The sequence below is a fragment of the Kogia breviceps genome, chromosome 9, assembly GCF_026419965.1.
Source record: "Kogia breviceps isolate mKogBre1 chromosome 9, mKogBre1 haplotype 1, whole genome shotgun sequence".
Taxonomy (NCBI): Eukaryota; Metazoa; Chordata; class Mammalia; order Artiodactyla; family Physeteridae; genus Kogia; species Kogia breviceps.
This window is the reverse complement of record NC_081318.1, coordinates 33661799-33805977: the sequence shown is the minus strand read 5'-3', so window position 1 is coordinate 33805977 and position 144179 is coordinate 33661799. Positions and strand designations below refer to the sequence as shown.

At 37.2% G+C, this 144179-nt stretch overlaps 1 protein-coding gene across 1 annotated transcript; it reads left to right on the top strand.

The window, feature by feature from the left end:
- The first annotated feature begins 88769 nt into the window (after nucleotides 1-88769).
- Nucleotides 88770-135752, top strand: TES (testin LIM domain protein). Its single transcript, XM_059074391.2, has 7 exons — nucleotides 88770-89092; nucleotides 114446-114531; nucleotides 125582-125834; nucleotides 126792-127127; nucleotides 128092-128307; nucleotides 128715-128873; nucleotides 134270-135752. The coding sequence occupies exons 1-7, from the start codon at nucleotides 89066-89068 to the stop codon at nucleotides 134456-134458; spliced, it is 1266 nt and encodes a 421-aa protein (XP_058930374.1). The 5' UTR covers nucleotides 88770-89065; the 3' UTR covers nucleotides 134459-135752.
- The last annotated feature ends 8427 nt before the right edge of the window (nucleotides 135753-144179 follow it).

Sequence of the window (144179 nt, the reverse complement as noted above, 5' to 3'; positions counted from 1 at the left end):
GGGAGATTGCTTTTGGAGAATGACCTGAATTACACAGGTAATCCAAGAAAGTCTCCAGCCACTGAGCCGAATGTGCCCAGTGTCTACACCACCCACATGACACTTCATCACACAGCACCCACTAGCATTCATTATACAGCTGTTAGTATGTGTCAGAATTGACCAGATAATTGGATAGCCCTCTATTTGATTTTTGCTGCTTATAATATTTTCTTTGCAGAAGACACAAAGCAGGGATAATAATAACCCTAATACAAGTGGACCTTTAATGAGCTCTTACTATGTGATGGTCACATCATATGAACCATCATAGGCAATCCTTTCAACACCCTGTTGAGCAGGTATCACCTTTATCCTTGTCTAATGAATGTGATGAGGTCAAGATTAAAATGCAAAGGGACATGCTCTTGAGGTCCCACTGACTGATAAACCACAACATTTAACCACCTCCCTAACAAAGATAAATAAGTTAGCAGAAATTTTTAAAAAGTAATTACAAGTCTGTATTTAGATATCTTTTACAAAAATAAACAGTGGGGCTTCCCTGGTGGCGCAGCGGTTGGGAATCTGCCTGCCAATGCAGGGGACACGGGTTCGAGCCCTGGTCTGGGAGGATCCCTCATGCCGCGGAGCAGCTAAGCCCATGAGCCACAACTACTGAGCCTGCGTGTCTGGAGCCTGTGATCCGCAACGAGAGGCCACGACAGTGAGAGGCCCGCTCACCGCGATGAAGAGTGGCCCCCGCTTGCCGCAGCTGGAGAAAGCCCTCGCACAGAAACGAAGACCCAACACAGCCAAAAATAAATAAATAAATAAATAAATTTAAAAAACAAACAAACAAAAAAACAGTATGCCTAAGATGGGGTTAGAACCTAGTTCTCCAGATAACGGTGTTCCAAATGACTATTGACTAATTTAAATATGAAAACCACTGTCAGCACCCTTGGGCTAGCGACATCACTGAGCTATTAAATATCATGCAAGAGCCAGTATAGGTAAGAACATTTTAAAAATATGGTAAATTTTATTCTCTTCCCCTTCAAAATGCTTCAAGTCACTTATATACATTATGGACCTCACTGGCCTAAAAATTCTCAGTTGAGGGAAAAAGAAATCCAAAATCCTTGAATTAAAAGAGCACTAAAAAAATCTAAAATGATAACTATTTTGTCCATTTAACACCAAAAGATCAACTGATTTTTATTTTTTACTTGGAGTTGGCCTTTATTTAACCTATGGCATGCCAAAGTTATGGCCTGAAGCAATTTTTTCAGTGAATGCCTTGACTTGGGACAGGAATAGACATCTCTGCCTCTGAATCATTGTTTCATACCACTGCTGATGGTCAGTCTAACAAAGAAAAAACATTCCTCAACATGTTAAGAACACAAACTTTCTGTTCAATTATGTATTTCCTTCATTTCAATCAGAACTGTAAAATATTTGCAAATTCCAAAGTAATATGCATTATTCACAGTTATTAAGCTCTTCACTAAAATGTTTGTGCTCAGTTATACATTAAAAATAACCAGCTGGGGCTTCCCTGGTGGCGCAGTGGTTGAGAGTCCGCCTGCCGATGCAGGGGATACGGGTTTGTGCCCCGGTCCGGGAGTATCCCACATGCCGCAGAGCGGCTGGGCCCATGAGCCATGGCCGCTGGGCCTGAGCGTCCGGAGCCTGTTCTCCGCAAAGGGAGAGGCCATAACAGTGGGAGGCCCGCGTACTGCAAAAAAAAACAAACTGCCTGTGTCTGCATTTTTTTAAAAGTTACAACAGTTTCTTTTGATCAATTGGCTGCCTGCTGGCATCATTTCCTAATGAAGAAATTAATTTCAAGTCATTCTGGTGCCTCTTTTACCCCCTAGATAAGTCCTGCACCTATACACAATTGTTCAGGTCTATCCCATTATTTTGAAAGTAATAAATGAGGTATATTTAAACATGATTAGTATAGTCTAACAGTCCTTCTTTAACAAAAACAAATTGAATAGTTGCATATCATGAAAGATTACAATACCAAAGAGAAAAGTCCAAAAGTACAGTAGGAGGTATCTAATTTAGGTATTAAGAATTTATGGTGATAAGGACGTGTGAGGCACCTCTGTGAGTTATCCAAGGGAGAATGCAGGTTCTCTGGAGGTTTTTAATGATATAAACTGCTATATTTCTGAGCGGGCATAAATAGGATCCTGGTTACCGGTAGGCAGCATAATAAAATAAAATAATAGTGTAGGAGAGGTAGATATAATCTGGCTCAAGGATGTCTAGAAGAAACTGTTCAACAGCAACTATGTTTATACAAACATAATTTAATACTAGCCCAAGTCTTCTATTGTGTATCATCTCACAGATTTTTATTTCCTGGGCAGAATCAACCTTTAGAAATTCACACACAAAAAATATCAATATCACCATACATTGAAAATTTGCTAAGCACTTTGTATCTATTCTCTCCTTCAACAGTTTCAATAAGCCTATTTATTAATGCTCTTTATTGTATCAAATGGAGAAACTAAAAGTCAATAATCACAAGTAATGTGTCCCATGCTACATATTTAGTAAGTCGAATATTAAATTCATCAGTTTGACTTCAAAATATATGCTTCCAAACTCTTGTATTAAACAGCAAAATAGTCTTAGCACTAATTGAGAAAAACATGAATCCACCCACTGCAGTAGGTCAGGAAAGAGAAATGAGTTAAGACTACTAAAAGGATACATAATTATTATTTGTAAATGATACAAATAGCTATATAGAAAACCTAAGAAAAACCAACAACCAAAAAAATTGTAAATAAAAAGAGTTTAAATACAATAACTTTTTAAAAATCTTAATTACGTGCACAAACTTATGAATATACTTTAAAACCCACTGAATTGAACACTTTAAGAGAATGAATTTTATAGTATGTAAATTGCATCTCAATAAAAGTTAAAAAATAAATGATTATACTACCAGTTAATATGAGAGAAAGCGGGTGAAATAAGGACTATTCATTGATGGTATAAATGTAAATTAGAACTTTTTTTCTAGAGAGTAATTAAGCTTTGTTTATCAAAAGTCTAGTTATTATAAATAAATAAATGTCTAAAAATGCATTCTAGGAAACTAATTGGAGATGAACCATTAGATTTATACACAATAATATTCATAATAATATTCATTCAATAATACTCATTGTTTATAACAGGTCCCCCCGAAAATAATTAAAACAATGGAAGCTATACAAATCCAGGAACTTCTAAATTTACTTCAATATATCCATAAAAAATCATGTTTCAGAATAATTACATTGAAAATGCTCACAATGTTAAGTGAAAATGGTAAGATACAAATAAAATAAAGGTTAAAAAGAAATTAGAGCTAAATAAATGGTATGAGAGAAGAGGATTTTTTGCAAAAATATATTGGACAAGATAAAAGAAGCTGATGTAAAGGCACAGTTGGGTCTAGGAATGAATTAGTTCATTTGCTGGTGGGGAATAGGTAGTCACCAGTGTAACAGAGGGTCAAGGAATTGTAGCTTGTTCTGTGTATAACCCCTAAATGTTAGGAAAAGAAATGGGATTGCTGCTCTGCATCACTTTCCCTCAGATACACTAAGCCTACTCTCCCCATGGAGCCTTTGCAAAGGCTGTTTTCTCTTCCTGGAAATTTCTTCTCCTAGATTTTAACTTGGCTGGCTCCTGATGCACATTCCACATACATGTTGCCACTTAAAAGTCATTTAGTAAACTGTAAGGTCTTTCCTGCCCACCTAAAGCAGCATGGTCATCACCTGGGAATTTGTTGGAAAGTTAGAATTTCATGCTCTACCCAAGACCTACTGAATTCAAATTTTTAGTTTAATATCATCCCCAGGTGATTCTTGTGCACACAAAAATTTGAGGAGCACTGATTTTATAGTCTATGATAGAGACCCCATACCAATTTCCTTCATCATTTTCTTCAGAGCTCTTATTCATCTCTAAAATTCTCTCTCCTTCCTACATGTAGTTCCATTAGGACAAAAATCTTTTTGTCTTTTTGCTTGTATCCTTAGTTCTCAAAATCATTCTTGATGTGCAGTTGGAACACAGTGAATATTTGTTGAATGAAAAGCATAGGATGGGGAGAGGGATACCTCAGTGATTTTCATTGAAGAAATGTACTATTTCATGTTTCCTTAATTATCTAAGTTACTCTGTCTTTCAAACCTTCCTATTGTATATGGAGACAAAAGCTAATGGATTAATATTCCAGTCCAAGACATCATGTGAAAATAATATTTGTTGGTGCATAATAAATCCTATCTAATAACTTACTGAAGAATAACCAATATTAGCATGTATAAAATAAAAGGAGGTTTCTAAAAGTTAAAACTAGAATTACCATATGACCCAGCAATTCCACTCCTAGGTAAATACTCAAAAGAACTGAAAACAGCTGTTCAAACACAAATTTGGACATGAATGTTAATAACAGCATTGTTCATAATAGCCAAAAAGTGGAAACAATCCAAAGGCCCATCAATGGATGAATGGATAAGCAAAATGTGTTTTATACATACAATGGAATATTATTCAGCCATAAAAGGGAATGAAGTACTGATACAGGTTACAATGTGGATGAACTTTGAAAATATTAAGTGAAAGAAGCCAGACATAAAAAAGACACATATTGCTTGATGCCATTTATATGAAATGTCCAGAAGAGGCAAATCCATAGAGAGAGAAAAAGCAGATTAGTAGTTGTAAGGGGCTAGAGAGAAGGAGGAATGAGGAGCCTGCTTAATGGGTATGGGGTTTCTTTTGGGGGTGACAAAAATGTTTTGGAATTAGATAGTGGTGATGGTTGCACATTATTGTGAATGTACTGTAAGTCACTGAATTGTACAGCTTAAAATGGTTAAAATGGTGAATTTTATGTTATAGGAATTTTATAAATAAATAAAAGTAAATTACTATTTTAAAATGTAGTATAGCATAAATGTATTGACTTGCTACCAAGAAACTCTGTGCTACAGACTCACTTATTTCAGGAGTCAGAGTTCCAAATGATTAATATAATGTGATGATTACCTCTGCCAGACAGAGATAAAGCAGGGAAATAAGGTAAAAGAAATGAGTCTTGGATTTGCCTAAGCCAGGACTCAGATTTCTTTGATTCTTGGCTAAAAGCCCTGATTGGCCCAAAAGGTCAAATGGAAAGGAAAAAGCAGTCAAGAATAAATCAGTAAAATAAAAAATTCATTTAAATTTAGCTATTGGGAGGAAAGGAAATAACCTTCCTTTCTTCTACTAAAGAGAAAATTGACAACCTAATTTTCAGAACAGGTAACAGATGTATGGCTATAGCAAGGTGCCCAGAATTTCTTCTCTACTGGGAAATGTTGGAAATAAATTTAGGAGGAGCCTTCAGACTTACTGAAGTCACTGAAGTTGTAATTGTTGTTACAGTTGCTAGGGTTTATTAAAGATCATCAGGAAGCTTGGCATTAAAAAAGTGTTTAGATAGCTAAGACCCCTGTTTGCACTTTAAGCCTTTACTGTTAATTACATGTTGCTGTGACTAAGCACTTCAAAAGTGACTTTTATGAACTGTGCTATTATTTAATTTAATAATAACTTCGAATAAAGTCACAGGTTAACTGTAGTTCATTAGTAAGTTAAATGTTTGGAGCTCAGAAAGCATTTCCCCACAAATCAATGTTAGCCATGGTTGTTGAGCTGTACATCCATGGGGTACAAAGGAACAGGTAATCAATACACACCTGCACCAACAGTACTAAAGAGTACAACACACACATAAAAAGATTTTCGTGGAAACATTCATTCAGCATTCTGGAACCAAGACCACCTCTTCCCTTCACTGCATTACTGATGCTTATTCATTCATTCATCATTCCATCACTCATTTGACAAGCATTGGTAGTGCCTGCTATGTGCCAGGTCCCTTGACAAGTTGTCTCCCTTTCCATCAGCCACGTAGCAGACTTTCTTCAACCTGGAGTAAGTACCTTGTGGCCTAGCTTATAAACTCCATCATGGTGGGGGTCCCTCTAGGGGCAAAGATGAGACTCTAGGGTAAGTTGACATAATGAGGGTTGGGAATCAGTAAAACAAGGTGATGGCACAGGAACCACCCACCAACCAAGCCGTCTATGCCCTTGTCCCCATTCACTACACCGTGGCCACATTGGCTTTACAGTAGGAAAGCCCTAGAAGATGATACCAATAAAGGTCAATAAGATTTAGAATGCTTTTTCCTGTTTCACTCTCCCGTACAGCAGTGATCAAGAGTGGGAAATGCCAGGAATAGTGTTAAAGCCAAACAGGTATGAGGACTGAGACCTAAATATTTATTTCCTTCCTATCTCATTACCTGAGAGCACAGACATAAAAGAATAAAGGAGAAGGAAAATCATTTATAGATGTATATCCATAGGTTTCAATGTTGTACATCGGGAATTGTTTGAAACAAAATTATTGGTTTTCTTGTAACTGTTGAACTCATATCATTAAGGAATCACGAGTTACCAACTAACAAAGATCACCACCTAGTGGCCCCAGCAGGATAATTGCACTTGAACAAAGTGCATTGAAATTCAAAAATATTGAGGTTTGTTACAAGAATGTAACATAGCATTGAAGCTCCTTTTGTCTCTTGGATTCCAACCTCCTGTTTTCCTTTCATACTTGGTCTCTTCTAGTTTATAATTCTAAATAGTCTCTAAATCCTTCTTTGTACAGTTATCTTTATTTTAATCTACAATTAGCTGTCTACTTTGTCACATTTTGAGTTCCTCTTCTTTTATTTTTATTCCATAAGCCCCTGTGAGTCTTACCTGAGGTCAGTTTCCTTAAACATCACTTTTGTCATGCCACTTCCCTATTAAAAGCTTGAATGCTTAAGTGAATCCTGTTGTAATCTTTAACAAGCTTGGTCTAACCCACATAACCCCACACTCCACTTAGTAAATGTATTGCCTGCCCCTTAGGCTACTTTCCTCACTGTTGCTTCACAACCTCCAAATCTCAGACACAACCACGCTTTTACCTATCGCTGAGTACTCAGATCCAATTCAAACTCCACCTTTTCTATTAGTTTTCACCTACTACCCCTGCCAAGCTCACTTCTTTCTTCTCTAACTTCTTACATTCATGATTATTACCACTGAGTTTACTATTTAATTATTTTCTAATTGCTTTATGTGTATTATGTCTGCAAAGAACGTTCCATAGCTTCTTCTTCTTTTTTTTTTTTTTTTTTTTGGCTGCATTGGGTCTTCGTTGCTGTGCACGGGCTCTGGTTGTGGCGAGTGGGATCTAATTGTTGCAGTGTGCGGGCTTCTCATTGCGGTGGTTTCTCTTGTTGAAGAGCATGGGCTGTAGGTGCGCGGGCTTCAGTAGTTGTGGCGTGTGGGCTCAGCGGTTTTGGCTCTTGGGCTCTAGAGTGCAGGCTCAGTAGTTGCGGCGTACAGGTTTAGCTGCTCCGCGGCATGTGGGATCTTCCTGGAGCAGGGCTCAAACCCGTGTCCCCTGCATTGGCAGGCGAATTCTTAACCACTGTGCCACCACAGAAGTCCCCATTCTGTAACTTAAACATGTCTGTATCTTCCACAAACTTCAGCATGGTATTAAACATAACATAGAATGCAATAAATAAATGATTTATTTAGAAAGGGATAGAGAGGAATTCCTGTAATTAAAGTGCTTTTGGTGGTCTGGTGGTGGGGAACAAGGGAAGAGGAGGGAGAATAGAATGGGGAAAGATTGCCGGAATTACACCCCATGAGTTGAAAAATGTTAATTCTATCCTCCTTTATCATGTAAAATAGCAGTGACAAACAGAAAAGTATCCCTCAAAATGCCAGGATAAAGACACAGACCTACTAGAGCATGGACTTGAGGATATGGGGAGGGGGAAGGGTAAGCTGTGACAAAGTGAGAGAGGGGCATGGACATATATACACTACCTAAAATAGACAGCTAGTGGGAAGCAGCTGCATAGCACAGGGAGATCAGCTAGGTGGTTTGTGACCACCTAGAGGGGTGGGATAGGGAGGGTGGGAGGGAGATGCAAGAGGGAAGAGATATGGGAACATATGTATATGCATAACTGATTCACTTTGTTATAAAGCAGAAACTAACACACAATTGTAAAGCAATTATACTCCAATAAAGATGTTTTTTAAAAAAAGTAATCATAGATGCACATAAGTCAGCTGCCAGAACATTAAATCAGTATATTCATACAATAAAAAATTGGAAATTTAAATTTTAAAAAAAAGCCAGGATACATTTAAACTAATATTTCAAAATATGTAGAACAATTTAATCATGGAAGTTTGTAGTAGAATATAGTTGCTTTGGGTGCAGCCAGTGAGAGGAGCTCACTTCACAGATAAAAAGAGGAGAAACACAGAAGAAAAAGAAATTGTTATTTAAAAGGTAATGAAATGTTAACTTGCATTCTAAGGTAAGACAATGTTTTAATTCTTGGGTAGCAGCAGAAAATCTGCTCCAGGGATATGAATTACAGACAGATTAGGCAGCTGCACACTTGGAAATAACAGGACCAGGAGAAAGTTCTCTGCACTCAAACTCTGGCATACAATTCAAACAACTTCGAATGTGAACAGAAATATTTTACCCCCAAAATGTGAATAATAAAACAAATAAAATATTAAATAATCTACTCAAATGAAGAAGTCTGCAGAATAAGTAATGTGAACTTGAAAAATCTCATTAAGTGACACCAGAATTCTATTTCTAGTGCAACTGCAAGTAGTTTTATAACGAGGCTTCCAGTAAAATAATTAGACTATTTTAAGGGGTAGCAGCTGATTCTATCTTGAGGAGAGAGAGAAAAAAAATGTCTCTCCTATGTAAATCTCCCCCTCCTCAATTCCTTAATCTGACATTTTCAAAGGGATCAAAAAAGGACAATTACTATATGCTGTATATGTACTGCTATTTCACCACAAAAGAGTGATACATATGCAAGGCCTTGTGCAAGATACTGTAGAGGGAAACAAAGAATATAAATGCCAGAGATCCTGCCCTCAAGTTTCTTACTGGGGCAAGAAGGCCCATACAATTTAAAATTTAACAGATAGTAAAAAATTCCACGGTAACTTTTACGTAAGTATACCACATATTATGCAGATAGTCTATATTTTCATACCTCAACAAACATTAAAGGCTCACAATTAGCAAGATGTTATATTAGTCATTTGGGAATAAGAAGTAAATCAATTACACAACTGACCCTCAAAAGCAGTAAGCCTGGGCTTCCTTGGTGGCGCAGTGGTTGAGAGTCCGCCTTCCGATGCAGGGGACACGAGTTTGTGCCCCGGTCCGGGAAGATCCCACATGCCGCAGAGCGGCTGGGGCCGTGAGCCATGGACACTGAGCCCGCGCATTCGGAGCCTGTGCTCCGCAACGGGAGAGACCACAGACCACAACAGTAAGAGGCCCGCGTACCGCAAAAAAAAAAAAAAAAAAAGCAGTATGTCTAACAAGAAATGTATGGCAGGTACATTAAATAGGACAAGAGAGTACTTGATAGAAGAGGCAGAATTTGTGTTTCATCTTATTGTACAGGTAAGGTTTAAATATGCAGGGTTGGGAAGTATTAGAGAACGCATTCCAGGCAGAGATTTTATCATGTGCAAAGGCACAGATGAATATGAGAACATTATTTTTTTTACTGGGATGTACAGAAAATGGGAAATGAAACATTGAGAAATTATATTGGAAAGCTAGATTGGTACAGGAATATAGAAGACAGTCAATTCCAAGCTTAAGAATTTGACTTTAATCTAGCAAAGAAGGAGTCTTGAAATTTTGAGCAAGAGAGTCAGACAATCACAGTTGTGCTTTAGGGCAATTAATCAGATGACAATGCAGGGAATGGCCTTGAGTGTGGAGACATGGGGAATCCATTAAGAGGCTATATTACATTAGTTTAGAGAAAAAGTAAAGTTGGTGGTATATGTAGTGACCAGGACAAAATGGAAGAGAATTCCAAGACATCCTACAGAGATAAAATTAACTGAGACTTGGTTGATTAGATCAAATATGAACCAAGAGAATCATCTCAAAGATAATGCCATTTAGAGAAACTAAGAACAGAAGAGGGGTAAAGCTGGTATCTATGGAGAGTTGATGACTTCATTCAGACATATTTTTCAGCTTGAAGTGCCTTTCAGGATGAAATATCCAGATGGGAATTACAATGTAGGACAATTGAGTTCAGAGATTAAAGTTGTAGATTTGGAAAACAACCAGAGTGAGTATAAAAGAACTGAACAAACTGAAATCTCAGACCTTGTACAAAAAGCAGCAAGAAGAGCTAATTTGATACCACAGAAACCTAGTAATGAAAATAGGAAGCTCATGAGAAAGGGTGAGTAGAAGCAGTTAGCTCTCCATGTCCCTACTCTGTATTTAGTCCTCTTGCAACATGGTAAGAGGTGGGAAATTCATTCTTTAGAGAAATTAAACCAAGCATACAAAAATATTTCCCAATAAGACCATCACAGGAAAAAAACTTAAAGTAAATGAGACAATGTATATGGGGGGTAAAAGAAAAAAATAAATAAAGCTTGAAATTAGCCTCAGAGTGATAAAAGAATATATTTTACATATTATATATTTATATATTTTATATATAATATATTTTATAAAATATATAATATATATTTTATGAAATAAAAATCAAGATGCACTAAAAACAGAAAAAATCAATTTCAACTAACTAAATAAATATGAGACTCTCCAAAATGCAAAAATAAAGGACTGATGGATATAGGAGAGGAAAAAAATAAGAATTCTTAGTTGTTTACACTAGGTAAACAAATAGGAATTCTAGAAAGAAAAAAGAGAGGTAGGTAAAACAATCAAATAATTAATAAATTAATAAATAAAATTCCCTAGAACTTAGCTCATCAATTTCCAGATTGAAAAGGCCCTTGTGAACCTATCAAAGGAATGACAAAGTCACACTATCAAGAAATTTCAGTGAAAAAGATTTAGAACTCCAGATGGGCAGATGGAATTGGTATCAGTAACCTAGGAAGCTAGAACACAATGGAGGTATGATTCCTTCAAAATCTGAGGGAAAATGACTTTTGATCTAGAAATCTTTACCAAGTTAGTTATTAGGCCTAGGTGTCAGGGTCAAAAAAAATCTTACAAACACGTGAGATCATGAAATTTCATTTCCTTACATACTCTTCTAACCACTACTGAATAATGTACTTTAGCCAATTGTGGAAGTATACCAAGAAAAAGGAGATTAGGATTCAAAAATAAAAGCTGGGGCTCCAACCCTAGAGTAATAGTTTAGCTAGGTATAAAATTTTACATTATAATTATTTTCCCTCCACTACTCCATTATCTTATGGCCTCTATTGTTGCTGATGAGAAATCTTCAATTATTCTAATTCTCACTCCTTTTAAGGTAATCATTCTTTTCTCTCTACTAGCTTTAAATATTTCTGCTTCATATAAGATGCTCTGCTGGGTATGTATTTAAGTTGGTTTAACTTCCTGAATATGGGGAATGTGACTTCAAACTAGTATGTTCACAGCTTCAGTTTTATTGGCCATTTTGAATTTTGTTTCAGAGCATGTTTAGTTTGTGTTTTTAAAAAGCTATATATCCTTTTTGAGCTACCTCACTTTTAGTAGTTCATCTTCTTATCTTTTCCTGTGGTTTCTGGCTTTAGTTTTATATTTAGAAAGGCCTTATAAACCCAAAGACTATACAAATATTAAAATAGGTAAAAAAGACTAGTTCAACCAAAAAAACCAAAATGTTATTTAAAGGCAAGTGAGTAAAGAATAATACAGGTATGTAGGTGACTGGGCTTGAGAAGGCAACCTGTATAACATGGAGTAAGAGTTGTTACTGAGAGATATAAGGGAAACAAGCACAAATTTACATTTTCTTTCTCATATGTTGCCTTTACATTGGCACACCATATTTCACTAAGCATACAGAGAACATCAAGTGTAATTTGTGTAGTGAAAGTAATATAATTGATTCCCAAGACTAACCAATAAAGTGGTGAAAGAACAAGATCTAGAACACAACCCTCTTTGTATGGTGTTTTTCTTGTTACCTTTGTGGTTCCTAATATTTTTACATTTTTATAATTTCTGAAGCCAATTCTTAACCGAACTGAGAAGAAGAAAGTTATTGTCATTCCCCCAGATGTCTTTTCCTGATGTACTTTTTCCCTTCGATGGTAGTTGTCTAACACCTTCAATTCCCAGTGTTCTCCTTGCCCTCACACTATGATGTTAATGATTCAATATTTTTTTCTGCATTCTTATTTATATCACCATATTCCTACTACCACAAATGCAAGAACACAAACACACACACACACACACACACACACACACACACATACACATTTGTTTGGCAAATTCCTTTCCGCTCACTTACAAATTTGAAGCCCTATTCACTAGAAGTCTCCTCAGACTAATCAAGTGTAGGTCAGGGCTGTTATTTTCTTTTGTTAGTTCCCTGTAGTTTCACTAATATTGCCCTATCACAGAATGCTGGCATTTTGTTTTCTTATGCATTCATTAGCTAGACGATGAATTCCATGAGCACTGAAACCTAACCTGTCTCTTTCACTGTTGCCACCTAGTACAGCATGACAAATGTGTAAGCAAATGGAAGGAGTTCTATCAAATGCAGAGAGAAGGAAGTGAAATTGATAATATGGTAACCTACAAGAAAAACTAATGCTCTATATTTAAGACTTGGTGAAACTCCAGTGAAGAGACTTATAAGGGACAAGCGGTCAGAATTCTGAGTTTAAAAAATATGTAAACTGTCCAGATATTCATTCCAAATTTATCACACATCGTTGTTTACATTCCTTTCTAAGATACCAAATGATGAAAGAAAAATTACAAAGTGATGAATCTCTAAACACAAAAGACTAGGACAGGAAACATTAGTCAGTAGAGATTTTATCAAATTTTTAAGAAAGAAACAAAAGGAGGGATTGTAAAAAGTTTTGTTATGAAAAGTCTATATAGTTTATATTTTAATTTATAGAAAAACCTCATTAATTTAAAAGAAAGTAATGGAAAACCATGAAGAAGCAATAATATATTTGAATTCTAGAATAGAATCATAAATTTCTATGTTATCCATCTAATATTCCACATGTTAGAAGGGGACTTAGAAGTTGTCCATCTCATATTTCATATAATAAAAGAATTCCACAAAGTGTTTGAAAACTGTCATGCAACCCTAACTCTAACTCTAACCCTAATTGTTGTGATCGGGCAACCTTACTCGTTTCAGACCAATCAAATCTCTATCACTTAACAATTCTTCATACTTATAATACAACCACCAAGGCTAAGAAAAGTCTTTTGACTTCATGCAAAGTTTATCCATTTCCTCATATGGTATAGTTTATCATAGTATCTCTTCTGAAAAATTCACTTCATAAGAATTATTAAAGTGCCAAAAATGGAATATAATACCCCAGACATAAAATAACCAATTTAATTGTGGTGGAAATGTACGTTTCCTCATTCTGTGTGCCATATCTATTCATATAACCACTATTAGTGTTTTGTAATTTCCTGTTCTCTCTCTCTCTCTGCCCCCCACCCCGCCTTCTGTCTCTCTCTCCTATGACATCATATGGTTGATTTATATTGAAAAGATCAACAAATTGAGATTTTAAAATAACGATGACCTGGGTTTAAATTTGGACTCTACCACTTACTAGCTTAGGTTAGTTAACCTTTCTTTAAATTTCTTTTTATTTTCCCTCATCTTAGAATGAAGTTTCAGAAAGACAGGGGTTTTGCATGTTTTGTTAACTGCTGCATCCCAGCACTTAAAAGTTATTGGCAGATGCAGGCACTTAATAATTATCTGTTACATAAATAAATGAGTGAATGAATAAATATATAAAATGAGAATAGTAACTCAATCACAGGTTTGTAGTAAAGAGCAAATAGTTATAGATACAATATATATTTCATAATATAATTTCACACCAGTGATAACTATTACTCCATAGGCCATATTTGCAACCAACTAGTGGACAGCTCCACCTATGTACCACAGGCACATCAGACATATCATTTGTAAAAGTGTTCATTTAGAGCTAAACTATGTTTCTCCAGTCCTACTGTCTTTACTCTGTACATTATTTCTCAAAGACATCCCTTTATCTTTCCTTTTGCCAAGCCTTGCCTAGATCAAAATTTCCCAAAATGTATTATGAACACTAATTTAACTATATGACATAACTGTATGGCCAAACTTTCCTTTTCCTTTAGTAGAATTTACATCAATGTGTATTAATACAAATTTGTACCCAGTACATTAAGACCCATGATCTCATTTATAGTATTGTTTATGTACAGCAAATTTTTAAAGTAAGTTTATTTACAACTAATTTTTAAATATGCAATAGATGATAAACAGATATGGCTGTGCTTTCAGACCATCTGTAAGTTGGGTCAATATGCCATCAGTAAGTCATCCAAACCCTCATGCAAATAATTTATAAATATGTTGGAGAGGTCAAAAACAGGACAGGGCACAAAGATCAGCCACTACAGACTTTTTTCTTGGGTAATATGGATCCACTAATCAAGACTTGTCTGTTAATCAGTTAAAATGAATTAACAATATCATCATTCAGAACATATATCTTCACTTTGGCCACAAAGATATCATGAAAATATATATGTAGAACAGATTTCTCATTTACCAGTCTAACATTGTAACTATTGTAAAAACAAGTGTAATCATATTATTTTATATTATTTTTACTAAATTCAGGTAAAATATAACCTCTTAGAAAGAATACTCTAAAATAAATAGAGGGAGGGACTTCCTTGGTGGCGCAGTGGTTAAGAATACGCCTGCCAATGCAGGGGATACGGGGTCAAACACTGGTCTGGGAAGATCTCACATGCCACAGAGAAACTAAGCCCGTGCACCACAACTACTGAGCCTGCATGCCACAGCTACTGAAGCCCACACGCCTAGAACCTGTGCTCTGCAACAGGAGAAGCCACCGCAACGAGGAGCCTGTGCATGCAACGAAGAGTAGCCCCCACTCGCCGCAACTAGAGAAAGTCCATGGGCAGCAACAAAGACCCAATGCAGCCAAAAATAAATAAATAACATAAAATAGAAGGGAAAACGAATGATTTTAATTAGCAATATTAATGTTTATATTTAAATATATTTTTCTAGTTAACATGAGAGTATTTGAAAAAATTGTTTCCTCAAGTATTTTTGTTTCCTCCAGCTTTTATATCATTTCCACTACCCATAAAGAAGGAGATTTCTAAGCAATAATAAAAATTAGGATGAGACTCTACCCTAGAAGTACTCACTGCCAGCGATGATTTGCAATATTTAGTACCCTTGAGATGTTAACACATATTAAATATAAAATGGCTTGAAAAGAGCTTTTTCTACATGGCACAATAAAATGGTAGGATACAGGTACTTAATTATGGTTGCCACTTTCTGCCCTCCTAAAAATGTTCCTTTGAAATTTTACTCTTGCCTGTAATCATATTAGATCATTATGCTTCACTTTATGCTCCAAAAATCTGTAGAGAGCATTTGATGGAGAGGTGGGAATAGTTGCTTTTTTTAAAAAATGATAAACTCGTGCTGTTCCCTCTAGATCTAGGTGATGTTCCATCATCACATGCACAGCAGGTGATGGGATATACTACAGAGCAGCTGGCAGCATCGTTTTTAGGAGTTAGTGCCTAAAGTTGACCCATGAGTCCAAAAAAATGTACAGTCAAAATTACTCATGGAAATCCCTTCAGTCAACCATAAGCTATATCCTTTAGTTTTATCTATACAACACTGCTCAAAAATATCATTTCTCTGTGTTTTCTCCACGATTTGAACAAATTTCTGCTTCTTTGGGCATCAGATGAAATACTTGGCCATTTAGGTCTACACTGAATGGAAAATACAAATGCAGAACAGATCAAAGTTATTATCCAGGAGTTACTTGGAATGTCATCAATAAGTACAGCTCTTAAAAAACTGAATGTGCTCAAGGGTCAAAATTTGATAAAGTTAATAATATTTACTGCCTCATCCAAGACATTCTTAAGTAAAACTGACAGTATTTTTCTTTAACTGTGAGTAAATGGCAGTGAAGAGCCCAATAATTACTAGCAGTTTGGTGCCACTGCCTTGATTCTTGAAAAGACACCAGAAATTTCACTCACGGTTGCTCTTGCACCATTAGAGCAAATACCAAGACTGTGAAAATGGGAAATAACATCTTACAATTAATATAAAAATAATTTTGACATTGTGGGCCTCCTGAAAGTGTCTTAAGAGACTCCCTGAAGATTATGGAACACTCTTTGAGAACTACAGCATTTACTCAACATTTAAACAAACTATAGAATATTAGTAGCTGAAAAAATGTGAGAATCCTTTTTTCTAATGGCAAAATATCTTTTCATTTTATTGTGAATGTTTATATAATAAATATTTATGTTAAAATGTAAGCTATATAATAGGTAACACTTTGAAATACTTTTATTTTTATTTTTATCTCATTTCTTATTTGTCCTTTTTACAGAACAATGTCAATTTTATTTTATTTTTTTATTTAGAGAATACTCTATTAGTTTCTTTAATCAAACCCATGTAGATAAGACCTTACATATTTAATACAGTGCATTACCCCATACAAATGGAAAAAATTATGTTTAACGTTTCTAGACCCATATGGCTGTTGATTTCTGTACAGTGCCAACCCAACACGGTACAACTGGGATACTTCTCCAAAGTTGACAGCACAGCTAAAGTTTCCAAAATTTCGAATTTTATATATATATGTAGATAGATAGATAGATTTATTTATATAAAATGTTATTATATAAAAATGTTCATTATATAAATATTTATTATATAAAAAAATGTATGTTATGCATCAATAGCAGCAACAGCTTTTTCAGGTTCTGCAGTCATCAGAACAAAATTATAGAGACATCCAGCACACTCCACTGAAAAAAGTTAAAAATAAAACATCAGAAAATAGCAAATTCTGTTACTATTGTGGTACCTGGCACCATTTATTTTTAATTAGCCTCTCAATTATCATCTGGAAAGAAAACGTTCTAGAATAACATCATTAAAAACAGATCTGATAAAGCACAATCACTACTATGTATCAAAAAGCAGTTACAAGATATTTTACATTCACAGAGTTATGATACAGTACGGTCCTACATCTATAATACTAGAGGATATAATTTAAAAGGCATTATTTGAGACTTGATTCTACTTTTCCAGCAGAGGGCCCAAAGGATGGTTATAACACAGCACTGGTACAGAACAATGTCAATTTTAAAGCTTTGTCAGTTACTTTTTATTTTTCTTCAAAATGGTTTTCTTATAGATTAGGAGATGAAGAAAGCCATTATTACAGTAACTTAAAGCGAAATAAATGTATGCAATAAAAGCTATCATAAATCTTTAAAGTGTTTATAATATTTTTAAGTTTCTGTTGATTCTCAAAAGTTATATTGTTATTTATATAGTGATAAATAGTAATTTAATATTTATTTAAATCACAATGCCTTATGTTAAGATTCCTGGTAACAAAAAGTGCAAACATTTCTTATTTAGCAAACAAAAAATAATTCCTTTCTTAATTAGAAAGTTTCTTTACTGATAAATGTGTTTTGGAAACTATAATATAACTTAATCATTTACATTAAAGATTCTTCATGCCACCCTTGTTGATTTCCCAAAAATTCAGCCTTTTCCTTCTTGACTGAATTGTATTTTGAAATAATTAAAAGAAAATTTTAGATTTCTACCTCTTATCTATTTTTCATTTTTTTGCATTATTTTTCAGGGCTTAACCTATGCTATTGTAATAAGTGTTAATTGAAGCCTAATGTATAGCAGCTTATTAGATGCCTAAGACATCTTTAAGATTTAAAACAATGTTGGTGAAGTAGAGCACTGTTAAATTCATAGAGTAGATAAAAGAGAATAGGTCATGAAGATAATAATGCAAAAAAAAAAACAACCCAGATTGACACAAACTCCTAACATGTAATCATTGACAGGAAAAGCCTGCAAATCAAGCCAAAAGATAGTAGTAGGCCAGGCAAACCAGACTAAAAGCTTAAGATAAAAATAACTACCTCACTAGTCTTTGTAGAAAACTTCTGCATGCTAAGGATGTCAACCTAAATGTGTCTGGTTTATAAATAAGAATATTTAAGAACAAAGACTACATACATTAAAAGAAATAAAATTAATATGACTGAGTCAAGTTAATGATCTATGTAAGTCAGAAACTTCGATTAAATACTTGAAAAGCTGTAAAACTAGAATTACAGTTTTTATCCTTTATCACACATTAAGCAGGGAGTCTATGCTTGACTTCTGTTCTATGCTTAAAAGAAAAAAGAAAAGAAGATAAAGAAAGAGGAAGGAAAAAAATGCTCCCTCTCAATCAATTAATTGTACACAAATTGAATCACCTCTTACTAATAAGTTTATCAGAAATATTACTGCATACAGAAATGACCTGTCTTCCCTCTCAACTCCAGTTCAAACTCTTCTCCTTAGGTCTCTGACATTATTTTCACACATTTGACAATTAATTTTACACATCAAGATGAAATGTGATTATTTGTGAACCCCTTATTTTGGAGAAAAAAATATTATTAGAATACTTTGAAATTAATAAGATTATAATCATTACTATATGAAAAATTAGAAGTCCTGTTTTTGCATCTTTTATTTTGATATCTGAGTTAAATATATGGACATAAATATGTTCTTTATCTATACAAATCTTATAAATGTGGCCATACTAATGGAAAACAAAAGGTATATTTTAGCTTCACAGTGGAGTGGCAAAAATGCACCAACCTATATGTGAAGTATTAAACATTGTTATAATACTTGTCTTTGAAACCAAAACAAACGTCTTATTTATTAAGCATTAGGAAAACCTCTTCAGCTTCTGTTCAAATACATTGCAACATTTGAATAATGCCAGTCTCTGTAGGACTGATATTGGACTATGAATATTTGACCTAGAATGTCATTAACAACTTATACATTTTAAAACCGCATTTTGAAATGCAGCAAAACTAAGACTGTAGTGAATTTAATTTCAAAGTCATACTATCCCTCCTTTTATGCTGTATGTGGTAATCCTTGATTTTTTGCTGATGCTAAATGTTAATGAACAGAGCCACCGTGTACCATTTCACCTGGAGCAATGAAAACATTAAAATCTCTTTAGAAGCCTGAATAAAACTTTATTTTATAAATATAATCCATGTTAAAGCTCCACCGTTTCACTGTACTTTTGAAATAAGGGCACATGGAAAATATGGAAGCGTTTCCTTTGAGATGGCTAACTAAAGCTACAAAATGAGCACTGTACGGCATTTCCAAGGAACATGGTTCAAAAGTTGTACGATTACTACTAAGGTTGTTTTATTCTCTGCCACATTTGGAACAGGAAGTCTGTGTTGTTCTTGAAGAATTCTGAAAAGCAATGTCACAGTCTGATGACCTCTTCTCCTCATTAAAACGTTCCCAAAGACAGCGCTCTGCATGATGTTTTGTAGCTTCAGCAGCCATGAACTAATTTGTACCTCTTATTTTGATCATGCACTGGTGAAAGCACCAAACAATATTTTTCTTTAAACACAGAGAGGTCTTTCAACAGCTCAGCATGCACTTCTACCCTCTTTTTAATCTTGGAGCACCTATTTATTTGCTCTTTTCACCACTAAATCTTCTTTGCTCCTTTCTGCCCCCTGCAAAGCAGCTAGTTAAAAATCTTCAGTGTTTTTTCTTCATAGGCTTAAACCATTAAAAGGGTATTACCATAAAAACAGAGATAAAAACAGAGGGCTTGTAGATATAGTACAAGGAGAATTTGCATTTCTAATTTTTAATCTAATTAAACTAAAATGATATTTATTTAGTTACTACCTTTCTATAAAGTGCCTGATCACTAGAACTATGTGAAAAAAGTATAGCTTTAGAAAATTAGTTTTTAGGGTTCTCTGCAAAGACAGATTGGTTCCTTACCGTGAATAAAAGAAGGCTTTACTTAAAGCTTATTAGTATGTATGTGACTCATTTGTTTATTTTGCATACCCCTGCAGTTTCTTTGGTTCAGTGATATGAATCTTTTCTATATATTCCTTTATACTACCAAGAAGGTGTTGAGATTATTATATGCATTATGTAGGAAACTGGTTTTAAGCCATGCATTTAATTTACTCAGGAAAAAAGGAGGGGTAGGGGAAACCATAATAATATGACATTGTTAATGGATATGACTTTTAAGCAGTAATATTCTGAACTTATTAATGAAAACAACTCCAATAGCATAATGATTCAAAAGTATTGTTTTAAAACGTATATTAATTTATGTTAATTGGAGTTACATAAAACTCACATATGGCTAAATGCTAACAACTGATTAAATTTTGGTAAATTTCATCAAGCCAATGGTATAGCTGTAAACAGGACATACTTCAAGGATTACAGATCTAGTTAAGGTGAAATCTATAATTATATACTAATGAGTGAATTCTTTCATCACCATGGAAGATTTGTCCTTTCAAAATGTAATTACTGAACAACGAATTTCTCTTAAAAGGATCAAAGATAATAATGTAAACATTTCACCATTAATGAATCATAGTATGTTTTCAAACTCAATAGAAATTTAAATATTAATATTATTTAAAATACTAACTCATTGACTTTCAAGTTTTCAAAAACCAGTTTGATACTTTTTTTTTTTTTATTCATTTTTGGCTGCGTTGGGTCTTCCTTGTTGCGCGCAGGCTTTCTCTAGTTGCGGCGAGTGGGGGCTACTCTTCATTGCATTTGCAGGCTCCTCATTGCGGTGGCTTCTCTTGATGTGGAGCACAGGCTCTAGGCGTGCAGGCTTCAGTAGTTGTGGCACGCGGCCTCAGTAGTTGTGGCTCACGGGCTTAGTTGCTCTGTGGCATGTGGGGGTCCTCCCGGACCAGGGCTCGACCCCGTGTCCCCTGCATTGGCAGGTGGATTCTTAACCACTGCACCACCAGGGAAGCCCCAAAATACCAGTTGATTCTTGAGTACTGTTTTATATAAATATGCAATTTATCCAAATAATTTCTCAATTTATTTGTAAAATTAAACATTTGTAGGAAAATAAATACCAAAAGGTGTTGTTTCTAATGATATGACCAATATTTCATTTTAGCCACATTTAAAAAGTATTTTTATCCAAGTAAAATTAATCAAATCAATGTTAGCAAAATAAATTATGTGACTTTTTAAGTCATCACATCTACTTAATTGATCCTTTTCTCTATTCCAAATTGCTTCCTAATGAATATTTTTCATTGTATTATACATTTTGATGGCAACCGAGAATGTGTAAAAATTGTTAATTTCATGAACTATTCCTTCAAATTTAATCAATTTTGCTGTTTAGAATTGTTTCTTCCATAAATTTGTCTTTGGCTAATCTTAAAATATATTTACATGTCCTGTTGTGTCTCTATCATATCTTAAATATCATTTTTTCATTAATATAGACCTCGTAGTGACCAGCAATTGTCATAAATTCTCTTGATCTTTTCCTCCCAGTAAAAACTCACCACGTTGCTTTAATTTGCCTCTTAAAATGATTTTTAAGAGATCTTCTGAGCTATTCAACTCTAAGTTGTATTTACATGCCTGTGTTTTTGTGTCCAGAGGTCTAGTTTGAGACTTTGGGGATACCTACCCACATGCTTCTAAATCCTCAGGGGAAATAAACGCACCCAGCACCAGCTTTCTTGGGTTCCCTGGCTTGGTTAAGGGATGCTTTTCAGTTTAGTGCAACAAAGTCAGAGACCTGGGTGTGAACATAGGTCCTGTCACAAGACCCTCTGATGAGCCTGAGCAAATTATTTCACTTCTTCGAGTCTTAACTTTCTCAACTTTAAACTGGGTTTAAACAATCCTTTTCTGCAAGTTTATTAAGATGATTAGAAATGATGTACGTAAGGGATATGGTAATGGTAGATGCTAGCTGATAGTGACTAGTTGTTGACAGTTTAGCTGGGTTCCCCCAAACATTAAGAAGTTTACCGGCACTGTACCAATGGTGATAGCTCCTAGAAGGGTTTCAGAATGAGTGTCAAGAAACGTTTGATTCTCAGGCTTCCCTGGTGGTGCAGTGGTAGAGAATCTGCCTGCCGATGCAGGGGACACGGGTACGTGGCCCGGTCCGGGAAGATCCCACATGCCACGGAGCAGCTGGGCCCGTGAGCCATGGCCGCTGAGCCTGCACATCCGGAGCCTGTGCTCCGCAACGGGAGAGACCACAACAGTGAGAGGCCCGAGTACCACCACCAAAAATAAAAAAACCTGGATTCTTTCTTCAGTTCACAAGTCACCTCACCTTCCTGAGCATCAATGAATAAAATTTGAACTCAATAGCCAGGACATTTTTTTTAAGAATCAATTTAGATGATAGTTGTGAAAAACCCTTGAACCGTATCAAATAGTATAGAACACAAAAATAATATTATACAAATAGTACCCCAGATTTCTAAACCAGAAGAAAACCATAAATGTGAAAGAAAAGAGATTCAGACAGGCTTTCCCAAGATTATGTAACTAGCCAAATACAACATTTATCCGTTTTATGTAAATCTACCTCTCCACGGTTGATTGTAAGATATCTCCCTCTACATATAGGTTGTATTAAATTAAATTAACATCTGATACTGCCACAATAAACTATACCAAGTTAATCAAGAAAGATAAGCCATTATAGTCATAAAGAGTTCAAAATAACATACAAAGTTAAAAGCAGGTTTAAAATGAACCCGACATCTTATCTTCAGAGAAAGCATACTGATGTTAGTATAAGAGGGAAATTTTTTCTGATTTTTTTTTTTAAAGTATGTTATGTGAAAGTGAGGATCCTGCTTGAGGGTAGTTTTATGTTCCATTCTGTCTTTTGTCCACTAGATGTCCCCAGTACGTCATACAGAAGCTCTGATCTCAGATGGGGACTTGTTAGAATCTGCATCTACTGTTTCTTTTTGAAGTGAGTTTCTGAGATACCTTGTCAAATGATTTTTTTTCCTGAGTTCATTTCATCCTGAAAATTAGCAAGTTACTAATTTACAGAGAAATGCACTCATTTAAAGATTTTTGTCTAAGAGACGGAGTATAACTTTGCTAATGTAAGAAGCAATTAAAGAGCATGTATATCTTCTTTTCTGAAACCCGTTGAAGAAATCAAAGACCTGAAACAAGTTCAAAATCCTTAGAGAAAAAGTTCAGAGCCTTGAAAAGAACGACTCTTAACACAACTTTTAATTGTATTGGTTTCAAAGGGTGAATAACATTTACACAAAATAGTTCAGAAAACTTTGGTGACAGCAGGAGCCTTGTTTAATTTGAACTTTATTAAATTAAAGAAGAAAAGTAAAAGCCTGAACAGTCACCCAAAGCATCCCCTCCTAACTCACACAAAAACCTCTATAACAAAGGCTACAAGACTGAAATACAATAATAATTGCAACGTGGGGATATTCAATTAGCACTAGGCCTGCAAAATGCTGTCTTTTTTTCCCCCAAAAGCCCAGTGAGCCCATATTACAGGAGGCTTCTGCCTCTGAGTGAAAAATAAGACCCTCTGGGGTTACTGTGGCAGATGGCTGCACTAGAGGGCTGAGAATCTACTCTTCTAAAGCAATTCAATAAGGATTCCTACAAGGTGTCTCAAAATGGAAGCACTCAGGCAGCATGTTTCTGCCTCACAGGGCAAGAGGTAAAAAGTTCAGCCTGTGAAGTAGAACAGTTTCTGCCCCAGAGCAAAAGAGAGAAAAAGTACAAGAGCGTTCTGATGAATTATCTCTTACTCGGAGCTAACACGGGCTTCCCAGGAACAATGGCCAAGTCTAACCAGAGCTGACAGCTCCATTCACTGCCCAGCACTCCATCCCGCACTGTGTTGGAACAGTGCGCAATCCTCACCGCTTCCCAACCCGTCCCCAGCCTTTCAACAAACCTCCATTCAGGAGCCACTTCTTGATAGTGCTCTTTTTGATTAAAGCTCACCTTTCATCGCTCTAGCATTTTATTGTTAGTATTTACAACGCATTCCAAGAATGGAGGTAACGTCAAAAAAAGAGTTTAAACCAATGAGCCTTGGATTCATTTAGTTAATTATCAAGGTTAGTAATGTCGAACCAATCATAAGAAGCAACTAGAAAACAATTTAGTGATAAACTATGGGATCCTGGCAAGAATTACCAGTGTAATTCACAGGAGATTATAGTTGTGTCCTGGAAAAGAAGGGGTTAGAGAGGAGTGGGAGCTTGAACTAAATCTTAAAGGATTCAGGGACCTGGGAGGAAAAAAAGGAGGCAAAAGGAGAAACCAGGTGAGAAATCATCAAGTGAAAGGACACAGATACAAAAATGACTAATGCATAAGCAGAAGACAGAGAGAAGCCAGCTGGACCAGGCATCCAGAGGAGCTTGAACAGAAATGGGTATAACCTCCAGTAGGCTGGATTGTAGAGGTTCAAGAGAAAAAGGTCCACCAGTTTAAAAAGCAGAGGGGAGCCATTATAGTGTTTTATGTTGGGACGTGAGGTAATAGAAGGAATGTTCTAGAAATATAGTCACAGCAGATTTGGCTGTCGAGGCAGGAGTGGAAGTTTACCAAGAGAGGTGAAGGACTGCAGAAAATGCATTACTTGATTATTAACACAATCTGTGGTTTTGATAATATAGGCCAAGACCAGATGATTGGTTTTTCAACATAGAAAAAGAGGCAAATCTGAGAGATCAAGCTTGGTGAAAAATGAGATAAATGAAAGAAAAGTGTGGCTTAGACAGGAAAAGAACCTACTCTTTGTTTAGATACTACAATTTCACATTCTTCTCCCAAGGGTAGAGCCAATTTCATCTGTATTTCGTTTAGTATTCTACAGAATAAATAACGTATTTCAATAAATATGCCTTTTTTTAGTGAATCCATCCCATGAGGAGATATTTTATGTCCCAAACATCTTTGAGATAGCTTAGAGTAAATATCCTAAATTTCTGCTGAGGACAACTTCATATTTCAAGGTATCAATATTATATCCTTAAAACAAATAATAATAAAAGAAATTATGTGCAATATAAACTAAAGCAATGATATATTGGCAGTGCCTTATAGCATATAAATGGCCATAACTATTTTAAATGTATTACTTTAAAGGGATATGGTAGTCCACACACCCAGACTTAGAGGCAAATGATATATCAGGAGGAAACCATCTTCAATTTCTCCCTTCCCAACTGTGACCCTCACCAGACTCTCCACACTCTAGAGGTCATACCATTGCAGTCTTTTCATCATTTTACAAATATTTATAGAGCAGCCTCATAAAGTTGAATATGATACAATCTATGCCCTCAGGGCACTTGCCCCATCTAGTCCTTTCCAGACTGGCACTGAATTTCCCCACCTTCCAGATACCAGCCACTTATTAATAAAACTACTCTGTATAAAAGTATCAAGAAAAAAAAAAGTATCAAGCCCTGTGGCAGACTTGGGAGAAACCCTCTTACATGGTCAATACTCTCCAAAATTTACAATCAACAAACTACACAAGTACATAAACAGAAGCATACCTATTATATGCTAATTAATAATGCAGGGTAGGGCGCAGTGTTTGAGAGTCCGCCTGCCGATACACGGGACGCGGGTTCGTGCCCTGGTCCGGGAAGATCCCACATGCCGCGGAGCGGCTGGGCCCGTGAGTCATGGCTGCTGAGCCTGCGCGTCCGGAGCCTGTGCTCCGCAATGGGAGAGGCCGCAACAGTGAGAGGCCCGCGTACCGCAAAAAAAAAAAAAAAAAAATGCAGGGTAAGTAAGTAAGTGCTGCAGAAGTTGTTCCAGGAATTCACAGGAGGGATATATCAGTTAGCAAGAATGCAACTAGTAAAAGTAAAAATTAAAAGGTTAATTGCCATTTCCAAACTTAAATTGCTTGAGTAATTTTAAATATATGGAACTGCGAAAAGGAGCTGGAGCCGTTCAAACTATTATATTCTCATCATTGTCTTAATGTCACCAATAATAATTAGTTTTTCATGGGTATCTGTCCAAATGTTTAATAATTTTTAAAAGCTAAGTAAAAAATGAAGTTTCTGTAACACACTCCCTCATAACAAACTATTGAGCCAATTGAGTTATAATAGATATCTAATAATCTTCCAAACAAACCAACTCACCAGCCTGAAAACATGCTCAGTCCATCTGGACAGAAGATCAAACGGACAAAAAGAGTCTCTGTGTGTATGTACATGTGTGTTTAGAGTGTTTCATTTTGTTGGTTTTCTTTCAGTCAGATGCCTTAGAGAATCATCACCAACCAAGGACTATGGAAGTACCACTGAGGTCAAACAAAGTTACATTGACTACTTGCTGCAGCCAAGGAGACCATATTTCATGAGGAATTAGGGAGCACCTCAGTTCAAGGATGTTACAGGGAGCTGGTTACAGGGGTTGGGCTTGTATTAGGTGATTTTTAAGAAAGGTTCAAAGAAGCATCCTTGGCTTTAGATTGGATGTTATCAGGAATTGGGGGTAATTCAGTGGTTGGGTACCAGTAATTTTCTAGGAATCAAGGAAAACACAGATTGTCTAAAACTGTAATTGGTAAACAGATGAAGCCACTCATATCAGCCATTAGAGGGAGTCGTTTGGTCATTTTTGTGGCTGGCACAGGGTTTGGTTTTTGTCTCATTCTATCATAATCTCAGAGTGACCTCAGATGCTGGTGCTGTTTAGGATAAGCAGAACACCATGCCTTAGCTGTTAGGATCAGGCCAGCTACCAGCTGACAGCTGTCAGAGCTGCTCTTTTTTCTCAAGCACCATTTTCTGTGATGCAAAGATTGTCCATGCAGTGAGAAAAATATACATCTTCTGAAGGAATTCTTTATTTTCTTCAAAACTCCCAACTGATGAGAATTTGCTATGAATTCTGCTTGTCCCTTAGGAACACTCACTTTATCAGTAAACTGGAAGAGCTGGGCACAAAAGATAAGGGTCCTCTTTGAAGTGCTGGATTTCTAAGAAGACTGATAAGGCTGGCATTGTGGACACATTCTAGGGAGCCCCACCTTATTTTTCAGAATGCATTCCCACACATTGTTGGGTTCTACCAGCTACAATTGCATTATTTGATATCCCTCTGCCACAATTAAGTGGACAGAGGTAGATACCTGACCCTAGCTGGACTGAATTCCCCCTCCTAGAAACCTGGAATTGGGATTCAGAGAAGCCAAATGAGTTCTGCATGCAGCTGGAATTGTCGCAGGTTAACTCCGGGGCTCTGTAGATGCTCTTTTCCTTATGTGGCCTAACAATCACAAAAAGCCAGGTTATGGAGACGGAATGAATCAGAACTGCAGAAAGAAGCAGAGATACTGACATGGGAGGGTCCTGACAATTTTCAGTTCCTCTTTACAGTCTCTTCCTGAGGTCCAGCTGCATTCTCACTCTTGAGTTCCCTGTATCTTTATAATACATTCTCCATTTTTGTTTAAGCCAACTCAAGCATGTTTCTATTATTATAATTTACAAAATCTCTTAGCTAGCAATTATAAACAATTTAATGCCAGGTGTAAGTATAGCACAGACCACTGATTGTAGCCCAGTACTCAAGCTTCCACTTCCCAACTTCTTTTGCAGCTAGGTGTGACCATATTACTGTGTTCCGTCTAATAGGATGTATGTGAAATTGATGCATGCAATTTTATGGTTATCTCCTTTAGACAAGCTGCCTACCCTGAATTTTCCTCTTTTCTCACTGACTGGAAAATGGTGACCACTGGAACAATTGTCTTGGACCAGAAACAGAAACACAATTGGGATGACAAAGCCAACGCACCAACCAATGTACCTGGTTGACCTTCAGGAGAAAAGATTCTGCCACTGTGCCCACACCACCTGCCTGACTGACCAGCACAAGAGAGGAGTGAACTTCTATCTCATTTGCACCGCTATATCATGAGGTCTTTTTGCTACAGAAGACAAGACTCCCCTAATCAATACAGAGAGGTTGCCATAAAAGACCTTCAGAGAAAATACAGAGCTAGCTGAGTAGAGAATATGTGGGGTAAAATTTTTATTTCGGTATGAAAATCCTACTGTCTATGTTACGTGATGCTGAAGCAGTTAGTTAAAATCCTACCTATAGTCTCTGGGAATTCAAATGATATTGCCCCAAAGACAACAATGTTTTAGGAGAATTCTTTGTTTAGAGTGAGAATTTTAAAAAGTGATGCCTACTCTTTGTGATAATCAATGAAGTACAACATAAAAGAGGAGAACAGTCCAGGGTTCCCATCTGGATGCAGATAGAGAAAATATGTTTAATGAATTGAAATTGCTGAAGCTTAAATCAAGAAATGAATAGATGTCTTGCCAAACTGAATTATGCACATCACTCCTTGATGTGTATATTACTGATGTTCTATTATGGAACTGCAACATCCTGACAACTGGTATGGGATCTGGAAAGAGTGAGAAAACTGAGGAAACCTGTCCTCTGTGCTGTCTCTACTCTTCTACAGACGTATCACAAAGCCTCTAATTATAAAGTTTAGTACAGGATTATGGGGAGAAAGAGGCCCAGAGAAGACTAGAGATGAAGGGCTTGCAGATACCCTTCCTCTGCCTGGAAGGGTATCTGCAAGCCCTTTTTAACTATTTCCTGATTCACTGATACTCAAGTACTCGGAAAGGGTAGAGTGTCTTAGCACAAAAACTCCATCACTATCACTCATCTGTATATTACTAAATTTGGCATGACAAAAAAGTTATGAGGATATAGTGAATGCAATCATACTAAATGAAATTGGCAAGCAGTCCACTAAAATTTTATAGGATTTTGTGATGATTAATTTCTTATGCCAACTTGGCTAGGCTGTGGTGCCCAGTTGTTTGGTCAGACACCAAACTAGATGCTGCTATGAAGGTAATTTTTTAGATGTGATTAGTATTTAAACTGGTAAACTTTTGTAAAGCAGAGTGCCTCCCTAATGTAGGTGGACCTCATCTAATCAGTTGAAGGCCTTAAGGGAAAAGACAGGTTTCCCATAGAAGAAGCAATTCTGCCTCAAGATTGCAACATAGGAACCCTGCCTGAGTTTCCCATCTGCTGGCTGGCTCTGCAGATTTCAGACTCAAGACTCAACATCAACTCATGAAGACTCAATATTGATAAACACACACACACACACACACACACACACACACACACACATACACACGCGCACGCTTTGTTTTTCTGGAGAACTTTTTTGACTAATACAAATTGTATTGCTAGGGGAAAATGCAATACTGGCCAACTGTGGCAAAAAATAAATACAAATAAAACAGTATATTACTAATAATTACCCCTTTTTTCCCTGATCTCAGGAAATTCTGGATGCTTATTCTTTCACAACAGTAAATTGTCCAAACAAGATAAAACTGATTCCTCTTCTTTCCCTAGAAATTTACCTCTCCTAAATCTCTTCCCCTTAGGCTCTCAACCTTGGGAAGTGACATTTACTTTACCTTATAGTCAAATCCATGCTAAGGAGAGAGCAGGCTAATATCTAGAAATCCTGCTCTTTCCCCGAACTATCTGAAGACAGTGACTTCTGCTTTTGCTGTATGATGTAAAGTGGCTAAAACTGTCATCTCTGAACCACAGTTAAAAATAGGAGGAGGGGCTTCCCTAGTGGCGCAGTGGTTGAGAGACCGCCTGCCAATGCAGGGGACACGGGTTCGTGCCCCGGTCCGGGAAGATCCCACATGCCGTGGAGTGGCTGAGCCCGTGAGCCATGGCCGCTGAGCCTGCGGGTCCAGAGCCTGTGCTCTGCAACGGGAGAGGCCACAGCAATGAGAGGCCTGCGTACCACAAAAAAAAAAAAAAAAAAAAAAAAAAAGAGGAAATCATTTGGTCAGGAGTGGCCTGGCAGCACCCAAAAAAATCACACCACAGAGCCCACTTCCTTTTCTGCATATATGTAGAATATCATAATTGCTAGACTCACATCCAGCAAACACTCAAAGCTCAAGGATTATAGGCAATTCTGAGAAGCAGAGTATTTCCAACCAAGTACCAAGACTGCAAACCCAAAAATGAAGTTTTGATTTGTTAAGGGATGCAGGAGCTATAATCAATCAGGTCTCAAGGAGTTTCAGTTTCAGAAATACTTGCAGGAAATCAAGTTATTTTGGATTAACTTAGGTCCACACATGAATGGACCTGAATTCCTCAGTAACATTGTCTCAGAAATACCCATGACACCCACTCAAACAGGGTAATTCTAGAGCAGGCAAAACTTCTCAGGTTGCTCACAAATTGAAATATCATAATTTCTGTGACAGTTGAAAAAGTAATATTTTAAGACTCAAGTATGGTACATGATAAAAATTGGTCATCATCAATTTCTTTACATTTTCAAATTCAAAGTAGAACATGGAGAAAGAAAATTTAAAATCACAAAGTTAAAACACTGACAGGAAATGAAAAAATTTGAATTCTGTTTGTAGCAACTATGAAGGACAAGAAATTAAGTGAAAAACCTACCAGTGTAGTATACCTAATGCAGCTGAATAGCATTTTTAGAAATCACTTTAATATCTGTCTGAGCAAGAGAAGACAATCAAGAAATTCCTCAATCACCAGAAACACAAAAAACTGCAAATCCAGAAGAAGTAAACCCCAGAGCAGGAGTTTGCCCAGGACTGTTTGCCATCCCTGACAAATAAGCAGTCAAAATTTAAAAGGCTCACAGTTGGGGCAAGAGAGACAAAGGTCCGGGACCTAAGTTGATCAAAGAAAATCCACCAAAGCAAGAACCCCTGAAGAAAGGACACTATGGTCAGTGCCTGAAAGAAACTGCCCTGCTTGTAGAGCCTGTGGAGACACTTGCATGCTGCAGCTTTACCTCTGAGTGGACAGCATACAGAGGTCAGAGAAATTTAATGGTCTTCCCTTCCTAACCACAAGCCTCAGTCTCAAGTGTCTAAAGCAAGAATTCAGGCTATATCTATGGTCCAAAATACCCATGTCTGGAAATGTCGATTAAAGTGATCCAGGGTTGGTAGTAAACACAGGTTCCTGACAAAAGCAAACACAAGCCTTACATAGACAAACTCACTTTAACACACCTCAAAGTCTCAGAGTTAATGCTTCAAGATTGACTCAGAGTGAAAAGTCACCAAAAACTAAATGATCAAACAACTATAAATGAGAGTTAAGATATAAATCAAGAAACTGCCAAACAAGACTCTCAAAGATGGTTAATCTTATAATGATCAGAAGAAGCCTACAAAATGAGTTTACTTTTTACTGTTAAATAAATAAAAGAGACCATTATCAACTACAACTGAGGAAGAAGAAATTATGGGAACTGATTGGAGAGATTTGAGGAAAGAATAAAATAAAATTGTTGGAAATGAAGAAATGTAATAACTAGAATTAAGAACTCAAAGTTTAGATTAAACAACAGATTAGACAAAAGTGAAGAGAAATTTTGTGAATTCTGAGACATATATGGATAAAATATTCAAAATGGAGCACAAAGAGTCAAAAGAATGGAAAATATGAAAGTTAAGAGACATGAAAATAGAAAGAGTCCAACATGTCTGCTAATTGGAGTTCCAGAGATGAATGAGAGAAAAGATGTAGAAGAAATATTTGAAACAATAATGGCTGAGATCTTTCTTGATATGATGAAAGATACTAAATCCTCATATTTAAGAACCTCAGTAAGTCCCAATGAGAATGAATGGAAAGAAATCCATACTTAGACATATCAGTGAAAGTGTAGAACAGTCCTGGCTGAAACTTCAGGTGAACTCAACATGACCCACTGGGTACTGGACCCCATATCCTTTTGCTGACTCCTCCAGCAATTCTTCCCTCTCTCTTGTGCACAATCACTTGTTTCTCTTCTACTGGACATTCACATCAGCATATAGCATGTTCTTTCTTCCAAATATTTCTAAAAAGTTTTTTTCACCCTTATTTGCATGGTTAGCTACCACAATATTTCCCTGTTCCCTTTGCAGGAAGAGTCCTTGAAATAACTACTATTCAAGGCCTATTTCCATTTCTCTCAATTATCTTATTGAACTATCCAATCAGGTTTGTGCCTCACCACCAAATCGCTTACATCAAGGTGACATGGCTAAATCCAGTGCTAAATTCCCAATTTCCATTATACTCTACTATCAGTAGCATTTGACACAAAGAATCACTACTCTTTAATATATTTTCTTGACTTGCCACACCGTACCTCTTTTGGTTTTCCTTCCATCACATGGATCAGATCTTGCAAGATCATCAACTGAGAGTAAAGCTGGAGGAGGGAGCGTTGGAGGAGAGAAGAGAAGCCCCCCCCCCAAAAAAAAAGGCTTTCAATAATCTTTTCAGAATGAGGATGAAATAAAGACATTTTTCAGATAAATAAAAATTGAAAGAGTTTGTTACCAACATACCCTCAATTGCTTCCTAAAGGAATTAGGAAGAAAATGATCTGAGAAGGAAGGTCTGAGGGGCTACAATGAATGGTGAGCACAGAAGTAGTTAAAAAAGCAGTTGAATATAAATAAATCAATAACAATATCTAATTTTGAGGATTACAAATAATCAATGTTTAACTATTATACTGTGTAAGAATAACACACAAGTAAGGAGAGGGTATGACTGGTGTATGTATGTATATACGAATCCAAGCATCATCATTTCTCAAGTTGCAGTGATGAACAGAGGCTTTTTGAGTTATTTCTAAATAATAGTATATTTGCTGTTATATTTGGTGATATCCTCAAATTTCAGCAGAAAAATTCACCCTTTTCTCTCATTCTCCCGATTCCCACATTCTACATCCAGCTAAACAAAACAAAAATTCATACAACTTTTCAGCCTTGGGACAATAAAGAACTGGAAAAAAGACATTAAGAGGTACTGAACTCAGCAGTTCACCATTAACTCAAGTATTTTGCATTGCCTCTAAGTAATGGGGCATCCATACTGTAATTCCTTTACAACAGCCAATGTGCAACCAGATGAAAATCAGACTAATCCAAAAAACTTCCTCCTCCCTATCTGGATTCCCCACCTAGTAAATTAATCCTGGGCTTTAGATGTTAGTTTCTGTTGACTTTTAAAATCCAAATAATTTCACATTCCAACAGACCAAAACATTTTTCACACAATCTAAAAGTTCCTTTTTGTTATTTCCTTGTTTACTTTTACAGTTTATTACTAATCTGTCTCTTACTTAAAATTATTTAATGTTAATAGAAGACCTTACTTCAGTTAAAGCTCCTCTTCTTTGGGGAGTGGATTTATGATTTCCCAGTTACCAACTTGTACTTTCAAGATTTTCAATGATATGCATGAATTATTTTTATAATAAGAAGAATTAAATCTGTTTTTAAATTAGAAGTCAGGGAATAAATTGTATTATATCTTCTGGGACCTCTATTACAATATTGAATACAATGATTATGGGCTTCCCTGTCTTTACATTTTTTTGTGGAGTCACTAGAACTATGATTAAATGGCCTTACAGAAAAAAAAAAAATCCACAGCTCACCTTCTTGCCCAAGAAATAAACCATCACAGTCACATGGTGATATACAAATGTCTAAGGATATTAAAACAATAACAATAACAACAACAACAACTACCCTGGCATCTATATGTTTAGAGAATATGTTTGTATTTTTATTGCTGTCACATTTCTTTCTTGCAGAGTGTATAGTTAGGGGAAAACTATTTTAATAGTGTGTTAACTGGAAGTGAAACTAACACTTAAAAATTCATGAGAAGAGTTTTTGTGTTCTTATATTAGCATTCAGAGGTAGAGTAAGGGTGATTGGAAGACATGTGAGTTTGATTCAAACTCAAATTATATTTGTTCATATAGAAATAAAGCCCTTGTGATGTATGGTTTTGTCTTGGCTCAAAGCTTAATTTGATAAACATTAATTTTGGTATGCATCTCTTTTAAGTGAGTATAATAAATAGTATAAAACCAACATTTGAGGTTTTAAAATTGTAACTTCTAAACATAATTTTATTCACACTACTATATTTTCATTGATTTTCTTTGAAAATAATGCAGTAGACTTTTAGCAAGTTGTGTGTAGCATATACTCCATCATTAGCACATGAAAATGAATAAATGTGTGACAAAGTCTGAATCTCTTTTGAAAGATTGATTTATTAACCTCAGTTAAATTCAGAATAGAATTTTTCTAACATTAATCTGGACACAGAACATTTTCATTTGATATTAGCTTTAACAGGGTTTGTTTTTTTTCAACAAGAATGAAAACTTGTTACAATGGAATTTTCTTTTATTCAGCAGGACAAATGTACTTAACTCTTTATATCATTATACAAATTTTTATAATTGGAAGATTTGCATTTTTGGTGGATGAAATAGTGAATGAACATCTGTAGTGTAAGATAACATAAAATCATCGATTTAATTGATTCATAAGATAATAATAAAATCTGAATTGATTTGTTTCACTGGATTTTAACATTTTTTTTTCACTGAGATATCCATTCTAATTCAGTAAGCACCTTGGACTTCTGCAAAGATTAAATTCCTGGAAAATTTTTAAATTATTTCCCAATGTAGGAAATAGGATAATTTAAACATAAATGTAGATCTCTCTGGTCATTTTATCAAAGTATCAAAACCTTTTGAAGTGGTGGAGCAGAGTAATACTCAGATCTCTGCAAGTGTACCTGGATTAAACTTTGAATTTAAAAAATAGCATTTAGGAGCAATGGGTTCATGAGCTTTAGTTTGGAAAAAATGTCAAGGATTTCCATTGCTAGCCAAGATAGAGGAACAAGGACCAGATTTATGCTTGTATCTGAAACAACTAAAAGGTCTAACAAAATACATGAAACAATGATTTTCAGACATTGAACAACTGGCAGCAGAGAGCAGTGATCCCTGAGAGAAGGTAAATAAACTACTTAAGCTCTATGATTGCTTCAGCTTACTTCCTGGAGAGAGTTTCCAAACCACACCACAGGGAGACAGAATCCAAGCAGAGCCCAGAGTTCTTTCTGAATTGAGGAGACAAAGACAAGAATCTGGGGAGGCAAAGGCAGTTAGAATTTGCAGGACAGAGTACCACAACAGAGAGAGTTACAAAGAGAGGGAGCTCCTGAGATCCACAGAGGGTTCCCCTACAGACTTCAGCTGAGTACTGATCGGAGCACATGTATAAGCAAACTACCTTTTGGTTGGGCAACAAACTACCAGAAAGAAGTAGTAGGAATAATTTCTAGAGATCACACAAAGCTGGGAACGGTTTATGTTCCCAAGAGCCAGGGGGTAGAAAATACACAGGGCATACCTCAAGAAGAGTACTCAGAAAGGTACTTACTGCCTTACTAAGGCAGAAAATTAGCCTTAGACTAAAGACTGCTTCAATTCCATCTGGCAAAAATTAAAGCTACTTGTGAAAGAATCAAAATGTTTCCAAGCAACTTAACTTCATTCCAGAGCAAAGCTCAAAAATGTTTCTAAAAAGTACTGAAAGTGCCAATACTCACAATGCTTGATATCCAATCAAAAATTACCAGACATACAAAGAAGCAGGAAAATATGAAGAACAATATGGAAAACACTAATTCAGTAAAAACTGACCAATGAATGACACGAATGACAGCAACAATAAAAAGCACTTTAAAACAACTACTATAACCATACTCCATATTTTCAAGAAGGTAGAGGAAAGAATGAGCCTTTTAAGGAGAGTCATGAAAGATACTACAAAAGATTTAACTCTAAATTCTAGAAAAGGAAAATATAATGTCTAAAATAAAGTTTACTCTGGATAATATAAATCTTAGCCTGGGAACTGGAGAAGCTTGCAACCAGGAAACACCAACAGGCTGGACAAATAGCCTTGATATTCCTTATCCTTTGAGCAAATTAAGCAACAATGATGATTGTTAACCTGGCTATTTTCTATTTCTTTGATACATAGTTGTAGTTACTTATTTTGTGTTTTGCATTCTACCTCTGATCATTCACTTTACTCATAGTGATTAGCGATAGTTAGGCAAAGGAAAAAAAACAGCTCTCTCTTCTGTTACTGGTTAGCAAACCAAATAAAATTTATAATGAAGTAAAAAAACAAAACAAAACAAACAAAAAACCAAAAACAACACTGATAGGATTAAAAGCAGATTCAATACCACCGAAGAAAAGATCAGTGAATTTAAAGACATAATAGTAGAAACTATTCAAAATTAAACTAACAGAAGAAGTCTGAAAAAATTAAGGGGTTATCAGTGAGCTATGAGACAACTTCAAGCAGGCTAATATACATGTAATTGGAGTCACAAAGGGAAAAGGTAAACAAAAAAGTGTCCCTAGGTTTTGAAAGTTTTTGTATGTGGCCCATCCCTTGAAGCAGAGGATTAGATAAAACTATAAGGAGAGAAGAGTGATCCTGCCCTAGCATAATGGTAAAGAACACAGTGTTCACTAAACATTGTCAGGCAACAGACATTAGGAATATCATCATTTAACTTTAGTTAAGAGTATTGAGCTACAGTGGCCATTCTTCATATAATGCCTGTCTTCCCACTTTTGACAAAAATCTTCCCAAGTTGATACATGTACTAGAGTGGCCTCCAAGGTATGAGGGAGAGATGGATAATGCAGTTAAGACTCAGGCTGAAGAAAACTTTATAAGCTATGAAACTCTGTCACTTATTAAAGCCCTTCCTTTCCTTCCTCGCTCTCATCTCTATCCCCCACTTTCTTCAGATGGAGGCTTTACTATCTCTCGGTATATCACAGAGTTCCTATTCACACTGGCACTGGAAGGAGCACATAACTCTCAGTGGAGATCATGACTCTTGAAAGTATAGTGGCAATAATAATATTCATCCATATATTTTTTTATTTACTCAAAATCTTTTATGGGCCAGGCATTATGAAATGTGTTGGGAATATATTAGTGAATAAGGCAGATACATTCTTGATCCATGGAAATTAGAGACTGCCAGGAAAGATTGGCATTACCCTGATAATAGCATTAATTAATATATACTTGTTTACTATACTAATATTAATTATTTGTCTGAGGTCAATCACTTTCTTCCATGTTATGTGCCATATCTACAGGGGGCCAGAGACCCCCAGAAAGTATATTTCCCATATTTCCTTGCTAACTGACTTCCAGTTAAGTTTGGCTGATGAGAGGAATTGATACAATATTAGAAGGTGACAGGAGGGGAAAAGTCATGGGTCTTCCTCTGTATTGGGCATTTATTCCTCTCTCTTTGCCTTGTGGTGGTGTCCATGAAAGTGGCTGTGACCCTTCTGGGGTCCTATCCTTAGCTCTGATTTCCCTAACTCAGCTATAGTAGCCCATGCTAAAATGTCCCCTTTGGCAATTCTAGCACCCTGTTAGGCACCCTAAGAAGTCATAAACACACTCCCAATCTGGGTTACCTCACCTTGTTTTTACAGTTCCAAAGTATAGCCCACAAATCTGACATCTTCCATATCATTGTTAATTGACCCCAGTCCAGTATGAAAAGAACCCAGAGTATGGAATCAACTATTTTGCCAATTGTATAACTAATTCGTTCTATTAAATTCACTTTCCTTAAAAGATCTAGTGTGATTTCTGTTTTCCTGACTGATACACGTATCATATTGATTAATGCCAAGTACATAGTCCATTGAATATATGTAATGGGAGATCTAATCTATACTGGGGAATCAGAGAGAGTTTCCTTTAAGAATTAATATTTAAACTAAGAACTGGAGTATGAATAGAAGTTAGCCAGGTGAAGGGACGTCAGATGATCATATATCACATTATTTAAGATATCAAAGAAGGACTATTCTACAAAAGGCACTTCCCTGATATACACTTGACATAGTTCCATGTATTACTTCTTACTGTGCCACTGAACCTACAGCAAGCCTGCCAGAGTCTACTTCAGAGGGCTAATGCAAAGAGTTGTTTTGTTCAGTCCTACTTCTAAGATTACAATCAACCCACAACTAGCAAAATACATCTGAAACATGGGAAAACAAGATATTACAAACTAGAGAAATATTTTATTTCATGTGAGCTTCCCCAAAAGCACACCCATCCTCAGCCTTGAATCTCTCAAACAGTTTGGCCACAAAGAAATGGGTCACATGGATTTTGTAGCTCTCTCTTGTGAGTCTCTAGAATTTCTGCTTGGTTTCTCAAGGGCTTACTTTCACAGTTCCTGAGTGTAGCCCACAAATCTGACATTTTCCATAGTAATGTTAATAGGCCTCAGTTTAATGGGAAAAGAATACAGGCTATGAAATCTAGGCAGGTCTCCTATTTGCTCCTTGTTTGTAACTGGAAAAGATATTTAGGCCTCCATCTCCTCATCTCCAAAATGAAGGTTTTGGACTAAAAGGTCATTAAAATATTTTGTCTTATTCACATCCTATGACCAAGTAATTCTGCTACACATACACATTTTAGACCATATGGAAGACTTAGCTTAAGTTGGACTTATTGGCACTCTCTCTTCTTCTCTGCCTTTGTGTGTACTAAACTTTATTCTGAAGTATCTGCAATTAAAATTGGTCACTTAGAAAGTAATTTGGGGACTTCCAATCATAGCAAGAGTTTTGATATCATATATTAGGCCTCTAACATGTCTCAGATGATCTTTCCTATACTTTCTCATGTTCTGTTTTTAAATTGTGTCCTTCTTTTATCATATTCCCTAAAATGTCCTATCTCAGAACACCTTCCTTTCACATGCAGAAGATTCGCAAGCAGATGAAAAGAACTAGCTTAGTGCTGCTTATATTTCTTAAGAAACCTTTCTCTCTCACTCTCTCCCTCCTTCCCCTGTCTTTTCTCTCTCCATTCTCTTCTTTTTTCTTCCTTGTCTTGCTTTTCTCATTTTCTTCCTTTTTCTCTCATTAACTTCCTTTATGACAGTAGAGAAGATCCTAGATGTTCAGTTCAGAATATATGAGCAAGTAAAATAACATTACAAATTGTATTTTACTTGACAGTATGCATACAATGCATACTATATTCGGTGCATGTGGAATAACATAGTAAGGAAAACATATGCTATAAGTGAAATAGATTAGTTATTACAAATAATATGTGATGACGAAATACACTTAGTAGGGAATGAACAGTGTTTGGGGGGGAAAAGAGAAACCAGGAAACAGGGAAAACAAAAAATGAGATGGTAAGTGTAGAGCTGAGAATGAAGTTCTGAGCTATAAAAATATTTTATGAAGTCCTGTGTTGGCCTTGCTTAAACAATAATGGATAAACAGTTGTTTTTCCTTTCTTTTATGATCACATACAACTGCAAAGACATAGTACTAATGTCATATTATAACAATGTAAATTCGGTCTTATAGTATTTCATAATTCTTCATTAACATTATAATTTGAAGAGGGCCTTTGCTTAATTGTACTTGCTTTTATTGTTAATGTTTGCTTATATTAAAAATATGAAGTGACAAAAAGGTATAATCAAATATTCTTTAAATTTTTATCTTAAAAGATTATAAAATGTTGTGCTAATTTATTGGTTATATAACTTATCATTACAAATATGAATATGAACAACCTGTATTTCATGTCATTCATATATCTAATCCACAGAATTTATTTTAATTGTTTTTAGTTTTAAATAACTCATTTCTCTCCATTTAAGGGCTATCTGAACTAGGATTCAATGTGATAAATGAAATGAACACTAAGTTACAAGTGTATTTACTGCAGTGAATAATGAGAAATAAATATCACCCATTAAATTATGAAATTCAAATCTATTTATGCCTCACTTTAAGGATATATAATTTTCAAAATTTCAAATTTATAATGCATACTTCTTTATCAAAAATATACCCTATAGGGCTTCCCCGGTGGCGCAGTGGTTGGGAGTCCGCCTGCCGATGCAGGAGACACGGGTTCGTGCCCTGGTCCGGGAAGATCCCACATGCCGCGGAGCGGCTGAGCCCGTGAGCCATGGCCGCTGGGCCTGTGCGTCCGCAGCCTGTGCTCCGCAATGGGAGAGGCCACAGCAGTGAGAGGCCCGCATACTGCAAAAAAAAAAAAAAAAAAAAAAAAAAAATACCCTATAGAATAACTTTCTTGTCTGGTGCTCTTTCTTTAAATTAGATAGATGATTGAGAAATGATAGATTATATTCCTTACATTATAGATAAAAATTATATCCTCAACCAGTTCTTTGTAAACATATATATTGCATAAAATGAGATAAACATACTCATGCCAATGCTCTATAAACTTTGGCAAAATTTGAAACCTTTTTTGCAGTCAAAAGAGAAAACTATTTCGAAATCTCACATATCAGTTCTTCAACTCATCATTTCCTTTTTCTTCTATTAAATTCATCACTGAAGGCTTCCCTGGTGGCACAGTGGTTGAGAGTCCGCCTGCCTATGCAGGGGACGCGGGTTCGTGCCCCGGTCCGGGAAGATCCCACATGCTACGGAGCGGCTAGGCCCGTGAGCCATGGCCGCTGAGCCTGCGCGTCCGGAGCCTGTGCTCCGCAACGGGAGAGGCCACAACACAACAGTGAGAGGCCCGCGTACCGCAAAAAAAATAATAAAATAAAAAATAATAATAATAAAATAAAAAAAAAAATCATCACTGAAGCATATAATCAAATGTTACCAATAATTTTTAAAATAGCACTAAAATTTTATCTATTTCTAATTTATAGAGCAAAATGTAAGTTAAAATCTAAATGTTTTTAATATGTAAACATTTCAAATTAAGTTGAAATTTATAGTTTTGTGCTTTTAAACCCCTAGATATATGTAATTGTATAGTTCTAATTAAATAATTTGGAGGAAAAACTTACCTATGTAATGTCTCAGGAACATAATCTGTAAGAGTCAGTCTCTCTATTTGCTTTCTATGTACTGTAAGCATTATCTTTCTGTTGACTCCTACTTCTCTACCTGTTCTACTTCTAAGGGAGGCCAAGCTATATAAAGCATGATTTAGTTCCTCTTTTTGGCATTACATTCATTTCTCATATTCCTGACTATAGTTTTGAAGAGAATGAGTAATATTTAACTGACCATGATTTTAATAATTTGTAATTACAAAGAACAACCCAATTCTTTTTGCCCCCTATCAAATATTTTATTATTTTATCAACAATGTTCTATATACAAATAAAAATTAGAAGTGATTAATATAAAAACTTAGAAGAAAGCAGAAATTTCAATGTGTAATAAGAGGACAATATTGCCACTGTTAGGTGAAGGCTCCTAGGAAAAGATAAATTGTTCCTCTGTCATCGTCTGGCTGTAGTTTCTCTGGATTTTACAAGTTGTCTTCTGGAAAAGTTAACAAATAAACTGAAGTAGGAAACACTGGGCTTGCTTCATTCAAAGATTTGGAAGAACAAGTGAGTTATGTTTCCAGAAAATAAAAAAAGAAAAGAAAAGTAACACACATACATCTGTGTATCTCTATCTGTATGAGTATTTGTCAACGGGTGGGTGTGGTAATCATTTAATGTTCACCATTTTCATTCATATTCCATTCTCCTATACTTCTGACTCACTTGAAGTTAGGAGTGACCATGGAACTAACTTTCGGCCAGTGAAATAAGAGGGTCTGAAACATTTCTTGCTGGCGCTTGGCTCTACAGCCCTCCTTTCTGGCTGCCTTGGTGATCATGGATACAAGTGTCCAAAGAGTTTCCATCAACCCAGGGCCCCTGGGTTTGATTCTGGTAGACAAAAGCCTCCTATCACCTACATTGGGCTTGTAACACAAATGAAAGATAAACTATTTTATTAACTACTGATATCTGGAAGTTATGTGTCTAACCCAACCAATTTTAACTGGCTCAGGGGATGAAATTATAATGACTCTATTTTCAAAAGTAGTGTACCTTTAAATACTTGTGTCTATAAGAACAAGCCTCCACTCCCTCCTGTGAGCTATCTTGCCTCTACAATGAATGTGCAGACTAATCATATGGAAAGAGGACAACACTTGGACATCTGGATAGTTGTCCAAAGTAATGCAAACTAATTAGTAGCAAAGCTTGAACCTCTCACTAACTTGTTGCATTACTTTGGGCAAGTCATTTAAGCACTCTAAACTTAAGTTTCCCATTTGTAAAATGGGTACAATAATAGTTTCTGTGTTTATATAACAAAGTTGAGTAACAAATAAAATAATATACAAGTTTTATGTGTTGCCCTTGTAAAGAATAGAAATATATTCTATTCTTCTCTAAAGGCCCTATCACCAAGTAAAATATTTTATATCACAATGGATACTAAATAAATATTAGTAATTAAAGGCAAAGTCTATTCCAACAATTATTTAAGCCTTTAATCAATGTCTAATGCTGGTATATAGACTAACTGAGAACATCTCTTTCAGGTAATACTTTTCACTAGCCAAGTGTTTAATTATTTTTAATGTGTTAAATACTTATTAATTATTTACCATGTCAGGTATTGTTCTATGCATTGGAGGAGTGAATAATTAAGCAAATTAGGCAAATTCTCTGCTGTGATGGAGGAAAACAGACAGTGACAAGCAGAGGCTGTATGTGGGAAAAGAAGGAGGCAAGGGTGATTTTGATAAGTGGTCAGGAAAAACCTCCTTGTTAAGCTGACACTTGAGCAGAGAATTCAATGAAGGACTGTGAACCATGTGGATACTCGAGGGAACAGTTTTCCAGGCAGTGGGTGCAGCATGTGCAAGGGCCCTGAGGCAGGAATGTTCTTAGTGTATTTGAAGAACAGCATGAAAGCCATTTATAATGAGGCACCTTGAGAAGAGGATGAATACAAGGGATGAGATCAAAGACACAGAGGAAGAACCAAGTCTCTTGTAGGCAATGATGAAGGCAATGAAATTTTTCTGAATGAGATAGAAAGCACTGGAAAGTTTTAAGCAGAGTAGAACATGATTTGGCTTACATTTTCAAAGGATCATCAAGGCTGCTTTGTGGAGAATGGATTGTAGGAGGCCAACTATGGAAGCAGGAAGATAAGTTGTATGGTTATTGAAATAGTCCAGGTGAGACAACTGGCTCCAAGTAGTTTGATATATATATATATATATAATTTATATATTAATATAAATTCATATATTAATATAAATTCATATAAATATATTTATAGATTATATCATATATACATGGATCAGATTTCCTTTCTGCAGCCATTCTCAGAGCTATGTTACTATGGCAAGAGTCAAACGAGAGAGCCAAGGAATATGTTGATAAGCAGGGGTATATGTATGTCAGGAATAGCCTCTTGACATGGTGAAGGAAGAAAGAAGGGTTTTGCCTTAAAAGACACACAAGAGATTTCTGTATCAAAACAGTATGGTACTGGTGAAAAAACAGAAATATAGATGAATGGAACAGGATAGAAAGTCCAGAGATAAACCCACACAACTATGGTCACCTAATCTATGACAAAGGAGGAAAGAATATACAGTGGAGAAAAGACAATCTCTTCAATAAGTGGTGCTGGGAAAACTGGACAGCTACATAGAAACTAATGAAATTAGAACACTCCTTAACACCATATACAAAAATAAACTCAAAATGGATTAAAGACCTAAATGTAAGGCCAGATACTATAAAACTCTTAGAGGAAAACATAGGCAGAACATTCTTTGACATAAATCGCAGCAAGATCTTTTTCAATCCACCTCCTAGAGTAATGAAAATAAAAACAAAAATAAACAAATGGGGCCTAATTAAACTTAAAAGCTTTTGCACAGCAAAGGAAACCGTAAACAAAACGAAAAGACAACCCTCAGAATGGGAGAATATATTTGCAAACAAAGCAATTGACAAGGGATTAATCTCCAAAATATACAAACAGCTCATGCAGCTCAATATCAAAAAAAACAAATAACCCAATCAAAAAATGGGTGGAAGATCTAAATAGACATTTCTCCAAAGACTTACAGATGGCTAAAAAAAAGATGCTCAACATCACAAATTATTAGAGAAATGCAAATCAAAAAAACTACAATGAGGTGTCACCTCACATCATCATCAAAAAATCTACAAACAGTAAATGCTGGAGACAGTGTGGAGAAAAGGGCACCCTCGTACACTTTTGGTGGGAATGTAAATTGGTACAGCCACTATGGAGAACAATATGGAGGTTCCTTAAAAAACTAAAAATAGAGCTACCATATGATCTAGCAATCCCACTCCTAGGCATATATCTGCAGAAAACCATAATTTGAAAAGATACATGCACCCCAATGTTCACAGCAGCATGATTTACAATAGCTAAGACATGGAAGCAACCTAAATGTCCATCGACAGAGGAATGGATAAAGAAGATGTGGTACATATATACAATGGAATATTACTCAGCCATAAAAAGAATGAAATAACGCCATTTACAGTGACATGGATGGACCTAGAGATTGTCATACTGCATGAAGTAAGTCAGTCAGAGAAAGATAAATATCATATGATAACATTTATATGTGGAATCTAAAAAGAGGGGACAAATGAACTTACCTACTAAACAGAAACATAGTTACAGATATAGAAAACAAACTTATGGTTACTAGGGGTTAAGCAGGGGGTGGGGGGGTGTAAATTGGGAGATTAGGATTGACATATACACACACTACAATATATAAAATAGATAAGTAATAAGGACTTACTTTTTAACATAGGGAACTCTACTCAACAATCTGTAATGGCCTATATAGTAAAAGAATCTAAAGAAAAGAGTGGATATATGTATATGTATAACTGATTCACTTTGCTGTACACCTGAAACTAACACAACATTGTAAATCAACTACACTCCAATAAAATTTTTTTTAAAAAGAGAGAGATGCACAGGAACAGAGTCTGTGTAAAAGAAGAAAGAGAAGAAGTAGAGGAGGAGGAGGGGAGATTGTATTTGCTAAAGGTTGGTTATTTTCAAAAAGTGACCTTCAATGGGAAGATTAGGAATCAAGACAATCCAGATAGACAGAAGAACATGGAGGCAACATGTATGGCTTAAAAAAAAATGACCTGTGGACCTATTATTACTGGAGACATCAGACAAGTTATTTAGAAAGAACAGCTAGCAAGAGGCAATGTAGGCTTATGAAGTACAACAGACACATCAGTCTAGAAGTCTAAGATGAACCTCTAAATCAGTCGAATTTTCTATGACACTTACAACTAACAGGGGGTAAAACAAACCATGAGATATCATGGAATTACTGTGACACATCATTTTGCAAAATATTCAATAGTTACTGGTTTCTATTATTGCAAGAACATTTCCCTTTGTTACATACAACTAGCAGAATTATTACCAGTGTCTGGGTTTACAAATCTCAAACTCTCTATAGAAGGCATTTTCCTAAACTTCAGAGAAATTTGAGCCAATCAAAAAGTGACCCCCTTAAGCTATAGCCCAGCATTTACTGTCAGAGAAGCCAAACAGGGACCTACATTCCCAGGCAGTTCCAAAGGACAGTTACAAAGTCAGTTGCTCAGGTTGGTTGGGGGTCAGGCACCAGGGAAACAGGAAGAAGGCAGAGAAGCATAATCTGGGTTGTGCATGCCAAAGAAGCCACAGGGCAGTCTGGAAGCAAAGAAGAAAAGTTAAGGCTGATGTGAGTCTACATCTTGAAGTCAAGGCAGCCAGGAGGCAGCTCCAATAACTACTGAGAACTTCTGAGACTACTAATGTTTTCACAGCTCAGAACTATGGATCATTGCTCAGTTAGAATCTCTAGAAACTTTAAAGAACTCTGACATTTCTGGGGCTTCCCTGGTGGTGCAGTGGTTAAGAATCCGCCTGCCAATGCAGGGGACACAGGTTCGAGCCCTGGTCCGGGAAGATCCCACATGCTGTGGAGCAACTAAGCCCGTGCACCACAACTACTGAGCCTGTGCTCTAGAGCCCATGAGCCACAACTACTGAAGACCGCGCACCTAGAGCCCATGCTCTGCAACAAGAGAAGCCACCACAATGAGAAGCCCGCTCACTGCAAGGAAAAATAGCCCCCACTCGCCGCAACTAGAGAAAGCCCGCCTGTGGCAGCAAAGACCCAACACAGCCACTAATTAATTAATTAATTAATTATTTATTTAAAAACTCTGACTTTTCTGGCTGCCACTACCAACTGTCAGGGGTGTATACTCAGTGTGGTAAAGACCCCACTACAATGTTCAGTGTGGTAAAGACGCCACTACAATGTTTATCTAGAAACTGCCTACTTTTTCTCTAGGACAGTGCTATGTTCCTCTGGTGAGTTGAATTAGGAGGGCATAGGCTAAGCTTCAATAGGCACCTAAAATACAGTACCTTAAACAAGGTAGTTTATTTTGTGTTCATATAATTGTACAGAGATAAAAGGTCTCAAGACTGGTATAAGCGATCTGCCACTCTCAACAGGGGGTTTCCATCTCTGGGCCAATGTACCTGTCCCATTTCCTTCATCTTCTAGTGGCACACATCACTTTCTCTCCCATCCCTTTGGTCAGAACTAAGTCTGTGAGGGAAACTGGGGAACATAATGCCTAGCCAAACAGCCACGCCCCCTGCTGAAACTCAGAATTTCTTTTAATAAAGAAGGGGAGAATGCATCTTGGTGACATCTAGGAGACTCTGCCATAGGGAACTTGACAAAGTGTTACAAATGTGAGATTTGAGAGGAAGAGATTTATGGGGTTTTCCCCCATTTTATAGATGAAGAAACTAAAATATAGTTCTATGAAATCTTTTAACTTATTCGAAAATATCTGGAAAATCAGTGAATGACTTTCCTTGCTATCATTCACCATAAAAATTCCATGTTCATGTACTTGTTTTCCTTAAGTATTTATATCCTTTGTAATTACACAAAATATTGCTGAAAATAGTTTTGTTCTTCCATAAAGTACTGTAACAATTATTTGTGGCCCAGGAGTTTGAAGACTAAGAATTATAGAATATACCATGTAAAATTTAGCTATAATTGAGCTCTCTATTTCTTCTATTAAAGAAGAGACACATTTTAATAAACATCTGCAGACCATATCCTCAAAGGAAAGCCCCTTAGACTGAGAAAGATTGAGAAAGATGCATGCTATCTATTTCACCCAAAATTATCGCTCCCATTAACAAACAAATGCATATAATTCCCCAGCTAGAGATTATTTTAAAATCTTGAATCTCATTTAAAATTAAATATACAAAAAAAAAAGAGTCACAGGGCTTCCCTGGTGGCTCAGTGGTTAAGAATCCTCCTGCCAATGCAGGGGACACGGGTTCGAGCCCTGGTCCAGGAAGATCCCACATGCCGCAGAGCAGCTAAGCCTGTGTGCCACAACTACTGAGCCTGCATGCCTAGAGTCCATGCTCTGCAACAAGAGAAGCCACCGCAATGAGAAGCCTGTGCACCGCAGCAAAAAGTAGGTGCCGCTCACCACAACTAGATAAAGCCCGTGTGCATCAAGAAAGATGCAATGCAGCCAAAAATAAATAAATAAAATAAATAAATTTAAAAGAGTCACATAAACTAATTAAAAACTTCTATGCAATTTGTAATATGAGTAATACTGCACCATAATTGCCTACGGTGGTGATAGGCATTTTACACATATTACCTGTAATTCTTACAGCACCTTAAGGAAAATAACATGATCCCCGTTTTAAATCTTAGAAATAGAGGGTTAAAAAAATTAAGTATCTTACCCAAGATCACACAGGTAGTAAGTGACTGAGCCAGAAGGTCATTTGAGGTCTTTCAGTATTTATGTCACATTTGCATAGGACATGTTAAAGTAGCATTTTGTGTTGGCACTGCTGTTGAATCAAAGATTAAGTTGTGCTCCATGGACTATTAAGTCAGACAATGAGCTTCTGGAAAGTGCCAGCACTTGAAATAACCATCACTTTCATTTTAAAAGTTCCCTTTCCCTGAATTTCCTTTGATTTTTACTCCATTGCTATTTCCTTTCATATTTTGTTTAAGTATCTGGAGAAAAAAATATATAAGAAATGTTCACTACAGAGTTAGAAATTTTTCTTTTTAAGATATTAATATCAAATAAAGACCTTGGCTGATAGATATGAGACTGAACCAACACCTAACTTCATTATAGTTATTTGTGACTTACTCATTCAATGGACCTAAATTGAAAAAAGAACATTACCCAGAATGTCCATCATTAGGTTATATGCACTAACCTCTACGGTCTATAAGTGCAATTAGTTCTCTTCCTTTTTCTGTTTTCAGTGCAATTCCCATTTGGAAGTTTGTTTCAATTATGGCAATCAGAGAATTCAGCTTACTTGCGGAAATAAATAAAACAAGAAAATACCCTGAAAACCACACTTTCTTCAGGAAGTCGCTCTATTTTCATAAAGTAAAATCTACAGTTGAATTTACTCCCTTTCTCCTTTTTTATTTTTTTTTTTATTTTTTTTTACTATTAAGACATGGGCAATTGGTATTCTTCACTTCTCTATTCTTGTTAGTGTAGTTCCTCTTTATTCTACTTGGGTGATAATAAAACTAATAACTGTCTTGGTTCTTGTTAGAAAGTCCCTGGGCAGTGGTGAGACAGATATTGGAATTAAACTGCTGACTCACTCTCATATGACTGCACTGTAAAGTCCTAGAACTTAGGGGATCTAGAAGAAAAATTCTGTATCAAATATACTACATAGTCACAAGACAGAAGCAAATTTAGAATTGAATAGACTATGGCTAGATGGAACTTCCATAGGTGACACAATAAGACTGAACTTCTTATTATAAAACCTAAGGTTCAGTTGTACCTTTTGTAGATTGAGTGAACAACTTGTTACAGGTCATTTGAGGGGAAGATTGGAGGGAAAATTGCCCATGAAATCTACACTGCCTTAAAAGCCTAAGGAATAGTATTGAGTAGGAATACACCAACCCCAATACCATTACTATACATTTACCTAAATGCAGTAAGAGTAAAAAATGGCTTCTATGAAGGCATGGTATAAATCAGTTTCCTAAGCTGTTGGCCATCTCTTATGCTATCCTCACGAACAAGATGAAAAAATCAGCTGACTTATGTCTGACTGAAGAAGGTTGATATCACTCTAAAGTAGAGGCACTAGTAGAATGCAGCAGATTCCACACAAGTCAAACTTTTAATCAGCTATTTGGAGGAATGTTTAAGGCATGCTCTTTGACTCTTGCCCATTTGCCCCACCCAAGATTATTTTCTGCCCTGCTTTGCAATGTTCTGTGCCCAGGAGCAGAGGCTGATTTACTGTTGAGCTAATGAAGCTTCCTCTTCAGGGACCCTCAGGTATTGCCCCTTCCAAGCATTGTGCCTAAGATAATTTTGAATTATTTTTCTTGTAGAGTACCTCCTAATTGTATAAGCTTCATTGTCACAAGACTTGTATCCAACCCTGCCCAGGAGGCTAAATCCTAAAGACTGTCAACTGATACTGCAGGCAAAAGAATGGCTCCTCCCAAAGATGTCCACATCCTAATCCCTGGATCTTGTGAATATGTTGCCTTATATAGCAAAAGGGGTCAGAGTGATGCGATATGAGGACTCAATCTGCCGTTGCTGGCTTTAAGATAGAGGAAGGGAGTCATGAGCTAAAGAATGTGGATGGCATCTAGAAGCTGGAAAAGGCAAGGAAATGGATTCTCCACTAGAGCCTCCAGAATGGAACAAGCCCTGCTGATACCTCGATTTTAACCCAGTGAGACCTCTGTATGACTTCTGGCCTCCAGAATTATAAGATAATAAATTTGAATTGGTTTAAGCCATGAAGTTTGTAGTAATTTTTACAGCAGTAATAGGAAACGTATACACCTGGCTTCTGGTTGGATGTGGCTAACGGGAATCATCCGAAGAAGAGTGGCAACTGAGAGGAGAAAGTGGTTGGGATGTTTCCTTCCTGTTCTCTACCTGTTCTGAAACCAGTGTCCTGGCAGGGCACTCATATCTCTACAGCTAGAATTACTGCAGTGGGCCCGTCCTTCACTGGCACACCTCAGTGGGACCCTGGGGCACAATACCTCTTCTTGTCCCTTCAAGCTTAGGGTTGGTAAGCATTTCTTACATCTTGCCTGTTTCCTTATTCCACCTACAATTTCATACATGGTACCTGTAGTGTGTTGAATGGTGTTGCTCAAAAATTCATGTCTACCCAGAACCTCAGAATGTGACCTTATTTGGACACAGGCTCTTTGCAGATGTAGTTAAAGATCTTGAGATAAAATCACCCTGGACTTAGGGTGAGCCTTAAATCCAATGACTGATATCCTTATATAAAGAGGAGAGGACACAAAAAGATACACAAAGAAGAGGCTATGTGAAGATGCCTTTTGAAGCCAATGAATGTCAAGGATTACTGGCAGACACTAGAAGCTAGGAGAGAAGCATGGACAGTTTTTTCCCTTCAGAGGATCTAGAAGGAACCAAATCTGCCAACACCTTGATTTTGGACTTTTGGCCTCCTTAACTTTTGCTTTAAGCCACTGAGTTTGTGGTAATTTGTTATGGTAGCCCTGGGAAACTAATATAATACCTTTGTTAGACGCTTTTGAACCATCTGAGTTGGCTTCCGTTTTCTGTCGGGACCCTGGCTGACAGAGACCTATGTTTATTACACTTATAAAAGACAGGAAGATGGGAAGAATGGTTAAAACCCTGGATTACATAGCCAAAATTAAAAATTATCTCACAATCTAATGAATGTAAGGGGCCATAACCAAAAATATAAACTATAACAGCCTTACACTTAGGCTCAAATACTCAGCTGCCATTTATTGCCCATGTAGCCTTAGCAAATTACTTGGTATTCCTGATCTAAATATTATCATGTTTAAAATGGAGTTAACAGAACTTGCTTTTCCTATCTGATGGTGTTCTAAGAGTAAGAGGAAATAATAGAATACAAGGAAACTATAGCAGCCATAAGATCTGGTCTAGACCTGACTTTGTCACCAACAAGGTGTTCAATCTTATTTCAATTAATTAACCCCTGTGATCTCTAGTTCCCTCATCTCTAAAGTGAGGAACTTGGACTAGATGATCTGCAAGTAGATCATTTTGTGATAACATTCTCTAGTTTGGTTGATTGGGATAGGGAAGACATGTAAAATTAGCCATTCTCATGAAAAAGACCAAGGGGATTTTTGGTAGTTGATCACAAGCTCAAAAGTAACCAATTAAGTAATGTGGGTGCTAAAAATTAATTAATTAGTTAAAAAGAAAGAAAAGAAAAACAACGTAGACTTAATCTATGTTAGAAATATCTGTCTAAAAGGGGATGAGAGTTCTACTGAGCTGTGTTATGTGGTCAGTTATAAACATCAAATTTGTAAAGGAACAATAACAATGGCAAGGTTATTATTACCAAGGCAGGGTTATCAGAATGGTTTGGCATGTGAAAAATATCACATATATATATATATATGATTTAATTAGCAAAAAATACACATCCTGGAGAAGGGAAGGTTTAAGACGGTAATAAACAGGGAGGACTAAGGCCAAAGTGGACCAAAGGTAATTTTAGAAGCATTATCAGGAAAAGAACAATAATAATTGGAACTACCAAACAGTGGAATGGTAATGTTGGACACAGTACTATTCAAAGCTAAGGCTAGGTAGCATTTTAGGGTTCCAATCAACCTACGAATGGTTTGTTAAAGTTGTCTGGTACCAGCTCACAAGAGATAATTGCTAACAACTCTTCCAAACTCCATGTTCACTGACATCATTTCAGTAGGTTGAAACTGGCCATCATGGTAGTATTTACACCAAAAATATCAGCAAACAATGAAAACAAGGGCCTTTGTTTTCCCCCAAGACCTTGTGGCTAAACATTTACTATCACACTACTAGGTATTATAGAATTCCAGCATTGAATAGTTCAACATTTGCAATTTTATTCCCAATTCTATGAGTCTAAGATTCTATTTGACTTGATTTAGTGGAGGGAAAAATCAAGAGAGAAGACTCGAAGTGAAGTTAAAATGCCTTCAGAGTGGAACTCTGGACTCAGCTTCCTGGTTCTACATACTTATATTCTTCCTTTGATAATGACTCTTCCACCGACTTTGGTTATTCCCTCCCTACCAGCTTTCTTTACCCTTTTTGTTATGAAAACTAAGAGAGATCTGACAGAGATACATAATAAAGACCTTCAAACAGGTGAAGGGTTGTCATGCAGAAAAGAGATAAGGCTATTATTATTATTATATCTTTTATCAGCAGAGGTATTATGGTATGATTTAAACAACAACAACATCAACAACTATATATGGATTAACACCATTCATTAGCTGGCATTGATTACCTACACATGTGAGAGAAGTTACTTAATATCCCCTGGATTCTGTTTCTCAACTCTGAAGTAGGACTTACAACTCCTAAATGAAAGGTTTTGAAGGTTCTATTTGATATAATGAAACAAAAATATTTTGTCAAGTACTATGCAAATAAGAATTATTATTGTTAATATATATCACTAAGTTTTATTTACATCCCAGTTTAAAATTGTATTTATTCTGTGATTTTAACAAAAGCAAGAATTCACTACACATCCTTCCCCCTTATCCCCCATCCACATCTTCTATCTGAATGTGATGCAAAAGCAAAACAATGCAATCCAGGCCTTGCCATTCCCCATGTAACAGCAGCAGTAACGACTGCAAACAGATCTTCTTCTGTGACTTTGCCCATCTCTTCAGCATTGCAGTGGGGACCTATAATATCAAGCGTTTCCCAGAGCCTTGCTCATGTGGCGCATTTCCTTCCTCAGTATGTTCTAAGAAATAAATAAATAGATTTTTGAAAATAAAAGCATTTTGAAAAACCTTACATTGTATTTTCCCTTGTATTAATCCTATTTTTCTCCTTCTTTTAAAAGCCATTCCTTCTACCACTAAGGCTAAGGCATAGAGTTCAATGTCCTAGAAAAAGAAAGTGATAAAAGCCTGGAACAAAGAGGTCATTGTTTCTCTTTGAAACTGAAGCTTCAATTTTTGAGTCCACAGGAAGAGAATACTCTTGAAAGTCAGACTTTGTTGAGAGAGTAAAGGATGTTCTAAAATCTGAAGTTTGCCTTTGCATATCAAGCTTGGAGGTCTGAATATATAATTTTTTATAAGGCATGAGTAGAGAAGAATTAGGATAGCACATAATACCCTGGAGCTCATGTCCGCCTATCAGTTTCAAATGAACGATTGGGAAGGAGAATGTTGGGGGTGAGGAAAGGAGATGGGATAAGAGATGCAGGGAGTAAGCAGAGAAAGTCAGATGAAACAAGTCCAGGGTAAGGAAGTTTCAAATACCTGAAAAGGGCCTCAACCCAGTGGTTTATAGAAATTCTTATAGAAATTCCAAATAAGTTGAGAATGAATCTGAGAGCAACTGAGCTGATACTCCAGTTTACACCATGCGGAACCCTACATCAGCAGGGCCAGAGAAAAAGGTCTAGGTACATGGGGCTGGGCATTCCTGCATCATCCCCTTGCCTCCTGAGTAACAGAGAAGTGATCCAGAAGTTCCCATGTGGGGTGGAAAGTAGATGAAGTGAGCTTCCCTGAGGGGTCTGGATGAGTAGGAAGTTATCTTATACCACACAGCTTTCAGGCTAAATACCCATGTAAGGGATTGAACTGGAATCATAGCTGGACCTTCAGGGACACATACAGTGGGAAGGAGTTGTAGCAAAATTTGTCACACCAAAATGTCTCTTTGGCATGTGGATTATTTTGTGATGAAAACAATCAAGGCCCAAAAGACTCAGGAAGAAACTCTGACCTTCCCCCTAACTGCCTAAAGAATGCAGACAGGGACCTGTTCCAGGAAGGGAGCTGTCACCATAGAAAACTATAGTATGAACTAGGTGCATAGACAGGGAGGAACCTAGCAAAGTCTGTTTGTTAAAATTTCTCTCTGTGTCTCTGCATGGCCTAGCAATATCTGTTTACCAAACATTTGTTTTTCCATCTCCATGTCAAGTGCCTTCTTCCCCATTGAGGTCCCAAACCACTACCCTCAACATCCTCTTTTGTCTTTAGCTGAAGGTGGTATTTAAGGTGAGAATTTCAGCCTTTTTGGTGGGTTAGATTTTCTGGGTCTCTTGTATGTATACATGTTATTAAACTTTTGTGTGATTTGCTCCTGTTAATCGGTCTCATGTCAACTTAATTCTTAGACCAACCATAAGAACTTAGAAGGGTGGAGGAAAATTTCTTCCTCTTCGACAGAGTCAGGACAGGATTTGGTCAGATGCGGGGGGCGACCAAGTTTAATCTCACACCATATCATTGCCAAGAGAAGAGAACACAAGTTACACCACCTGAGGACACATTAGAAGAGACAGTGGACGTGGAGAGCCCAGTGAAGGCGCTAGTGAACCGTAAGTTACATAGTTATGTGTCAACAAAAGACTGATGTGATTTAAGTTATGAGAGTGTAATTTGATGCCCAAAGAACCCAACCCAAGGTCCATGGGAGCCACAGATTGAGACAAAGTACAAAGCAAATATTCTTCCTTGGCTCTGATGTGAGTTTTGTAAAACAAAATAGAAGATAATATATGAAAGACTGAGATTAACAAAAGAGACACTGAATTTAACCAAAAGATACTATTTTAAAACAAAAGAGCATGAGCTATTTAATTTATATTTCTGCCTATCCCCCAAGCCTCCCAGTAGCAAAGATGGGGGTTTGTAAGCAAGACAACATAAAAATAAAGAAAGTAAAGAAAGGTTACTTGGTTTTTCTTGCACATCTGAATGGTAAAGCATACATTTTAACTTCCCATAATCATTCCTACTCATTACTTTGAGGAAAGGTACTTTGGGTAATAGGTCATCTAATAAAGGGACCATCAAACACACAGTTCTTGCTGTGAAAGTGTTAAAAAGGAAATTCTAATTGAAGGACCTGCATTCATTGTCTCTTATGACTGCAGCCAGTCCCCCTAGAGTCTGGGCAGTGATGAATGTCAATGTCCATCAGACTGAAGCCCAGAGTATCAGACCCAAGTGGATCCAGGCAGTGATGGCCATTCCTGTGGAAAGTGGTGGTTTTTCCAAGAGAAAATCGTAGAGTTATGTTTTTGTTTTTGGTGGGGTTTTTTTTGCAATACACGGGCCTCTTACTGCTGTGGCCTCTCCCACCGCAGAGCACCAGCTCCGGACGCGCAGGCCCAGCGGGCATGGCTCACGGGCCCAGCTGCTCCGCGGCACGTGGGATCCTCCCGGACCAGGGCACGAGCCCGCGCCCCCTGCACCGGCAGGCGGACTCTCAACCACTGCGCCACCAGGGAAGCCCCAATCGTAGAGTTATGAATGAAGAGTGTCAAAGAAGGAGTGTGTGAAGCTAGAAGGGAGACACAGATAAAGGAACAGGACAGCCAAGAGGTTCCATGGATCCAATGGAAAGAGTGTTAATATATTGGGGTAAATATACCTCAGAATCCCAAAGGGGGAAGAGAAATACCAGAGTCCAAAGGGAAACTGGCAATGGAGGAGGACCCCTGGGATTTGAAAAATACTCCAGAAGGACATGTAGATGAAAAACTTTGCAGTCAAATCCTCTAGCAACCCTCAGGTTACTTAAGGGACAGCAGGGGCCTAGTGAACTGCAAGTTACATAGTTATGTATCATTAGAAGACTAATGTGGTTTATGTTACAAGAGGGATTATGGATGATTTTGCTTTCTTTCCTTTATTTTCTAGAGTTTACGTACTCACATAAATATCATTTATCCAATGCTTAGAATGTACCAGGCATTCTTCATCAGTGAGCAAAAGAGGCAAAAATCAATCCCTGCCTTTTTTAAAAATAAATACAATGTGAGATTAGATTATAAATAGAAAAAGACAACTTTGAATATTTTCAAGTTCAGCAGGCAGATATCTCTCCCTCTCTCTCTCACATATTTATATATATGTATATATGCTTTTCCTATTTATTCCCCCAGGGTCCTTTCACATTATAACTAACTCTTCATTTCACTCACAGTTTTATCTGAATTGCTTAAAGTTCATTGAGCAAAAAAAAGATCAGTATTCATAAACAATCTATTAGATCCTTAAGCCTTTGGTAAATTTAATTCAAATAAAATTGTAAAAAATGAGTCATTATGCTTAGATTAAAACCTGGTTAATCAAACTAATTTTCACATTCTACCATACGCACTGCATTACTACCACCAGAACACACTCACACATACACCAATAATGTTAAAATTAATATAAATTTTAAAAATTATTTGCAATTCAAGTATATTTGTTAAAATAATTATTAGAGGTTTATATGAATGTTCAATGAGGTAAAAGGGAAATTGTCTATTGCAGGATAATGAAAAATATTCCACTTATTCCATTAGGTGGCAGCAAAACACTTCAAAAGCCTTTGTCTTTAAGTGCCTTCCTATCAGGTTTGACAGGTTAGACTGCACACAGAAAGAAACATGTTCAATTGTTACCTCTCAGCAGTAGGGGCTCCATAAACATCAAGATTAACAGTGTATTGAATTTAAAGGCTTAATGGTTAGAGCAAATTATCTTTCAAATTTAAAAAAAATTCAGTTACTTTCTTTTTCAATTCAATCCAAAGAATTTGTTGATTATATGTGCCAATAATACTCTAGGAGTTTTCTATTCTTATGAAGTTGGCTCCAGTGGGAAGAACTCAACATGGAATCGATAAATACCAGCAACATCAAAAACATTAGGCTGCAACCTTCATCTCCTCTATCACCAGTCCTGTGTCATCTGAGTGAAATTACCCTCTTTCTAAAAAGGTACTTCTTAACTAGAAATTTAAGCTTGAAAATCATTATAACACACGTTGTCAAAAATTGCTTGTCTAAGATTTCCTGAATAAAATAATGATATCCACTTCCTTCATCCCCAAATTCAGCTGTTCTATAGGGCCCACGTCCATCCCTGAAGTTCTGGTATGGGATGCCGGTCTTGCCCCTGCCTTCATTAATATCTTGGGGTGTAGCAGAAAAAGGTCCAAATAGGAACAGAAATATACCAAGTACAAGGACTCAAAGTATCTATAGAGTGAAAGGCTTAATTCCTTAAGGAACTGCCAAACTGTTTTCCAGAGTTATGTACTTTTACACACTAGTGAGCAATATGTGTGGGTTCCAGTCATTCTACAGCCTCACCAACACTTAATATTGTCAGTATTTCTCATTTTACCCATTCTAATGTGTATAAAGTGGTATCATCCTAAGTTTTCTAATGCTACTATTTTTTAAAACATCTTTATTGGAGTATAATTGCTTTACAATGGTGTGTTTCTGCTTTATAACAAAGGAAATCAGCTATACATATACATATATACCCATATCTCCTCCCTCTTGCATCTCCCTCCCACCCTCCTTATCACACCCCTCTAGGTGGTCACAAAGCACTGAGCTGATCTCCCTGTGCTATGCTGCTGCTTCCCACTAGCTAACTATTTTACATTCGGTAGTGTATATATGTTCATGCTACTCTCACTTTGCCCCAGCTTCCCCCTTCCACCCCATGTCCTCAAGTCCATTCTCTATGTCTACTTTTTTATTCCTGCCCTGCAACTAGGCTCATCAGTACCTCTTTTTATTTTTTTAAGATTCCATAGTTATGTGTTAGCATATGGTATTTGTTTTTCTTTTTCTGACTTACTTCACTCTGTATGACAGACTCTAGGTCCATCCACCTCACTACAAATAACTCAATTTCATTTCTTTCTATGGCTGAGTAATATTCCATTGTATATATGTGCCACATCTTCTTTATCCATTCATCTGTCGATGGACACTTAGGTTGCTCCCAGTTCCTGGCTATTGTAAATAGAGCTGCAATGAACATTGTGGTACATGACTCTTTTTGAATTATGGTTTCTCAGGGTATATGCCCAGTAGAGGGATTGCTGCGTCATACGGTAGTTCTATTTTTAGTTTCTTAAGGAGCCTCCATACTGTTCTCCATAGTGGCTGTATCAATTTATATTCCCATCAACAGTGCAAGAGGGTTCCCTTTTCTCCACCCCTCTCCAGCATTTATTGTTTGTAGATTTTTTGATGATGGCCATTCTGACTGGTGTGAGGTGATACCTCATTGTAGTTTTGATTTGCATTTCTCTAATGATTAGTGATGTTGAGCATTCTTTCATGTGATTGTTGGCAATCTGTATATCTTCTAATGCTACTATTTTTAAGGCTCCCCTTAGTTCCACATAACTTTAATAAGAACTTATAAATAGGTGAGCTGGGGCATGGTGGTTGTACCATGTACGTATAATAGAGGTACAGATATCTTTATTTCCTTGGCTCTCAGGGTCTCTAGGCCTAGGACTACCAGATGTCCCAGGATGCTCACTTCCAGATCAAAGGGCCTCATCCATTTACCTCCAAGTGCCATACAAATAGTATTTTCAGTATATGCCATGTGAAACAGCCTGGGAAGCTTTTTAAGACATATACTTAAGCCTCTACTTCTTGTCCGTTGTGTCAGTTTCAGTCAGAATCTTTTGGCACCTAGTTAGTAACCAGCATCCCCTCATTTGTATTACTCTTCTCTCTTTATTCTGGGAGCAAGGGAGGGGTTGAAGGGCCCGGTGGAGCAAGCAGTTTCAGAGAAGATTCAGTAGTGGACTTAGAAAACACTTCTGAAATGGGTCTGCTACATCCTGAGATCCTGTCATTAAGCACAGGACTTACCTGTGGTGTAAAATAAGAAATCTGGCAAAAGTTATGTAACTTTCCACGTGAATAAATCAGCCCTACATCACTGTTCACAAGAAGGTCCATAAAGTGATCAATTTAGAGAAAATCGTTCCTTCCATTTCTATTTTATAAATATGCAATGAAGCACATATTTAGGGAGGATGTGCCCCTGTGTCTTCCTAAGCTCATTCACATACCCCTCAAAACCCGCCTCCACCACGTGTTGTCACCTGACAGTTACAGAATCATGGTGTCATGGGAAGGGATTGACTCTAGCTCACTGCGTTTTCGGGGAAGCTTCTTTGGAAGCATTTCATTCCAGGCCCTTTTCTTATCTTTGATGTTTATAAACCCACTCTGGCAACACTGGCTCAACAATCACCTTGTAACAACCTGCCTCACACTCCTTGTGCCATTTCTAGAGATCATGTTTGGTGTAAAATGATTAGAACAGGTGATGCATTTGTTCCTGGAGAAAGAAGTTTCCTTATCATGACACATCAGGGAAGAATAGACTGGATGTTCCTACAAAATTGTCTGTTGAGATATAGCTTCTGGAGACAAGAAAATTTTCCTCAAGCCAGTCTCAAGTGTTTCCTGGATTTATTTGTTTTCTTAATAACTGCTTAAAATACAATTCATGTAACATAAAATTCAGCATTTTTAAAGTGATAATTTGGTGACATATCTAGTACATTCACAATGTTATACAACCACCTCTTCAGTCTAGTTCTAAAACATTTCCATCACTTCAAAGTAAAACCCTGTAACCATTAAGCCATTTCTTCCCATTTCCACCTCTCCCTATCCTCTGGACATCTGAATTCTCTATGGATTTATTCATTCTGGATATTTCATATAAATAGAATCATAATATTTGACTTTTCATGTCTGACTTTCACTTAGAATACTGTTTTCAAGGTTCATCCACTTCATCCACACTGTACCATGTATAAGTACTTCATTCTTTTTATGGTTGAAATATATATGTGTGTGTGTATTAATGACAACACAGGTTTTTTAAATTTTTTGGCTGTGTGGCACAGTATGTGGGATCTTAGTTCCCCCACCAGGGATCAAACCTGAGCCCCCTGCAGTGGAAGTGCGGTCTTAACCACTGGACTGCAAGGGAAGTCCCTGAAATGTATATTTTTAATCATAATTTGTTTATCCATTTTTCTGTTGAGGAACATTTGGATGGTTTCTACTTTTTGACTATTACAAATAGTACTGCTACGAACATATGTGTCCAAGTACTTATTTTAGTGCCTGTTTTCCATTTTTTTCAGGTGTATACCTAGGAGTTTAATTGCAGGGTCATAAGGTAATTCTATGTTTAACTTTTTGAGAACTCCTAAACTGCTTTCCACAATGGTCAAATCACTTTTCATTCCCGTCAGCACTGTAAGAGGGTTCCAATTCCTCCACATCCTTGCCAACACTTAGTTTCCATTTTATTATTATTATTATAGTCATCCCAGGAGATGTAAAGTGGTACTTCATTGTGGTTTTGGTTTATATTCTCCTGATGACTAATGATGTTGAACATTTTTCATGTGCTTTTTTGGCCATTTGTATATCGTCTTTGAAGAAATGTCTATTCATATCCATAGCTCAGTTTTTAATTGGGTTGTTTGTCTTTTTATTGTTGAGTTGTAACAGTTCTTTATATATTCTGGATACTAGTCCCTTGTCAGATATATGATTTGCAAATATTTTCTCTCATTCTGTAGTTTAGCTTTCCACTTCTTTGGATAATATCCTTTGATACACAAAAGTTTCAGATGAATTCCAATGTATCTATTTTTTTCTTCTGTCAGTCTTTCTTTTGGTGTCATACCTAAGAATCCACTGACAAATCCAAAGTCAAAAAGACTTACCCCTATGTTTTCCTCTAATAGTTTTATTGTTTTAGCTCTTATATTTAGGTCATTGACCCATGTTGAATTAACTTGTGTTTAGAGTGTGAGGTAGGGTTCCAACTTCATTTTTTGAATGTGGTATGCAATCGTCTGCACACCATATATTGAAGAGATGAGTCTTCATCCATTGAATGGTCTTGGCACCTTTGCTGAAAATCTATTAGCCATAGATATATGGGTTTAATTTCTAAACACTCAATCTGTTCCATTGTTCTATATGTCTAGCCTTATGCTAATACCATACTGTTTTGATTACAGTACCTTTATAGTAAGTTTTTAAATTGGGAAATGTGAGTTGCCCAACTTTGCCCTCTTTTTTGAGATTGTTTTGGCTATTCAGGGCCCCTTACAATTCCAAATGAATATAAACGATTCCATTTCTGTGTGTTGTCACTGAAGTCTTTGTTCCTTTATCTTGTGTTCAGCTAGTATTTTGACAGCAATTTCCTTGTACACTAGGAACTTAAAAAAAAAAAAATCCTCTCCCAGTTTACACAGATTGGCTCTGTGATGAGTCACTCCCTCAACACTTAGCCAGGCTGTTTACAACTCTGACTTAGACTTTACTTCCTGCTTACACTGAGACTAGAGGCCAGCCAGAGGTAAAATCTTAGGGCATTCTATGGTCTTTTCTGAGCATCTAACCTTCCTTGAGCAAATGTGTGGTTATCTAAATTCCCCAATATACATGGATGCTTTTCCATGTTCATTTCTCAAAACAATTCTCCCCAGCTTTTCTTCCCAACCTTTGGGCAGTCTGTTGTGTCTCAGATGTAATCTTTAGCCCTAGCTGGCTGTGGGTTGTTCCTCACCTTACAATGTTTCTGAGCAATGCTGGCTACTTTTCCACCCTGAGTGAGTTCCAAGTTAGGCAAACCAGAGACCTTGCATAAATGTCTCAGGCAGCCCCCAGAGAGCTTAGAACAGACAAACATAATATCTTGCCAATTAGATCTGCTCTGCTCCCTATGGAACTGGGGGTCAGAGTCTTACACTCAGTAGGTGGGCTGCCACCTTCAAGAACACCACCAAGCTGGGGAGGGGGTGGGGCAAAGGGAAGTAAAAAATGCCACAGAGCTTTTCTATCATTGCTAAGTTGCTTTTTGTTTGTTTGTTTGTTTTTGATTCAGCATTCACCTGGCTGCTGTAAACCTTTGACTGTTTTCCGGAGTTCTGACAAAGTTGATTCTGTCAATTTCTGTTTATTTTCAGTGTTTCTGTAGAGAGACAGGAGCTTGGAGCCGCCTGCTCTGCCATTTTGCTGATATCCCAAAGATCTGTTTTTAAGGGCATGCAAATCTACTCAATGTGTATTTAGAAGTTCTTGTGGTGGTCTGCATCAACAGGGTAATTGAAATAGGGTAGGAGGCTACTCATAAATTCACCTTTCCAGAGTATATCCTGTCTGCCAATATATAAAGAATTTTTGGGGTAAAATTTGGTTTAAAGAAATGACTAGAATTTTATTTTAAATGTCTTTGGGTGTTTTATAAGTACTTATCATTTTTAAATAACTCAGTTAAAATCTATTATATGTCTAGTCAGTACACCTCTCTATTAAATAGAAAAATGCCACACACTACTATTAAATGCAAAACTGCTACAATACAAGGATAATTTGTGGTTTGGAAGATAATCCATTTTATGTGGTCAAAATTCCAGCTTCGTATTTCACTGATGTGTTTATAAATGTAGGTTTGTATGTACAGTGTAGATTTATATAAAGGCATAGTTGCTCACATATTTAAAAAATAACAAAAAAAGTACATTTTGAAGGTCATATCAAATACTTAACCTCACTTGAGTCTCACAGGAAGCCTGTGCAAGAAGGATTCCTAGGGCAATTGTCCTGAGGCATCAGGAGTGTAACTCATGGGTATCATAAGTATCATTCTGATCTTGTATCTGAGCGAGATGAGCTGTGAGAAACAGAAGAATATGACTGATAGAAGACTATCTTAACTGGAACTTGAAAAAATGGGACTAGCCACTAGGAAGGGGAATAAAAACCGAGAAAGATATAAAAATATTTTAGGAACTTCTTGGCCAACTAGCAGGGGGACTCCCTTCTCTTTATTGGGCTCTTAATTAACTAGTTCTTTTTTTGTAGGAGAGTGTGAAGAAAGATCTAGAGCTCTAAGAGAGAAATATTAGTCAAAAGGGTTTGTTTGTTTGTTTTCAATGAAGTCCTATTTACTTTCTATTTTGATGGTGAGGGTCTATTTTTTGTTGTTGTTGTTTTTGTGGGTTTTTTGCGGCGAGCCTCTCACTGTTGTGGCCTCTCCCGTTGCGGAGCACAGGCTCCGGACGCGCAGGCTCAATGGCCATGGCTCACGGGCCCAGCTGCTCCGCGGCACGTGGGATCTGCCCGGACTGGGGCACGAACCCGTGTTCCCTGCATTGGCAGGCGGACTCTCAACCACTGCGCCACCAGGGAAGCCCCAGGGTCTATATTTTGTTTCAATTACAGAAAATTAAAAGCACCCTACCTCTCACATCCCTTACCACTAGTTTTAGGAGAGGCACACAAAGAGACAGAGGTTCATCTATTATATTATAGATAGGCAAGCATAAATAGTTTTTTAGCACACAAAATAAGATTTCAAGATATAGTAAAACATCCCTTAATTTTGTTTTTATCTATTATTGAAACTCAGATAAATTATTTTTTATGATTTGAATTGTCCAGGTGTTACCTATATTTTAAGAAAGCTATTGATATTGGAATTTTTTTCCTGGGATTAACTAAATTCCATGGCAATATGTGTAGGTATGAGTCATTTTTTTTCTTACACTCTGTTTTGAACTCTATGTGCTCTTTTTATCTCCACACTTTTGTCTTTCTTCTTCTAATTTGAGATGTTTTCCTTTATGTCTTTGGTAATTTTCTTCCTGCCATACCTCTTCTTTTTTTATAGAACTTCTACCATATACTGGGCCTGCTGGATTTACGCTTTATATCTCACTTTTTTCTCTCTGATTTTTTACACAAATATCTGTCCAAAGAGTGTACTCCATGTCTCTTCAATAGCTGACAGTGGTGCTGTCTCCTCTGCACACTTCTCTAAGGCCCTGGGAAATTCCACTGCCAGCTACCCTGTGGACACTCTCTGGCACAGCCCAGTGCCATCTGGGATCCTGGAGTAGATGTCCCAACAGGCTGACATGGTTTCTGCACTGGATCCTGAGAGACCATTCCCTTCACGAACCTTCGTAAGAATTCACAGCACATCAGCCAAACATGAATGGCTGGTTCACTGGCAGATCACAGCAATCTCAGAAAGAAATTACAAATTTAAATTCTAACAGCTTCCCTTTTTTTTTTTGTGGTATGCGAGCCTCTCACTGTTGTGACCTCTCCCGTTGCGGAGCACAGGCTCCGGACGCGCAGGCTCAGTGGCCATGGCTCACGGGCCCAGCCGCTCCGCGGCACGTGGGATCTTCCCGGACCGGGGCACGAACCCATGTTCCCTGCATCGGCAGGCGGACTCTCAACCACTGCACCACCAGGGAAGCCCTAACAGCTTCCCTTAAATGTCACAAAGAAAGGAATTCCTATGCGTGCCCTGACTCCAACCTCTGACCAAGCTTACCTACCCTCATGTTTGTAACCGTAAAGGGAAAATGCATAAGAAAACATACTCTAAAAGACAAACAGTTATTGTGCTAAGATGGTAGGAATACGGGGGATTGTATTTATTTTTTCCCATTTTCCAGTATTTGAGTAAAGCACTCCTATTAATTTTAAAATAAACAAAAAATTCAAAGGAAATCTTAAAACACAATGTGAAGCATATCAGTGTTTATAGCTTGATAGTCAAATATTCGTGACTTTATATGTTCTCCTTGCTTTTTATGTATCAAGTTCTGTGTCTTTCTACCATATTCCCTATTATAAACAGGAGTCATCATTGCAAAGTACCCCAAATAGCTAGGATATTGGTGCTTTATGGTATTCCTCTGCTCCTGTAGCTTTCCGTTCTTGATGCAAGAGCCATATGAGGCTCAATAGCACTTCTTGTCCTTGGGACCCATGGTATCCCTGTACTCTCTATCATTTCCTCATGTTTAGAACAAACTAGCTTACGCAGTTTCAGTTGCTTAGAATGGAAAGTTCCCTTACAAAGACACAGGGAAAAAGTCCCTAGTGGTGAAAAACTACCACCTAGCTAATATGAAGGCTTTAAAACACAGAGAGATCTTGTCCTAAAGGGGCGGTTTGGAAAGGCATTGCCAAAAGCCATTGCAGCTGTGTCCTCGATTTGAGTTACAGGGGGAGAAATCAATTAGCAGTAATTTTAGTTATGAGAACAGCTAACTCTGGAAGTCTATTATTAAGAACTTCACACCTCTTTTTTTTTTTTTCTATAAATAGCTCTTGGTTTACTTCTTGAAAGGAAAACACATGCCTTAGGGTTCAGAGTGGCAAGTGGTACTCTTCAAGTACAAAAGTTAATCAAAACAACTCATTCCTCAAATGCTGATATTTACCTATTTTTCAAATACTGTTGACCCTTGAACAAAATGGGTTTGAACTATGTGGGTCCACTTATACAAAGATTTTTTTCAGTAGTAAATACTACAGTACTACACAATCAGCAATTGGTTGAATCCACAGATGCAGAACCGAGGATGAAGAGGAACCTCGGCTATGGAGGGCTGACTATAAATTATATGGGTACTGGGGACTCCTTGGAGGGTTGGTGCCCCTAACCCCCACATTGTTCACAGGTCAACTGTAGACATTATTACACCCTTTCTACAGATGAGGTTAACTGAATCTCAGAGAGCTAACCATTTTGCTTGAGATCTCAAACCTAATAAGTGCAAAAGCTAGCCATAAAACCCTGATTCTAAGTCTATTGGACTACCCATCCTTCCAGAGCCACCATTTTTTTAAGATAAGACTACAAAGGATATTGATCTCAATGGAGACCAGCCTTATGAATAGTACAAGCAGCTAACGAATGTGTTGAGAAGCTCTAGGTAAAATCTCCTTCTCCAAAACATTTCACTCACTACGTATTTCCTCATCCTTGTACCCAGGTCAGGAGGAATTTACCTGAGATGAAAGCAGTAACAACTTCTGCCCTTATCAGTTAGTAATAAATATCAAAATAATGTTGGAAGATTTTTCACTGTACAGTACTTATGCCTAGAACCTTCTATCCCCTCCTCCCAAATTCGTATTTGGTATAGGGAAGGACTAGCACATATGTATACTGAAAATCCAGGGGATTCTGAAGTACTGCTCTAATTTAAGAACAGCTGTCTTATAAGGATTTGTTGATAGATGGCTGTGAGCAAACAGTATTTTTCCTTTAAAATATATTTATTATCAATTATCCCTTATATGTGTAATCTAACAAAAATGGTACAAATGAACTTATTTGCAAAACACAAATAGAGTTACAGATGTAGAAAACAATCTTATGGTTGCCAGGGGGAAGTGGGGGGGATGGATAAATGGGAGATTGGGATTGACATATATACACTACTATATATAAAATAGATAACTAATAAGGACCTACTGTATAGCACAGGGAACTCTACTCAGTACTCTGTAATGACCTATATGGGAAAAGAATCTAAAAAACAGTGGATATATGTATAACTGATTCACTTTGTTGCACAGCAGAAAGTAACACAGCATTGTAAATCAACTATACTCCAATAAAATTTTTTTTAATAAAAATAAAATAAAATATATTTATTATCAATCATATGTCAGGCACTATATCAGGCACTGGGAACATAGTGATAAACAGGTGGGTCAGGGCCACTGCCTTCAGGGAGCTTATACCTTTTTTTTATTAGGCATAACAATTCTGTCCTATCCAAGCATTGAAAGATAATAGAGAGATTGCAGAAAGGGCAACAAAGCTAAATTATCCATACCTGAGATATTAGGAAAATTAATCATAATTAAAAAGAAGCAAAATAAATACTAAGACTTGAGAAATAAAAATACTGACTTTTAAAGGTAATGATATTCCAGCTAGATACAGTTTATATAAGCATCAGCCTGACAGCCTTGCTGTAACAAATTCCAGATATTGTTAACATATAAACACTGGAAAGAAGAAATTTTGAAACTGGAATAAAAAGTGAAGGAAAGAATATTGACATAAAATTCAGTAAAAAAAAATTTAGATTGCTCAGTGGGGGATAAACATCTTGTGAGACATAAGGATTAATGTAGTTCTTTAAAAGTAGTCCTCTATCTAGTGAACAACTGGTAATTGCCATCATGAAATAATAGTATTAACATGGAAAACTGGATTAGACAAAGCCCTAAGAGTTGCACATCAGTAATAAACTTTAATTAGAGGGAAGTAACTATAATATGAGATCTTCTTTAATACTACCTTCTTTAATTCCATAGCATCTTCACCCTCAATTTCCACTATTTTAATTTGGCACATGAGGCCTCTCATAATCTGGCCTACCCCTCTCTTTCTAGCCTCATTCCCCCCAATTCCCCACAGCTGGTCCCCATTTCATACCCAGTTATCTGGTCATACTGAACTACTCTAGTTTCACAAGTAAGATATGATTGTTCATGGTTACTTGTTTTGCATATTCTCTTCCCTCTGCTTAGAAAAGTCTTACCTTTATTTTGAAAAAGAAATCAGAATATGTCAGTTTGCTAGAGCTATCAAAACAAAGTACCACAGACTGCATGGATGAAACAACATGAATTTACTTCCTGGAGGCTGGAAATCTGAGATCAAAGTGTTGACAAGGTCAGTGGTTTGTAGATGGCTGTCTTCTCCCCCATGTCTTCATATTGTCTTCCATCTTGTCCAAATTTCCTCTTATTACAAGGACAGAAGTCATATTGGATTAGAGCTTACCCTAATAACCTCATTTTAAGTTAATTACCTCTTTAAAGTCTCTATCTCCAAATACCATCACATTCTGAAGTACTGGAGGTGAGGACTTCAACTGTGGAGTATGTGTGGGGGGAGACACAGTTCACCCCATAATACAAATTCTTACTGTGTACAGCATATAGCTTGCTCGTAATTTCTTCTAGGAATCCTTCATCGTGACTCTTTCCATCTCAGGCTGGGTTAGGTTTCCCTAGAACTCCCAAAGCAGGATATACACTCCTCTGTCACATTAAAGGGTCTGTTTTCTTTACTCCACTCTAAGATATGCCTTAATTTTCTTCATCCCAGCAACTATCCCTGTGCTTGGTACATGGTAAGTGTGCAAGACTCTTTGTACCTTTATGCTTTATTGAAGTATAAGCCCTCTGGCTTGGCTGTATTATGACAGCATTTCCTGAGATAGGAAATAAAGGATTAGCAAGTTTGCCCAAGGAGCTTTCTTTTGGCATGCTGAGTTTAAGAGCTATCTAAATGTAAATATCTAGTATGGAGTTAGAAGTATGAGCACAAGCTCAATAGAGAAAAAACCATGCTAAAATTATGATTTGGTGAATGGATGTGATCATTAAAGAACATATAAATGAGAAGAATGGCATGAAAAAACCTTTAAAGAATGACAAAGTTTTTAAAGAACCGGAGAAAGGAAAATGAAATGGAAAGGTCAGAGAAGTAAATGAGATTTAGAGAAGCTGGTTTCAGTTTCCATTTACTCTGATCTCCAAACTAAAAAGTCTGGAATTTTGTGGTGATCTGTTTTTCCTTTATGTTGCCACCAGGGGTCTCCAACAACTCCTGCAAAATCTGTCTGGCGAGCCCTCAACAAGTATCTTTTAGCTGTCATTACATCATTATAAGGGCTTTTCCAGCAGTGTCATTCATTCATCAAGAAGACCAGGTACCTCACGGCAGGAGAAGTTTATTGGCTTCCTGACCCTCTTGACTGAGGTAAGTTTAGATGAGTTCTTCAAGTGAGTCAGTGGTCTGTGGTTTACTGACCTCCATGTAGTCTTGCATTGTCAGCTTTATCACATGATAAATGAATGAAACATGCTCTTCCCATTTCAAGAACTGGGACTGGTTATCTGCTTAGAACACATTGGAGCCCAACATATAGATTGTATAAGATTTGGTGAGACTTCCAAGCATACTGAAAAAAAACCCTGTATGTTCTAAAATATTCATCATGTTATAGTGACTCTAGAAACTCTCTCTATTCTAAAAAAAAGATGAGAGGAAAAATAGTCTGTCCCCCTAGAACAATGAGAGAAGATGAGACTAGACAAAGCTGACAAACATTTATTTCTTAAACTTTTTCCTTTTTCTAATTATTCCTGCAGATGACATTATTTCTGTAATGTCAACCTCATTATCTCCAACAGGTTATAATGCAATTAAGTTATGTGTATATGTACTTTTAGATATTTAAAGTTTTACTAACATGAAAATGTTTAATAATATAGAGAAGTAGAAATACCAAAATATCACCCAGAGACTCCCTATATCATTAACACTTTGCCGTATTTGTTTCTTCTATATATGTTTTCTTCTTGAAGCATTATAAAATGAATTATAAATATTCTGATGCTTCAACCTAACTGCTTTAGCATGCATTTATAGAAAATAAGAGCATTCTCCTACCTATTGACAGTACTGTCATCACATCTAATAAATTTAGAAAACTTCCAAATATCATCTATTTCCCAGTCTATATTTTTAATACTGCTATTTATTCCAAAACATATTTTATAATTTATAAATTTTATAATTTTATACTTTATAAATAAATTTACTATTTATTTTCAAACCAAGAGCTAATCAAGAACCATGCGTTGTCTTTAGTTGTTGTCTCCCTTAATTTAAAACAATTACAACTGCCTCTTCCTTTTTCCTCTACAATACAGACTTGAGACAAGTTGTCTTGTAGAATATTACATATCCTTGCTTTGTTCATTTCCTTGTGGTATCCTTTAAATTAACCTTCTATCTCCTGTATTTCCTATATACTGGAGGTTAAAACTGGACCTCCTGAATTATGTTCAGGTTTATACTCTTAACAAGAATTCTTCCTAGGTGATACTGTGGACAACATTGTGCATCACATAGAAAGGCAGATCATGTCTGATGTCCCGCTATTAGTGAGAGAGTATGGGATTACTGAGTTAAAGGAGACGAGCTTACCTCTCGGTTTTAAAGTTAAATTATTGTCTTTTGGGACCTGCATATAATCTGTATTCCCCATCAAACATTTATTTAATGCTTTTAGAATTCATTAATTTTCCCTACTGTGATAGGCACAATAAGGTCCCCAAAGATATTCATGTCATAATCCCCAGAACCTATGAATATGTTACCTTACATGAAAAAAAAAAAAAAAGAAGTTTCAGATGTGATTAAGGTTAAGGACCTTGAGATGGGGAAATTATCCTGGAATATCGAGATGAATCCAGTCTAATCACCTTTCCCAGTAGAGCAAAGAACCTTTCCCACATGTAGTCTGAGAAAGTGATGTGATGAGAGCAGGGTCAGAGAGATGCTAAGTTGCTCTCCTAAGCAGGGTCAGGAGATGGAGTAAGGGTCCATGAGCCAAGGAATTCAGGAAGCCTCTAGAACTGGAAAAGGCAAAGAAACAAATTCTCCCCTAGACTTTCCAAAAAGGAATGCATCCAGCTGACACCTTAGTTTTTAGTCCAGTGAGACCCCTGTAGGACTTCTGACCTACAGAACTGTAACATGATACATTTGTTTTTTGTTTTTTGTGGGGGTTTTTTTTGCGGTACGTGGGCCTCTCCCGTTGCGGAGCACAGGCTCCAGACCCGCAGGATCAGCGGCCATGGCTCACGGGCCCAGCCACTCCGCGGCATGTGGGATCCTCCCGGACCGGGGCACGAACCCGCGTACCCTGAAACGGCAGGCGGACTCGCAACCACTGCGCCACCAGGAAAGCCCCACATTTGTATTTTTTAAGTCACTAAATTTGTGGTAATTTGTTACAGCAGCAATAGAAAACTAACACAGATCTTCCTCAACTTACAATGGGGTCACGACCCAATAAATCCATTGTAGGTTGAAAATATCAAGTCAAAAATAACATTTAATGAAAAAAAAAACAATACATTTAATGAACCTGACCTTCTGAACATCATAGCCTAGCCTACCTTAAACATGCTTAGAACATTTACATTAACATGCAGTTGGGAAAGTCATCAAATACAAAGCTTATTTTATAATAAAGTGTTGAATATCTCATGTAGTTTTTTGAATACTGTATTGAAAGTAAAAAACCAGAATTGTTGTATGGGTACAGAATGGTTGTAAGTTTATCAGTTGTTTACCCTTGTGATCACATGACTGGCTGGAAGTTGCGGCTCACCACTGCCCAGCATCTCAAGAGAAGATCTAATGTATATCACTAGCCAGGGAAAAGATCAAAATTCAAGATTCAAAGTATGGTTTGAAATGCATATCTCTTTTGCACCATCATAAAGTTGAAAATCATAAGTTAAACCATTGTAAGTAGGGGACCATCTGTATACATACCTAAATCAATTATTTATTGAGGAATGTGAGTGAAAGTGTGCATGTGTTTTCTACATCAGTCATATTTCAAATAATATATTCCTAAAGGTTATACCTGGTCTATTGTGTTGAACCATAAACACAATCATGGCCCATCAGTATTTAAGTAGTTATGCAATTGAATGATTTTTACTAATTTTCATGTCATAGAATGAGATTTTCCTGGTTTTTCAAAAACTCGATACCTTCTCTATCAAAACTTAGGACTTTATTATATAATAACAACATTGAGGTAAGCCAGAAAGTATTCATTCCTGGAAAGCATTATCATCCTCAGTTAAAGAATATTGCTTATATGGAAATTTTCCTGCATAGTTCAGGAAGTTTTAGAAGCTTTATAAACATTAGTTTTCTCCTCTTTCCTATACACTACTTTGTCCCAGAAGACAAATGCTAATAGTAACTAAAGAGAGCTGGAGTGGCTGTACTATTATCAGACAAAATGGATTTTAAGATAAAAATTGTTACTAGAGACAAAAAGGGTATTTCATAATGATAAAAGGGTCAATTCATTAAGAAGATAAAACAACAATAATATGTATGCACCTAACAACAGAGCTTCAAAATACATGAAGAAAAACTGACAGAACTGAAGGGAGAAATAGACAATTCAACAATAATTGTTGGACACTTCAATATCCCATTTTCAATAATGGACATAACAACTAGACAGATCAATATGGATATAGAAACTTGATCAAATTATAAATATAGTAACAGACACAGAACATCTATAAAACACTCCCTCAACATCAGAATATATATTCTTCTCAAATGTACATGGGACCTTCTCCAGGAGAGATCATATGTTAGGTCTCAGATTTAAAAGAATTGAAATCATACAAAGTGTGCTCTCCAACTCCAATGAAACAAAGTTAGAAAATCACAATAACAGAAGGGAATTTGAGAAATTCGCAAACATACAGAAGTTAAACAACACACTCCTAAATAATCAATGGATCTACCTGGCTGGACAGCTGGATTGGGGGATGTTACTCCTGTAGATGATTGTTGGTGATAAGCCTTAAGGCTAGAGGCAGTGTTAGGTAAGGCCTAAGAAATGCTGCTGTGTTCAACTCTCAAATATTTCTTGGATCTGTCTTTGTATGCAAACAAACCTACATTTAATGGCTTCTGAGATAAGGTCCCAATCCCATTATAATCAAACCTTGTGAATCTATTAGACTATTACTCATTACTGCCAGTCCAACTGCCCAGCTAGGTTAATTCCTCAAGGTTTTATGCCTTCACATCCTCTGTGCCTTGGCTATGTTATTGAATGCCTGCTCTCACCACTCTGCCTCAGTATGAGACTCAATAGGACATCATGTGTATGCAAAGTTTTGTAAACTATAATAATACATTAATGTAAACTACATTTACTGGAATTCACACTTTTCAAGAACCAGTTTAAGTCTCCTCCTCTTCCAAGAAGTCTTACTAAACTCCTGTAGTCCTCACTGATCTCTTATTTCTTTTTCTTTTCTATATTTCCCTCCCTCCCTCCCTCCCTCCCTTCCTTCCTTTTTTCCTTCCTTCCTTCCTTTTTCCCTTCTAAAACTGTATTCTCCTTGTTCTATACCTCTATCCCCTGCTCCCCAAACCTGGTAAACACTATTTTGAATTCTATGTTTATTACTTCCTGGTTTGTTTCACAGAATTTATCATTCATGTATATTTCCTGAAATAATAAACTGCTACATTTTGTCTTTTTTAAAATTCACATAAAAGCAATCATAATGTATTTATTCTTCTGTACTTTGTGCTTCTTATCATCATAGGTCTGTCAGGTAACTTGAATAGGTATTACATGCGTGGTTCAAAAAGCAAAATAATACAATACAAAATACTGAAAGCCTGACTTCCTCCCCTGCTGCAGCCAACTTATGTCCCCCTCTACGTTGTCCCCATAGGTAATCACTCCTATCAGCTTCTTTTGAATCTTTCCAATAAAAGCAAACACAATTGTATTCTTACTCCCCCACCACCACCTTTTTAATTTAAAAAGGACCTGAGGTCACATATAAATCTTTCCATATAAATCTTGGAGCACTTTCTTATTCTTTTTTATAACTTCATAACATTCCATGGTGTCCATCTACCATAGTTTTATAACTAGTCCTCTACTAATGGACACTTGGATATTCTCTAATCTTTTACTAGTACAATGTTGCAGATAATAATATTTGCCATTTTTTTTCTGTGTGCACATATTTCTGTAGGATAAATTCCTGTGAGTAGGACTCCTGGGTCGAAGGGGAAATACATTTATAATTTTGACAGGCATTACCAAATTGCCCTTCAGAAAGGGTGTGCTATTTTATGCTCATCCAATGATATATAAGTTCCTGTTTCCCGCTATCTCCTTAAACTTAGATTTTTGCTAATTTAATAGGTGTAAAATGCATCTATTGTATCATAATTAAAGTTGCATATGTTTTTCTTATGTTTAAAGCCATTTGTCTGTCTTTTCTGTGAGATAGCTTTTCATGTCTTTTGCACATTTTTCTCTTAAATTATTGATACTTTTTCAAATTAATTCCTAGCATATTAATTCTTAGACTTACATGAGTAGCAATTTTTCTCTGATTTGTCATTTGTCTTTTCACCTTGGGTATTGTAGTTTTGCCACCAAGAAATTTTTTTAAATGTAACTAGTTTTGACAGTTTTAACATAGCTCTGGATTTTTTTTTTTTTTTTTTTTTTTGCGGTATGCGGGCCTCTCACTGTTGTGGCCTCTCCCGTTGCGGAGCACAGGCTCCGGACGCGCAGGCTCAGCGGCCATGGCTCACGGGCCCAGCCGCTCCGCGGCATGTGGGATCTTCCCGGACCAGGGCACGAACCCGTGTCTCCTGTATCGGCAGGCGGATTCTCAACCACTGCGCCACCAGGGAAGCCCATAGCTCTGGATTTTTAATCAAAGGTACAAAGTACTTTCCTAATTTAATTTTATCAAGACATTCTCCTATGTCTTCTTCCAGTATTTACATAATTTCATTTAAATCTTTGCGTTTATATCAGTGTGTAGTACAAGGACTCGCTCTAACTGCATCTTTTCCTAAATGGCTACCTGGTTGCTCCACCCCAATATTATGCATAAGATTCACTAGTGTTGATGCATATAGCCACAGTTCATTCATTCTAAATGTTGAATTCCATTGTGTGAATATAAACAACTTATTTTTCTTCTCCCATGATAATGAGCATGTTGGTTATTTCCAGAAGTTTGCAGTTATAAGCAGAGCTTTGTAAATGTGCTTATAACATCTTATTTCTAAAGTCTATAGCACTTTATAGCGCTGTCTATCACTTATAACTTGTATTAATTGAATAAATTAACTGATATTTAACTATTTCTTACTATGCATTCACTCCTTTCACTCTAGGACTTGAGAAAAAGAGGATAGTCTTACATCTTTGGGCGATATACCATATCAACTAGGAGAGGAATGTGCTCTCAATAGTAAATAAATTGAACTGAGTTGAATTAAATTGAATGGAATTAGTAGCCCGCTGTAGGCAGTGAAATGTAACATTCTTTCCTTTTATTCACCAAAAGCAGAAGCACCAGGACAAAATTAACTGTATACCTATTTTGAATATGTATAGGTGTTTATTTTTTAAGGTTACAGAGAACTTGAGTCTTAAGGAGAAGCATACCAGTGAATTAATTCATTCACCTTTGATACTCTTGGAATGTCTTGTGCGCATATGAATACTGATACATCTTCTATGACCTATCAAAAACAGATGAGATACGATGGAAATTTTATTGAGGAATTTCCTTTTCACGTATTCAAAAAGAGCATGTTGGCCTTATTTGGCATATCTCTCACGTCATTATTTTGACTAATCCTTTTGTTTAAATGATAGGCATCTAGGAGTTAGTACATCCTCTTATGGTAGAAGAAATGCCTTTTAGAATGCATTCCAGGCTAGGTTTCTGTCCAGAGATTAAAAGCCTGAGTTTTTTTTTTTTTTTTTTTTTTGCATTACGCGGGCCTCTCACTGTTGTGGCCTCTCCCCTTGCGGAGCACAGGCTCCGGACACGCAGGCTCAGCGGCCATGGCTCACAGGCCCAGCCGCTCCGCGGCATGTGGGATCCTCCCAGACCGGGGCACGAACCCGTGTCCCCTGCATCGGCAGGCGGACTCTCAACCACTGCGCCACCAGGGAAGCCCCAAAGCCTGAGTTTTAAGTGAACAAAATCTACATCTCTTTCAGAACTATAATTGATTTTCCTCGTTACCCAGCTATTACTGCAAGCATGACACTAAAATAGTCACCAATAGGCTGTTGTCATCCCTTTTTAGGACTGATTCAACTTATGAAAAATAAATTAGTAGCTTGTGTTCACACTTAGGCTTACCAGAGACTCATATTTATACTATGGTTGAGAGGCAATCTTAAAAGTACAACATTTCCATTAGCCATAACATATTGAGCTCTCAGGAAATGGTATACCCAAGGAAAATCAGTTTAAAAAAGAATGAGATCTGTGTAAACTTTTAAGGTAAGAAAATTTATTAAATGACAATATATTAGATAGAAGAATATTTTCCTATAAAGTAAAATTATGATTTTACTATTAAGTAATAATACTCCTTTAAGACAAGGTATTGTGTTATAATTAGTGTAGAATTAAAATATCTGTGAGCTTTGAGCTGTATAGGAATTGCACATAGTACTGTGTCTTATGTACAAGCCAACTTGTCTTTTTCTGTACTAAAACACTGTACTAGAAAAACCATAATTACATTGTTTAGAATATAAACTGCTAAAATAGTTAAAAGAATGTAAGACAATAATATTTGTTTAATTTTGCATGGTACTTGTCTTAGTCCTTTTGGGCTGGTATAATGAAAATACCATAGACTGGGTGGCTTAAACAACAAATATTTATTTCTCATAGCTCTGGAGACTGGGAAGTCTGAGTTCAAGGAGCTAGCAGATTAGGTGTCTGGTGAAAGCCTGCTTCTCCCTGTGTCTTCACATTGCTGAAGGGGCAAGGGAGTTCCTTGGGGTCTCTTTTATAAGGGCATTAATTCCATTCATGAGAGTTTTGCCCTCATGACCTAATCACTTCCCAAAGGCCCACCTCTTAATACTACCACATCGGGGTTAGGTTTCAGCATGAATTTTGGGGGGGACGCAAACATTTAGTCTGTGGCAGTGCTCATGGTTCTTTTCCACAGCTGTTTTAATTACTGAGCAAAACTAAGAAAGTCCTCATTGCTTATTCCTAAAAGGTATCATTCTACCCAGGGAGCATGCTGCCATAGACAATAATTCCACAAATACCATTCAGCACTCACTACATTTGCCCACAAGAAAATATTTATTCTAAAAATTATGTGAAATTCTCCATTACAAGACACACAGGGATTCCTAGCCAATTACCTCAATAAACTCCAGTGCTATAATATCTCATCCTTTTATTTTACAACCCTATCTTTTACATCACATTTTCCTTGTTTGCCTAGGAAAGTAGTGAGCATATACTTAGCATTATTATTAACATTTAACAATGACTTGTGGGAGAAACAGATAATTTCTGCTTTTCACATCATTTCTAAATGCATCCAGCAATTCAAGAGGGATTATTCAGTGCTCCAGGTTTAGGGTAAAAATAAATATTACTAAATTTTGGTGCAATAGTATGGAGTTTTCTCAACCAAAATAACAAAAGAAAAATGGTTTTTTCCTAGAATAGAAAAATGAGTATTTTGTGCCAGTATCTTCCTTAAGATTATAAGGGGCTTAAATAGATAATAACACCTTGTGACTCCTTAGTATAATAAGAAAAGAAAGATTGATTGATCATAGATCATTCCCAGAATTTTTCAAAACTGAACTTGTAGAGGCTTCCCTGGTGGCGCAGTGGTTGGGAGTCTGCCTGCCAATGCAGGGGACATGGGTTCGAGCCCTGGTCTGGGAAGATCCCACATGCCGCGGAGCAACTGGGCCCGTGAGCCACAATTCCTGAGCCTGTGCATCTGGATCCTGTGCTCCACAGCGGGAGAGGCCGCGATAGTGAGAGGCCCGCGCGCTGCGATGAAGAGTGGCCCCTGCTTGCCACAACTGAAGAAAGCCCTCGCACAGAAATGAAGACCCAACACAGCCATAAATAAATAAATAAAATCCTTCTCTGGTCTAAAAAAAAAAAAAATTGAACTTGTAAAGAAGAGCCTTATTTTATTTGGTTATGAAAGATGTGAGCTTGAACTGTCTGTAGCCTTGTCACCCGTGACATGGAGAAGCTTGTCTGAGAGAATGAACCTGAAATACTGCAAGGGTCGGGGGGAGAGAGAAAGAGAGAGAGAGAGAGAGAGTAAGAATTATTATGAAGTCAATAAACCTAATTGGCTTAAACTAGTTCAAATTATGTTCCTGTCCTATGCAATTAGATAATGGCAAGACATTGAGAAATTACTATCTGAAAATGCGGTATTGCAAAGGAAAGACCTTAATATGTGATTCTGTTGGTGGAGGGAGGTGACAATGAGATACAATTGTTTGAAAATGATATTAAGAAAGTTGGTCAAATTTCTTTCCAGTTTTCTGTTAGGACACAGGCCATACACATCAAGGCTGTCACTTAAAAGAATTCCATAGCAAATGTCACGGTATTGGAGGGTATGGGTGACATCTTGAAGTCTTCATAAGTTACAAGACAGAGATAAGCTAGGATCCAAGCTGGCTCATCAGAAAGAAGAAAGGATCCCTTGGGATCAATCAACAGTGTTTTTAAGAGAAGCACTTCCTACCTGTTGCCAGAAATCCAAAATAACAGAGGGTCAAAAAATCATGTGTTCTGCTCATTACAAAGACTGAACACTTTGTCCCAAACTAAATGTAGTGTGTTGGCTTAGAGTGGTACTTTCAGAAGGAATCATAGAAATGGGGAAGATTTAATCTCCCATGATTCACCAAATTATCTCCTGTGTACTCCCTACTAGACTATTCTCCAAAACACTCATTTCAAGCCACAGTAACCTGGGATTATCCCTGTGGCAAGGTGAAGCTTTCTATTATCTCTGTTTGAGGACAGTGGCCTAGAGCAGGCAATTAAATTGAGGTTAGAGGGGGTAGATAGAAACCCAAACTTGTTGCTAAGAGATCAAATCTATGGCTATAGGCTAGAGATACAAAGATTTTACTTGACAAGAGTGGCAGACTGTATTTTCCAAAGATGGCCACAAAAATATCTTCCATGTTATATTCTTACTAGGTGATATTGACATCCTTCCTATTGCACAGTAAAGTCTATGATCCCGTGATCCTGAGTGGACCTTTGTGACTACCTTGACCAACAGAATTTAGTGAAAGAGATGCCATGAGACTTATGAGGCTAGTTCAGAAAAATGTCAATCACTTCCACCTTGCTCTCTGATGTTTAATCTGGAACCCAGCTACCATATGTGAAGAAGTTCAAACTAGCTTATGCTGAAAGGACACATGGAGAGACCATTTATAGATGTTCTTGTTGATAGTCCTAATCACCAGCCATCATCAGCTAGACACATGAAACACCTTCCGATAATTCTAACCCTAACCACTGAGACAACCTCAGGTTTCAAGTCTTCCAGCAAAAGCGTCAAACGTGATGTAACAGAAGCAAGCCTTTTCCTATGTCTTTGGTCCCCAAGACCACTCTCAGATTCAATGATTCAGTAGAAAGACTCACAGAACTCAGAAAAACTGTTATACTCATGGTTATGTTTTATTACAATGAAAAGATACAGATTAATTTCAGCAAAGGAAAAAGGCACATAGGGTAGAATCCAGGAGAGACATGAGATTCTAGTTGTCTTCTCCCAGTGGAGTTATAAGGACAGCACTTAATTCTCCCAGTAATGATGTGTGACAATATTCATGAAGTATTGCCAACCAAGGAAGCTCTCCTTAGCCTTGGTGTCCACTGTTATTACTAGTAGTCATTCACATAGGCATGGATCTTAGTTACTCAGTCTATAGCCCCTCAAGAGGTCAAATTGATACAGCACAGTCCAAGGCCCTTACCATGAGTCACATTTTTAATACAAACCATCTAGTATATCCTAAGTCTCCAGATATACAAAGACTTTTTTCTCAGGAAGGATATTCCAAAGGTTTAGAGGTTATCTCCTAGGTGACAATTAAAGCCAATCTTATATTTGGAATGTACAGGGTTTGAACAACCCAGGTCTGCTGAGTTAGCCCTCTACTGAGCACAAGGCTAGTTCAGAAAGATGCCATGCACTTCCACCTTGCTCTCTGGGATCTTGGAATTCAGCTACCATGCTGTGAGGAAGTTCAAACTAGCCTATGCAGAAAAAACACATAGAGAGGTCATATTTAGATGTTCTTGCTGATAGTACTGGTCAATATCGATCATTAATCAGACATGTGAAGACAACTCCAGAGAATTTTGTTCCCCAATCATTTTGTCATCCTTAGCCTTTAAGACTTCCAGCTAAAGTCCCAGACATCATGGAACAATACTTTCCCACTATTCTCTCTCCAAATTCTTGGCCCACATAATTTTTAACCCTACTAAAATGGCTGTTTTATGCAGCTAACTTTGGGGTGCTTTGTTACAAAGCAATAAATACAACAACAGCTTTTGAGCACTGGAAGTAGGGTCCTGCCCCACTCCACCCCCCAAAAAAAATCTAAAACAGGTGGCACTGGCTTTGGGAAGAAGTGAGAAGAAATTTAAGGGGCCTTAAAGATACTATCTGAAAGTCTAATGGGCTTCTAGGTGACAGTTATCTGAAGCTAAAGGAAGCTGTCAGTGAGAGCTTAAAGGAAAGTATGAAAGTGTTACTAGAAGCTGGAAGAAAGAAAGCAGTTGTTATGTAGTGGCAGAAAGTTTGCCAAGACTGTTGTCTGCAGTAATGTAGAATACAGAAAATACCTAGAACTTGATGACTGAAGAATATCGAAAGTGCCATCTGGCTTCTTTTTACCATCTATGATAAAATGTGAGAAGAGAGATGAACTAAAGACTGAAACGCACTGTTAAACAAAAAAGGACTGGTACTGTCTGCATTCAAAAGTAAAACTGTTTCCCACACCCAACATCCATATGTCAAATAATTTTTAAATTAAGAATTGAGAAATGACTTCTGGGTAAAGATCAAATCCTAACTTTTGCATTCAGGAAGCAGATTGAGACAATGACTCAAAAGCAAACATGGGGTACTTTTGATGGAAAAGGAAGAATGCCTCAGAGAGCAGAGCCAAGATTCCATAGAGTGGAGCCAAGATCCATGAAGAACAATTGCCAGGGAGTAGAAATGAGTCCTAATCAAGAAAGTCACAACATGGTCCTGTCTGGATTTCAGAATTGCTATGGAACAGTGATTGTTATATGCCTCCTGTTTTACCCATTTTTGAAAGGGATTGTCTACAGCAGGTATTCTAGGACTGGCCTACTATATATTAAGTGTGTTTGAGGTACAGATATCTTGTTTCTTTAGTTCAGAGTTTTTCAGATCAAGAGGAATGGTATTCAAAGAGCTGTAACCAATTAACCACACCTGAGTATCATCCACATCTAGACTTGATTTAGATGACAGATAATAGACTTTGTACTGAGAAGACCTGAAGATCTTGGAGAATGAAATAATTATATTTAGCATGTGGAAGGGATCTGAGTTTTTTTGACAATAGGGTAGAAGGTAGAAGATAATATTTTCCAAAGAAGATTGCAACAATATCTCCCATCCTATATACTCTTCTTAAATTGTGATTTGGATACTCCTCCCATCAAGGTGGGATCTATGTCTCCTCTACTTAAACTTGAGCAGATCTTTATGATTATCTCAAACAACAGAGCACGATATAAGTGGCACTATGTGACTTCCATAGCCAGATCATAAAAATGCCATAAATTCCACCTAACTCTCTTAGAACACTTGCTTTTGAAACTCAGCCACCAAGTTGTAAAGAAGTCCAAGTAGCTCACAGAGGCCCTAGCTGGAGAGGAACTGAGGCACCCCCCTACAAACATCACTGAGGTCCAGCACCAACATGCCAGTCATGTAAAACCATTTTGCAATACTACAGTTCAGCCATCTCAGCTGATAATGCATGCAGCAGAGACAAGGGATTCTGGCCTTTCCTGCTCAAACTGCAGATTTGTGAGCAAAATAAATTTGTTGTTCTTATTGTGTAAAGCCATTAAGCTTTAGGGTGGCTTGTTACACAGCAATAGGTAATAGATTTCTGGAATCATTTAAAGCTGAGTGGTTCTCAACCGAGGATGATTTTGCTCCACAGAAGACATCTGGCAATGTCTGGAGATATTTTTGGTTGTCACAACTGGGGAGGGATGCTACTGGCATCTAGTAGGTTAAAGCCAGGAATGCTATTAAACAGTCTACAATACACAGGACAGCCCCCTGCAACAAATATCAATAATTATCTGGCTCAAAATGTCATTGGTCTCATGCTTGAGAAATGCCGATTTAAAGTTCCCCTGAAGTAAAAATGACAGGCATATAGTTACCTTAAGTCTCAAGCCTGGCAAAAGGTGTTATGTTATCCCAAATACCTCAGTCCTCCAAAAAGGTGCGTATGCTAGCACAGCTCTCCAGAAGGAAAACCTCAATTAATGCCTTTCTAGAAATTCACCTTAGGAAACACTGGATAAGGAAGAGTTTTCCAGAAGTAATAATCCAGTGCATCGACAGTAGAAGACAAAGGAACTAGCCCCACTGACAGTAAATTTAGTTCTTATATTCTCAATTCTGCAAGATATAGTGTTTGCTGTGGAACAATGGCCACTGATTGCTTCTGCTTTTTCCAAGTAGCAGTTTTATTGTGGATATGTTAATTTTGTTCCCCCACTGTAATGGGTCATACTGTGTCCCCCCAGCATTCATATCCACCCAGAACCTCAGACTACAACCTTATTTGGAAATAGGGATTTTATAGATGTAATTAGTTAAGATGAAGTCATTCCAGGTTAGGGTTGGCCAGCCCTAAATCCAATGACTGGTGTCTTCATGAGAGACAGGAGAGATTTAGACTCAGACACAGAGAAAACAGCCATGTGAAGATTCCTCAGGAAGGGCTCATGTGAATTGTATTTCCTAAGTTCTATGTTTATAAAAGTTTGTGCCCTTTATATTTGAAAGTTACTTCATATAAAATCCTTGGTTTACACTATCTTCTTGAATAGCTTAAATATGTTACTCTACTTTCTTCTGATTTAGAGGCTTGCTGGAGAAAAGCTGTGATGTTAATATAATTGTCTTCCCCTTGTAAGTCACATCCCTTCCTAAAGCTGGATACCCAAAGGATTTTTTTCCTATCATTCAAAGTCCAGTAGCTTCACTAGAATATGTCTTGTGCTGGTTATTTTGAGTCAATATATTCTCAAGTATGCAGTATGATCTTTCAATATCTAGTTTCATATCATTTTTTTTTTAATTCAGGAAAATTTTCTTGAATCACAGTTTTTTAGTGTTTGTTCCTTTGGTTTGGTTTTCTTCTTCAGAGACTCCTATCATCCATATGTTTGATCTCTTTATCTTATTTTCAATATTTGTTACATTCTCTAGAAAACTTTATGTTTCTGTCTTCATTATTTTTTTATTTTGTTAGAAAAAAGAATTTTTACTATCCATTGTTTGTAGGCATTATCAGTTTTTTAGCCTAGTATTCTTTTTACTTTAGTTTTCATCTATGTAATATTATTTTCTTCATTTCTAATTCTTTCCTGAGTTCTATCACCTCATTTCTGAGTTTTTCTAACTCTGATCTGTGTGGTTCTTTCATGACATGCATTAACTTTGTAATGTCTTTAACTTGTTTTAAAGTAATAGCTTATAGTTTTGTTCTGTTTTGTGGACCCATCTTTCTAGCGTTCTTTCTTTATCTGTAGGGAAGTTATTCTGCTCTGTTTTCTCTCTTTTCTTATAAACTTTTGTTGGATTTGACCTTAATATAACATTTACTGTTACCTATTTTTATGTGATATTAATTTTCCTAAACTTTTACAATGACGCAGGGTTCAGAAAACCGTGTCCAACTTGAGAGAGCTCCATCTTCCCTTGTTTTTATGGAGTGCTTAAAAATACAGCAGGACTTTTAGGATTTCCTGACTCTGTTCCCCTTTCTAGCTGTTGAGCACTTGAAATATGTCTAAATTTTAAATTTTAATTAATTTTAGTTAATCTAATTAAATTTTAAACAACTACATGTGATTACTAGCTACTCTAATGGAGAGAGCTCCTCTAGCCTTTCACTTTCCACTGTCTCTTCTGCCCCATCCTACTTGATTTTGATTTCCTTCGACAAAGTTTCTTGTTGTGGGATTTCCTCCTAGAAATGAGTCCTGGTGAGTTAGTTTTGAGATATCATAGGGTGAGATTGCTTCAGCCCCTTCAGTCACTTTTCACTATTTCAGTTGCTGTTAGAAAATTGGCCTGCAGTGCTTTAAAATGAGTAACTGGAGGAGAACATCTTGAATTTTCCTGCCCATCGGACACCAACTTATTGCTTCCCTCCCTCCCCCGACAGAATTTTTTATACATGCATGTCTTGTGGCTCTTGGTGGTTTGTCCTTACCTCTTGTGTTTGGGGATTTATGGACATACCTTGTCACCCAGTTTTATTGTAAAGGTTGTCCACAGCTTCCAGTTTTGCTAACCAGTTGATCTGTTTTTTTTTTTTTTTTAATGTAGATTTTCAGGCAGATTGAAAAATTATGCTGCCACTGCCTTATCTTCCTAAAATGCTTTGAATACAGTAAGTCCCCTACATAGGAACCTTCAAGTTGGGAAATTTCAAAGATGTGTCCTTGCTGTGCAATACAAGGATCTTACTAATGAAGACCTGATGGAATTGGAGGCCCAAAGAAAGGACAAAGAGAGACAAGAGGAAGAAGAATTAACTGAAGGACTAAGATTCACAATGCAGGAAATAGCAAGGGGATTTTCTTTATTTGAGGAGGCACTGTTAGTTTCTGAGGCACAGAAACTGAACGTAGAATTGTACATGAAGGTTGCAGCAGCTGTTCAGAATGCAATCCAGGGCTATGATGAGAAAAAGAGAGCTACTACCCAGACAACACTGGATCTTTTTTTTCAAGAGGGTAGAATTGAATCCAGCAAGGAACCAGAACCTGTGCCATCAATGTCAGGTGAGTGAAATTGCAGCTTGCCCTCCGTCTCCTATTGCTGATGATCTTCAGCTCTACAACCTCCCACCTCCTCCCCCTCTTCAGTCACTAACTCTGCTTGCCTGTCACTTGATGCCAGACTCTGTATGCCAGCTGTTGTACTATACTACTGTACTTTACAAGGTACTGTACTGTAAGATTAAAAATGTTTTCTTTATTTTTTGTATTTGTTTTTTATGTATTATTTGTGTGAAAAGCATTATAAACCTATTACAGTACAGTACTATATAGCTGATTGTGTTAGTTGGGTACCTAGGCTAAATTTGTTGGACTTACAAATGCACTCTGGGAATGGAACTCATTCGTATGTAGGGGACTCACTATAATATATTTTTAAATAAGGTTTTTCCATTAAGAAATATGTCAGGATCATCATGGAATATTTTTTAAAGGAAGGAAGGAATCCCTATGGACCCACCAATCACAGACAAACCACTGCTGACATTTTAGTGAATTTTCCTCATGTTTCTTTTCTGTGCATGATATTTTTGCATAGTTGTGAGCACAATCTATATAAATTCTATTTTCTGTTTTGTTCCTATAACATTATAATTGTTTACTGTTACAAAACAATTTAATATAAACCTATCATGTGAATCATCCATTATTTGCTTAGCCAATCCCCAATGCCTAGTCAATTAAAAATTTTTTTACAGGTAATAGTTTGCTCTGAGAAATGTTGGTATATCCCTATAGAACAATGTGTAATCCTATACAAGCTGCTAATGAGCAATAATAGCTATGTCAGTAGCACAGGAGTTCCTCTAACAGGTGTTAATAAATGATTAATATTTACTAAAGAGGTCACTTTGGACCACATTAATAATTGAGGAGACAGGTACAGTCATCTCTACCTTGAAAATTTACCTTACCTGGTATAGAAAACTTTCCAATCGATGTTTCCTTTTCCTAGTGTTTACAGTATGTTGACCATGTGTGTGTGTTTATATGCACATGTGTATATGTAGATGTGTGTGCCTGCATATTTATAATCAGTCATCTGTATCTCCAGCCCAGATGTTTCTTTTGACTGCCAAACTCAGATCCAATTGGCCTTGCAAAATCATTACATACAAATGAAACCCCTCATCTTTCTCAATCAAACTTCCTCCTCCTGTTTCCTATCTTGAGTGATTTACAGCCAGCATACCAGTTACCAAAATAGATTCCTAAGAGTCACTCTATGCTCATCCTCCCTCCTTTCAATTCAACCACTCAATTCCAATATTTTCTACCTCCTTAAAATCATTGGTTACTCCTTCTAACTCTCCATAATTGTTGCTGCCTCAGTTTGGCCCACAGCCTATTTGACATGGGATATAGCTATCACTTCCCAAGTTTATCAATGACTTCCTTTTTGTTAAGTCCAATGAGAATTTGACACTTCTCCACAATTTGACATTGTTGATGAATTCCTTCTTGAATTTCTTCTCTTAGTTGTTGGGACTGTAATTTTTTTTTCTTACCATCTGACAAACCCTCAACTCCTTTCTGTGCTTTTCTTGCTCAGCTTTGCTCAGTTGTAGTCTTTGATATTCTTTTATTTTGCAATCTCCCATGCTGATCTTACTCCATCCATGGCTTTCAATTATTTGTCTATGTAAGATGTTGACTCCTAAATTACCATAGCAGTCCAAGTCTCATCTCTAAGATTTATATTTGGATACCATACTTCAATATCCCAACCTCAAACCCAATATATTAAAAACTGTACCCTTAGGGAGATCAGCTCGGTGCTTTGCGACCACCTAGAAGGGTGGGATAAGGAGGGTGGGAGGGGGATGCAACAGGGAGGGGATATGGGGATATACGTATGCATATAGCTGATTCACTTTGTTATACAGCAGAAACTAACACAACACTGTAAAGCAATTATACTCCAATAAAGATGTTACCAAAAAAAAACTGTACCCTTTGTCCCCACCTCACCCCCAAGAAAACACAACTAAAAAAACACTGCCCATCATCCTGTATTTTCCCTTTTCCTGAACCATCTATGTAAATGATCAAGCCAGAAACGTCTGTCATCTTCTACTCATTTTTCTGTTATCAACTATCTTGTCATCAAACAGTGCCACTTCTAACTCCGTAATATCTCTTTAGCTTAACACTTGAATAGCTAAATAAGAAATTGAAATCTAATCCTCCTAACTTAATACTTATCTACCTCAAAGTTACCTTCTATATAATTGACATAGTAATGATTCCAGGTAGAAATCACTGCATTTCACCTTGCCAATGATACACAAAGTGATGCTGGGAGGGTTGAGAGGGAAGAGAGAGAGAAGGGCAAAATATGATGGTTAAAAAAATGTTTCCAGATATCTTTCTTAGTGTTGTCTCTGAAATCTCACCACATAAGCCCAAAATTTATGTTACAACATTTGTTTGATGCCTTATTTAAACTGTTTCACTGGACATTTTAAGCTCCCTGAAAGAGATCAAGTTGCCTTGTCATAACTAAACCTCATGCTCATTGGAGTTTACAATGGGTAAACTTTGCAGGGGCCCAAACATTGTAGGATGGCTTGGGAAAATGGGATGGGAAAGTTTTACTTAAACTGAGTGAGAAGAAAAATTCATGACCATTTTGGTCATTCCATTTTTAGTTTATTAATAGGATAAGGAAAACATTACATTATAAAACAATGCTCTGTTACTGAACTGGTCTGCTCATCCAATGCACAGTAAAGCTAATCTACTGACATGAGACGTTGGTGAAGTAAAATATAGTGTTTATTGCAAGGCACCAAGCAAGGAGAACAGGAAGCTAATGCTCAAAAGACTGGAACTCCCCAATGGCTTTTAGAGAAGGGTTTTTAAAGGCAACATCAGAGGTGTGGGTCAGGGTGCCTGACCAGCTTGTGCACAATTCCCTGATTGGTCAATGGTGAATTAACAGGGTGCTGTTTCAGGAATCCCTGAAGATTCATTCATTCCAACTGGTCTGGGGTCTGCACGCTGGTGGTCAGCAGTTTTCATCTGGTGGGGAGGGTCTGCTTTCTGCAAAATCAACTCAAAGATATGGTTCAGGAGATTATCTATAGCCCTTAAGGAGGAACTAAAGGTCCTTGACTTTATTTTATGGTTAAACTATTATTATTTAGCCTTGCTTGACTGTTTTCCTTTATTTCTGCATTTTCTTAGCTCTCTGTTTAAATCTGCTCTTTGGAACTTGGGAAAGGCCTAGGTGGCTAAAGCTCTTCTACAGACAAGGAGCAGAGGACACCAGGGATCTGTCCCTGGGAAGGTCCTGCAGGGTCTTGCTTGGTTTCATGTTGAACAACTTTAATAAATAGCCAAGTAAGCAAAGGGTTAAAAGTGTTAGCTAAAATGAATTTGGGGTGTTTTCAGTTACCAAATTTCCAGAGGTAAGGGGGAGAGAAATCTGGACCTAAATATCTACATGATTTGGGACTTTTTCCTTTTTAAATTTAGATGCCAGATTAAGAAGTCACCTGCTATCTGACCATTATAATTTTCTGTCATTACCGTGAACTGTGGAAAAAAAAAAAAAAAAGGATTCTTCTCTTTTAATTAGTCAAAATGCTGTGTTTGCTGTCCCAAACATGCTGGAGACATTGCTTGAAGACTCATGAGCACTAGCTCTGCCTCCAGGAGACTACGAAATTGGGCATGTCCCTATACCTCTGGGGTCCTCAGTTCTCTGCAAAATGAGAAAGCTAGACTCAATAATCCTTAGGATCCCTTTCAGATCCACCGAGCTAATGGTATATTCATTGCAATTGCTCCTGAATGAGGCCATGATTTGTGTCCAGCTCTAGTGCTTCAGTGCTGCTTGTTATGTCTATGAAACTGATTCATCAAAACATGAGGCACATGAGCACCCTCACACCATTTCACAAAACAAGGACAAAAGGCAAGCCTCTATTTCCAAAGGAATGACATAACCTGTCTCTGAAGTGGTTCACATCATCCTCATCTTTGAACTACCAAGTGCTCAGAAAACACATAACCATCTTCATTGACATTAAGGCTGTGAGAGCAGATTCCCAGCCAGTGCTTGGGACTTGGAGAAAAGCATTTAAGAAAAGGTCATCTCCACAACTTAATAATAGTGAAATTAGGGTGCAACACCCATCACAAGGATCCCTAACAACCTCCACGATCTCTTTGCTAGGAAAAGAAACCAAGAAGCTAGTAGTGGTATAATACTCCGCTGGACACATATTCAAGGTCCCAAGCAAAAACAGGTACAAGCTGACTGTATGGAAGGGCTCTTCTTCAGTTGGAGGTAGGCTGGGTTCCAATTCTTTACCAGCACGTCGGCTGAAGGCCAGGGAAGCCTCAGAGACCAAGCCAGGGATACCGAATTGCGCTCTGCAGGGTGCCGCCCCGGACGGGGCCCCTCCCATCACCTTGCCTTCACCGCGCTCCGGCCGCGAAGGTGCGTGCGGCGCTCGGTGATTGGCGGCTGCCCGGCGGGGCCCGGCTGCCATTGGCTGCCTGGGCCTCTTTGTTCCCGGTCCCCGCCTCAGGCCGTCTGTAGCTGACTGGGCGGCGGAAGTTTGACGGCGCCGGGCGAGTGGCTGCGGCAGCGGCGCCGGAGACACAGCAACTCTGCCCCAGTACCCGCAGCGGTGCCGGAGGCCAGGCGAGCCTGGGTGTTAGGTCCCGGACAGCAGGAGGAACCCCTCTGACACACAGATATGGACTTGGAGGCCAAAGTAAAGAAGGTAGGGCGGCGCGGGCAGCGGGGCAGCGGCCGCTTCACCTGCGCGGGGCGCCGCCCTCTGGCTGCCAGCGGCGGGTGGGGCGCACGGGCCATCGGGCGCGAGCCAGCTCTGGGTCTCCCGAACCCGGGGCCCAGGTACCCGACCCTCCCGGTAGAGGGGATCCCCGGCGGCCTCGCAAACTTCTGAAACGTGGGAGCGACGGAGTCGTGAGCGCGCGCGCGAGGGTGGCACGGGACATTTCTCCCCGTCTAACCTCGTCCAACGGTTGGAAGTGTTCAAAACTTTCCTTAAGATGTTTCAGTTGCGCCTGTGCCTACCTAAAAGAAAAGGATGAGGTTAGGGCGCGTTAAGGCGAGGCTGTGACACTACTTCTTCCTGCCTCAGGAAGTTCAACTTTATTAAGCCTTTGTGGTTTGGGGTCACTGATGTGACTTTGACAGCTCAGACCTCCTCCCCTCCCAGCTCGGCTGTCCGAGGCTTTCTAGAGTGAGCGTTCATTGAATGCGCTTCCTTCGCACCCGCGGCTGGTGATAACGTGAAAGGTGATGATGTTTTTTCTTTTTTCTTCTTTCTTTGGTCATTCATTACTTGACTTCCAAAGCACCGTCTCCCTCTTCCAAAGAAAATGGTCTCCCTGTTTGGCAGCTATCCCCAAAGGACGATTGTCACCATTGGTTTAGCTCCAGGAGACTTTTCCTGCCTGGCTGCCCTCCCGGCGTCAGTACCCACGGCCCTACCTGAGCCGCTCCCTGATTTGGGGAGACTTACGTTTCTTGGGAGAAAGGGGTGGGGACCACACTGTGACTCAAAAGGAATGCTGATGTCACATTCCAGTGTAACGATCTGTGTGAAAGGTCTCATTCCAGGGAATTGCATATTTACTTTGTGGTAAATTTAAGCTAGCTGCTCCTTATCAAATAAGGAAGGAAGTTTTGCAGAGAGAAAAAGGGGAAAAAATAGAACCTAATTTTCTTCTCTTGCCCACTGTGGGTTGCCAACATTGCCATTATTTCATCTTCTAAAGACAAAGTTCCTGACCTGAGCATTAATTCTGTTTCATGCCCAGGACTGGATTTTTGAAAATGTATGCAAGTGCAAAATAATAGGAGGCTGTTGAAAAATGAAAACCTGCAGTGGGAAAAAAAGTTTGCCCCTTATGGCTAGAACCGACACTCAAAAGGGAATCCAAGGACGGGAAAACATAGTGTAAATTCTGAGAGTCCTGATTGCATTCTGTTCTCTTCCAGTTTGGTTTCTTATTTTCTTTACTTTTAGATGACACTAAAATTTTTTGTTAATTTTGCTTGCTACTAGGAAAGCATTTTGTTTGCAGCTTAATTAGTCTTCTGTTGATGAACACTTCTTATTTTGTTTTTCAAGTGGGAAAGAGTGGGTAATTTAGTACTTGTCAAAAATTTGGGAGGTCTTGTCTATGCTTAAACATATATTGCTTCAAAAATTACTTTTTAAATGTCAACATCCTTTAGGAGGGGAGGAATGAATGCGTGAAGCACAGAGGAATTTTTTAGGGCAGTGAAACTATTCTGTATGCTACTATAATGGTGGTTACATATCATTACATATTTGTCAAAACCCATAGAATGAACAACACCAAGATGGACCCTAAAATAAACTATGGGGCTTCCCTGGTGGCGCAGTGGTTGAGAATCCGCCTGCCGATGCAGGGAACACGGGTTCGTGCCCCGGTCTGGGAAGATCCCACATGCCGCGCAGCGGCTGGGCCCGTGAGCCATGGCCGCTGAGCCTGCGCGTCCGGAGCCTGTGCTCCGCAACGGGAGAGGCCACAACACTGAGAGGCCTGCGTACCACCAAAACAACAACAACAAAACTATGGACGTTGGGGGATTATGATATGCCAGTGTAGGTTCATCATTTGTAACAAATGTACCACTCTGATGTGGGATATTGACACTGGAGGAAGCTTCGAAAGGGAATAGGGAGATAACATGGGAATGCTGTCCCTTCTGCTAAATTTTGCTGAGAACCTAAAACTGCTCGGAGAAATAACATCTACTTAAAAGAAAAAAAGAAATCAACATCCAAAAGTGATTTTGAAATTATTTGAGACAAAGAACAAGTAATTCTGAGGGAGAAAGTACAGAGTTAAGAATTACATGTGCTAGCAAGGGAAAAATCCAGACATTATTTATAAACAATTTACTTAGTTTTAGAATGTGGATTATAATAAGTAATGCTCTTGATATATGGTGTAATTTTTCTCCTCCATCTCCCCTTTACTTTAAAAGGTTATCTTTTCAACCAAGAATCTTATCCTTCTCTCTAATCCTCCTCCCCTTCCCCCACCCTCAAGAAAAAGGATTCCATAAATTTAAAGCTTTTACAGACAATACCATGACTGTAACAAATCCTTGTTTCACTACTTTGTCATCACTGGTGATTCTCAGGACAGAGTCCTCAACTAGTAAATTGGAAAGTACTAAAAGATCCCAAAGATGTACAGTTTGACTGCCAACCATACCCTCTGTGTCTGTGCAGGACCCTTGACAGACTTAACGTTCTGTGAATTCAACAAAATGTTTCCCAGCACAAAGAATTTAGAGGTCCCAGGAACACACTTCATAATCTCAAAAAGAAATTTGTATTCCCTTTAGAAATTGCTCTCTAAGACACCAGAAGAAGGAAACATTACAAGATCATCTCTGATCTATGATCAGAGCCTTGTTACCCTATTTTGGTACCTAGATAGTTTTCAGGTCTCCCTTCTTTTTGACTCGGGTATACAAGAAAACTAATAGTTTGAATGTACCTTTTAAAAAGTGTGGTTGGAAGTTGGAACAAAGACAGAACCATTTAAGTAAAACTAAATTTGACTTCTGGTTTAAGATACATGGCATTTTTTCCTTCTAAAACCCTTGTACTGTTGTTTTCATAAGAAATTTTCTCCAGGCAGATGATAAATGTTACTTTCCTTTCCCATTAACATCTCGTGTAAAAATAATTTAAAAGGGTTGTCTTTATTTCACAACCACCTAGGTGGATGATACTATTATAAGATTCTTTGTTTATAAAAAGAGAACTTGGGTGTCCATATCATTGGCATAAATTTGGATTCATTACCAGTTAAAACACACAATCACAAAGGCAAGGAATTTTTATAATTAGATTTTACTATATTTTGTTTTGTTTGAGGTAAGTGAGCTGTTGCTAGGATGTGAGAGCTAGTTTGGTTATACAGAGTTTTTGTTTCAATAATATTTTAGAGTAAAATTTGACTTTTATGTATTGGCCCTGTCTTCTGAGTTATTTGTCTAGATCTCCTCCTTATCTTATGTCTCTTCATTATAATTGACTTTGTGTAAGTAGAGCCTGTGTATGCTTGGAAAAAGCAATGGACTTTGAGAAGCAGAAGCAGAGTCTCATTATGGTGGCGAATGGTATAAATCATGGCCCACAGCCAGATGTTTTCTTCTTTCCTTTCTGTGTTACTCTTCCATGAGAATCACTTTTTTTCCCTTTAAAAACATACCAGAGAGAAAGAGAGCTCTAGTAATTTCCCTTATGCTGCCTGGAATTGCTGCAGAGCTTTTAATTTTACACCTTATTCATTGTTTGCCTCCATTCTAACCTCCATCTTTTGATCCTTCCTGATGTCTTGCATATTTTTTTCTTAGGACTCTTTTCTTTATTTCTTTAATTTAATTTTAAAAAGATGAGATGTACTTTAAAGATTACAAGTCACTAAAAACCCCCTTTCTCAGCATCCAAACATGTTTTGAAAGCCTCTGTCATTTGCCAAAAAAACAAAGTGAAACCAAGTGATTGCACTTGGAAAAAGTACTGAACCACAAAGATTGTTTCCATTAGAAATTAGAATGAGCCTTTTCTCTTAGGTGGCCCCTGATTGAATGGAAAAGGCAAGTAAATGGTGACCTGGAAGCACAAATCTACAGTTGAATTCTCTGCTTGAAGCCATTCTTGCTGCGAGAATCATTGGCAAGGCTTGGGGTAATGGGAGGGCAGCGTACTTCCAGGGCTTTACCTTAGAGGCAGTTACTGTCTCAGAACAAGTATAGAATAAAGTGGTCCTCAGTGGGGCTTTTATCTCTTCCAACCCATAGTATCAGTCATTACATTAATTGGATATGAAAAGTCACTTTCTCTAACTTGCTCTGAATATTTGTTTGAATAGAACTGTAGTAGGTTTTCTATTGATTTTGTTCCTTAATTTTATCCTATGAAGTAGAATTAGTGATTTATGTCTCTGCTGGCTGTTAGCTGTGTACCATCACCTCTCTCCTTGCCTTTGCTTGCTCACCTTCAATACTAAATACTACTCATCTTTCAAGACACACTCCTTACCCTACCCACATCACACATCACCCTCCAGGTGATCTTTCTTCTTGTTCCTATCTGGATGGAAAATCTCTTTCTTCTGTATTCCCAAAGTATGTTATCATAACTCTTAGGACATTCATCACTTTCTCCCTCTAGATTATAGTCTTCTTCTTACCTAATTGCAAGCTTCCTGAGAGTGAAATTCATATCCTATTTATACTTGTATAGTTATTTTGTTTGCTGTTCAAAGCAATTTATGAAGTAGATCTTAGCCTCACTTTAAGGATAAAGAAACTAAGGCTTAGATACATTAATCTGAAACTGGCAGAACCTAACTATGATCTTGAACCATAGTCTTCAGAATCCATGCAACTCCCATCATGCCACCTAGCCTGAGTCCTCTGATATCCTTTGCCTTGATCACTACATATATGTTGAATGAAGTACCCTAATATAAAAAGAGAAATAACCTGAGGTCCATTTCAACATTTTTTATTGGTTTGTTTAAAGCAATTATATTGGAAGAAATGGTTTCTATTCCAATAAAATTACCACCCTACTGGTTTTCTACATTTTATTTATACTTTATCCATAGTTATATGTATGCCCTTTAAGTAAGTTGCCTTTGACCTTCTTTGCACGGAAACAAAGTCTAAATAAGTAAAAATATCACGAAAAGGAACTTCTGCGAGACTTTTACAGTCAAGGAAATTCCATAAGCTCCAATAATATTCTGGGCCATATCTTCTGGATTCTTTCAACTTCCCAGCTTTTGTTGGGAGCAATGATAATGCTGCCTCCTAGCTACTTAATATGGTTCTGAACAATAGCGACCCTGCTTTTGGCTCTCTGTTTTGGGATTTCAACCAGTGACATCTGGAATTGTATAGAGGCACTCATGGTTGGCCTGTAGAAGAATCTGTTCTACCTGCTGAAGCCCAGAGTTGATAGAAAGCCTTACACATAGCACGGTAGGCTAAACCTCTCTTTCTCCTAGCAGCAAAGTGCTCAAAGTGCCACTGGAATGGCAGACCAGGCAGCTTAGAATAGAGCAGTTAAAAACAAAAAAATAAGTTCAATGCTAGGAGAACTGTTCTTAAAAGAGCTACTGAGAAGCAGTAGGGAACACCAAAATGTTGAACTATTTTGTGAGGCTCTCACTGAGCTCTAGGATGATACCAGCATTGTGAGCACAAAATTAACATCATGGACCATCAGGGTTACTCTGAGGGGCCTATTTAGTAGAAAGAGAATGATAAATTGGTAAAAGAGTACTACTTCCTATGTTCTTTTTCTGAGAACCAGAAGTAGTTTGCCCTGTGCTAATTTGAATATGTTTTTTTACAAACCAGATCACTACAGTGTGTTCAGAAATTAGAAAAGGTCAGTAAGTGCCAGTATAGGTAAAGAGCTGTAGTGTACAGAAAGATCTTCTGTACTATATCAGCTTTCTCACTCCTGTTTATCAATATGATATTAAATTCACTCTGGGCTGAGAGTTAGTAGATCTGGGTCCACTCTAGTTTTTGTGATCTTGGCTACTTTGGATCTCAGTTTTCATATCTATAAAAATCAATAGGGGAACCAAGTGATTTCTAATATTTCTTCAAACCCTGTTACTCTTTTTGACTATGGAAAACATTATAGTTTACCAAGTATAATAGTGTTCCACAGTGCTTAAAAATCATACAAGCCAAGAATATATAAATATATGTGATTTTAATGAAATGGCATGTATATACTCCTGTGAAGTCCATGAGAAAAATGAAACATTTTTTTTTCATAGATCTTAGCTGTTTTTTCAACTTGTTTTTGACTTAATTAGTTTGCCTTTTAAATATTTGTGGGGTATTTGAAGACATTAAGTTTAATTAATTTAAATCTGTAGTATAAAGCTTCAAAGGCATATAAACTGCTCTGATAGCATGAGTCAAATAAGCCTAGGCATGATGTATCACTTTCCTTGGTACTTAATTACAGGAAAATGAAAAATAATGGAGCTTTTATTGTCTTTAAAAGTTATCTCTCCCAAAATAAGATGAGTCATTTAAAAACTATGTGAGTAGTTTATGTGCAAAGCACTGTTCTAAACTCTGGGGGTATAGTGTGAACAAAAAGGCAAGGTACCTTGTATTATAGAACTTACACTGTTGAGAGGAATGATAGAGCAAAAAAAAAAGTAAATGAAAGTAAATGACAAAATAAATGATAAAAGTAAGTGCAGATGGGATTATACCCCTTAGTGAACTCTTTACAGGTCAGGAGTACACTAGATTTCCAACACAGAATGCCCTATTTTTAAAAAAAAAATTAATTTGCTTATTTATTTTTGGCTGTGTTGGGTCTTCGTTGCTGCGTGCAGGCTTTCTCTAGATGCAGCGAGCAGGGGCTACTCTTCATTGTGGTGTGTGGGCTTCTCATTGCGGTGGCTTCTCTTGTTGCGGAGCACAGGCTCTAGGTGTGCGGGCTTCAGTAGTTGTGGTGCGTGGGATCTAGAGCACAGGCTCAGTAGTTGTGGCGCACAGGCTGTGACATGTGGGATTTTCCTGGACCAGGGCTCGAACCCATGTCCCCTGCATTGGCAGGCAGATTCTTAACCACTGCGCCACCGGGGAAGTCCCAGAATATCCTAATTTAGGGGTGATTCTTGGCATTGGTTCCCGGTTTTGCAAACTTTGTAATTAGGGGTTATTATTTATCTTAAGTAATGGCAAATGAAAAAGAAATGAGAAGGCAGCTTTTATGTATTAGAATATGAAAAAGCTCATAATTAGATAAAGCTAAAATATTTACAATCTTACACCTATAAAATACACAAACTGTCTTCTTCCTGATTACAAATGCCCTACAAGAGTCATTCCTGTATTGCGTTTACTGTTTACAGTCATTACTAATTTTTGTTTGGTAACTACTGTCATGGTACCTGAAAGAATGACTTTTAAAAATCTGTTTATTAGATCATTAATATATAGTACATATAGGAAATTATTTTGCTTTTTATGAAGTGGTGATGTTCAGAGAGTATTATATAAATTATGAATTATGAAATCAACTTTTTCAAGGAGAGGAAGATAGAGAAAAGACTAACCAAATTCAAAATGGGTTTTAAAACCTCATAAATTTTCAGGATTTTAAGGAAAAATAGTTTGATAATTGATAAATTCACCCCTAGTCTTTGAGTAAAGTCCATGTATTAAAACTTGCTTTAAGCACTGTTATTAGAGGATTAAATTTAGAGGTTATGCTTTTCAGCTATCTAGCTCCAATCTTTGATTCTCCTGTAAAAGAGCTCAAGTCATATTTGGTTTTGCTTATTTTTCTAAGTACCTGATCTACTTAACTCCCTACTTGAATAATGGGAAATTAGATAATAATATGCATGACTGTAATTGTCTAATGAAAGTTAATGCTGTGACCCTAAAATGACTTTTTAATTACTTTTCTTTCTTTCTTCTCAACCACTTTAATCACTGTTCATTGCCAGTGACAAGAACATTAAGAAAGAACAGAAGGTGATAGAGGAAAGAACGAAAAGAAACTTACTAGGTATAATTTGGGAACAGTGCTATGAAAGTGTTTCATGTTTCTATCACAATGAGTATTTAGCTATAAAAATTGGTTGATTCTAGGTATCATTACTTTTATTTCAGTCATATTCAACAAAGGAGAAGAGCATAGTTTAGGATTGCCAATTTCTCTTATCCTTGGCTAGTCTGCCAAGAAAGCAGGACTGCTTGGGTTTGAGCATGGCTTGAGGCGGCGAACTGTAGGAGAAGCCAGGCATTGAGCACTGCTGAGAGCTTATCTGCCAAATGACAGCCAGGCTCCCAGTATATAAATATAATTAATCTCTGAATGAGGCTGGATCATTCTCAAATCACAAATGATTCAGCCTGTGTTTATTACAGTGACATTCTGACCACCATACAGATTTTTAAAAGGGGTTTCAGGGTGTCTGTTGGTTATAAAGGTTCTTATCTGAACGGTGAGCCTAGCAAAAAAGAGGCTGAAAGCCTAGCACCAATGCCTTGGTGCTGAGTCCATTAATAAGTCTGCCGCCACCATGAACTTGCCTGTGCTTTGTTTGAAGATAAAGTGATATCATGTTTCATTGCAAAATGATTATGTAAATGTTAGGTGGATTTTTATTTCTATAAGTGTAACATCAGAGAAGTCTTGATAGAATGAGTCACAAAGTAAAGGTAAAGAATATATTTCCTTCATGGGGTACTGGCCTACAATAAAAATAATCGGGGGTTAAACAAAACAAAGTCACCCTTTATTTTTCATAGAGGATATTAAAAGGTTAGTTTAAATGTAAGACTACAGAATCTCAACTCCTTTTCTATCAATATCACCTGTGGAGCTTGTATCCCCCAAAATACTGTGATGTCAGCTTTGGTGGATAAAAGAAGGAAGGTAGGCAAGCTAGCTAGTGGGCAAGACATGTACGTTAACTACAGTGCTAGATAGAATGAATAAGTGCTGTAATACAATGTTGCTCAAAATATCTATGTTGAGGAACCATTTTTTCAAAACCCTGAATCTGTCATGGGCTGATACTTTTAAAACAAAAGAAATGAATTACTAAAAGGAAAAAAAGACAAATACGCGGCCAATTTTTTAAAAAATAAGTATATCAGACATAAAACTACTGTCAAATTGCTTAACAATTCCTAATTGCTTTCTCTCAGTTTCTTTCTATGTCTGATTACAGACTGGTAACCAACAGTTTGCAGACTGCCACACTTTGTAGCAGTGCAATAATAGGAATACAGACAACTACAGTATCCACCCCCTTATCTGCGGGGAATATGTTCCAAGACCTGCAGTGGATGCCTGAAACCCCAGATAGTACCAAACCCTATATATACTGTTTTTTCCTATATATACATACCTTTGATAAAGTTTAATTTATAAATTAGGCAACAGTAAGAGATGAACAACAATAACTAATAGTAAAATAGAAAAATTATAGCAATATGCTGTAGTAATAAAAGTTTTGTGGATGTGGTCTCTCTCCTTAATTAACTTCTTCAACTCTGCCACAAATTCAGCAGTGGCTTCTTCATCGGAAGATGCAGCCTCTCCAGTAATTTTTATATTTTTCTGTCTAAACCTATTCCTGAATCTTCATAACCATCCCTTACTTGCAGTAAATGGTGTAACACATTTTAGGGGATCCCTTGCTGAAGTCTTCGTGTGGGCTCTATGCTTTCTGGTGCCACATGTTACTACCAACTGGGACATGTTTTCTGTTTGTGTGTCCCACCCACAAATTTAGTGTCTTTTCCATCTTAAATAAGCAATTAGCATGCATTGTGTGGCCATAACTTCTGCAGTTTGAGGTGCGACAGCAACACTAACATGAATTTCTTTTTCCTTCTTCACAATTTCATGGATAGAAGATTCCTTCTTACTGTAGATCTTAGCAGCATCAGCATACAATTTTTGTTTGTTTGTTAAGTGGAGAACTTTCAGCTTTTCACCTAAAGGAAGCACTTTAAGGCTCCTGTTTGGCAGATCCCAATTGCTAGCATAGCTATTTCTGCTCTTTGGAGCCATTACTAACTCATTATTGACCGGGGAATTTTTCCAGAAACTAATGCCTGTGGCCAGTGATTTTTATCTTGGTTGGCCCAAAATTAATTCTGTTATTTCACTAACACTTTGCAGGTTATTACAGTCTGTAATTACACATGACACACCTGTAAATTCTTCTAATTTTCGTGAAATGTTGTCTTCAATCCACTCTTCTGTAGAAGCAAAGGAGTATTCTCTAGCACTGAGTTTCATTTTCACTTTCCGTATCAGAATCGATCACTAAGGTTTTTTTGTCTTTTTGTTGGTCTAATATTCACATCATCTGAATCAGAACTATATTCTGAAGAACTATCATTTTTGATACACTAGTATATATGTCGCTCAGACAGTCAGAGAAAGTATTTGCATAAAATTTACCGAAAAATTCTTCTTCACTCAACATTTCACAATGCATCATTTTTGAAAATTTTACGTTTATAATATACACAAGATTGGAACAAAAACCTAACGGAGCAAAATGTGAATGGTAATGACAATCATAAGTTGTATAATGAACCCTTGATCAATTTTAAGCTCTAACAACTTCTCATGTTATGTTAATTGTACCACTGTCTAAAAACGTATTGATATGTCTTCAGTCAATAATGTTCCAGTAACAAAAGACGAATTAATACGTCTCCAGTCAATAATGTGTTTAACTGAAAATAAGGGTTACTTGAACATAAGCACTGCAATGCACTGCAACAGTCAGTCTGATAACCAAGTTGGCTACTAAGTGACTACCTAGCTGGATAAACTGGACAAAGGGATGATTCGTATCCAAGGCAGGACTGAGCAAAGGCTGGAGATTTCATCACGCTACTCAGAATGCAATTTAAAACTTAGGAATTTTTTATTTCTGAAATTTTCCATTTAATATTTTTGTATCGTGGTTGACCGTGTATAACTGAAACCATAGAAAGCAAAAATGTGGATAAGGGGTGGCTACTGTACTATGAGGTTTCAGAAGCAGAAGTAATTTAATTGGGTAGATTGGGAACACCATTATGGAGGAAACAGCATTCAAACTAACATCTATAGGATAAATAAGGTTTCAGTAGGCAAAGAAGGAATTCCAGGAAGAATAAATAAAAGAACCAAAGAGACATGGCTGCAAAAAGTCTGTAAACCCTTGGTATTCACACCATAACATTTTCAGTGTTGACTCTTCTAAAACAAAGCCAAGGTACATGATCTGTAGTGATTTGTGACTGTCCTAGATTTCAGGTTTGAATTTAGGAAGTGTGCCACTGAGCTTGTACAGGAACCTAACCTACTGCTGAGGATCTGTATTTCTATCCTAATCTTGATTCCTATTTAGTACACTTTGTCATCTCCTGAGGTAGAGGAGGAAATTTCACTGGAGTCTAGCTGATATAGTCTGGGCTTGGTTCCAAGCTGTGGGTTGGGACTACGTTGGCCCCCCGTATCTTTCATCTTCCTTAGATCATTGGATATCTTAAGCAAAAGTTTGGAGCAATAGCGGGCATGTCCAACTGGAGGAGCACATTTTAAGCCTCTGCTTGTGTCACAGCAGTCACATGTCCAAGTTCAAACTCAAGGAGAGGAAAAGTCCAATTTAATGACTATGAGGCAAGGGTGTGGATGTTTGATAACTACCTGGGAGTGAAGAATTGGGATCATTACTTCAGCCTATCACATATTCTATAGTGGGATTTTTTTTTTAAATTTGGGGGTGTAAGTATACTTTTCTGAAGTTCTGTCATGTATCAGAAGTCCATTCCGAGAAGATACTCTGCACAGTTTCATAGACAACTGGTATTTCAAAGCAGGGTAGTCTTTGACCCTTCTGAAAAACTATAAAGGAAAATTGACCTTGAGGTATCCTTTACTTGATTTTTAGAGGGTTCTTTTTTTCATTTAGTCACTCTTCTGTTAGTTTTGAGACTAACAGACTTCTCCAGATTCATCCCAGCTAGGTCATATGATCTCCATGTGAAGAAAAGTAGAACTCATTTGTTTGGAAAATGTCAAGTTGCCAATGGTTTTTAAGAGGAGTTAAAAAATCTGACCTTTGAAATACTACAACAAATTGGAAATAGATTCTACAGATATACAAATGATGCCATGTATTAGACTCTGCCAGTGGTATCAGAATAGAAAATTATCCCAAGAGAAATAGGCAGAAATTAATGGTAGAGGGAGGCAAGACAGATTTGAGTGGCTTAATATCCATATTTCTTTTAAGATGTCACAGGTAAAAACAATTGAGATGTTATTTGTTGGCACTTTTCTCATGGACCAGATGAAATCAAGCCAGAGGATGGAATCATCCAGTGGACCACTGTTGCCCACTGCTCTGGAACACAGGGAGTTTAGAGGGAGAAGAACAGAACTTTCATAGGTTTGAAATCCCGGTTTGACACTCCCCTAGAAATTTGACCAAGTTTCTTAGCCTCCTTGGCTTTAGGGGACTTATCGGTAAAACATAGATAATACCTCCTTATTGGGTTATTGTGAGATTAAATAAAGTAATGCATGTAAACACTTAGAACAGTGCCTGACATATAGAGAGTACTTGATCAGTGTTATTATTAATGTTCTCTGATTGGTTTTGTTTAGTTATCTAGACCTTAGTATCAATAAGTAAATGTTTGGAGAACCAGAATTGCAGGAAGGTTATCAGCTTTAGAATTCTGGGTTCAGTCTTAGCCTTTGCACTTACTCGCTATGTGAATTTGGCAAAATTATTTAACCCTTTAATCCTCAGGATCTTTATCTGAAAATGTATTGCAACCATCTATCTCACAGGGGTATAAGAATAATTGACATGAACATTTTAAAGCACGAAGTATGGTGCCTGCACATACAATAAATAGATGTATCATAATCATTATCAAGAAATCCAAGTTAGAGGAAGAAAATCCTGCATAGATCTTCAAAACATTTAACAGGCACCTGAATCTATCATCAAGAATTTTATGACAACACGCTTTCAGAAAATTATTGATACTTGATGCTTTTTTGGACACAAAGAAATATTTAAAATTCAATAACTGGAATTTATTAAATTATTGGACTTTTTCCTTTTTATAATTTGCAAATTATTTTGATTTTAATTTTTTATGATAAAAATAAAAAACTTATAAGTGTTTCTAGTACTTGTTTGAGTACATGCCATGTGCTAGTCATTATGGGAAAGATTTCAAAGCTATATTAATTAGGTTCCCTAGCAGGGGCACTTGATTTAACATTACCAGGTACTTTGGTCCAGTATAGGAAATAGGTATGTTTTCCTGAATAGAATCTTCCTCAGAGTTTTTGGGGTAAATTGCAAAAATGGCTACAATTCTTTGCAGCACCTCCCATTAAGAAATGGAGTCTATTTTCCTACCCTTTGAATCTGGGCTGCTGGTAGACAGTGGTAGAACTGATGTTGTGTGTGCTGCAGGCTTGGCCCTCACGAGGGCTTGTTTGCTTCTAACTACTTTATTGGAACCCTGCTACTATCATGTGAACTAGCCTAGCCCAGCCCACTGGAGGATGAAAGATGACATAGAAAAGATGAAACATCTCAGCTGAGTTTCCCCTATATTAGCTGTCCCTAGCTCACCTGAAAGGTGACTACGGATGTAGTGAGCCCACCTCAGACCAGAACTATCCAGCTGAACCCAGCCCAAGGTGCTAAACTGCAGAAGCATGAGCAGAATATCATGACCGGAAACTACAGAATTAATGATTGTTACTTTAAGCCACGATGTTTAAGGGTGGTTTGTTAGGCAACAGATCATAACTTATACCCCCTCTTATTGCTAGGATGTAAGTCTTCTCAGCCTCCCACAGTGAAAGCTATGGAAAAGGTCTTAGAGAAGGCTTTTCTTATTCTGAGTTACCCTCATAGCCCTCTGTACATAAGAAAGAATAAAGAATCAGGACACTGTAGCTTCCCTGACATCATTGGTCACTTGAGAATGCCCCCTTTCTAACCTAGTCAAATCTGATTTTGAGTTTGAAAGTTGTCTATTTCCCCTGAACCCTAGACAAATCTAAGATGATGTCTGTGTACCTTTTGTACTGACAAAGTCCTTGGGCTATAGTTTAAATATAGAACAAAAAGCATGTGAATCCAAACCACTTCTCTAATAGATCAAAAATCAGAAGATGGATCAAAAATTAGTTAAGGCACTTGTGTTTACACAACACATCATATAAACATAATTCATTTTTTCCAGAGTAAGGGATGGTGTGAAAAGGCTGAACAATAAGTAAATAAGCATAAGGCATCTGGCAGTAGGGTTTCTGTATCTCTCCCTTCCTTTTGTTTCCAAGACCCCTATCTGTGATATAAGACTTTGTTTTTGCTCTAAATACACCTGAATGCCAATCCTGGGCAAAAGTGGAAAATGAGAAGATTGTCTTTTTGTGCCTTTTACCCCCAATTTTCTGTGAAAGCCTTCTCTCCGTTGGGCTTTTCTCTCCAGGTTCCTTTGGATGCTCATGATTCCCTGGGCATCCTTCTCTAACAGCTCTCTCAGCCAATGCCACAGGCCTTTCCCTTCATTCTGGCTCTGAAAACATGCCTGTACTGTCCTCTTTTCCTGCGTGTGCTCTGATTAGATAGGCAATTAGTGGCAATAATCACTTAATTGTATAGTTATCCTCACCCCACTCCTATAACAGGTTACTCCTAAAGAAATAATACTATAGTCCTTAGGCCTGGTAAACAATGATGGCAATATTCAAGTTTTGGGATATTCAATCTTAATAAAGGCTTCTCAATACACAGCACTATCTGTGGAATCCACTCTTTAGAGCCAGCTGTGGAGGTAGTGACACAAGACCAAATTAGAACTGTTTGTCGTGATCTAAATTCTTTTAAGAGACTCCTACAGATGGCTTTTGCAATCAAGTTTTAAAAATCCCTTTTATAGCTAATAATTGGGAGTCTCTGAGACCTGTGTATAAAAGCAAATGCATTACAGAGTCTTTCCACTGAGCCAGAGCTCAGCCTATCGTAATTAAGAAGCCATTTCATCAGCAATTGTAGCCTGTGACATTTTTATAGCCTGCATTGTCTTTCTCAATGTAACAGAGTTAGCAGGAGGCCCTTTTTGAGTAGAATTCGCAGAAGAGGTATTCTGTTGGTGAACATCTCAAGTGACTGCCTTTACGTAAGAGTTTAAAAATAATTTGATAGTAGTCAGTTTGAAAAACGTTTATAAGGAGCCAGCATAAACTGAACAGACACAATACATTTCTTTTTATAATTTGCTACCTAAAATAAGTGCAGTCTCTTAAAAAAAAATCTAAATTATTTTGTCCCTAATAATACGGTGAGGCTACATTAGGTTTCGAAAAAGTATACAGTACTGAGAAGTTAGTTATGAACTGGCGACTATAAATACTCCCTTATTTGAATCAAGTAATTTATATTCTGATATCACAAAGAAGTGCTATATATTTTTTCCTTTACTTTCCATCACCAGAAGAGTTATATAATAGAATAAGGTTTATATCAATCTTTTTCCAGTTTTATTCTCTATTCATTAAGGAGGACTGTGACATATAAAAATTGTGAAATTTTTCTCTTAAATATATTTCTAGAAATTTCTTGCTAGTCAAACCTGATATTTTGTATTCTGGTTTGTGGCTGTGTTCTAAAACACAAGTATGTGCGCACACAAGTGTGTACGTATATACATTGAGATGGTTAGAGAATAAGACTTAGAGACTAAAAATCATATTCTACCCTGTCTTCTGGAAGACTGTTCCCTGATCTTGACTGAGTGAACAGTTAAATTGAGGTGAATAAGAGCATTTATAAAGGAATGAGCAAAGTTTTGTTTTACTATGCCCATTGGGGTGAAGACACATTTAAATATTTGAAGTGGAAAAAAATAAAGTCAGGGATGGTAGATAAGCATACCCTATATCCTCTCCCTTTGTAAAGTCTGTCATCACAAATCGCTTAGTATTTAAAATCAAAGCAGAATAGAGGCTGTGGTAGACAGTCTCTAAGGTGGCCCCCATTGATCCCTACCTCCTAGAATTCATACTCTTGTATATTCCCCTTCCCTTGAGAGTGGGCTGGACCTGGTGAATTGCTGCCAGGGAATATAACATGGCAGATGTGATGGTATATCAAGATTAAAGACTGAAGCTTCTGTCTTGGGTACTGTCTCTGTGGGATCACTTGCCCCTGGGAAAACCAGCTGCCATGTTATAGGTGCCAATGTGAGAGAGCTTAAAAGTGGATCTCCTTCCAGTCGAGCCTTGAGATGACTGCAGCCCTAGCTGACCCCTGATTGCAACCTTGCAAAGAGGCCCTGAGCCAGCCCACCTAAGTAAGTCACGCCCACCTGCCTGACCCACAGAAAGCTATGAGATGACAAATATTTGTTATTTTCAGCCCCTAAGTTTTAGGGTAATTTGCAATTAATACAGAGGTTTTTCATTATAAATCTAGGAATTTAGTGATTTGAAAAAAAAATGAAAAGAATTATTGCAGTTTTTGCCTCATTATATAACCCCTGGACACTGCATAAATGTATGGATTCATTTATATAATGTAGTAAGTAATTTTCAGTACTAGTGATAAGTCTCCATGTTTTGAATAAAGATCTTTCAACTCTGAGATTCAGTTTGTTCATTTGTATTTCACTGTTTCTTTTAAAACATTTTTTCTCTTGCTATAACATTGGAAGAGACCTCCTTTGCATCAGGACCCTGGATATTTTCCTTGACTCCTGACCCATTCTTTTGAGGGTCCTCTTGTGTGTGTGATTAATCACCTCAGGGCATTCAGTGTTAGTGCAGCTGACACTTGGGTTTCTTATAATCAGTCTCAGGTTTGTCTAGGAAGGAGAGCTCCTGGCTGGTGACGAATAAGCAGTCTTTCAGATCAAAATCTATTGTTCTACAGAAGTTACAGATGAGGCATATAACTCATTTAAATTATTACTTATCTTCAAAGTCTCATTTTGAAGAAAAAAATTGGTGACTTTGTAGTCAAGAGCTCAGGATTTAGAGTTAGAAATGCCAAGATTCAAATCTCAGCTCTGCACTTGGCATATTGCCAACAAGATAGCTGGGCAATCTTAGACAAATTTCTTAATCTCTCCAAGTTTCAATGTCTTTATTTGTGAAATAGGAGTGATAACACTTTCCCACAGGTTGTCTTGAGAGTTACATAAGGTGATGTATGTATTGTGCCTGGTAGGTATTAACATCTTAACAAATGGTGGTTGAGGTATTTTTACTACCACTTCCACCTTTACAACTACCAGTGCTCATTAAGAAAAAGCATAATTAGAATCGCTTCAAGGTATCCTACCAAAACTAAAATTCATTATTGTTTCCTAGAAAAAAGCAGCAGGATCTACTTCTGATCTTCATCAAAAACGTTACCATATTTATTGAAGTTGTATGGATGTCTTAGGTAATCTGCTGCAATTTTATTACATCCCAGATTGAAGTAGATAGATTGCCTTGGTTATAGTCCTTGTATCACTTACCTAATACTGACTGACCTAAGAAATGTAGGGGAAGACTGGGTGGGAGTTATCTATTTAATTTGTGAAAGTTCCAGGAAGATTGACCCAGCACCTCCAGAATAGAATTAATTATAAACTATTTAGACTGAAAGATCACTTGTTTCCTTTTCTCTCCTATCACAAAGATTTGTTAGTGATGATTTACTACTATGTGTGAACAAAAAGGTGTGAGTTCATTTGTCTCACAGTGGATTTTATGATACAAATTCATGTAGGGCTCTGGTTTTGTACTTCATGCGCTGAAAAGCTGAAGGAATGTGGAAATGAATCCTAGAATCTGCTATGAAGAGTTTTATTCCCACTTACTTCTGAATAAGTGGTCTTGAAAACTAAAGAGCCTTCATTGATTATTTTATTCTTGGCTATAATATTTTGATCTCAAGTTAAAATTATATTTATTTCTATTTTTAAAAAATAATTACTAAATATTTATCTAACCCAGGGTCTTTCCATGTTCATGACCTATGTTTAGGCACTGGAGGTTAAGAACAGGCATTCTGCAATGCAACTGACCTTGGGCCCATTAACAATTTTCTGCTTTAGTTTCTTCATCTGGATGAAAATGCAGATAATAATTAATAGTTTTCATAGAATTGTTATGAGTATAAAATGAGATGATCCATGTAAAAATCTAATAACCATGCCTGACAATATAATTGCTCAATAAATATTTGCCATTGCTCTTATTATCACCATCACCCCTGCCAGAGCCCTTTTTAAAAACATTTTTTATTTTTTATTTTTCTTGTGAAAAGCAATGGGAATTCCTTGGGGTAAAGGTGCTATGTCATAGGTCATTTGATAATTAAAACAAGTATTAAATAAATAGATAACACTTTTTGGCATTTCTACAAATCTCAGGCTGTGTAGCAGGTGTCAGGAGTTCAAATATGAACAAGAAACTCACAGTCTAGTGGGGTAAATGGATGTCATAGTATAGAAAAAAGGGACTAAATAATAGAATTTGAACCAAGACCAATAGGAATTCAGAAGAACTTTGCTGAGGATAGTTCAAGGAAGGTATCACGGAGTAACTGCTGTTTGAACTGGATGTATAGAGAGTAGCATTTTACCAGATGGAGAAGAGGAATGAGATCCAGGCAAGGAAAAAGCTCGTCTAGAAGCAGAACACGGCTGGAGGGGAGAGGTGTGAGGAAGGGAGCTGTAGGAGAGAGGGTGGTGCCAGGTTGAAAAGGCTTTTTTTTCTCTGCCAGGCTAAGACATGTGAAATTCACTGCACTCATTAAAAATATCTAACAAGGGGAATGTATGGTCATCTTTGGGTTTTATTAAAATAATTTTGGGAGCAGCACTATGACATTATATGAAAGTAGTGATTAGTTTGGAGAGTACATTCCCAGGTTGATGTGATAGAAGTTTGAATACAAACTGTGGAGTAGAGATGAAGGAGGAAACTGTAGGTTTTAGAGAAGAGACCAGAAAAGACAGGGACGTAAAAAGCATGGCTTAGACAAGGATAAGGAAGGCCTCCCGTCCCGAGTTTGACTAGCTAACGACTTTTTCTTCATTCTTGTTCTCATGTATTTCAGACTTGAGTAAGTGAGAGATGGGACGTTTTCGTTCTTATGAGCAAAGGAAAAGATAACAGCAATTTTAGTAGGAATGATTAATCGTGGCTCTTAATCACAATAAATTATTCTCACCTATAAAGTGTTCTCACCTAAAACACTTGGCAAACTATAGAAGTTAAAGGATGCCTCTCTTTTTACATTTAAGTCTGGTTTTCTATGCAACCTAACCTTTTTTTTTTTCCTATGGGGGGTGGTTACTGAAAATCTTAGTAGATAATGTGAAACAGGCATTGAGCTAAATATCTAAAACTGTTTAAAATCTTATGTCAGAGATTAATGAAAACATATTGATTTGGGTTTGGGTGGGGGGAACTTCACAGATTATACCAGGTTTCTAAAAGAGCCACATGCTGAGAGGAATTATTTACTTAGAAATGCAGTTTCTTTGTCCAGAATATTCATTCGTGTGAACAAGATCTAAAATGCCTAAGAGTGTAATATGAATGCATGTATGTATACATATATGTACAGGTAGATGAATAGAGATGCACATGTACAGAGAGAGAATATATGTGTATTTCATATAATCTACCTTGGTTAGCTTCATTCCAAGATGATTAAAGAAGTCTTAGTAACACTTGCTTGTTTAGTAACCACATATGATTTTTTGCTCCAGAGGGAAATTTGGTTATGAAAACAGCATGAATCAGATGATCTCACCATGAATACTGAATAATATCTTCCAGACCCAAATTGTATCCAAATCAACTCAGACTGTGTTTGAAATACCAGATGTTCTCTACTCTTCTTTCCTCTTTCTTTAAAGTATCTGACATGCAGTACCCTTTCCTGGGTCATAAGGGTCACTTGAAATGTTGCCAACCTATCTGGTTGCCTGAAATTATGAATATGGAGAAATTGAACCCATTCCCATTTCTTACTCTAAAATAAGCAGGAGATGATGGATGTTTGGAGCACAGATCATACTGCTATAAGCTCAGTATCTGGATCCTATAATTAAGGATATTTTAACAGTCTTATTTGTCTATGACTAGTATTTCAGAGTAAATATTATACGTCATTTTTATTTTTTCAAAGGACCTTGATAGGTATTCCTAAAGCGTGACTGTAGTTTTTCCAAATATAGTCAATCCAAAGGACCTGTTTTCTTGGACACCGAAGAAGAAAAATTAATCTGTCATAACGTTGTATTGATGCTGGCCAGAATGCGTTACTAAAATTATATGAAGTAGACAGCTTTGGGACTTATGTGCTTATGAAAAACATGTGTTTTCAGGCACCAAGCATTGACTCTGCAGGGAATACTATATCACATTTGCTGTTGAAATAATTATGTGCAACAGAACTGTGTCTTATCCCTCAGAATGTAAATTTTTTGTTTTCTATGTTTACTTTATAAACTACTATTCCAAGCTGAATTCCAAATGATTCTGACCTGTAAGAGCCAATAATATATTAGCTTTCTCAAATAATTATTTTCTATTTAGTGTTTAAATGTTGAGCAGATGACCATGAATAACAACTAAGATGAAGTTAATTTGAAACATGATTTTCAGTCATAATTTTAGAATTAAAAGTTGTCTTAGAATTGATCTAGTTCAATTCCTTCATTACCTAGATGAAGCCTAAAGAAGAAAAATGACTTCTAAAATCACTGGACTTGGCAGTGATATAATACCTTGGGACCAGATCACAGTTTTCCTGACTCTCCTTCCAGTGCTCTTTCTACATTTTCACTGTTTAGCCATGTAATTCTTGATCATTTCCTTAATACCTGGTGTAGCTAATTTTTGTGACATACCACATATGAGCACACATATATTGGTGTTTATATTACTCCAAGGATCTGAACTTCATGTTCTAAGCAGCCAGGCTGCCTTAGCTGAGGAGCTAATACTTTCTGGACTCCCTTCCTCTCTACCACCCCCTCCCACACACCATGGGTATCATTAAATAACACCTTCCCTGTTCTCATCTCTCACCAAGACTTCTCCAGCCCAGAAACCTGGGCAGAAACTAACCGGTAAGATTCGGATGTCTAAGAGTAACAGCCATGGCTCTTGAGGAAAGGAGAAGGACCCTGACCAAAGGATGCAGTCTGTGCTGTGGGTAGGGGGAAGGAAAAGGTATTGTGAGAAGAATTCTAGATCCTGGACTTAAGGGAATCCTGAACACAGAGTAAGGAGGAAGAGAAATTGGCTGAGCCCTTAGGACAGATGGGGTTCCAGACCCTCAAACTGAGCCTAGGAAGAGTTGGGGAATCCCATCTCCTGTGACCTCTGCCCAAAAGGTCTCGGAATAGGTCTTGAGAAACTGTGCCTAGGGCAGCTCTGGCTCTGAAACTCATTTTACTACAGAGTAAAATCAGTACATTTTACTTCATTTGATATATGTTTGACTTGTTAAAGGGAGGGTAGCAGATGCCTGGATGCCTAAATTGGCGTGGGAATAAAAGCAGAAGAAAGTTGCCTCACATCAGTAGGGATGTGTCTGCTGGGGTGCAATTTTATCATCTAAATTGGATTGAACAGGATTAGAGAACACATTGCACTCTGGATTATAACTTAGCCTGGAACTAGGCACATCAATGAAACAGGGAAAATGCTGGATTGTGACCCACAGATCTTTGTTGTCTGAGTGGCTTTGTGCTTTTGTATCCTAACTGAGGTTGATAAAAAGGGTAAGATTATGGAAGACGTATCCACTCAGTAAGTGGCATAAGTTAGAGATCTTTAATGCTGGGTGTCAAGGAGGTTGAGTTTTTATAGCTTCATTTACAGGGGAAATTTAATAAAATTCCCTTAAAGAGAGTAAATTCATTGCCAGTCTGAAACTCTAATCACTTTAGCTGCTAACAGTGGTTTTGAAAACTAGGTGCTTTTTTGGTTTGAGTGTTATTTTTTAATTAGAACTGCTTCCTTTGGGTTATAGCAGGAGAGTGTATCATATTGCCGTGACCTCATTCCACTCTCTTTCATTTACTTGTCTCTTTGTGATTTTTGAGAGTCCTCTCATTTCTTATGTCTGGGCCCTGGGGAAAGAAGAAAGTGTGTGTGTTTGGGAAGGTGGGAAGGGACATGTTCTTAAGGTGGTCACAAACCCAAATTGCAGGAAAGAGCCTGTATGGAGATTAAGTTGACCTTCTAGGCAGGCTGGCCGGCAGGGGTGGAAGAATACTGGAGCAGTGCTTTCTGAGCTTTCCAGGGCAGACTGCAGAGCCCTTTTCTCAAATTACTGCTTTTCTCAGAGTCGAGTCTCCTGAAAACTAAAATAGCTAGATTCTCTTGTCTTCTGCATAATGCACTTTATTTCCGTGGGTCTCCCTAACCCTGAGGTTTGGCCAGCAGAACTTAAGAAGGGCTCTTGCCCCCCTCCCCCCATTCTCCACCTCACCCCCATTGCCTGCATGGCTTTTCTCTGAAGCTTCCTCCTTAGAGTATCATCCTTTCTCTGGGAATGTCTTCTCTGTTAAATCTGGTGGCCTAAGACACCGTACCAAATTGTTCAGATTTATTTCTCACTCAGGAAAATGAAAAAAAGAGAGAGAACCCCACTTGGCCTGCTGCAAGGCTGGCTGTATCACCTCTCAAGTACTCTAAGATGTCCTCAGCTCTAACCATCCCTCTTCTGTCACAGGCTTCAAATATGGTGTCCCCTCTGCCTTGAACGTACTTCCTCCTCCTCTTTACTGAGTTAGATGTTGCTCATCCTTTCCAGCTCAGTTCAGCTATCACTTGTTCAAAAGACCTTTCCCAACCTCCCTGCCTGATTCAAGGCTTCTCTTTATAGAGGCCTGAAAGTCATCTCCATTGAGACGTGTTGCAGGAGGCTTGGGGCCTGTAGTTCTTTTCCTTGAAGCAGAAATGAGGCAGGGAATCTTTTTAGAAAACGGAAGGGCTCCCACTGGACACCCTATAGAGTCTGCCCCAGCAGCACTAGCACAGTGCAGCACAAGCCAGACACTGGGTTTTAGGTTAGCTTGCTGTCTACTAGCTGTATGACCAGGAGCAAATCATCTCTCCTCTGAATTTTAGTTTCCTGATCTCTTACACCAGGGGGATGCCTAGGCCTGTCCCACACTAAGAGTATGTGGGACACTTTAAAAGAGTAGATGTTCATGAGACACCACCAGTTCTAATAATTCTAATAAACTGATAACCATTTTAAGAAGATTGAAAAGCAGGTAGGAAAGAAACAACTTGCCCCTTTCCAAGGCTGACTTTGTAAATCAGCAATGAGCGACACTGAGGCCTTAGTGTAAAATCTCTGCTAATTGAGGTTCAAGTTATATTAGCTGAGCTTCCGAGTTTCATTCAGAAATACAGAATGAGATGGTATTGGTCCAGAATGTTTCTGGTATTTTATTAAGGCCAGTGTTGCTCAGACCAGATGATTTAGATTGGAAGGCAAGCAAGAATTCGTTTAGGTGGCCATTTAACTTAGAGGCAGAAGCATACTTAGTTCTCCATTATTATATAAGCCAGTAAATCTTTGTTTCAAGATTTTATACACACGTATAAGTTTGTGTATGTCTGCATGTTCTCTTTCATGGGATAAAATGTATTTCTTACTGTGAATTATATACAAGAGAGTTTGAAGCAGCTGATTTAAGCTAAGCTATGTGATTAAGCCTTAATAATGTAATCTTAATTTTCATTTGGGATCAGAGTTTAGCAGGAGATGCATGAAACACAGTATGAGGCAAATCCATATACCAGGAGGATTCAGGATTGTTACCTCTCCTGTAATGGAAAACTAGAAAGGGCTTGAAAAAGAATTGACCTCTTTTTAGATTTGCTGTTCATTTTACTGTGTATATCGTAATGGAGAAAACTCTTTAATTATGTTCCTTGCAAAAGACCAGAAAATGAAAATAGCTAGATTCTCTCTGTCTTTTGCGTAACCCACTTTATCTCCATACTGTGAACTATAATGATCAGTGACGAGGAAATAATTTGATTCTTTCAAAAAATAGTGTCTAGTGTTAAAGTATACAATTTAGAGAATTTTAAATCTTTTGAAAATTGGTAATGGAGACATGGCAAAGGTGACAAAGTTTAGTTATTGCTGGACAGATTTTTGTCCCCTTTAGAAAGTATTCTTGAGAAGGGTGTACCTTTAAAATATTGTTGGTTCTCCTAAGCAGCTGGGTGGACCAGCTGGTTTTGAATATGCCCTTAGTTATCATAAGAGGATGTGGTCATTTTCTTCGGAGAAAAATGGAAGGGCTTCATTTAAACTTCAGGGCATGGTCAAGCTGATCTTTCAAGGAACAAGTTACAATGTGGTTTTGATTGCACACAACTTGGTCAAGCTACAACAGGGAGCCACTGAAAAACATCTCTCATCTGGCTTGAACTCTTACCCCAGATACTAGGCAGTAATAAATTTGTCAGCAGTCACTGATGTGATTTTAAACTACAGCATAATCGAGGCACTAGTGATTTGCCAATGTGCTGAAGCAAAGCCAGTCAATCTTTTTAACACTAGTATCAACAGTTGGGTAAAAGAGGTTCCATTGCCTTCTTGTGTCCTTCCCTCATCTGCACCCCCCTCTTCTGCTTATTAAGTCATGTCTCAGGAGTTCCAGAGGATTATTGTTTAATACGGGAAAGGGAAATAGTCTGCTATAATAAGGACAGTAGTACAACCCCTCCACCCCTACCTCAGGCATAAGAGCATAGACCTTGGAATCAGGTAGACCTGGAGTCAGATCTCTTCTCTACCATTTATTAACATTTTGATCTTAAGCAAGCTCTACAGCCTCTCTGAATTTCAGTTGTCATCTCTAAGATGGAGAACAATATTGCCTACTTTATAAGTATATTATGAGGTTCTGTAAGATTTCAATGAGGTAAGTACTTTATCTCTATTCCTGGCATTCAATATGTTTGTTGTTGCTATTATTATTATTATTATATTTATCAAAAAATAAAATAATAATATTAAATTGTATTTCCCTAAATCATTTGCATATTCCGTGTTTGCCAAAAAATATGTCATTTGGGGCTAGGCTTGCTTTCCGAGCTCTGGCTCCTCTGACTGCTCCCTGTATCTATTGTATACAGGGCATGAAGTGGCCAAAGAGATAAATTCATGACTTTTTGTCACAATATTTGTAGTCTTCTATGTAGTTGTATTCTAATGCTTTTTTATTCATGAAAAAAAGCAATTAAGAATACAAAGTATGTTGTGTGTGTACTTCAAATCGCCGTTTAGTATACCTGGGTGTCATCACTCACTAAACAATGTGACACTCATAAAAGATTTATTTGCAAGTTATATCAACAGGAGTGGTAAATGGAATTAAAGGTGTAATTTATTGAATTTTTAAAGATTTTTTTAAAAAATGTAATAACAGGTTCACGTTGTTTTCTCTTTAACAGATGGGCTTAGGACATGAGCAAGGATTTGGAGCCCCCTGTTTAAAATGCAAAGGAAAATGTGAGGGGTTCGAACTGCACTTCTGGAGGTAACATTTGAAAACCACAACCACAATAGTAATTCCTGCTTTTTGTCACTGCTTCCTCAGACATCAGAGATCGCTTACAGGCTACCCAGCATGGTTGCTAAGTTGTGGATCTGTTATATTCTTTTCTAAGAAGTAAAGCTATTCTGACTTCCCATCATTATTTGAGCTAATTGGGCCATAGTAACTATATTTAGAATTGTTTGATTTATTTGCTGTTCTTCAGTTTTCCTATGAGATTGAAATACTGAATACGTCTCTTTTCTGAGTGGCAAATAAATCTGTGGTAATCTTGAAGGACTATTTATTAATTTGTTATTCTTTTGTTAAAAATGTATAACTGCACATCTCATCTGTATATTTACGATAAACAATAAATATGATGAATTGAGCAGTCATGTCCTAGTTCTCAGGAAATGGACTTGAATCTAGGTCTTTTCAAAATTTTCAGCTATAAATTTACTACTGAAAAACTTTGAAACACTTGAGTTTAAAAAAATAATAATTCATTGCCATTGTTTTGGTTTGAATCAAGTGCCTATATGTGGAGGATGAATGTTAGTGGATCAAAATGTGTATTTGGTATAGATCTTATTTGCATGTTTTTTAAAAAGTATTATCATACATCATATACACCTAAAATTGGTATTTTAAACCTGTTCTTTTGAAGAACATAAATGTTCATCAGTGGCTGTCAAGACTGTAATAGTAGTTTATAAGTCTGTTCAAAGTTAGAATTAGCACAATATTGCTAGAAGAAAAATATTAAAACGATCAACCATACATTATTAGGATGGAAGCTGCCTGTTGGAATGAATCTTACTTGAGAACCACTTTTGTACTGCGTATTTCCATAGGAAATGCTCTAGAATAAAAAATGTCCTCAACTATTGAGGTTGTATACAGTGTAAGTTAAAGGAGAATGTAAAATAAAATTTGGGATATTAGGCTCTTTTAAAAGCTCATTTATTTAGTAAGTTTTAGGAAACAAAGACAGTTGTTTTAAATAGTGAAGGCAAAGGAAACCTTAGCCCTCCCCAAATGATGATACAGTTCTTTATCTGGAAGGAGCTAATATGTTCCAGGGAATTTCAAAATTACAGGACTTTAATAGCTCTTCCTTGTGCTACCTCTTCAAGGGACATAGCAGTTTGTCAATATGTCTGTCACATTTTAGAAAGGTAAAGTCACTAGACACAAAATAGTTTTCATGGATTAGAATATTTCAGCTCCTAATGTAAGCGCGACTCTCATTTGTACTCAGTGAGTTTTGTGGAGAGCTGCACTGCCCTCTGCTGGGCACAGTGCTTGCTTCACAGTCTTAAAATATACTCTTTTTAGTTTGACTATACATTTGCCAAAAACTGCTGATGAGATTTTTAAAGCTCATTCCTAAGTAATGGCATCTTTTCTCTAAAGCAGGTTAGTTTATAGTAGTTCTTATTTGCTCTATGTTATTTTTGTATTGTAGATAACTATCATCTGATATTTTCAGATAAAAATGTTAGCTAAGAACAGATATCTATGACATGAAAATCACTTATTTGTTTTAATTTTTCCACACAATCTCATCTCCTTACCTGGGTATTGTCTGAGAATCTGCTAAGAGCCATAAAAGACTAGGGCTTTGTCATGGCCTCCAATCTAAGTTGGGTTTATATAGTCTGTCCAAATGGTGTTATTTAGTAGTGCTGTCTTATTCCTGGCATGAGTCCAGACACATTTCTCAGAATTTTTGATAATTCCTTGACCTTTTCACCACAACTGGAAGGCTTGAGGGTAAGTGCCTTTACCTCCAGATGAGCCATTTTCAGTACAGTCTTTGAAGACGTTTACAGGCTTTCTAAGCCTGGTTGTCCTGAGTGTAACAAAGATTCCAGGTCTGGTCCAGGGCCACGGAACTTCAGGGCTGGGACTGAAGTGGACATGGGGTCTCAGGATCCTGTCCACTTAGCTTCCTCCTCCATCTTCACGGTGACCCTTGACTTCTGAGACCCTTAGGGCCTCATGGAGCACATTGTGAAAATCAGAGCCTAATTATTCTTCACTGTTATCAGTCTGGCCTTCTATGCAGCCACAAGAATGGTCTTTTGAAAATGGATACTATTATGTACTTCCCAATAGCTTAAGAACCTTCAGTGTTTTCCCACTGGAGTTGATCCTTTAAGCAAAGTCTTTGGCCTTTGATGTTAAACCTCAATATCTGGCCTCTGCTACTGTTACAGCCTCCCCTCCCATTTCAGGCACCTGTGCTTCAGCTACTTGGACACATGCTGTTTCCTGAAATTTCTGTGCCTTGTCTCATGTTCCCTTTGCCTGGAAAGACCCTACATCTCACCACCTGGAAACAAAAAGTCCTTCCTGTTCTCTTCAAGTCTTATTAGCCCAAGTACTATCTCTGAGAAGTCTTCTTTGCTCCCTGTATTAGTCAGCTCAGGCTTCTATAACAAAATACCATAGACTGGTGGCTTAAACAGCAGAAGTTTATTGTCTTACAGTTCTGAAGGCTAGAAGTCCAAGATCAAAGCATCAGCATGGTTGATCAAAGCATCCTCACCAGAACCACTTCCTGGTTTGTAGATGGCCACCTTGTGACTGTGTCCTCACATGTCCTTTTCTCTGTGTGTGTACATAGAGAGAGAGAGAGAAAGATCTCTCTCTTCCTCTTGTTATATGGTCACCAATCGTATAAGATTAGGTCCCCACCCTTATGATCTCATTTAACTTTACTTCCTAAAAGCTCTGTCTCCCAGTACAGTCACATCAGGGGTTACAGCTTCAACATAGGAATTTGGGGAGGGACACAGTTCAGTCCATAGCACCCTCTTTCCCTGCTTCTGCACACTCCCAAGTAAAGTAAGTCATTTTCCCCCTTAGCACCTTGTACACTTGTAGGAAGCCAGGAAATAAATACTCAGACCTCATTTTCTTCATCACTTGGACTTTCTGCTGGTGCTTTCCATTGCTGGGGACAAGGTAACACACCGCTGCAGTCCTTAGGGGTCAGCCTTCTAGGGCACAGTACAGGGTACTGTGCAGAATGGATCTAGAGAGTGAGTGGAAGAGATCCAACAGGCATGACTGTCTATTCAAGGTGTGTCTAAAAGTTGTATAAAGCTGAAAATGAACTGTTAGATGTATGGAAGTTTAGAGTGGGACTCCTAACTTAGCTAGCCAAACCTCATTTTACAGATCAAAGAACTAAAACCCAAGGGAGTTAAAAATGACTTAATAGTTTTCTGTTGCTGCGTAACAAATTGCTACAAATTTAGCAGGCTAAAATAACTCGTGTTAATTAACTTAATATCCATTTATGCTTTAGATCAGAAGTCTAGGCAGCTTAGCTGGAGTCTCTGCCTAGGGTTCCAAAAGGCTGAAATCAGAGTATTGGGTAGGTTGAGCTCTAATCTGGAAACTCTGGAGTCAGAATCTGCCTCCAGGCTCACTCCTCAGGTTGGTAGAATTCACTTCCTTGTGGTTGTAGGCCTGAGGTCCCTGTTTCCTTGCTGGCTGTCAGCCAGTGGCTGCTCTCAGCTTCTAGAAGCCACTCACATTCCTTAGCACTTGGCAACCTCCATCTTCTAAGCCAACAACATTGCTTAGAATCCTTTCTGCACCTTCGATCTCTCTGAATTCCTCTCATGCTCCCAGCCAGAGAAAACAATATTTTTTAAGGGCTCTTGTGATTAGATTAGGCACACCTGGATAATCTCCCCTTTTCCATATAAAGTAACATAATAATAGGAATAACACCAGGGGTGAAGGTCATGGGACCGTCTTAAAATTCTGCTTACCGCTTTATTTACTTGATTGTACCTAATCCTCATAATACCTTTTGAGATAACTGGTAGTATTCCTGTTTTATATACAAGAAGGCAAAGACTAAGGAAGTTAAATAACTTACTAAGCAAGGCTTATAGATGGCAGAGCTGGAATTTGGACCCAAAGCTTGCCAAAACCTTCCTTATCGCCACCTTTCTACAAGATAGAACAGAAACTCAGAACTATCTTTACACTCTCCTGCCCAGTGAACCGTGGACTGCACCAGACTATCCACCCTACATGTGGCACTTCTGCGGCATAGACATCTTGGTAGACAATAATATTTTAACTGTGAGCTCTCCTTTTTTTTTTCAATGTACCAGTAATTACAAGACCAGAGAAAAATAAAAGGTTGAGGAGACCTGATACTTATCACGTAAGAGCTACTATCTTCTGGGCACACTTTTAAGTTAATATTTAGAGATAACAAATATTTATGAAATGCAAGACAGAAACCCAAGATATCAAGGAGTTTATAGCCAATTATTTCATATCATTGGAACCACGGGTCATTTATCATATAAGTAATAGAATTATTCGTTTGTCTTATCCTTGATAAATCCTTCCAATAAAAGAGTTACATTTTACAAGAAAAGTGTTACTTGAATATAGCATACATCTGTCCAGAGAATTTCTGATTGGGTTAGAGCTGTCTGAAAACTGAAAGTTCCCCACCATAAATGGATTAATGCTTGTGCTGAATTCTATAACACAGGCCCACGCTTAAGTCCATATATGTATATCCCTGTTGTAAAAGGGCAGCTTCCAACTCTTTTAAATTATTGGTTTATAGCAGTGCCATGACCATTCCTTTAAATCACTGTGACTGCTGGCAGCATGTCAAAGCACTCCAGTTGCTACTACTTGCCTTGGAAAAATAACAATTTTTACAAATAGTACTACAAAAATAATTTCTCTATTGAGGGGATGAGGCATAGTTTCTTGACTGCTTTCAGCTTGAAACTGTAAATATATCTACTTTTGTGAGGCAATGCTTTTGGTAAATTTTGGTACTCTCATGGACTTAACTCGAGAACTCTGAAGTTGTAATGTAAAATTTTGAGAATACAGTTCTGATTTGTCATGCATATTAATCTTTGCATGTGTATGTGTTAACAGCATTAAACGTTTTTGTACAAAAACTTTTTAGTACAAATAACCCTCCTCCTCCCACATCTTAGAGCTTCCCAGTCTACCAGTCTACCCTCACACCTTTTTTAGAAAGTCATAAAAAAGACTGTTTTAAACTAACTTAACTCAGAATCCACCCCCCCTTTTTTCCCTTCACACAACTTTAATTAACATCCCATGGAGAGCTTGGGGAGAATTGCTTTAGGGCACTTTAGAAGATTTAGAGATAAGACAACTGTGCTAAGTATGGGAACTGATTTATATACTCCTCCAAACTGCTATTGAATAGGAATAGCTCAAATAAATTTAATAAAAATAACCTATTTAAGTCTACATATATCATCAGAAGTTATGTGTGAATCATCTGAGGAAAGATACTGTACAAACCTTACAAACATAGCCCCTAGCACATGGATACTAAGCTCACCTAAGCCCTGTTTTTGTTTTGCTTCAGGTTGGCATAAAACCAATTTTTAAAAGTTCCTTGTTTTCTTAAAAGGGATGGAATCTGGGTTATTTTAGACTGAAATTAAATATATTATAAATGTCCCACTCATCCTTATGCCTTCTTGTAGATACAAAGATAATGGTATCTCTTTCTTCCCTAATTCCTTAACAAAATTCTCCTTTTAATAAATTTATTGGCTAGTTTCCAGGTGATTTTGAAAGTTCTTAAAAGATATTTCTAAAAATAAAATAATTTTAGGGCTTCCCTGGTGGCACAGTGGTTGAGAGTCCGCCTGCCGATACAGGGGACACGCGTGCCCCAGTCCAGGAATATCCCACATGCCACGGAGTGGCTGGGCCCATGAGCCATGGCCGCTGAGCCTGCCCGTCCGGAGCCTGTGCTCCGCAACGGGAGAGGCCACAACAGTGAGAGGCCCGCGTACTGCAAAATAAATAAATAAATAAATAAAATAATTTTAATTTAAATATGGGAGATTCAAATATAAAACACTATAGACTAAAATCCCAAGAAAAGAATTTAAAACATTTTTTAAAACCCAGATAAGTAGTAGATGGCACCATTTCCACATGGATAGCCCTTGGCACCTGGCTCAGATTTTATGGGTTTATTTCTTGCCTAGTGGTTTGTAGTTGTCCCTTATTATTGTAGAAATGGAGCTCTGGTATTAGGAGTCTGGAAGGGATGCGGTCATTCCAGCTACTTCAGTGATGACAACTCTGACTAAAAGAACCATCCTACCCTTCTTGAGTCACATTCCTGCCAAGTGCTCTGTTATTGCAGGTTACCATGCTGGGGTTAGGATGCAGATGAGGCTAATAATATATTGGAATTTTTAAAACTATCATAAGTCAATCATAGTTTCCCCACTTAGAAGACTGATAATCAGGCATAGTCTGACTTCTTTAGCTACTTCTTTTTCCCTCATCACTGCTGCTATTGTAGTGTTTTAACCTGATTTTTCTTGCTTTAATAAAGGTATTTCAGGTGGGTGAAGGGGTGGACAGGGAATATAGATTTTCTCAGAATGTAAATATTCCAAGAATAGCCAAGACGTAAAAATAAGAAAAAATATAGAGATGGCTATTATATCACTGGTTAATATACCTCTTTTATATAACATTTTCACAGTAAATATAATTTATTTAACCATGCTACAGCTTGTCGTAGTTTAGTTCATGCTTTAGAAAGCCCACGGGCTTTATTTCACTTCCTCTTTTACTATTTGTCTTTCAGATTCTAGAATCTAACTCCCCTCATTTCATAGCATACGTGTTGTACTGGTGTAGAACTGGATAATAAACATTTCCAAAGGGACTCCAGTATTCATCACATCCTTGTAAAATTATTACTTCCTTCTTTAGTGAACCACTTTGCTAATATTAGGATGCATGCCATAGTTCACAGCCATATAAGGATCTATTTTTCTATATTAAGAACTAAATTCCCAACCCACCTCTTTACCCTTAGGAAGGTGTGATTTAAAACTTGATCCAAAAGCAATGTGATAGTTTTATGAATAATTATATTTTTGTTAACCAAAGAACAAGAATGAAGAACATACTGTAGTAGAATAGTATGCTCCTTTCTACTAGATGGAAGTATGAGATAACCAGATGTAAGAGTCTTTTATAGCTGAACTGGAATATGCAAACTCTTCAGCGAATTCTTACCAAATAAAGAATTCTGACCAATGTGTGCACAAGCGAAGTATTTAGCCTCTCCACCTTCATATCTCTGACACTCTGTCTCTTTCTTTCTCTCTTTTTCTGGGACTGTATAAGTCAGATCTAATGTTTTCAGTTTGCATACCTCGCCTTAAGAAAACAGGACACAAAAATCAATAATTATTCAATAATTTGTTATTTGGCAAAGAGTTTTTTAGTTGTTTTGTTTTTTGCTATTTTTCTGATGTAGAGAAATCCAATGATTTATATTAATTTTAAATCCATACAACTTATTAAACTCTTAATGATGCTGATACATTTTTATATGATCAGTCATAGCATGTGTGGTTAACAACAGTTTAGTTTCTTCCTTTCTGATGAATCCTTATGACTTGTACTTCTTTGAACTTTTTTACTGCTCTGATTAGTACCCACGGGACAAAATGAATGAAGTCACGATGGCAAGGTTGCTTTCTTGCTTCAGATCCTAAAATGAATGCACTAAGTGTGATAGATGCTGAGTCTTGTGGGGTTTTTTTCCAGAAACTCTTTCTAAAATCCTAATTCCCTTCTACAGCTAAAATTACTTTAAAATGTAATCAGAAGAAATGTTGAAATGTATTGAATCCTTTTCCTATATCTGACGGGAAGCAAACATTTACCTTATCAGTTTCCACTGTTATCTTTATTTTCCTTCTTTTTTACTTTAGGTTTAGTCTGAATTTTTCCTAACTTCCTGAATTAAACACTTAGCTTATTAGTTTTTATTCTGCTTTCTAATTTGAGCATACCTTAACTATAAATTTCCTCCTCAGCATCCCTTTAGTTGTGTTCTATAAGGTTCAGGAAGTAATATTTTTGCTTTCTTTTTTCCTAAAATGTTTTTTGTTTTAATTTCTATTGTGATTTTTTTCTTTCAACACTGAATTTTTTAAGAGGCTTTTAAAAAAAAGTACTTTGTAGTTACATTTTTGCTGATGATTTCTAACATAATTGCATTCTGTTCAGATAATGTGGTTGATGATCTGTCCTTGGGCATTTCTTGAGCCTTGCTCTAGGGCATAGTAGACGTTTAGATTTTCAAAGTGTTTCAAATACTTATAAAAAGAATGTATGTTCTCCAATCACTGGATATGATATTTTTATGTGTCTGTTAGATCAAGCTTGATAACTGTGTTATTCAAATATTTATTTCTAATTTTTTTAGTCTCACCATAATGATGGGTTTGTTCACTTATTTCTTATAGTTCTGTTACTTTTGCTTATATATGTTGAAGTTAGGTTATTAGGTTGTATTAAGTTTAGAATTGTTATATCATAGAAGTGTTTTTAAATGTTTGTTACAATGAAGTGACTCTCTTTAATAGTCATTAAAGGAAAAAGTATTAATTGTATGATATTCATATAGGTATCTAACTTACGTTTTGTTGGTATTTGGTTAATTTTTTTGCATCTTTATACTTTCATCCTTTCTGTGTGTTTAAAATTTAAGCGTTTCTTACAGACAGCATATTGTTCAATTTTGTTGTATTATCATTCTGAAAACCTTCATCTTTCAGCTGGAGAAATGGGTCCATTTATTGTGACTGTTGATATGCTTGGGTTATATCAACCATCTAATTTTTGCTTTCTTCATGTCCTAATTGCCTCTGTTTATTTTTTTCTCCTCTCTTATTTGACTAATTACATTTTTATACTTTCATTCCTTTTTCTTTTAGTTTACAAATTACATTTCTTTCTTTAGTTATCTAGATATTTTAACATACATGTTTAACATCTAATGTTAATCTATATCTTCAGTGTCTTCCTGAACAATATAAGGATATTAGAATGTTTTTTTAAAACTCAGATTCCTCCCTCTAATTTATATGCTATCATTGCACTGTATTTTAGTACCAGTATATGTTTTTAACCCCACAAAGTCTCTCTTCTCCTCTGTTTTCCTCTGTCACCTTTTCCAGCTTCTGCTCCTTTACCAGACTCCTTTCTGAGTCCTCATCTTCTTCCTCTGCTCTTCCCCCAGGAAGTGAAAGTGATCTGTTCAATTAATTCCCTGACTTCTGAACTTATATTTTCTGTCAGGCTACAGTTTTTAACACTAGATCTATATATCCTATAATCTATTTGATATCTTTACCCTGTCTCATAGGCATTTCAAACTTATTATTTAAGCTTTGGATAACTTTCACCAACCTTTTGCCCCATACCTCAGATCTGTTCTTTTGCTTTTACAATCTAAGAAATTACAGTCCTTTCACCAACTTACTCATCCTGGAAACCTGGGTTCATTTTTTAACAGACTGGACCTTCCCTTCACCATCACTATATCCACAAAGTTTAATCAATTTCACATTCAAGGATATCTTAAATTTGTTCCTTTCTTTTTATCTCCAACATCAAATAATCTAGTCCAAGCTATTACACATCTTACCCAGGCCAAAACAATAACCATCCAAGTTGTAAATTCCACTTGCGAAGTAGCAGTAGAATCCCTGTTATTTAGAACCTTGTCATTGCAAATTGGATGCACCACTGACATGTTAACCGGTCTCCCTACTTTCAATTATGTCTACCCCTAATTCATTCTCCATGTGGCAGGTATTACAATTTTTGAAAATGATCTAATCATGTTATTCCATTACTTAAAAGCCTTCAGTGCCTCCTGATTGCTCTTATAATGAAAGCCAAATTTCTTAATGTGCCCACAAGTCGCTGCATGATCTCAGGCTTGCCTACCTCTCCAACCTTGTCACCACCCCATTTACTTACCTCACTGTAGTCATACCAGACTTCTCTGACCATGGGACCTAAGGGCACAATCTCTTTCCTAATTCAGGACCACCACAAATACTCTTTCTACCCAGAATGTCTGGAGGCTTTTCTTCTCCTTTCATTACCTCTTCTCAAATACACACACATACACAATTCATACCTGTTTTACACATCCTTCAGATCTCAACCTAAATGTCACTTTCTTATGGAGTAATGTTCTTATGGAGTCCTCTCCTCACCAGTTCTAAGTCAAAATTATACCCTCTCAAAGTATCCTGTACTTTTCTTTCTTATCACAGATGCAGTTATAGGTGTTTGTGTGTGTGTGTGTGTGTGTGTGTGTGTGTGTGTGTGTGTGTGTGTTCGTATGTGTGTATATTTATTTAATGTCTGTCTCCCCACCAGGTGGTAAGTTCTAGAATGTCAGAGACTGGGCCTAATTTTTTCACTATTATGTCCTAGTATCAAGTTCATTGCTTGGCATATGGATACTCATATACATTGCATGAATGAAAGATTACATGCCAGACCAGTCTGGGGAAGGGAGTCGGTGTCCTTCAACTATAAGGCCAGAGACTTTATCTGTCTTCTTATACACAAGGGAGCGCATGATAGGTGATCACTAAGTGTTTGAAGAAATAAAAGAAGGGGGAAGGAAAGAGAATGGAGAAAGGAAATAGAACATGAGGAAAGGAAATTGGAAGGGGGACAGAAAGGAAATGATAAAAGCTAAACCTAAATCTTGGATTACCATCCTTGATCAGAAAAGGATATATCAACCTCCTTCTCTCTCACTTAGGGAAAAAAACAAAAACAAAAACAAAAACCCATGGGCAATGGTTGTTATCATGCAGTAAAATATGAAACTGCTTGCTGTGATAGTTTTTTGGTGATTTTGTTTTATTTATATATCTGGTTGAGAGAATGAGGAATACCAGATGGGGTTACGACATGCACACTTGAGCATGCACTTTATCATCAAAGCTTAACTTCTTTCAAAGTCTTATAAAGTGAAGATGCATTTATATGTTTCCTTGTTTAAATTTATGGATGGTGACTTGTAATCTTCTCACCCTCCCCAAGACTTGACTTTGCATACCATTATATGGAATATTTGTAAAAGTATATTTTGAACTATATATGTATGACTGATTAGATCTAATTAATCATTGCCTACTTATCTCCAAAATTATAGAAAAATATGTCGTAACTGCAAGTGTGGCCAAGAAGAGCATGATGTCCTCTTGAGCAATGAAGAGGATCGAAAAGTGGGGAAACTTTTTGAAGACACCAAGTATACCACCCTGATTGCAAAGCTAAAATCAGATGGAATTCCCATGTATAAACGCAATGTTATGATACTGACCAATCCAGTTGCTGCCAAGAAGAATGTCTCCATCAACACAGTTACCTATGAATGGGCTCCTCCTGTCCAGAATCAGGCATTGGTAAATAATAAGGGGGAGGGAAGTCCCTGTATTAAAGTTCATGGGCTACTTATTTAGGGCAATTCCTTTAGTGACCTTAATCAACCTCAGGTCTATTATTTTTCTGGGGTCCCCATTACTTTGACTTACAACTCCTATTGGTCTTTTGAAAGTAAGATTAGATACCTCATAGAATTTTTGACTACGTAGATAATCTGTGTTAACTTTTTCAAAGAAATGGTCTGACATTTTTAATAATTAAATGAAAAATAGATGTTTTGTATAAATCTAGTAACTTCTATGTTACTCTTAAGATTTCTCTTAAGATAGTTAAGAATATCTAAAGAATAGAATTTTCTTTCATTTTTTATAACTCAAAAGATGTTCAACACTATATTTCTTTTACTATATAAGGCAAAAAAATGCAATTTTGTCAAGCTACTTCCACTAATACAACAACTAGAGGAGACATTTGGAAATCTTTTAAGAAGGTTAGTTAAATCATAAGAGTGAATCTTGTGATTATATCATTTTCTTATAGTGATGAAAATACTGATGATCCTTAGACCATTCTAAACATGCTGCCTAAAAAATTGTATTCTCTTGCAACTATACAGTTGTATTTTTTTGATTTGTTTTTAAAAATTTTTATTGGAGTATAGTTGATTTACAATGTTTTGTTAGTTTCAGGTGTACAGCAAAGTGATTTTAGCACATGTAAACATTAAAAGAAACTGGGAAAAAAAGCTTTAATTTCATGAAGAAATTAATTTCATGTTCATTTTTACTGACTTCAATCTATTGTACCATTTTTAACGTATTAACATCTCAAGATATTAATATTATGAAGATCAATTTTTAGTAATGGATAAAACTGACTTCTTTCTTCAGTATTTTGATTCTAATGAGTGTTGTAAAATATCATTTATATGATGGCCAAGGTATCTCCCAGTTAACACTGGTCTCCTTGTGGTCTAGGCCAGGCAGTATATGCAGATGCTGCCCAAAGAGAAGCAGCCAGTGGCAGGCTCAGAGGGGGCGCAGTACCGGAAGAAGCAGTTGGCAAAGCAACTCCCTGCTCATGACCAGGACCCTTCAAAGTGCCATGAGTTGTCTCCCAAAGAGGTGAAGGAGATGGAGCAGTTTGTGAAGAAATATAAGAGTGAGGCTCTGGGAGTAGGAGATGTCAAACTACCCCGTGACATGAACGCTCAAGGCCCCAACAGAACATACATTCCTGGAGGGGACAGAAGCACCACGACAGCGGTAGGGGCCACGGAGGACAAATCGGCTGAACACAAAAAAACCCAGTATGTAAGTGGTAACAGTCACGATGTTGGGCCAGTTGGTATAGTTTACAGGTTCATTCCACTTCTTTGAATGGCTGGTGGGGGGGCGGGGTCGAAGGGGAGGAATACAGTTCGTTTCCAAAAGGGAGTAGATGAGGGAAATAAATTGAATTATAATTCAGTTTAGGCTTATTTTAGAGAATTATCTACCATGTTTGAAGCCTTGGTCTAAAGCCAGGTTTTCTGATTATCTGTTGCCAAAGATAATTGTGAGTTTTATGTATACATAGCAGTTAGCATTGGTGTCGTACTGGAATACAACATACAATCTAGAGTCTGTGTCTAAACATAATTTTGATGTTAATTGTCTATCTCTTCCCATAAATAAGAACAATACATGCTTAGGTTAATTCAGTTTTGCTTGTGAGAACATGCCTAAAATTCAAACTTAAATTTGTGTGGATATATGGACAATCGTACTTTTAAAAAGTCTCTCTAGAGAGGGATATTGAAGTCTTTTTTTTATGCCTTGAAAGTAGAAGCAAATTGTGACACAGATGAACAAAAAATAAGAACTAAACTTACTGTAATGTGTTTCTCACAGATCCCGCTAGCACATCAACCAACAAGGCTTAGTCCTGTATTAAAAAAAAAAAAAAAAAGTACAATAATTTCTAAAGTAGTCATTTTTGAGAGAACTACTAAAATTGAAGTTAAAATTACTATTAGCCTTTTTCCATAAGCAGCTTTAATTTAGAACACAGTGCTCTGTTACACATAGGGTACAAGAATTAGGTTTGGAGAACCTGGAGAAAGCCAAGAGATTCCTTTTCACAAATACTAACACCATATTGCCTACATGGACAAATGACTGATTTCAGTAGAAATTATTTCTCTTGAAAGTGGTTTCTTTGAATTCCTACTAAAACTGTTGATGAGAAATGCCAGTCTTAGGATGACTAGGTTGTTTTGGCTGGTTTTGCTTTCAGTCCTGCTACTGCTGCAAACTGAGTATGAAGGAAGGAGACCCAGCCATCTATGCTGAAAGGGCCAGCTACGATAAACTGTGGCACCCAGCTTGTTTCGTCTGCAGTACGTGCCATGAACTCCTGGTCGACATGATTTATTTCTGGAAGAATGGCAAGCTGTACTGTGGCAGACATTACTGTGACAGTGAGAAACCCCGGTGTGCTGGCTGTGATGAGGTATGTTCTCTGGGGCCACCTAAATGCAGGCTCCTTTTTGTACCCACCTATGGTTCCTTCACCGTGGTAACCAGGCCATCCTTCATGGGAAGGTAAGCAAGCATTAGTTGCTTTATTTATATCCAAAGAAGTTGAATAAAAAAACTTTTAATTTCAGTCATTCTGAGTGTCCATGTTAACTGTGTTACCTAATGAAATACTGTCCAGAAACGTAAGAGATTGATTTGAACTAAACTAAATAATCACCCAAGTTCAAGCTTTCGGTTGTTTTCAGACTTCACACCCCAAAAAGTTGACTGATATTCCTTGTGGATCTAAATCCCTTATTGGTCTAAAGAACCTAGCTTGGTTATTTGTAGTAAAAAGGAAAAAAAACATGATTGATCCTATTTTTATCCTCTTCCCAGCTGATATTCAGCAATGAGTACACCCAGGCAGAAAACCAGAACTGGCATCTGAAACACTTCTGCTGCTTTGACTGTGACAGCATCCTAGCTGGGGAAATATATGTGATGGTCAATGACAAGCCAGTGTGCAAGCCCTGCTATGTGAAGAACCACGCTGTGGTAAGAGACATCTTGGGATGTGGTAGCCTTGACCTGCCTTATTTAAGCCTCCTACAAAGGAGAAACAGAAAGCACTACTCTTAAGTAGGAAGCACGTGATTCCTACCATAGGGTGTTAAAATCCAGGTAATTCAAAACAGTACATGCACTGACTAGGATGAACCACCTCAAGATTCTACCTGTGCAGTTTACACTATAAACTGCTACTTGATAATCAAATCTCCACCAAAAAAATGTTCCTTAGTGGGAGTGAGATTGATTGATTCTCATCATACAGATCAGATTTCACTTAAATTAAGGTATTTATGGGTTTTTCATATGCTTTAGCTCTATTTTAATGTTTATGTTTCTGTTCTTGTTACCAGATCATCCACTGTGGCTTTGTTTTTGCTACCTGTAGATTGTACAGTGCCTATTTCTTAAACTCTCATTGATATATATAACAAAATTTGACTTGCATATTTATATTTATTTGCATGAGCCAAACATTCAAATATTTAATGTGAAAGTATATATATATATATATATATATATATATATATATATATATATATATACACCCTGCTTACACAGAGCTTCTGTTGAATGATTGCCCAGAGATAGATAAATAAAGAATAGATAAAGAAAGAGTTGACCATATGTGGTAAAGCTTATAACCCAGGGGGTATTAAAAGGATAGATGTTTACTTTATATGCAGATAAATAAGTACTAGTTAAAAGATCTCCCTGAGCTATCAAGTAGAGGAGACTCCTGGCTAAGGAATAAAATGACATATTTATTATGTATAGTTCTCAGAGTATGATACAGTGAAAATAAGGTAAGAAGTTTTGGTGTCAATGCCAGTTTTCAACCTTTACCCACTGCCCCCATAAATAATCTATCAGCTATCATTTTCTATCAGCTCTGCCTTGTCGATATATCTCAGATTCTCACAGTTACTACTCTACTTCAGATCTTTATTTTTCTGTCATTTGGATTATTGTAGTGACCTCACATTTGGCCTCCCCACTTCCATTCTTCTTGTTCAAAGCCACCTTCCATAAAGATGGAAGATAATCTTTCTAAAATGAAAATCTGATCATTAAGCCTTTGCTTAATAGACCCAGCCCCTTCTTACCTGTCCAGCCATTTCTACTAGTTATCTAACCCAAATCATACATTTCCCAAGTTACCTGCATTTCATAGTTTATACACTGTTCTTTGTCTTCTGCTTACACTAATTCCTTTGTCTGATATGTCCTCCTATTCCCTGTTGTTTTTTTAACTTATTTATTTATATATATATTTTTGGCCACGCCACACAGCTTGTCGGATCTTAGTTCCCCAACCAGGAATCAAACCCAGACCCCGGGCAGTGAAAGCACTGGGTCCTAATCACTAGACCTCCAGGGAATTCCCTCCCTGTTTTACTTGACTGTGCCTGCACATCCCTCCAGACTCAGTTTAGGCTTAACTTTTTTCCGAACACCTTTCCTGATTCCCTACCCCAAGCTCCACCCCTTTCTCTCTGGCTAGGCTGGATGCCTCTCTTCCCACAGGGCTCTGTGTGTGCTTACCCACGTGTGTGTAATTGTTAATATCATTCATCTGTCTCTTCTACCAGACTGTAAACAGCTGGAGGATAGAGCTTGCCTCTTTATTTCCATACCCTCAATGTTTGCACTTAGGAAATGTTTGAGTGACTGACTTGTGTTTTAACATTTCTCATTTGCTTTGGGGGTCAACATGGACCTTCCCTATACCTGGGGATAAGATGTTGAATCATCATATGGCCTGATACATCATTTAGCTAAAAAAAACCCCGCTTCTCTAAATGTTGTTGCAACAGTTTCTCTACAGAAGAGGATTATCATAATATGCATTTTACACATTACAGGGGTATGTTACCGTGGTTTCAAGGACTAGTATGTAAACTCCATGAGGGCAGGGATTTTGTCTGCTTTTTTCTGTTCTATTTCCAACACTAGAACAACACAGTAGGTACTCAGATATTTATAGAATAAAGCTTTAAACAGATAAAGCTCCTTTATTGTTACAAGCTTCTCTCCATTGCATTGCAATAATCATTGGAGAGGAATAACCACAGATATGATTAAAAAGAGAATGAGAGAATCTCTAAATTATTTAGCTTTATAATATGGCATGATTTCTTTTAGAAGGTTTACTTTCTCAGTAAGATACACTATTGCTGTTTGCTTAATATTAAAATGAACATATCTATCCATCACCTGAATAAACCTTAGCTGACAGCAAAGAGAGGTACCCATGCAACATGCTAAATGATATAAAAATTGGAAGATTATCTAGTTCAGGGAATTGATCTGCTTAGATCTTTTAATCTTAAAAAGAAAAAAAAGGAGTGAGAATACAAATTATTTTTAGACCTGAAGCCAAGAACCCAATTCAAAGCAGGGCTTTTCTGAGGAAAAAATTAACCTGGAAGGAGGAAAATGAGAAATACACTTAGTTTGTCTCTTCATGGTCTCTGGAATTCTAGTCTCAAATGGCCACCCCCAGAATTCACATCTCTGAGATTTCACAAGATCCTCCTGCTAGACAGCACATTAAAACAAGTGTCATTATCAATTTTATATTGTGTATACAAATAAATAAAAAGTAGGAGGGATTGAAGGAAATAAGGACTTATTGAATTATTAGCAGTTTAATTAAGAATCCAGGAAGAATCTAATGCCAAGCAGAAAGTGGTGAAGTACATCATCTCCCTGACTGGTCCTGGAGTCTCCAGACCTTTGGCTGGGACTTGGGCAGCTTTCAGATCTATGAAGAATGAGGGATCGGTAGTTTTTACCTGGGATTGTGTCAGACTTTGGGATGAATGGCAAACAAATTATTAATAAAACTAAATTTCATGAAGCCCACAAACCCTAAATTCCTATACCATTCAGTGTGCTAATAATGTTTTTTTAGCAAAACAATTTCCTTAATTTTACGTGCAGTTGAACAGTAGTTATCACTTTTTTAAAATTGCAAATGGAAATGTGACTTTTGAAAAATTATAAAAAGATCTACAAACATTATGAGAGGGCTGAGATAAGGTAGATCAGGGTCTAAAATCAAGGAAATAAAAAATTGAGTGTGAAATGCTTCTATTGTACACAAACAAGTTTTAAAATATTGAAAAAATAATATGAAATATAGAAAACAACAAAGGGCAACATTCAAAATGAATTACAAAGGTATAAAAAATTAATATATACAAAAGCAATTGCTTGCATGGTGCAGCTACAAATTAGGAGTATGTTTGTAATCAAAACACTCATTTTTGTTGTATTCAGGAATAGTGGATCGATCATGCAAAGAGAGTATCTCCCTTGCTTCTCAGGGAAGACTGGGTTGACATAACCTGTGAATTAAGGAGCTACAATCTCTGTTATTAGAAGCCTTGTAGTTCTAAAAAATATGGAAAGTATATTGCAGGTCTGAAGTGAATATTTATAACAAGGCCTCACTTTACACCCTAAGCCAGTTCACCCACTGAGTGGCAGCCACACTTTCAGGTCTTTTCAAGTAAGAAGGCTCAGGCTAAATGACCTTCCTCAACCCACCCACCCTCATCTCTCAGGAATTCCTGACAATCACATTAAGAGACCAAGGGTGTGGAAGATTAGTCACTTTGATGTAATGCTGGACAATCTTGTTGGTTTCTTCATTTGTTATAAAATATTTAAAACAAAAACTTTAGACACATTGATTTATAATACATATAAACAAGAAGGCATATGAACTATGTAGTGTTTTGGAGCTCTCAGCTGGGTAGTTTTGTTTTCTGCTGTAATATTGCCAGTTATCCATTCATTGTCTTTCTATACATGTCCAGCTAAAGAAGAAAATTATGTGTGTTTGTGGGTGTGGATGTGTGTATGTCATATGTTTATTTGTATGTAACATACATGTACACTGAATGGTATATGGAATGTAAGTGTTAATGTTCCATGATATTAGATTATACATAAATTATGACATGACAGAAGCCAGTTAACTACAAGTTATATTTTTAGTGCAAACTAATTATTCTCAAACACTGTCAGTATTTTTTTGACTGAGTCCTTAATTACTTTGAACATGATTTTCATTTACTACTGTCTAGAAATTAGTGGTGTTAATAATCTCATGTGTCATAGGTAAGACTGGTAAAATTACCACTTCAAAGCTTTAGTGAGTAAGGAAAAATCTCTTTTTTTTAAAGCCTATTTTTTAGAGCAGTTTTAGGTTTACAACAAAATTGTTCAGGAGCTACAGAGATTTCCCATATCCTTTCTACTCCCCTCATATACATCGCCTTGAGCATTATCCACGTCACTCACCAGAGTGGTACATTTTTTAACAAGGGTGAATCTACATGGACATATCATAATCACCCAAAGTCCACAAGTTTACCTTAGGGTTCACTGTTGATGTGTATTCCATGGGTTTGGACAAATGTATAGAATGGACAGATGACATATATCCATCATTGCAGTATCCTACAGAATATTTTCACTGGCCTATAAGCCCTCTGTGCTCTGCCTGTTCATCTCTCCTACCTCCCTGTCCCCTATTCCTTACCCCTGGCAACCACTGATCTTTTTATTTTCTCCATAGTTTTGCCTTTGCTAGAGTGTCATATAGTTGGAATCATACAGTATGTAGCCTTCCCAGATTGGCTTCTTTAACTTAGTAATGTGCAGTTAAGGTTCCTCCATGGCTTGACAGTTCATTTCTTTTTAGCTCTGAATCGTATGAATGTACCATAGTTTATTTATCCATTTACCCACTGATGGACATCTTCCAAGTTTTGGCAATTACAAATAAAGCATCCATGTGCAGTTTTTCGTGTGGACATAAGTTTTCAACTCATTTGGGTAAATACCAAGGAGCATGATTGTTGGATTGTATGATAAGAGTAAGTTTAATTTTAAGAAACTGCCAAACTATCTTCCAAATTAGCTGAATCATTTTGCATTTCCACCAGCAATGAATGAGAGTTCTTATCGTTCCATATCCTTGTCAGCATTTGGTAGTATAGGAAAAATCATAAAACTTTTAAAAAGTAATTGCTAATGTACAATCTAATAGAATACACTAGAACCAAACACACTGCTTTGGAACTTGCCATCAGGACTTTTTGCCGTGGGGATATCTTGCAAGCACTGAGTCCTGTTTGGACTTCACCTGTTATTTCTCACAGTGTTCCACATATAGACCCCCATTAACAATTGTTGGCTCTGAAGGTTAACGAGAAGAAGGTCATTCTCAGTTGTATATCTCTGAGGTTGTCATTCTCAGTTTAATCTGCCATCTGAAGCAATGCACTGAGTTTGTTCTAACAAGAAAATGTTACCATCACAGTTCGATCTCTCATCTTCTTCTCTTCTTTGTATAATTGACTTAACAGGTATGCCAAGGATGCCACAATGCCATTGATCCCGAAGTGCAGCGGGTGACCTATAACAACTTCAGCTGGCATGCGTCCACAGAGTGCTTTCTGTGCTCCTGCTGCAGCAAGTGTCTCATTGGGCAGAAGTTCATGCCAGTAGAAGGGATGGTTTTCTGTTCAGTGGAGTGTAAGAAGATGATGTCTTAAGAGGAGAGTACCAAGCAATATTGAGCCATAGCTAACCAGAGTGGTCTGCATTTCTACTGTAAAATGGAATTTGGAAAAACAAAAGGAAAAAAAGAAACTATAAAGGAAACCAGGAGATTTGGTTCAGTATCCTTCTTTGATGTTTTTCCTTATCAAATTTTTCATATCAATTTTTAAAACCTGCTTTAAGCATTTGATTTTAAAAATGGTAAAGAGTTTTTTTAACCTTTTCTTGGCTTTCCAGATGTAAAATCTTTTGAGTTGGAAGCTTGGGTTTAATCATTCTTCATATTCCTGCCCCCTTTGTGCCAAACACAGTATATATAAAACACTTAAAAGTTAGTATTTGAATGGAAAGATGAGCATTTCATGTTCTATATTCTTTTTTTGCTTCTTGTATAAAATGAAAAGGAAATTAAACTTGCCCTAATGCCAAGGTTCTACGTTTATTGCCTCATCTTATTCACTGAAATTTGTAGCGATACACAATGAATTCTTTTGACAGAGAAAATAGAAATGCAGCATAGTATGAAGAGCCGTTATCATTTTAATGCCTATGCATTTGCTATTTCCTAACTTAGGCAGAGGTGGCTTTATTGCATATCTCTATTTTTTTAAATTTGCACTGCCTCTCAGTATTCTCTTTGTAAGCTGATGACCTCCATCTGTGGCCTTGAATATTTTATTGTCACATGGTGGCATCCACACTTTTTAATTCTATAGATGATTTTTGGCTTGGACGTAAAAGCCAAGCCACTCATTTATATTATGCTTTCAATCCAAAGAACATGCATACTTTTTGTATCCAAGAAACTATAACTTGTACTGTTTGCACTTGCCTGCTGTGGTTTGGATAGACTTTTTGCATGGTTTTCTTTCTTTTCTAATGGATACTGTCCTATGATGCCTTTTCATGGGTATATATCAAATGCCTTCTTTGCCTGTATACTTCCATCCTTAGATATTTCTAATGTTAATTCTTCCTTATCTACTTCCATACATAGCTATGCACTATGAAAATTAAATGGAATAGATGATATGTATATTATTATTCAAAATAAAGTCTCTTTCACTTTAATACTTGTATCTTTATTTGTATCCTTTTCATTTCAGAGCAAAAAAATCCTTCTGCAGTTAAGCATTTGTTACAGCAGGGGGCGGTGTTTCCAAGCATAAAAAATAACCCCCCACATAAAGGCTAATTCTGACAAAACAGGACAGAAGCTAGGCTTTTCATTATGGTGAAGGGATAAATTTTATGAAACTTTATAATAAATGAAAACATTTAAATTGTTGGTTTTCAAGTCATGCACGAGTTTTTTCTTTCAGGAAAAAAAAAGAAATTCATTTTAATTGAAGTTTGGGAAAGCTGTATTTCCTTGAGGTAAGTCTAACAAGTATTACTCTTATACTCAAATTGCAACTCTGTTTGGTTTTCTAAGAAATTTTTCATGGCAGCCTATTGTGAAAAGGGAAGCAAATGTGGAATAGTTGTAACTTCATTCTTCCTAATATTAGCAGGTCATGAGATTTCTTTTCTTCTTAGTCTGAAGCATTTGTCATAGCAAGAGTAGCACTTTTCTCTGACACATACCCAGAATAATTTGATTTTGATCTTTTCAGCTCATGTCTGTTTGGCTAATAGTGCTTCTCCTAAATTCCACAGCCAACTCCCCCAGTCCACCCTACCCCTCATTCACTAACATACAGATATCTGCAATTATTCCCTCTGTACTGTGCCTTCCCCAGCCATGAAAAGAGTGTCTTGAGCCCATCACCTTACTAAGAAGTACTCTAATCCTGCATACAATTTTAAATGCTAATATCACAGAGATCCATCATTGTCTATAAATATCACTTTATGCTTTCTCTTTTACCCTTATCTCAAATGGCAACAGATATATTTCCATCTTTTCCACGAAGTTGAACAACTTAATTTTCCCACACATGGCTAAGTAGGAATAAATTGAAAAAATTTCTCTGCATGCTAACAGGCCTACTCCACATATCTGCCTGCGCAGCCTGCACTCTCCTGCTGCTGAGACTGAATCAGGCTGTTTTGGAGATGTAGAGGCTCAAGAAATTTGGCTAAATCCATCACTTACTACCTGAGACACTGATTGTGTGTATATTAGGCATTTCCTAGAAGAATAAACTATTTTACCTGAGAAATACAGAACCACTTGTTTTGACTCATTACCCTAAGTTTTAGTTTGGCCTTCTAATACAACAGAATGAACTGTAATGAAATGTAATGCAAGAGAATGTGCACCATTTTTAATTGTTAATCAGATTTTTAAAAAAGAGGTCTTTCAAATACTTTGTCCTATATGCACTTAACAAGAATGTAAGATGGTTACTAGATTCTATAATTTTTATTTTTCCTCTAGCCCTTAGGATATGCTCACCCCCTCACTTTCCACCATCATTTTATATTCTGCATTGACCTCAATTCTAAATAATGGCTTACTTGGTACTGGCGCCAGAGTTAAATCCTTCCTTTGCAATGGGGAAAAGATAGGAAAGTAATAAATATTTCTATCTGAATGTGTGCATTTTTTTCTTCAAAAATAGATAATGAAGAATAAACTTTTGGTCTACTTATTTCCTATGGGATCAATAAATAGAAATTTCTATCATCCAAATCTCATTTATGTTCTATTTTTCAGATATATAGTTATCCATTTTTTGTACTCAATATAGCAGGCATTTGACTAACATGTCTATGTAGTTAGCAGCTGAGAGACCCTTACCCTGAAAGGGACTAGACAGGGAAGAAAAAAATACCAGAATATGAACCACAATAAAGGCACCACAGACAGTAAGAAAAGAAATGCCTTTTTCCCTTCTGCAGAAGCCAACATCTTGGATATTAAAAGGTATAATGATGACTTCTGATTCTCTTATTCCCCTGTTCAGCAGTGGGTACTTGAGAATAACAACGTTGGATGAGGAAAGAGAAGGGAGGTATTTCTTTCCTGAGACCCAGGAAGTTCAAAAGAAGATTTTTGAGACATCAGTTGCTGAAGTATATTGAAGTAATACATTTATCATCCTTATTGGAAGAATCAGACATATTAGAATGACTAATCATGAACTCATTCACAGAATCTGCACATAGCCTATTCATCTCTAAGCAGAAGGATTTTGCTCTTAACCTTTGAATACAGTTGTAATTTTGAGAAATCAGTGGATTTGGTTATCCAGTCCCTTTAAGAAATACAAGTTGCTCAAGAGACTCTAGTCATCATACTTTTTGGTATGATATCTTTTTTTATTTTTTTAATTTTTTTTGGAAATGAGGGGATGAGGGTTGTTTTTCTTTAATGAACTCTGTCTGAAACTTCTGTGACTCTGAAGTCTTCAAGCACAGATTTCCAAATCTGACTTTGAACTATTTCAGCCCAATTTCACCAAAGGCAAGAAATTCATTATTGACTCATTCTTAAGGAATTTTCAACATGCAGTGTTTAAGCTCATCCAGCTTCACCATGGTTACCAAAAAGACACCACAGCCCAAGATCAGCATTAAGCCTCTGTCTCAAGATGCCCTGGCATATCTGAACTTGTCTTCTGGCTATTCACTTAATTCCTTGGAAAACTTATGACTCCATCAATGTCTCCATAAAATAGCACTTTACCACAAATTCTTACTAGATATTCCCTGCCCCTCCCTGACGTCTCCTGATTTAAGTGCTCAATGACAACTCTGACGACTGTACTGAATATTCACATATATGAAAGGGGTACGTGGGTGTGTTTTGATCAAACAACCTGAAACACATTCTGGCTTGATTAATAGATTTTTTCATTTATTTACTACATGTTTAAATAGCTTTAGCTAATTATTTTGTCTCTTCACGGGGACAACGTCATCGTAGCTTCTATTTAATCTGATAATGTATTTTGAAACCTTCAAAGCAAGGTATCATTAACCTTTTATATTGTTTTCAATGGCATTTTATGCTGAGATTTTTGAAGGATGCTATTGATTTTTCTTCAATGGATACTTCTCCCCAGGATATCTCGACCTTCAGACAAATAGCAAAAACAACCTATACCCTGGTACGTTTACTAGAGACAGCCGTTATTGAATGCAGAGACATTCGAGTTGATGTCCCCATAAATAGTGACTAACTGTGAAGGCAACATGGTATACCATGTTGGGGAAGGCTGGGGTTAGGAGTCTAGAGACCTTCTGGCTAAGTCCCACTGATCCTCTCCTCCTCACAGTTACACTGAGTAGGACAGAGGACAAGATTGTTGGATTTGAGGAGTCTAGGAAATAATAGGCCCAAGTGTGGGTTGGACATCTATGAATATATTGAAGTCACCAAGAATAAAAATAGGGAAATCAGTGGAGAGAAGAGTGAGATGGAGGCTCAAGTCATTTAAAAAAAACCAAAAAAACAAACAAAAAACCATGAAGGAGTATCCTGGAATTTGATAGAGGATGGCATCTAAGGGTAGAAATGGGTAGTAAAGTCTGTGGCCACGTACTAGATATACTTCAAAGAGCTGTGATTGTGAGAAAACAAAAAGGAATTAGTGGGAATAACAATGGAGAATGAAGAAGATACCTACCCCACCAGCATTGTGGAATGCCCATATGGGAGGAAAAGTAGCTGGCCTCTGCTTGAAAGGTCTGGAAGGAAAACCAGGAATCAGTTGGAGCAAGATGAAGCTGTTGAAAGTACAAGGGAGTTTGCAGTTCACAGAAGTTGAACTTTAACGAGCATAGAGGTAAAGTTAGGGAGTGTAGGAAGGGATAGAGCCAAATTAGGGGATTTGCAAAGAAGAATGGATATCAGGTTTCCAAGCGAGGCCAAAAAAAATCTAGATACCTGGGGCAAACAGGACTGAGGGGCATACCAAGGTTAGTTTGCTAGAGGAGGATAAGTAATCAGTTAGGAATGCTTTTGGTTGTAAGTAGCACAGCTAAGAGTAGCTTAAAGACAAGACATAGGCTAACCCAAATTTGGTTCAGAACAAGCTCTTTTTAATCTCTATGCTCTGCTATCCTCTATGTGTTGCATTCCATTCTCAGGTTTGTCCTTTCACTCAAGCACCCCTCCCTCACATAACAGCATCCAAGATACAAAGCAGAGAGAGGGCAAAGGGTTTTGCTTTCTTAACAAGGAGAAAAATCTTTCCCAGGAGGCCCCCACAGACCTACCTAACTTTTCCATTTCATTGGCTAAAACTAGTTCACATGCTCATCCCCATCTGAGGAAAAGGAAAATAGTAGCTATGGTTGAGTTATCTGATCATAATTCATACCCTGAGAGCTGGGCATATGACCACCCAGAAGAAAATTAATGTTCTGATACAGGAAGAGAAGAAATGGCCATTGAGTAGGCGAATGACAAAAACCACTAAGGTGAATGATGGTTTAGAGTTCAGAGTCTTTAGCTGGAAGGTATGGGATGCCCAGGCATCTGTTTAGTTCTGAAGCTTGGGGTTTCTGTTGGCCTGTGAGATGAGCCAGGGGCATCATTTGGGGGCATCTTTCTTAGGCAGGATGCCACTTACGTGGCGAGAGATGACATGGAGTCAGAGGAAGAGACACTGTGAAGTCCTTGGGGTGACATTACTAGATTTTGCTTGGCTTGCTCCCCCACCAGCTCACTCTACCCAATCCATTTTCAAGCTGCAGGACATTGTTACTTCACCTGTCAAGCTCCCTCACACTCTTGATTTCTCTCTCTCAACCTATAACTTGTTCCTTGGTGCCCCTACCATGCTGACTTATCTGGCCATCTGAAACACATTTCAGTCTGTCTGTGCCTGCCTCTCCAAGACCATAACCAACACTTTAGTGGATAACCTCATTGTTTCTCATCAGGGATATTGTAAGTTCCTTTAAAGCCCTCCTGTTGATAGTCTCATCCTCTCACCCTCATTCTAACTCAGTGGCTCACAAGCTTTAGTATGCAGTTTTGTCCAATAGAACATGAACAAAAGTAAAGTAGTCCCCTTCTAGGCTTGGCCATTAAAACTCAAGATCCCCTAGAAGATGGTGGAGCCAAGAAATAAAGGACCTTGGACATGCATACGGGAACATATGTGAGCAAGAAACAAGCTTTTACTGTTTTAAGCCACTGAGATTAGGTTTGTTTGTCATAGGAGTTAACCTTTCCTAACTAATACAGATAAATAAAGCAGACTTTTTACTCATTCTACAAACATCCCTTGACTAGGTCATGTGTTATATTGGGATGCTGGGGAACTGGGGGTGAACAAGGCAAGACTTCTGCTCTCAATTCTCCATAGTCTCATGGAAGAGATAGATAAGTAAACAGAAATTAAAGTAATGAAGGGGACTTCCCTGGTGGCGCAGTAGTTAAGAATCCGCCTGCCAATGCAGGGGACACGGGTTCATGCCCTGGTCTGGGAAGATCCCACATGCCACAGAGCAACTAAGCCCATGAGCCACAACAACTGAGCCTATGCTCTAGAGCCCGCACACCACAACTACTGAGCCCGTGTGCCACAACTACTGAAGCCCGTGTGCCTAGAGCCTATGCTCCGCAAGAGAAGCCACCGCAATGAGAAGCCTGTGTACTGCAATGAAGAGTAGCCCCCACTCACCACAACTAGAGAAAGCCCGTGTGCAGCAACGAAGACACAATGCAGCCAAAAATAAATAAAATTAAATCTTTAAAAATAAAATAAAATAATGAAGACCTGTCCCCAAGAGAAGACAATGGAAATGATCCCAGTGATATTGAAACGTGATATTGAAATGTTTTCTCTGATAGCAGAAGTTATTTTCACTGTTTTCTTAGGTGAGTGGATGGATAAATAGAAGAAACACTGCAAAAACAGAGTCTAAAAGACCTATCACAGTGGGATAGAAGGACAGGGAGAAGTCAAGGACAACTCCGAAGCCCCAGCCCTGCCAATTGCAAGGATGATGGTAACAACCACAGAGATGGGAAATCCACTTATGGAGGAGCTAGGTTGAGAGAAAAATGATGGGCTAGCTTTGGAACATGTTGAACTTGAGGCAGGTAGAAGGGTACAGTTTAGAACCTGAAATCTGATGCTCAAGAAAAACCTGTGGCTGCAGATGTAGATAAAGAAGTCAATGGATAAAAGTTAAATTAGCATCTCATATTAACTTTCATAAAGGAGCCTGAGTTTCCTTATGAAATGTGACTATATGTCAAAGATACTTTTGAAATGATTTCCATGTTACTCTATTTTTTCCAATTATGACAAGTTAGTATATTTTTTCTTGAAAAAATAAAAATTATCCTAAGTTTTGGTACTTGCACAATAGGCATTGCAAGTTCTGAACAACCACTTAAACTTTGTCTCAGTTTCTCCTCTATAAAATGAAAATATCAATCCCTATGTGGCAGACTGCATTTTGAAAAATAGCTGTGGTAATAATTCTGGTCCCATATGCTCTTCCAGAACCTTGCCACTCACCATCTGGAGTCTATCTTCCCTCCCCTTGAACCTGAGCAGGACCTTGTGACTACCTAGATGAAGAAAATGTGGCATGCATGCCTTCCTAGGCTAGGTCATAACAAGTGAAATGACCTCTCCAGGCTCTCTGTCTCAAGGGTTGTGCCTAGTCACCATAGTGTGAGGAAACCAAAAATAGCCCACTCAGTCCATGTGGAGAAGCCCATGTGGAGAGGAACTAAGGCTCCCAGCCCGTTGCCAACATCAACTACCAGAAACATGAGTGAATGATTCTTCAAATAATTCCAGTCCCCAGCTTGAGTCTTCCAGCTGAAACTCTGACATCAGCAGAGAAAAGCTAAACCCATGTGTCCTGACCAAATTCTGGAACCATAGACCCCATGAGCATAATGAATGGCTGTTTGATGTCACAAAATTTGGGGGTAATTTGCTATGCAGCCATGATATCTGTAACACCTATTGAACAGAATTATTATATACATGTTTTGCAAGAATACTCCTTTCTGCATTATTATACATAATACATAACATAAAGGAGCATGCCTACAAAACACATAAATTTGCTCCAGATACTACAAAATGTTACTTATATAAATGTATTACTTGGGATATTAACTTTCATCCTTTTATCCACCTTTCCTCTCCCTTTGCTTAAGGATTTCTGCAGATGTATAGTCAATAAATGTAAATCCATAAACTCCATCTGCAGAGTTTATAAACATCAGAAACATTTATAATAATCTGGACTCAAGAAAACCTGGTGAGCAGTATTTCAAGACAGTACATTCCATGGGTTAGGATCATGGTCCTGGATCAAGTGGAAGGCCTATATTCCTATGAGGAGTCTTCAGTTCTTGATTCCTACTGGACAAATGGAATCCTCAGCACTCCAGTTGCCAAGGTGAGAAACACCTTCAATGCTGCTGAAGATTCGGGGAAAGAACTTAGAATACAGAATATAGGGCCTTGTTTATTCTCCAAATCCTATGAAATAAAAGTGACTTATTTAGGGAAGACTGGGGGGGGAATTTATTAATAACCCACAAGTTCCCAAGTACTGTAGGTATAAAACAATATAGGCCTTGCCCTCAAGAAGTCCACAATCACATAAAGGAGACAGATACTTAAACAAACTAGCAGTCCATTGTGATAGAAGAGTAGAGATAAAATCTGGAAATTAGCTCAGGAGTTTATCAAAACTTACAGTTTATTAATGAATAATACTATCTCACAATCAGTGATTTACTCGATTTCTTATAATTTCTCAAATTTAAGATGCATTACTTCCCTTTAATTGCAGTTTATATAATACCTTCAAAGTATTGAATCATATGTAAGGGAGTATGTGAATTCTGACAGTCCTGCTTAACAAAGGCATACAGTATATTATTTTATTTCCACACACATTTTCTCTTTTTTTTCTTGTTCCAAACGAAGTTCTGCTAATAGACTTGAAATGGAGCAGGGGGAGGTGTGGGGAAGAGAAGCTAGAGGACAACATAGGACCATAGCAACATACAAGACTTTCATTCTGAATCGATTTTCCATGCCTCACTCTATTTTCCACCAAATGGCACTGCACCCAGCATTTTCCAATATCAGGAAATACCCTTTGCAGTTTTGCAACATCTTTGAAGTAACTGTAGGGAATTATTGTGAAATCATCATCATCACCATTTAATATTTGTTAAGGATTCTTCTCTGCCCATTCCTACTGATGGCAGCATAAAGCAGAGAAAGCACTACAGGCGAAGCTGCTGACATAAAGTGTTTTACCCCAGAGGAAGAGTTCAGTATTCCCATCGAAGGCTGAGAATAATTCTTGCTTCTTCACTTATAAAATGAACATAGGAATTTCCATTACTTATCTCCAGCAAAAAACTCATTGCGGGATAATCACAGAGCCTTATTCATAGTACTTAATAAGGATTTTACCAAAGGAAGAGTTTAATGCTTTAAAATGACATTTCTTACTTGTGTGTGTTGGGGCAAGCATTATTAAATGCGAGCAAATTTGGGATGGAACATTTTTTTTAAACAAATTTCATTCGTAGTCACTTTCTCCTTTTTAAAATTGCCTTAACATTCTTTTGAACAGCAAAGCTAGTCACTGTTCTAAGTGTTTTATACATATACACTCAATCCTTACAACAAACCTTTCAGGTAGGTATTTTTTACTATATCATTTGACAGATAAGAAACTGAGGACAGTGGAATTATTTAATTTGGCACAAGTCACAGAGTTAGGACGGGGAAGAACTGAAATTCGAACTCTGACAATCTG

Bases quoted from the DNA above. Each gene is read 5' to 3' on its own strand.
- TES (XM_059074391.2), top strand. From the start codon at position 89,066: ATGGACTTGGAGGCCAAAGTAAAGAAG. The intron at 89,093-114,445 runs GTAGGGCGGCGC...TCTCTTTAACAG, and splicing joins TGGAGGCCAAAGTAAAGAAG to ATGGGCTTAGGACATGAGCA. The intron at 127,128-128,091 runs GTAAGTGGTAAC...TTTTGCTTTCAG, and splicing joins AACACAAAAAAACCCAGTAT to TCCTGCTACTGCTGCAAACT.